This window comes from Helianthus annuus, chromosome 2 (genome assembly GCF_002127325.2).
Source record: "Helianthus annuus cultivar XRQ/B chromosome 2, HanXRQr2.0-SUNRISE, whole genome shotgun sequence".
Classification (NCBI taxonomy): domain Eukaryota; kingdom Viridiplantae; phylum Streptophyta; class Magnoliopsida; order Asterales; family Asteraceae; genus Helianthus; species Helianthus annuus.
Genome location: NC_035434.2, coordinates 28,215,687 through 28,359,865, shown reverse-complemented (window position 1 = coordinate 28,359,865; position 144,179 = coordinate 28,215,687). Strand labels below are relative to the sequence as shown.

Genomic DNA, 144,179 nt, shown 5'->3' with positions numbered 1-144,179 from the left:
CTAGAAGCCACGCACGTAGTTCAGGGTTGTAATCTTATCCTATCTGGCCAAGCCTTCTCTATTGACCTCATTCCCATAGTTTTGGGTAGTTTCGACGTTGTGATTGGGATGGATTGGTTATCCCAACACCAGGCAGAAATTTTATGCAGCGAGAAGATTATTCGCATTCCTCGTTCGGGTCAGGAACCTCTAGAAGTTCAAGGCGACAAGAGTGGTGCAGTGGTTGGCATCATCTCTTTCTTGAAGGCTCAGAAATGCTTACGAAAGGGGCACACTGCCATTCTGGCACTCGTTACAGACGTATCAGCAAAGGAAAAGAAATTGGAGGATATCCAATTGTACATGATTACCCTCAGGTGTTTCCTGAAGACTTACCTGGCTTACCGCCTCATCGTCAGGTCGAATTTCAAATCGAGCTTGCTCCAGGAGCAGCACCCATAGCTCGCGCACCATATCGTCTAGCTCCATCAGAATTGGAAGAACCGTCTAAGCAGCTACAAGAACTCTTGGAAAAGGGCTTTATTCGTCCAAGCTCTTCGCCTTGGGGAGCTCCAGTACTATTCGTGAAAAAGAAAGACGGTACGTTCAGGATGTGCATCGACTACCGTGAACTCAACAAGGTGACGGTGAAGAACCGTTATCCTCTTCCGCGCATTGACGACTTATTCGACCAGTTGCAAGGGTCGTGTTACTATTCGAAGATAGATTTGAGGTCGGGGTACCATCAGCTGAGAGTCCGGGATGAGGACATCTCCAAGACAGCCTTCAGAACTCGTTATGGTCACTACGAGTTTCTTGTCATGCCGTTTGGGTTAACGAACGCGCCTGCTGTATTTATGGACCTTATGAACAGGGTGTGCAAACCCTATCTCGACAAGTTCGTCATAGTATTCATCGACGACATTCTGATTTACTCCAAGAGTCAGGAGGAACACGAGCAGCATCTTCGCCTTATATTGGAACTCCTTCGGAAGGAACAGCTGTACGCCAAGTTTTCTAAATGCGACTTCTGGCTTCGTGAAGTCCACTTCTTAGGCCACGTGGTAAACAAGGATGGGATCCATGTCGATCCATCCAAGGTAGATTCGATCAGGAACTGGCCTGCACCGCGTACACCGACAGAAATACGCCAATTCTTGGGTTTGGCAGGCTACTACAGACGGTTTATCAAAGACTTTTCAAAGATCGCGCAACCACTTACACTACTGACACAGAAGGGTGTCACCTACCGTTGGGGCAAAACGCAGGAAACTGCTTTTCAGTATCTAAAGGATAGGCTTTGCAGCGCACCTATTCTCTCATTGCCAGAAGGCACAGAAGACTTCGTAGTATATTGTGATGCATCCATCCAGGGTCTTGGATGTGTGTTGATGCAACGTGATAAAGTGATAGCCTACGCTTCTCGGCAACTCAAGGTTCACGAACGAAACTACACGACGCACGATCTAGAACTGGGAGCTGTTGTTTTCGCGCTTAAGATATGGCGACACTACCTGTACGGTACCAGGTGCACGATTTACACCGATCACAGGAGTCTCGAGCATATTCTTAAGCAGAAGGATTTGAACATGCGTCAACGACGATGGGTCGAGTTACTTAATGACTATGAATGCGCTATCAAGTATCATCCAGGCAAGGCCAATGTTGTGGCTGACGCCCTTAGTCGAAAAGACACTTTACCACGGCGCGTGCGAGCGCTACAGCTTACGATTCAGTCTAGCCTTCCTGCACAGATACGAGATGCTCAGGTAGAAGCATTGAAGCCCGAAAACGTCAAGGCTGAAGCCTTACGCGGCTCACGACAACAAATGGAACAGAAGGCAGACGGCGCCTACTATGTAACGGGCCGGATTTGGGTCCCTCTCTATGGCGGTTTACGCGAACTTGTAATGGATGAAGCTCACAAGTCTCGCTATTCGGTACATCCAGGATCGGATAAAATGTACCACGACATCAGCACTACTTATTGGTGGCCTAGCATGAAGGCCCACATCGCTACGTACGTTGGAAAGTGTTTGACCTGCGCAAGAGTCAAGGTTGAATACCAGAAACCAGCTGGCCTACTACAGCAGCCTAAGATACCGCAATGGAAATGGGAAGAAATTTCCATGGATTTCGTTACGGGCTTACCTAGATCCCAGCGAGGGAATGATACGATCTGGGTGATCGTGGATCGACTCACCAAGTCTGCACACTTCCTACCTATAAAGGAAACGGATAAGTTCTCCACTCTCGCAGACGTCTATCTTAAGGAAGTTGTTTCGAGGCACGGGGTGCCCACATCTATCATATCGGATCGCGATGCACGATTCACGTCAGAGCTATGGCAAGCAATGCACAAATCTTTCGGCTCAAAGTTAGACATGAGCACGGCATATCACCCTCAGACGGATGGGCAGTCTGAGCGAACGATCCAAACTCTAGAAGACATGCTTCGGGCATGCGTCATCGATTTCGGCAACAGCTGGGAAAAGCATCTCCCTTTGGTGGAGTTCTCGTATAATAATAGCTATCACACCAGCATTCAAGCCGCTCCATTCGAGGCATTGTACGGACGTAAATGCCGGTCACCTCTCTGTTGGGCAGAGGTGGGGGATAGTCAGATCACGGGTCCAGAGATTGTAGTGGACGCCACAGAAAAGATAGCACAGATACGACAACGCATGGCGGCAGCACGCGACCGTCAGAAAGCCTACGCGGACAAGCGTAGAAAGCCATTGGAATTTCAGGTCGGGGACCGGGTTTTATTGAAAGTCTCACCCTGGAAGGGTGTGGTTCGTTTTGGCAAACGGGGCAAACTAAATCCGCGGTACGTCGGACCATTCGAAATCATAGAAAAGATTGGCAAAGTAGCATACAAGTTGAACCTACCAGCTGAACTCGGGGCAGTTCACAATGTCTTTCATGTATCGAACTTAAAGAAGTGCCTATCAGATGAAAATCTCATCATTCCTTTTAAGGAACTCACTATCGACGAGCGGTTGCAGTTCGTCGAGGAACCAGTTGAAATCACGGACCGGGATGTGAAGGTCCTCAAAAACAAGAGAATCCCTCTTGTCCGAGTTCGTTGGAACTCCAAACGTGGCCCAGAGTACACCTGGGAACGCGAAGACAGGATGACAGGAAAGTACCCCCAGTTATTCGAAACCAATGCTACCACTACTGAGGCTGAAGCTACTACTTCGGAATTTCGGGACGAAATTCCAGATCAACGGGGGGAGGATGTGACACCCCAGGAAAATCAGTGAACAATACAGTTTACCTAGCTTCCTCAGTGAGTGCATACCAAATTTCGGGACGAAATTTCCAATTAGTTGGGGATAATGTGATAACTCGGACTTTAGACTTGCTTTGATGTAACGTTACGTGCTTATGAGAACTGAATTATATGGTTTTAAATGAATGTTTGTTTATGTGCTTTATGTGTGTATGTATGTTATGTGTTGCACGAGCCCAAACTACACACTTAAACCCGATTGCATTGATTATAACCGGTCACACAAGCCCTTTGGGCCACACCTTGTTCACGGACCCTTAGAAGTAATCGGATGGGCTCGGCCCACTCCCCCACTCGCAACACAAAACCGGGACTAGGGGTTTGTTTTACTGCTTTTGCAAAACACAAACACACACACCCCAAACTCTCTCCTTCTCTCTCGGAATCGCCTCTCTCTCGGAACCGGAGACCACACCTTTGAAGTTCTCGGCTCCATCTTTTGTTTTACATCTCGGTTAGCATCAACCTCTTGATTACGTGTTTATATGTTTTGTTAGTAATCGGATTTACATAATTATTGTGATGATCGGATATATGAATGTATAATGCATCGGCTAGTATGTATTGTTTAATCGGTTATGTTGATATGATTCCTGAATGCGTGATCTAGCCTAGTCGGATGTGATAGTTGTAATCGGCCATGTGCTTACGTTAAATTGAAATTGCCTGTCTAAAAACCGAATGAACATATATGATCGGCTGTTTAGTATTGTTAAAAATCGGATTAATTGATTTACCCCGGCTATATGGTTGTATGAATGGTTATGATTCTGCTCATATGATAAGATGTGTGTTCTTGAATATTACATGAACAGTTTGAATGTGGTTGAATTAGGAATTGTAACTGATTTGATCTATTTCTGAAACTATTGATTATGTTTGCTGAAATCACGGATTAGTTGTTATGGTTATTTAAGGAATTCAGGAAATCAGTTACACGCGTGATTACGACTTGGATTTGCGAGTCGAAACCCACAGTCTCGACTCGAGACCACACAGCAACATCAGCCGAAACCATGGTTGCGAGTCTTGTTGCGACTCGTAACCAGTCCGTGACAAGCCGAGACCATGGTTGCGAGTCCCGTTGCGACTCGTAACCAGACCATGATGAGCTGAAATCACCCGTTGCGACTCGTAACCAGCTGTTGCGACTCGTAACTCTCTGTTGCGACTCGAGATCGCCGGTTGCGACTCGAGACCACCTTTGCACATACACTGTTTTGGGCCTTCGCTGTCACGGGCCCAATCATTTGGGCTAATTGATTGGATATTTGTTTACTGTCATGTTATTGGACTGCTTATCTGTTTGGGCTGATATATTATTTGGGCGGATTACCTTTCGGGCTTAGACTTTGGATCGCACATGAATGATAATGCTATGCTCTTACCTGTTCACGTGCATACGTGATTCTTGCCATGATTATATGTGTACATACGTGTAGCTTATACGTGCAATAGTTGAGTATGAACCTAACTTGCATAAGTAACCATGATAGGACGTGGTTGATCTCTTACTTGTATACTTGAGCATTTTATTGTCTGCCGAGCAAACCCAGGTGGGTTCACACCCCTACTAAGGCATGGGATTCCCGGGTCGTGGGAATGGGATAAAGGTTACAATTGACTAAGAACGTACATATGCTTTTCCTAGACTATCACCTACCATGATCCTCGGATGTCAGGACGGTTCCGTAGGTTAGAATAACACCTACGTGGTCATATGCCAATTACTGCCTCGGATGTCAGGCACGCACGTAAAACCTACGTGTACGCATTACTTACTTCTATCCTCGGTACAAAGGATACGTACGTGAAACCCATGTACACCCCCGCGTCTCCTATCCTCGGTTGTGAAGGATACGTGCGTAAAACCTACGTACACCCCATACGCGCTACTGTTCTCGGAAGAAGAACAGGGATGATACGAGTAGTTGATACGAATAGTCTAGTGGTCACATAACATGGGAAGCCCCCACCTGTATAACTTACTATCGGCCCAGTAGAGCCACCCGTACTTACTGTTACGCACTTACGTACTGTGAACTCACTCAACTAGTTTGTTGATCATTCTATTACATGCCTTGCAGATCGTTAGGTACATGGAGCTTGCACAAAGAGGAGCTGGTCGTTGTGGACAAGGATCGTATTACTTTGTTAGACACTTATGACATTTCAGTATTTTTTTTTAACTTGGGTTTATAACAATGCTTCCGCTACTTAAACAATGCTTGGTTTTGAAACATCGATCATGTCATGATGAACTACTTTAATGACTTTTATTATTATTAAATGCTATGTTTGATATGATTGATGGCTTGATCCTGGTCATGTCACGCTCCCAAGCGGTGGTACTCCGCGTGTGGATTTTGGGGGTGTGACACTGGATGGATGCGTCACAGTATACTACAAAATCGTCCGTGCCCTCTGGCAAAGAGAGGATAGGTGCACTGCAAAGTCTATCCTTTAAGTGCTGAAAAGCAGTTTCCTGATTGTTACCCCAACGGTAGGTGACGCCCTTCTGTGTCAGTAGTGTAAGCGGCTGTGCAATCTTTGAAAAGTCTTTGATGAATCGCCTGTAATACCCCGCCAAACCCAAGAATTGGCGTATTTCCGTTGGTGTACGCGGTGCAGGCCAGTTCCTGATCGAATCTACCTTGGATGGATCAACATGAATCCCATCCATGTTCACCACATGGCCTAAGAAGTGGACTTCACGAAGCCAGAAGTCGCATTTAGAAAACTTGGCGTACAATTGCTCCTTTCGAAGAAGTTCCAAAATCAATCGTAGGTGCTGCTCGTGCTCCTCTTGACTCTTGGAGTAAATCAGAATGTCGTCGATGAAGACAATCACAAACTTGTCTAAGTACGGCTTGCACACCCTGTTCATCAGATCCATAAATACGGCAGGCGCGTTCGTTAACCCGAATGGCATAACAAGAAACTCGTAGTGATCGTAGCGAGTTCTGAATGCGGTTTTGGAGACGTCCTCATCCCGGACTCTCATCTGATGATACCCTGACCTCAAGTCTATCTTGGAGTAGTAACTCGGCCCTTGCAACTGGTCGAATAAGTCATCTATGCGCGGAAGAGGATAACGGTTCTTTACCGTTACCTTGTTGAGTTCCCGGTAGTCTATGCACATCCTGAAGGTACCGTCCTTCTTTTTCACGAATAACACTGGAGCTCCCCATGGCGAAGAGCTTGGACGAATAAAGCCCTTTTCTAAGAGCTCCTGTAGCTGCTTTGACAGTTCTTCCAGTTCAGTTGGTGCTAAACGATACAGTGCTCGAGCTATGGGTGCTGCTCCCGGAGCGAGCTCGATCTGAAATTCGACTTGGCGATGAGGCGGTAGTCCAGGTAAATCTTTAGGAAACACCTGAGGAAAGTCACGAACAACTGGAATATCCTCCAACTTCTTTTCTTTCGCTGATGCATCAGTAACAAGTGCCAAGATGGCAGTGTGCCCCTTTCGTAAACATTTCTGAGCCTTTAAGAAAGAGATGATGCCAACCACAGCACCACTCTTGTCGCCTTGAACTTCGAGAGGTTCCTTGCCAGAACGAGGAATGCGAACTATCTTTTCCTTGCACAAGATCTCTGCGTGATGTTGAGATAGCCAGTCCATACCAATGACGATGTCGAAACTACCCAAAACTATGGGAATGAGATCGATGGAGAAAGTCTAACCCGCGAGGATAAGATTACAACCCTGAACTATGTGCGTGGCCTCTAGACTCTTACCATTTGCTAATTCTACGACATGATTGGTGGGTAAAAGTGTTGGTGTACGTTTTATCAGTTGACTCACTTTCACAGACATATAACTTGTATCCGCACCCGAATCAAACAAAACAGTAACATATATATTGTCGAGAAGAAACTTACCCATAACCACATTGGGATCATTCATTGCGTCACCTCGTCCCAGCACAAAAGCACGACCCCTAGCTTCATTGCCGTTGTTGTTTCCCCCGTTGTTGTTGTTCCCGTTGCCCTGGTTGCTGTTGTTGCGATTCTGGTTCTGGTTTAAGTGGGGGCAATCACGCTTGAAATGACCTTCAGCCCCACACTGAAAACATCCCCTGTTGCCCCGCTGTTGCTGCTGCTGCGGGTTTTGTGGAGCTGGTAATTGCAGTTGCTGGTTCTGATTTGCAGGCCGTGGACTCCTACAGTCTTTGGCCTCGTGACCCATCTTGAGGCACCTCTGACAGCGACCCTTGTTGCACTGGCCGCTGTGATGCCTGTTACAGTTGTGACACTTGGGGTGAAATCCTTGATACCTTCTCTGTCTATGACCACCAGAAGATTGCTGACTAGGACTCTGGTAGTGGTCAGTCTTTTGTTGCTGAGCTTGTGACTGAACTGTTGCTGAACCTTTGCTAGAATCCCCCTCCCACTTTCTTTTGTTGTCACTGGGGTAGCAGGAGTAGCGGCTGATGTGGTAGCAGTAGTAGCGCTGATACGTTTCGGTAGCTTGTCCTGATCCACTGCCTGATCAATGAGGCGATGAGCGAGTCGCTGAATATCCTGGATGTTGTCGAGATTAGCCGATGTCACGTGGCTCTGAATCTTTGGCGCTAGTCCCTTGAGATATAACTCAATGCGCTTGATCGGAGGCTCCACCATGGTTGGACACAAGATGGCCAGTTCGTTCGACCGTTTCGTGTAAGCTTCGATTTCCGACCCCGTCATTTTCAAATGATACAGTTCCACCTCCAACTTGTGGATGTCATCACGCGTGCAGTATTCCCTATTGATAAGTTCCTTGAAATCATTCCAAGGGGTGGCGTTAGCAGCTGCCAACCCTAGGATCTATACTTGCGCGTTCCACCAAGTTAGCGCAATCCCTTCAAGTGTGCCAGTGGCGTATTTCACCCTGCGAGCCTCAGGGCATTCACACATTTCAAACACAGACTCTAGCTTTTCGAACCAATGGAGGAGTCCAACTGCTCCCTCCGTGCCACTGAACGTGCTTGGACGACAGTCCATGAAGTTCTTGAACGTACAGACAGGTTGTGGGGCGTGTTGACCTATTGTGTACAAATAGGACAAAGTTAAACACAAGAGTTCATGTAGGATCTAAAGATCCTAGTGTGAGTCACATCCGCAGGGTATACTACCTGCTTGTGCAGCTGCAAGTGCCGCAGCTACTTGTTCATTGATAAGAGCCGTCAACTGGGCTTGAGTCATGTTCACACGTCCAGACATGATCTTCATAGTAAAAGTAGCATAAGTGAGAAGGGTGCGCGAGTAGTGCGATGACAGAAGAGTGTAAGCACATAGGTATTCTCAAGTAATAACGGATGGTAAGCAATGTAATCTAGCATACTACGAGCAAAGTTCTATGTAGTTCTAGCAAGCAGGTAATAAACATAAACCTTATTACCTAGGATGTCGAGTCTTGCACGTGGAGCGAAGCGTCGTTGTGGATCGTTGAGCACTGTACCGGTTATAGTCTGGTCTTAATAAAAACTTTTTCCCTTTATTAAAACCAAGTTCCTTATAACCAATGGCTCTGATACCAATCTATCACACCCCCAAAATCCACACGCGGAGTACCACCGCTTGGAGGCGTGACATGGCCAGGATCAAGCCATCAATCATATTGAACATAGTGTATAATAAATAAAGTAGTTCGTAAAACCCAATTCAATACAATTGATGTTCAAACCAAACAAAACATAAATTGAGTAGCGGAAGCATAAGTATGTAAACCTAATGTAAATCACAAGTTCAAGGTTTAAATGTTAACATGGCATCCACGATCCATGTCCCACAACGACCTGCTCCTCCCTGTGCAAGCTCCATATGTACCTAAGGTCCTGCAAGGCATGTAGCAACGAATCAACTACTAGTTGAGCGAGTTCACAGAAAGTAAGTACGTAATGGTAATTCGTAAGTTCATTTATGGGGGCTTCCCATGTATGTATGTACTAATGGTGGGGGTTTCCCATGGTTATAGTTATTACTAGTGGGGGATTCCCACGTTTATCCTTACTAATGGGGGCTTCCCATGATTGTACTTACTAGACTAATTGCAACCATGTGTTCTTCTTAATCCGAGAACAGGAATACGTACAAGGTCACGTAGGATTTACGTGAGTGCCCTTCCCCGAGGACAGTGGTACGTGTGGGGTTTACGTAGGATTTACGTAAGTGTCCTTCCGACCCGGAAGACAGTAGTAGGCATGAGTTTACGTAGGTTTTACGTAAGTGTCCTCCCGACCCGGGAGACAATGGTAAATACTAGTTTACGTAGGTTTTACGTAAGTGTCCTGACTAACCTGAGGACGATGGTCTATAGTCTAGCAATAGCGTAAGTACGAGTAATTATCCAATTCAAATCTTCCAACCCAATTCCCACCCAGGAATCCCATGCCTTGGCTGTGTGAACTCACCTTGGTTTGCTCGGTATGCTAAGTATGCGCTCAAGTAAATCAATCACGTCCTAGGGTATGCATGTATACGATAATCAGTGTACGTTCATGTTGTTCACGTATAGGTATAGTCACAGTGGATGATACATCAAAAGACACCAAGTAACATGTTGCACGTATTTGTAATCATACAAGTATTGTTTCTATATATAACAGCAGTTAACTAACCCAGTTAACTTCAACAGAATTAAATTAAGTTTACTGTGCAGATTATTCAAATTGGCGAATCACAGGTTGGCGAATCACACTTTGGCGAAACACATATTGACGAAACATATTCTGTTTCGTCAATCACCCTTTGGCGAAACGCATTCTCTGTCTCGTCGACCGCCCATGGCGAAACACTTATCTTGTTTCGTCAATTTCCCTTTGGCGAAACACCCCCTTTTGTTTCGCCGAAAATTCCATTTCATCAACTAATCAGTCACGTCGACCGGTTAATCATCGTTTAACAGTTACACCATCACAAAACCACAATACAGATTCTTTAATAAAACCATTTGGCCGATGCAACCAGCCAATGGTCATCATGTGACCGCCCATCCCCACCAATCATATAAGTTCATGAAATTTCTTATTCACACAACACATCTAGTAACCTGTGCATCTATCACTTCACCCACCCACATGATGTTTGACTTTAGATAAGTGGAAGTCGTGTGCCATTGGACCGATCACAAACATGGGTCGTTTCACAAACACCCCTATTACTACATAGCCATATCTTTATTAAATCATCTTGAATAAAATCAAAAGCTAAACCAATCATGTGATACGTTGAATGGTGAGGCCCAATCAGATGTATATGATTTGTGTTCTTTAGTCAAACATTGAGTACAACAATTTGGGTGGTGCCCATGTGATACTACATTGACGACAACAACCCCTGCACCAACATCATGTGATACATAAATCCTTAGTTCTAGCAAGACCCTAAGAGGTACTCATTACCCTACATACACACGAATCGATCAAACATAATCATTCCAACAGTCACATCAACTCGGTTTATAAACAAATTATCATAAGAGATTTCCTTCAGTTTATCATCCATGCATATAACTACCATTTATTACACTTACATTCACATATAGAAACATAACATCATGTATCAATCCAGTTACATGTATCAAAGGAACTCGAATCAAACAATGGTAATGGTATACTAACCGAGAGGAACAATCTGAAAAACACAAGGGTCTTCGAGAGAGAGAGAAGTCGTTATCGAGTTAGGGAAAAGAGATTTAGGGTTTGTTGATTTCTAAAGATTTCGTAGCCCTATAACCATCCCTACGTATAATACCCTTGTTCGGCTTCGGCCTGATCTAGTGTGCGGGCCGAGAGGCCGAGATGAGTGTGTGTGTGCATCAGTAAGTTTCCGGCCCCATAAAGCTAGTAACAGATTCCCACATTGACTAACCGACACGTAAAAACTCTTAACAGTTTCATGTACAATCAAATTAGTATCCACACGTAAACGTTTAGTGATGCACAAGTGTAAACAAGTAAGTCTTTACATGGTCGCAACTAAAGGCAATTAAACGTAAAAGCACACGTCAAAGGTTGCGGAATCAAAGTAGTGCTAACCTCAAATATTCGGGTTGTCACATCATCCCCAACGTGAAAGAAATTTCGTCCCGAAATTTGGTACGTACTCACTGAGGAAGCTAGATAAGTTGTATCGTTTACTGGTTTTCCTGGGGTGTCACAACTCTTTTCATGACCATAATCACATCATTATGAACCATGATCAAATCTGCGTTTTCATCCAAATTTTAACATTTAAATCCTCACTTAGGCATTTTAACAAACACCTAACGTGTCAGATTTTCCTACACTCATTACCAAGTTCATGACTTGCAATTTAACATCTAATTTCACTTTAATTAGTAAATTCTACATACATCTTGACATCAATATTTCTGAATTTACTTTACCAATTCAGATTTTGCTAGAACAAGAGTCATAATTCTAGTATTCACCAAGTTTCCTTCAAGTTCATTTGTTCCCCACATGTAAACCCCAAACCTTACAAACATGATGCAAAGTTTTGACAAGGAATCACCTAGGGTTTAACTCTAGACATCAAATTACTTCAAGATTCATTCATGCATTACATATCTAGGCTCAATTTCAGTTTTTCACAATTAACCTAGAATTCGTGATGGATCAAAATACCAAGATTTTACATACCTTTTGATCCTTACAACGAGGTGTTCGCTAATTTGTGTTTAGAACTTGATTTGGAACGGATTTGAGGCTTCAATTTGCATATTTTAGTGTGAAGCTAAGGTTTGGAGAATACCCTGGTCGCCCCCTTTCCTCTTGTTCGACCAGACACACCCACAAATGGTGTGTTTGGTGAGTTTTGTTACTAATCAGCTTTTAACTTTCATTCTTTGGCAAATTTAGTCCCTCACTTATCATTTAACTTTAAGTACTAGTGTTTTAACCAAGTGTAAGTTATTTCAAGACTTGTATTTTTAACTAGGTTAAAATTTCTAGTTGGTTAATTCTTGTTTATTAAATCTTTGAATTTCTAATATAAAGATTTATATTTTCGGGGTGTTACATTTGAATACTGGAGTGGTAGCTATTATTGTACGAGAATTCGATCAATGGTAAATACACATCCCAACTACCACCAAAGTCGATGACACAAGAACGGAGCATGTCCTCTAGGGTTTGGATAGTACGCTCAGTCTGTCCATCCGTTTGAGGATGAAAGGCCGTCCTTAGATTCAAATGAGAACCCGTAGCGGACTGGAAAGTTTGCCAAAGATGCGAAGTGAAGCGACCATCACGATCAGAAACGATATCGAGAGGAATACCGTGACGACATATAATCTCATCAGTATATGTAACAACTGCCACTAAAATCAATAGTTAGGACAATAATTAGTTAATAAGGAAACCCTAATTAAGACACCCAATTAATTCTGCACTAGCCCTAAAATTTTCAGAATGATCGGAATCAGGATCAGGGCCCCTAAAACTCGAGGGGGGTAAACCCTAGTTGATAATTATCTTAATTAAAACGTTGCTTTGTTCTAATTGGTTGAAAAGTTGAGTCACCCAAGCTACAACCGAGCCTAGGCAGCCTATATTTAGACTGCTTAGCTTACGGACCGTAAAGGGTCCGGCTTACGGTCCGTAAGGAGGTCCCAAAACTTGCTATAAATAGCCGACATTGGCACTTAACTGTTGAACTTGGAACGACGTGAATAGCTTCTGTAGACGTCGAATTATAGCTGTTATACCACAATTAAACACACACGATCACGAGGTGCTGCCGCAATCAGGGTAATAACTCGATCGCTATTACGATTCAACGTCCGATCGATTATAACTATCCAACAATTGTCCGAGTGCTGCTCAAATTGAGCTTGTACTTTATTATTCATTGTGATTTCGACTTGAATGTTTGAGTGCTGTTCGAATTCGGACTATGCTCTGTCATTCGTTGTGAATCCATTGAATTGTTAAGTATTGCACTTAATAATAGTTGTGAGGGTTTAATCTCGTGAATTGACGTAACTGCTGAATTAGTTACTAATCCCGTTTGTGTGTGCATTGTTATTTAAATTAGGTTAAAAGGCTAATCAGTAAAGCTTATACTCTGCTCGTAAATCTGCAATGTGAGTCATTCCTCTTTTATAAAACTCTTTTCTCACAGTTTGTGAGCCAATGGTTTTACAAAACTCCAAGTTATTTTTAAAGTTATAATTACAGGGATTAAGTCTATGTAATCACCAAATTACAGCCGGTATGTGGGGTTTTGTATACATTACTTATTTCCCGTCACACTTGGACAAACGGGTGGCCAAGGGGTGATCTGACCACAGTCATAGACACCATGGGACAAATGGGCTAGCCAATGGATGGTCGAGTGACAAATACTGTGGGTAGTTGGTTTGATATCAGAAACATTGTAATTCCCCTTAATACTGTAGATTATAACAAATGTGTCGTTTTAAGTAAACTGAATGATTCACTCAGTATTTCCCTGCTGACAAAACCTTTTTCAAACATGTTTCAGGTGATATGGTATGAGCAACGAAAAGTGCCGTGGAGCACTCCCAGCTTAGAAAAGTGGCTCAATGTAAATAAATAAATGAACATGTTTTGAAAATAAAGATTTCCCTGAGAAATCACAGTATTGTAAATTTCGGGAATTTATCCCTAAATTATAAAACGAGCAGTTTAAATTATTAAAGAGATCCTATTTTAAAAAGACTTCCGATGTCACCTAAATTAAATACCACGGGATTCCTGTCCCGCGACTCCTGAAACGGGTCAAACCGGGTCGGGGGCCGTGACAGGAAAAGGTGGTATCAGAGCCACTGTTTTAAGCTTACTGATTAAGCTCAAATTAAGTTTATTGAAAGTTTTATTTGTTATTCTGTGAATATATGCTTATTAACTGATTAATTGTTAAAATTACAGTATGGGTAAACAAAAGATTTCTGCTATCTATCGCAAATTAGATAGTACACCTACAGAACAGGGAACCTCTTCCTCCAAAACTCCCACCGATTTAGAAGAGGGAATCTTTGTCCGTAAGGCAAATTATGAAAACCCACTTACACCGGAGAAAAGAAATTCAATCCTTTGAAAAGGTCAAGAGAAAAAGAAACCCCGAACCAAGAGAGTGAGGTTTAACCCAGAAATTCAGGAAATTAATAATAATCCACCAGGGGAAAATAACTTAGATGAAAAATGGGCAAATCTGTATCTGCTCGCTACTGTAGCAGAAAATGCAAATTTTTAAGCTTTAAACCTAGAAATATTTACTTCCTAGTAAATAAATAAATAAGATCTGAGTGTGTTCTGTTTGCTGTATGTTGTACAAATTGGTATGCAATGAAAATGTTTATTTGTTAAGCTTTGTTCCAAAAGTTTTAACTTAGCATTTTGTGCATTTTGCATATATGCCGTACAGCATGAATGAGATGTCGGAAGCATTTCAGAATCTTAACCTCTATCCTGTGCCGATTGAAGTCTCCCACAACTTCACTGGTTACATTGCTGACATAGAGGAACCTCTGGAATTCCAAGCTCCACCGCTGGAAAAAGCCAAACCTAAAAAGAAGAGAAGATATGTAGGGTGGCGAAAAGTGCGTAGAAGGAAACCTAGGAGACTCCCTAAAATAGAAAATCCTGTGAGTGTGAGTAAGGGAAAAGAAATAGAAACCGGAGAAAGTTCCAAGCCAGCAGAAATAGGGATAGACCTAAAGCAAAAGGGAATAGAGATCGGAGAAAGCTCTAAACAATCTGAGCAAACCGCATTCCAGGACGAAATAGATCGCCTACTGGATAATTGTGATGTTCTAGAGCCTATCAACAATAATCTCTTCTCTTATCCTGCTACAGCCCAATTCCCAATAAACCTAGGACCAGCTATTCCAGACCCACTAGTTCACACCCGACCATTAGGCCAAATGGAGGAATGGTGGACCAATGACTGGCAATTCCAAAATATAATTAATAGTCCCTATAGTTTTCTCCCACAGTTTGATCCAGAACCTATCCCTAATCCGCCAATGAGCTATGAAAATTTAGCTGAGCTACGTCAGTTTGGTGAAGAACTGATAGGCACCGGGAATAGGATCCGAGAAATGGGGGAGCAGATTTCTTGGAAGTACGACGAGAGGGAACGTCGTTACTGAAACTGCTAGTGGACCAAAAGATAGGAAAGGATTGGAAAAGTTTGTTTGTATTATAACTAATATAGTAAAACTGATTCTGTAAAATGGGCAATAAAACACTGTAAGATAAAAAGTGTGTATTGAAGCAGGTATAATATATGAAACAAAACAGAAGTCGAGGCATCGAAAATTTTGACTATGTTTGCATGTTATGTTGATCTATGTGTTTTTTGTGTATATAGCTGTGATTTTAATATTAATAATTAGACACTAATAATTTCTAATTAGCAGATGGAAAACGCTAATAGTGAACCAGTTAATGAAGTAAATCAGTCTGAGCAAAATCAGGAAGATCAATATATAACTAGACAAGATATTGAACACTTGATTGCTCAAGGGATAGCCAATGCTATTCCAGAAATTGTGGCTGCTGCTCAGAAACCTGCCGAACCACAATTAATTCCTAGTAAACGTATTCTGGAAGATAACGGCAGTAACAGCATAAATAGAGGCGGCAATCATGACGATCATGATCCGCAACAGGCTCCACTCCCTAAGAGAATGAAAGCTGCAATGCCTGGTTGCACTTACAAAGAATTTCTTGCCTGTAAACCCACAGAATTTGCAGGTAATGATGGGGCAACTGCAACACTGCGTTGGTTAGAGAAAACCGAGGCAGTAATCGCAATAAGTAAATGTGCTGAAGAAGATCAAGTGATGTATGCATCAAACTTGTTCAAAGAAGGGGCGTTAGAATGGTGGAACACGGTGCTACAAGCAAAAGGAAGAAGGGTGGCTTATGCAATGAATTGGGAAGAATTTAAGAGTCTTGTCGAAAGAAAATTCTGTCCCGAATACGAGAAGGAACAAATGGCAAACAAGTTCCTGAGTCATCGTATGTTAGGTGTAGACTGTCGAGGATATACTTCGACATTCTTCGAATATGCGAGAGTGGTACCTTCTCTGGCTTCGCCAGAACCGGTACTTATTTCCCGTTATATTTGGGGATTAACCGGAGAAATCCGTAACATCGTTAAAGTTGCGAGACCACGCACAATTGACGATGCTGTGGAATTAGCTAATACCTTAACCGATGAACTAGTCCGCACCAGAGAAGAAGATCGCAAGAAAGAATTGGCTCAGAAGATTACCCAAGGATTTCGCATGGGTAATAATAGCAATAAATTCAAGAAAAAAGGAACCGGGCAATACTCGTCACCTCCTTTTTGTAGAAATTGCAAAAAGAAACACTATGGACAGTGCAATATATTTTGCAACTTCTGCAAAGCGAAAGGACATCGGGAGGAAGACTGCAGAAGGAAAACAAAAGTTTGTTATAACTGCAGAGAAACAGGGCATTTCCAGTCTGAATGTCCTAAGTTAGCTAAACCAGCAGACAGTAGAGCTAAAACGACTGAAGGAACTACTAAGAAAAATGCGTGAGCATTCCAGCTGACCACTCAAGAAGCCGAACTCATTCCAGACGTGATAGCGGTACGTTCTTAGTGCATAACGTCTATGCAAAAGTATTATTTGATTCTGGTGCAAACCAAAGTTTCATTAATATTGCATTCTGCCAAGCTCTTAACTTACCTTTAAATACCCTTAGGCAGATCTTTTCTGTTGAAACGGCAGATGGAAATTCTGTCAACATAGACAAGGTTTTGCAAGAAGTAAAAATAGAATTGTTAGGTCATAAGTTTTCTGCAAACCTGTTACCTATGAATTTAGCCGGATTCGATGTAGTGTTAGGAATGGAATGGTTAATAGCCAACCATGCCCGAATCCTGTGTGCTAAGAATTCCGTAGAAATCCGTACTCCCACAGGAGAAGTAATTCTAATTATAGGAGATAGACCTCGAAAGCCACTGAAATTCTTTTCAGTAATGAAATTGGCTAGTTATTCAAGGAAACAAGAAATGGTGTATATGATTTCTGTAATCATTAACACTAAAAGTAAGGAACCCCAGGACATCCCTATAGTTTCAGAATACCTAGATGTTTTTCCTGAAGAATTACCTGGTTTACCACCTGATAGGGAAGTAGAGTTTAGAATTCATTTAATTCCAGGTACTGCACCAATAGCTAAGACACCTTATCGATTAGCACCTACTGAAATGCTAGAATTGAAAAAGCAGTTAGATGAATTACTAAGCAAAAGATTCATACAACCTAGTTCATCCCCTTGGGGTGCACCAGTGTTGTTTGTAAAGAAGAAAGATGGATCAATGAGAATGTGTATCGATTATAGGGAATTGAATAAGGTTACAATTAAGAACCGATACCCATTACCTAGGATTGATGATCTTTTTGATCAATTGCAAGGAGCTAGGTATTTCTCTAAGATAGACTTATGATCTGGATATCACCAGTTGAAAGTGCAAGAGGAGGACATACCTAAAACTGCTTTCAGAACTAGGTATGGTCATTATGAGTTTACAGTCATGCCCTTTGGATTAACAAATGCTCCAGCTACATTTATGGACATGATGAATAGAATCTGTAAACCATACTTGGATAAATTTGTAATCGTATTCATTGACGATATACTTATTTATTCCAAAAGTCGAGAGGAACATTGTGAGCACTTGCATACTCTCTTAACTTTGTTAAGAAAGGAAAAGCTTTATGCCAAATTCTCGAAGTGTGAATTCTGGCTACAAGAAGTGCAATTTTTAGGTCATATGGTGAATCACGAAGGAATTCACGTAGATCCTGCTAAAATAGAAGCAATCACGAATTGGAAAGCTCCACGAACTGCTATGGAAGTTAGAAGTTTTCTAGGCTTAGCTGGATATTATAGACGATTTATTAAAGATTTCTCTAGGATAGCTGTACCTTTAACTAATCTAACCTGTAAAGCCGTTAAGTTTCAATGGGATCTAGACAAAAAGAAGCTTTTAGGATTCTAAAGCACAAATTGACAAATGCTCCAATTTTAGCTTTACCCGAAGGAACCGAGGATTTTGAAGTATACTGTGATGCTTCAAAATTAGGATATGGATGTGTGTTGATGCAACGCAAAAAGGTAATTGCGTATGCCTCTAGGCAATTGAAAAAGCACGAAGAAAATTATACAACTCATGATCTAGAGTTGGGAGCCATAATTTTTGCCCTTAAGATTTGGAGACATTATCTGTATGGAAGTAAGTTTACTATCTATACGGACCATAAGAGTTTAAGATATATATTTGGGCAAAAAGAGTTAAATATGAGGCAAAGAAGGTGGATGGAAATCCTAAGTGATTACGACTGTGATATTCAATATCACGAAGGGAAAGCGAACATAGTAGCAGATGCCTTAAGTCGTAAATATCATGAAAAGCAAAAGCGAGTCCGTGCTCTTAGGTTAAATCTACAATTAGATTTAATGGAACAAATAAAGGAAGTTCAAAGAACGGCAATCAAGGACGATGCCGAAGGAATGAAAGGTTATCTAAAGGAATTAGAACAAGGAAAAGATGGAATTTGGAGATTCCACAAGAAACGAGTTTGGGTACCTAAGCAAGGAGAATTAAGAAATAAGATTTTAGAAGAATCTCATAAATCTAGGTATACTGTACATCTAGGAAATAATAAGATGTACCAGGATTTAAGAAATAATTTTTGGTGGATAGGAATGAAAAAGGATATAGCCGAATACGTATCTAAGTGTTTAACCTGTTCACAAGTTAAAGCCGAACATCAGAAACCTTCCGGACTACTACAACAGTTAGAAATGCCTGTATGGAAATGGGAACTCATAACAATGGATTTTGTGACAACTCGGACTTTAGACCCACTTTGTGCAACGTATGTGAACGTGTTATGATTACGAGCTTTAATTTTAATGAATGTTATGTTACTATGTGCTACGTGTATTGCGTATTTAGTGTGTTTGTTTATTAATGAAATCGAATCGCACAACACACTCGGCCCAAGGGCAGCCCAAGCGGATGGGCCGGCCCACTCCCTCTATGCGCAAATAACCTTAGGGACTTGGTTAGTTTTCTCATTTGTTACCAAAACCCTAGCACACACAAGAAACCTAGCTCTCTTTTTCTCTCCCTCTCATTCGCGAAGCAAGGGCGGCCAAGAACCTTGGGACTATTATCGTTCGGATCAAATTATCTCGATCGGTTAGTGTTTAATCGTTTTGTTTAATTGAATGATTTCTGAATTGCATGTTTAATCGATTAGGGATATGTTTGATTTAAGCTTTGTTCGATCGGCCGGACTTGTTGGATCGGCCGGACGTGAATGTTGTTAGAACCGGATATTAATTGTATGATTGTAATAATATTCTTGTTAAATCGGACACGGCAATAGGTTAATCAATTCGTGAGATGACCGGCCGAACATGTTGGTGGATCGGCCGGATATGTTTGTTAATCGGTCATCATGTTATGTAATCGGATTTGTTATTGATAATGTTTAACGATAATGTCTTAGTTGATCGGCCACATGTTTATGAAATCGGAAATTGTGTATGATATTGGGGTTGGTTGTAGAAACCCTAGTTTGATCAGTGATATGCTTAGATGATAGGGTTGATTCGTATGAATGTTATAACGTTGTTCTTGTTGATTTCGATTCGGTTAGGGTCCATATGTGTACGTGATAAATTTGCTTGTTTGATCGATAATTATTGAAATAGGATCTGTTATGTGATTGTAACTGAATTCACAATACTCGGTCACACAAATCTCAATCCGGACGGACTGTAAACCGGACGAATTATCGACCGCACGGAACGAACTGTCTTGATAAACCGCACGGATTAACAACCGGACGAACAGTCCGCACGAATTGGCAGTCCGCACGAACTGTCAATCCGGATGGACTGACTACCCGCATGGATGGTCCAATCGCACGAACTACCCAAACGGTCCGCACGAACAAGGCTGTTCGCACGAACCGTCATCCGGATGAGTGTCACTCGTACGGATTTCCATCCGGATGGACCAGTGGCCATCCGCACGAAATGCCACACGCACGGAATGCCCATCCGGACGGATGGGTTACCACTCGCACGATTTGATTAGTTTTGTTTGGGCCATGATTTGTATGCTTACAACTTGTTTACTCTGTGTAACCCTATGTGCTATACGTGAATCGAACCTGACTTGAATAAATACATGATAGGACGTGATTGATCAATTACTTGCTACCTATTCTCTTGTGTATCTGCCGAGCAAACCAAGGTGAGTTCACACTCTTACCAAGGCATGGGATTCCCGGGGTGTTGGGAATGGGATTGAAAGGTTGATTAGATACTCTATTGACACTATGACTAGACTACCACTTTACTATCCTCGGTTGTGAAGGATACCTATAGTTTACGAGTAGTCTAGTGGTTATACAATGTGGAACACCACCACCAGTAACGTGGAACACCACCACCAGTAACGTGGAACACCACCACCAGTAACGTGGAACACCACCACCAGTAAAATATACAAACGGCCCAGTAGAGCCACCTGTTACGAACAAATTTACTATTACGCATTTACTTTCTGTGAGCTCGCTCAACTAGTTTGTTGATCATTCTGTTACATGCCTTGCAGATCGTTAGGTACTTGGAGCTTGCACTGGAGAAGCGGGTCGTTGTGGACAGGGATCGTGGTTTCTACGTTGAACTATTATGATATTTAAACTATTAACTATTGTTGGATCATTTACTATGCTTCCGCAACTTAAATTATGTTTTGTTGAAACATCAATCGTATTGAATGGTTGGTTTACATTTATTATACTTGACATTAATTACATGTTCAATATGATTGGTGGCTTGATCCTGGTCAGTCACGCTCCCAAGCGGTGATACTCCGCAGGTGGATTTTGGGGGTGTGACAGATTGGTATCAGAGCCATTGGTTATAGAGAACTTGGTTTTAATATGGGAAAATGTTTTTATTTAAAACCGGACTATAACCAGAACAGTGCTCTCAACGATCCACAACGACGCTTCGCTCCACGTGCAAGACTCGACATCCTAGGTAATAAGGTTTATGTATATTGCCTGTTTGCTAGAATTGCTTAGAACATTGCTCGCATTTTTGCTTAGATACACATGCCCTTGTTATATGAGAACGCCTATATGCCTATACTTTTCTGTCATCGTACTATTCGCGAACTTTTCTCACTTATATTGCCTTTGATATGAAGATCAATGGCCGCACGAATTAACATGACTCAAGCCCAGCTAGAGGCTCTCGTTGCTGCGGCAGTTGCAGCCGCCCAAGCAGGTCAACCCGCTCAGCAACAACCTGCGTGTACCTTCAAGACTTTCATGGACTGTCGTCCTAACTCGTTCAGTGGCACGGAGGGGGCAGTTGGACTCCTCCACTGGTTTGAAAAGCTCGAGTCGGTTTTCGAAATGTGTGAATGCCCTGAGGCTCGCAGGGTGAAGTTCGCCACTGGCACACTTGAAGGGATTGCGCTCACTTGGTGGAACGCACAAGTTCAAATCTTAGGGTTGGCAGCTGCTAACGCCACACCCTGGAATGAATTCAAGGAACTGATCAAGAGGGAATACTGCACTAGAGAAGACATTCACAAGTTGGAGGACGAGTTGTATAACTTGAAAATGGTTGGTTCGGAAATCGAAGCTTACACCAAGAGATCGAATGAGTTGGCTGTGTTATGTCCAACTATGGTGGACCCTCCATACAAGCGTATTGAGTTGTATCTCAAGGGGCTTGCGCCAGAGATCCAGAGCCACGTGACGTCGGCTAACCTCAACAACATCCAGGAAATCCAGCGTCTCGCTCATCGCATCACCGACCAGGCAGTGGATCAGAACAAACTGCCAAAGCGTGTCAGCGCTACCGCTACTGCTACCGCTACTGCTTCTACTACACTTGCTACTCCCAGTGAAAGTAAGAGGAAATGGGATGGGGATTCTAGCAAGGGATCAGCTTCAGTGCAGTCACAAGCTCAACAGCGAAAGACAGACAGTTACCAGAGTCCCAGTCAGCACTCCTCAGGCAGCCACAGACAGGGAGGGTATCGAGGAAACCTTCCAAAGTGTAACACCTGCAACAAACATCACAGTGGCCAGTGTAATAAGGTTCGTTGTCAAAGATGCCTCAAGATGGGTCACGAGGCTAAAGATTGTAGAAGCGCTCGTCCTGCAAATCAGAATCAGCAGCACCAGCAACCAGCTCCACAGAACCAGCAGCAGCAACAGCAGCCACAGCGTGGAAACCGGGGATGTTTCCAGTGTGGGGCTGAAGGTCACTTTAAACGCGATTGCCCTCAGTTGAACCAGAACCGCAACAACAATAACAACCAGGGCAATGGCAACAACAACGGCGGGAACAACAACAACAACGGCAATGAAGCTCGTGGTCGTGCTTTTGTGCTAGGTCGAGGCGACGCAGTGAACGATCCCAACGTTGTCATGGGTAAGTTTCTCCTCGACAATATTTACGTTACTGTTTTATTTGATTCGGGTGCGGATACAAGCTATATGTCTGTGAAAATGTGTCAACTGCTAAAACGTGCACCAACACTTTTACCCACCAAACATGTAGTCGAGTTAGCTAACGGTAAAAGTCTAGAAGCCACGCACGTAGTTCAGGGTTGTAATCTTATTTTAGCTGGTCAAGCTTTCTCTATCGACCTCATTCCCATAGTTTTGGGAAGTTTCGACGTCGTGATTGGGATGGATTGGTTATCCCAACACCAGGCAGAAATCTTATGCAGCGAAAAGGTTATTCGCATTCCTCGTTTGGGTCAGGAACCTCTAGAAGTTCAAGGCGACAAGAGTGGTGCTGTGGTTGGCATCATCTCTTTCTTGAAGGCTCAGAAGTGCTTACGGAAAGGTCACACAGCCATTCTGGCTCTTGTTACAGGCGCCTCATCAAAGGAAAAGAAATTGGAAGATATTCCAATTGTACGTGATTACCCTCAGGTGTTTCCTGAAGACTTACCTGGTTTACCGCCTCATCGTCAGGTCGAATTTCAGATCGAACTCGCTCCAGGAGCAGCACCCATAGCTCGCGCACCATATCGTCTAGCTCCATCGGAATTGGAGGAATTGTCAAAGCAACTGCAGGAACTCTTGGAAAAGGGTTTCATACGCCCAAGCTCTTCGCCTTGGGGAGCTCCAGTGCTTTTCGTGAAGAAGAAAGACGGTACGTTCAGGATGTGCATCGACTACCGTGAACTCAACAAGGTGACGGTGAAGAACCGTTATCCTCTTCCACGCATCGACGACTTATTCGACCAGTTGCAAGGGTCGTGCTACTATTCGAAGATAGACTTAAGGTCTGGGTACCATCAGTTGAGAGTCCGGGATGAGGACGTCTCCAAGACAGCCTTCAGAACTCGTTACGGTCACTACGAGTTTCTCGTCATGCCATTTGGGTTAACGAACGCGCCTGCAGTATTTATGGATCTGATGAACAGGGTGTGCAAACCCTATCTTGACAAGTTCGTCATAGTATTCATCGACGACATCCTGATTTACTCCAAGAGTCAGGAGGAACACGAGCAGCATCTTCGCCTTGTTTTGGAACTCCTTCGGAAGGAGCAGTTGTACGCCAAGCTTTCTAAATGCGACTTCTGGCTTCGTGAAGTCCACTTCTTGGGCCATGTAGTAAACACGGATGGGATTCATGTCGATCCATCCAAGGTAGACTCGATCAGAAACTGGCCTGCACCGCGTACACCGACAGAAATACGACAATTCTTGGGTCTGGCAGGTTACTACAGACGGTTTATTAGAGACTTTTCGAAGATTGCTCAGCCGCTTACGCTACTGACACAGAAGGGTGTTACCTATCGCTGGGGAGAGCCCCAGGAGACTGCTTTTCAGCACCTAAAGGATAGACTTTGCAGCGCACCTATCCTCTCATTGCCAGAGGGCACAGATGACTTCGTGGTTTATTGTGATGCATCCATTCGGGGACTTGGATGTGTGTTGATGCAGCGTGACAAGGTTATCGCTTACGCCTCTCGTCAACTCAAGGTTCATGAACGGAACTACACGACGCACGATTTAGAGCTGGGAGCTGTTGTTTTTGCGCTTAAGATATGGCGACACTACCTGTACGGTACCAGGTGCACGATTTACACCGATCACAGGAGTCTCGAGCATATCCTTAAGCAGAAGGATTTGAACATGCGTCAACGACGATGGGTCGAGTTACTTAATGACTACGAATGCGCTATCAAGTATCATCCAGGCAAAGCCAATGTTGTGGCTGATGCCCTTAGTCGGAAGGACACTTTACCACGGCGCGTGCGAGCGCTACAGCTTACGATTCAGTCTAGCCTTCCTGCTCAGATACGAGCTGCTCAGACAGAAGCACTGAAGCCCGAAAACGTCAAAGCTGAAGCCTTACGTGGCTCACGACAACAGATGGAACAGAAGGCGGACGGCGCCTACTATGTAACGGGCCGGATTTGGGTCCCTCTTTATGGCGGTCTACGCGAACTTGTGATGGATGAAGCTCACAAGTCACGCTATTCGGTACATCCAGGGTCGGATAAAATGTACCACGACATCAGCACTACCTATTGGTGGCCTAGTATGAAGGCCCACATTGCTACGTATGTTGGAAAATGCTTGACCTGTGCGAGAGTCAAGGTCGAATATCAGAAACCAGCTGGCCTACTTCAGCAGCCAAAGATACCTCAATGGAAATGGGAAGAAATTTCCATGGATTTCGTTACAGGCCTACCCAGATCCCAGCGTGGAAACGATACAATATGGGTCATAGTTGATCGACTCACCAAGTCTGCACACTTCCTGCCGATTAAGGAAACGGACAAGTTCTCCACTCTCGCAGACGTCTATCTTAAAGAAGTTGTCTCGAGGCACGGGGTGCCCACGTCTATCATTTCGGATCGCGACGCACGATTCACGTCAGAACTTTGGCAAGCGATGCATAAATCTTTTGGCTCACGACTGGACATGAGCACGGCTTATCACCCTCAGACGGATGGGCAGTCTGAGCGAACGATTCAAACGCTTGAAGACATGCTTAGGGCATGCGTCATCGATTTCGGCAATGGCTGGGAAAAGCATCTCCCTTTGGTGGAGTTTTCTTACAATAACAGTTATCACACCAGCATTCAAGCCGCTCCATTCGAGGCATTGTACGGGCGTAAATGCCGGTCGCCACTCTGCTGGGCAGAGGTGGGAGATAGTCAGATCACGGGTCCAGAGATTGTGGTGGACGCCACGGAGAAGATTGCACAGATACGACAACGCATGGCGGCAGCACGCGACCGTCAGAAAGCCTACGCGGACAAGCGTAGAAAGCCATTGGAATTTGAGGTCGGGGACCGGGTGCTATTGAAAGTCTCACCCTGGAAGGGTGTGGTACGTTTTGGCAAACGGGGCAAACTGAATCCGCGATACGTCGGACCATTCGAAATTATAGAAAAGATTGGCAAGGTAGCCTACAAGTTGAAATTACCAGCTGAACTCGGGGCAGTTCACAATGTCTTTCATGTATCGAACTTAAAGAAGTGCCTATCTGATGAAAACCTCATCATTCCTTTTAAGGAACTCACTATCGACGAGCGGTTGCAGTTCGTCGAGGAACCAGTTGAAATCACAGACCGGGATGTGAAGGTCCTCAAACACAAGAGAATCCCTCTTGTTCGAGTTCGTTGGAACTCTAAACGTGGCCCAGAGTACACCTGGGAACGCGAAGACAGGATGACAGAAAAGTACCCCCAGTTATTCGGGAACAAGGCAACCACTACTGAGGCTGAAGCTACTACTTCGGAATTTCGGGACGAAATTCCAGATCAACGGGGGGAGGATGTGACACCCCAGGAAAATCAGTGAACAGTACAGTTACTTAGCTTCCTCAGTGAGTGCATACCAAATTTCGGGACGAAATTTCCAATTAGTTGGGGATAATGTGACAACTCGGACTTTAGACCCACTTTGTGCAACGTATGTGAACGTGTTATGATTACGAGCTTTAATTTTAATGAATGTTATGTTACTATGTGCTACGTGTATTGCGTATTTAGTGTGTTTGTTTATTAATGAAATCGAATCGCACAACACACTCGGCCCAAGGGCAGCCCAAGCGGATGGGCCGGCCCACTCCCTCTATGCGCAAATAACCTTAGGGACTTGGTTAGTTTTCTCATTTGTTACCAAAACCCTAGCACACACAAGAAACCTAGCTCTCTTTTTCTCTCCCTCTCATTCGCGAAGCAAGGGCGGCCAAGAACCTTGGGACTATTATCGTTCGGATCAAATTATCTCGATCGGTTAGTGTTTAATCGTTTTGTTTAATTGAATGATTTCTGAATTGCATGTTTAATCGATTAGGGATATGTTTGATTTAAGCTTTGTTCGATCGGCCGGACTTGTTGGATCGGCCGGACGTGAATGTTGTTAGAACCGGATATTAATTGTATGATTGTAATAATATTCTTGTTAAATCGGACACGGCAATAGGTTAATCAATTCGTGAGATGACCGGCCGAACATGTTGGTGGATCGGCCGGATATGTTTGTTAATCGGTCATCATGTTATGTAATCGGATTTGTTATTGATAATGTTTAACGATAATGTCTTAGTTGATCGGCCACATGTTTATGAAATCGGAAATTGTGTATGATATTGGGGTTGGTTGTAGAAACCCTAGTTTGATCAGTGATATGCTTAGATGATAGGGTTGATTCGTATGAATGTTATAACGTTGTTCTTGTTGATTTCGATTCGGTTAGGGTCCATATGTGTACGTGATAAATTTGCTTGTTTGATCGATAATTCTTGAAATAGGATCTGTTATGTGATTGTAACTGAATTCACAATACTCGGTCACACAAATCTCAATCCGGACGGACTGTAAACCGGACGAATTATCGACCGCACGGAACGAACTGTCTTGATAAACCGCACGGATTAACAACCGGACGAACAGTCCGCACGAATTGGCAGTCCGCACGAACTGTCAATCCGGATGGACTGACTACCCGCATGGATGGTCCAATCGCACGAACTACCCAAACGGTCCGCACGAACAAGGCTGTTCGCACGAACCGTCATCCGGATGAGTGTCACTCGTACGGATTTCCATCCGGATGGACCAGTGGCCATCCGCACGAAATGCCACACGCACGGAATGCCCATCCGGACGGATGGGTTACCACTCGCACGATTTGATTAGTTTTGTTTGGGCCATGATTTGTATGCTTACAACTTGTTTACTCTGTGTAACCCTATGTGCTATACGTGAATCGAACCTGACTTGAATAAATACATGATAGGACGTGATTGATCAATTACTTGCTACCTATTCTCTTGTGTATCTGCCGAGCAAACCAAGGTGAGTTCACACTCTTACCAAGGCATGGGATTCCCGGGGTGTTGGGAATGGGATTGAAAGGTTGATTAGATACTCTATTCACACTATGACTAGACTACCACTTTACTATCCTCGGTTGTGAAGGATACCTATAGTTTACGAGTAGTCTAGTGGTTATACAATGTGGAACACCACCACCAGTAACGTGGAACACCACCACCAGTAACGTGGAACACCACCACCAGTAACGTGGAACACCACCACCAGTAAAATATACAAACGGCCCAGTAGAGCCACCTGTTACGAACAAATTTACTATTACGCATTTACTTTCTGTGAGCTCGCTCAACTAGTTTGTTGATCATTCTGTTACATGCCTTGCAGATCGTTAGGTACTTGGAGCTTGCACTGGAGAAGCGGGTCGTTGTGGACAGGGATCGTGGTTTCTACGTTGAACTATTATGATATTTAAACTATTAACTATTGTTGGATCATTTACTATGCTTCCGCAACTTAAATTATGTTTTGTTGAAACATCAATCGTATTGAATGGTTGGTTTACATTTATTATACTTGACATTAATTACATGTTCAATATGATTGGTGGCTTGATCCTGGTCAGTCACGCTCCCAAGCGGTGATACTCCGCAGGTGGATTTTGGGGGTGTGACAGATTTTGTTACTAAGTTACCCAGAACCAGAAAAGGTAATGATGCTATTTGGGTAATTGTGGATCGATTAACCAAATCAGCTCATTTTCTACCAATAAAGGAAACCTTTAGCATGGAAAGGTTAGCCAAGTTGTACGTAGATGAAGTAGTATCCTTACATGGAGTCCCACTCTCCATTGTATCGGATAGAGATAGTCGTTTTACTTCCCGTTTCTGGACAAGTTTCCAAGAAGCAATGGGAACTCGACTTAATTTAAGTACTACATATCATCCTCAAACAGACGGACAAAGTGAAAGGACGATACAAACCCTGGAAGACATGCTCCGAGCATGTGTAATTGACTTTGGTGGTAATTGGGATAGCCATTTACCATTAATTGAATTCTCCTATAACAATAGTTATCATTCGAGCATCGAAGCTGCTCCATTCGAAGCACTGTATGGATGCAAGTGCAGAACTCCCGTTTGTTGGGCAGAGATAGGAGAAAGTCAGTTATCAGGACCAGAGATTGTGCAAGAAACTACTGACAAGATATCGCAAATCAAGGAAAGACTGAAAACTGCTAGAGATCGTCAGAAGAGCTATGCAGACAATCGCCGTAAGCCATTAGAATTCCAAGTCGGAGACAAAGTACTTTTGAAAGTTTCTCCTTGGAAAGGAGTAGTACGATTTGGTAAGAAAGGAAAACTAAGTCCCAGATATGTTGGACCATTCCCAGTAATCCAACGAATAGGACCAGTAGCTTATCGTTTACAACTACCAGAAGAATTAGCTGGAGTACATGATGTGTTTCATGTATCCAATCTCAAGAAATGTCTATCAGACGAATCTCTGGTAGTACCTCTTCAAGATGTAGAGGTAAATGAAAACCTGAAATTCATAGAGAAACCACTACAAATAGAAGATCGGAAGATTAAGTTTCTCAAACATAAACGACTGGTGTTGGTCAAAATCAAATGGGAATCCAAGAGAGGACCAGAATATACTTGGGAACTGGAATCAGAGATGAAGCAAAAGTATCCTCATCTATTTCAGTAAATCTCGAGGACGAGATTTTTCTTAAGGTGGGGAGGATGTAACAACTGCCACTAAAATCAATAGTTAGGACAATAATTAGTTAATAAGGAAACCCTAATTAAGACACCCAACTAATTCTGCACTAGCCCTAAAATTTTCAGAATGATCGGAATCAGGATCAGGGCCCCTAAAACTCAAGGGGGGTAAACCCTAGTTGATAATTATCTTAATTAAAACGTTGCTTTGTTCTAATTGGTTGAAAAGTTGAGTCACCCAAGCTACAACCGAGCCTAGGCAGCCTATATTTAGGCTGCTTAGCTTACGGACCGTAAAGGGTCCGGCTTACGGTCCGTAAGGAGGTCCCAAAACTTGCTATAAATAGCCGACATTGGCACTTAACTGTTGAACTTGGAACGACGTGAATAGCTTCTGTAGACGTCGAATTATAGCTGTTATACCACAATTAAACACACACGATCACGAGGTGCTGCCGCAATCAGGGTAATAACTCGATCGCTATTACGATTCAACGTCCGATCGATTATAACTATCCAACAATTGTCCGAGTGCTGCTCAAATTGAGCTTGTACTTTATTATTCATTGTGATTTCGACTTGAATGTTTGAGTGCTGTTCGAATTCGGACTATGCTCTGTCATTCGTTGTGAATCCATTGAATTGTTAAGTATTGCACTTAATAATAGTTGTGAGGGTTTAATCTCGTGAATTGATGTAACTGCTGAATTAGTTACTAATCCCGTTTGTGTGTGCATTGTTATTTAAATTAGGTTAAAAGGTAATCAGTAAAGCTTATACTCTGCTCGTAAATCTGCAATGTGAATCATTCCTCTTTTATAAAACTCTTTTCTCACAGTTTGTGAGCCAATGGTTTTACAAAACTCCAAGTTATTTTTAAAGTTATAATTACAGGGATTAAGTCTATGTAATCACCGAATTACAGCCGGTATGTGGGGTTTTGTATACATTACTTATTTCCCGTCACACTTGGACAAACGGGTGGCCAAGGGGTGATCTGACCACAGTCACAGACACCATTGGACAAATGGGCTAGCCAATGGATGGTAGAGTGACAAATACTGTGGGTAGTTGGTTTGATATCAGAAACATTGTAATTCCCCTTAATACTGTAGATTATAACAAATGTGTCGTTTTAAGTAAACTGAATGATTCACTCAGTATTTCCCTGCTGACAAAACCTTTTTCAAACATGTTTCAGGTGATATAGTATGAGCAACGAAAAGTGCCGTGGAGCACTCCCAGCTTAGAAAAGTGGCTCAATGTAAATAAATAAATGAACATGTTTTGAAAATAAAGATTTCCCTGAGAAATCACAGTATTGTAAATTTCGGGAATTTATCCCTAAATTATAAAACGAGCAGTTTAAATTATTAAAGAGATCCTGTTTTAAAAAGACTTCCGATGTCGCCTAAATTAAATACCACGGGATTCCTGTCCCGCGGCTCCTGAAACGGGTCAAACCGGGTCGGGGGCCGTGACAGTATAGATTCGAGCGAGTTTCTCAACTTTGAAGTATTCGCGAATAGGAAGAAAGTGAGCTGATTTAGTCAAACGATCGATGATTACCCAAATGCTATCATGACCTGAAGGTGTGCGAGGGAGTTTGGTTATGAAGTCCTTAGCGATGTTATCCCACTTTCAAACAGGGATTTCAGGTTGCTCAAGCATTCCAGAAGGTCGTTGATGCTCAGCTTTGACCTTCGAGCAGGTGAGACACTTGGAGACGTACGTAGCAATATCTCTCTTCATACCAGGCCACCAATAGGAAGTACGTATATCGTGGTACATCTTGTCAACACCAGGATGAATCGAATACTTGGATTTGTGTGCTTCGTTCATGATGAGTTCACGAAGATTGTCGCGATCTGGAACCCAGATGCGATCACGACAGTATTGAAGACCATCGGATTTAGTCACAAGTTGATCTTCAGTAGCACCACGTATATCGATGAATATGGTTCCTTCATTGGTAGACAAGTATTGCGCTTCACGAATGCAAGTGTGAAGGTTGCTCGAGATATGAAAACAACGAGTACTATTAATATGAGTCTTACGACTAAGAGCGTCGGCCACGACATTCGCTTTTCCAGGATGATAACGAATCTAGCAGTCGTAGTCGTTAAGCAATTCTACCCATCGACGCTGTCGCATGTTAAGCTCTTTCTGGTTAAAGATGTGTTGTAGGCTCTTGTGGTCAGTGAAAACCACCCACTTCGTACCATATAGGTAGTGTCGCCAAATCTTTAACGCAAAAACAACTGCGACAAGCTCAAGATCGTGGGTAGTATAGTTTTTCTCATGTATTTTGAGTTGGCGAGAGGCATAAGCGATGACTTTGTCTCGTTTCATGAGAACGCAACCAAGACCACGATTTGAGGCATCACAATATACCACGAAGTCATCGTTCCCATCAGGGAGGGCAAGAATAGGAGCGTTACAAATCAAATCCTTGAGGGTTTGAAAAGTTTACTCTTGCTCAGGACCCCAAGCAAAAGGTTTCTCCTTTTGAGTCAACGAAGTGAGAGGAACGACGATTTTAGAAAAGTTCGAGATGAATCGGTGGTAATAACCCGCCAATCCTAAGAAGGAACGGATTTCAGAAGGGTTTCTAGGCGCGGTCCAATTCTTCACTGCTTCGATTTTGGAAGGATCAACATGGATTCCTTTTTCACTAACAACGTGCCCAAGGATTTGGACTTCTTTGATCCAGAACTCGCATTTAGAAAACTTCGCGTAAAGACGTTCGGTACGTAAAAGCTCAAGTATAAGACGTTGATGACGCTCGTGATCGGCTTGAGATTTAGAATAAAAAAGAATGTCATCAATGAAGATTATCACAAAACGATCCAAATAAGGTTTACAAACACGATTCATAAGATCCATGAACACAGCGAGCGCGTTAGTCAAGCCAAAAGGCATAACCACGAACTCGTAGTGTCCATAGTGAGTGCGAAATATGGGTTTGGGAATGTCCTCTTCGAGAACACGAAGCTGGTGATAACCAGATCGAAGATCGATCTTGGAGAAGCAAGTAGCGCCTTGAAGTTGATAAAAAAGATCATCGATACACGGAAGAGGATAACGATTCTTGATTGTGAGTTTATTAAGCTCACGATAGTCGATACACATGCGAAACGAGCCATCCTTCTTCTTGACAAAAAGCACAGGAGCACCCCAAGGTGAGGTACTTGGACGAATGAATCCCTTCTCAAGGAGTTCTTGGAGTTGATTAGATAATTCTTGCATTTCAGAAGGTGCAAGACGGTACGGAGCTTTCGCAACAGGAGTCGAACCAGGTACGAGGTCAATATGAAAATCGACAGATCGAGGTGGAGGAGGACCAGGCAGATCTTCAAGAAAGACGTCAAGGAAGTCGCGTACCACTGGAACATCATTTATACTCTTTCACTTGCCCTTTTCTTCCACAATGTGGGCTAAAAAGGCAAAGTACAGTTTACGTAAACACTTGTTCGCTTGTGTGCATGACATTAACCTTAGTCCTTTTGAAGGCCGGTCTCCATAGACGCGCAAAGTGTCGCCAGATGGAAGAGGTGGACGAACATACTTCTCGTAGCAAGCAATTTCAGCATGGTTTTCACGAAGCCAGTCCATGCCTACGATGATGTCGAAGTGAAGGTATGATCGTTAAGAGTGAGAAGACAATCACGAAGAACGAAATCGACTAAAATGGATTTGCCATTGGCAACTTCGACAGAGAACGACTTAGGCAGTTTAGAGCATGTAACATTTAACAAAGGTTCAAATTCAACGGACACAAAGCTTTTGTCCGCACCATTATCAAATAACAATGAAGCATAAAGGTTGTTAACAAGAAACATACCATTAACGACTTCATTGTCGTTGCGTGCTTGGTTCGCATTAATGTTGAAAGCTCGACCTCTAGCAGGTTGTTGTTGCTCTTGGTTCCATTGCGGGCATTGAGGACGAAGATGATTGGTGTCACCACATTTGAAACAGGCTCTGACTGGTTTGGCGTTTTGAGGAGCGGGTTGAGCTTGTTGGGCTTGCGGTTGTGGATTGTTATGATAGTGAGTGGTATTGTGTTCATAATGGTTACAAATGGTACAGTGGCGACAATTGACATTGGTCGGGTGATGATAGTTACAAGTGGTACACTTGGGATGAGGTCCGATGTACGACTTTTGAGTGTTAACGGGAACAACAGGCTTTGGGTTTGCAGTTGGTATAATCGCGTTGAAAGCAGGGTTCTGAGGCTTTCGCTTCTTTCCCCTATTGCCACTCGACTGTTGGGTAATTTGGTTGGCTGGCTTGGATGAAACAAGTTTTGCAGCTTGCTTATCGCGAACGCGATTGTTGTTCAGGGAAGCGGCCAAACGGTAAACGGCTTCGATATTGTCGAGTTTGGCTGCCTCGATCGAATCGCGCATGCCAGGAGGTAACCCACTGATGTATTTCCTTATCTTGCAGTCGGTGGTCAAGACAAGATGGCGAACAATGAAACTAAGCTGTTTGAAGCGAGTAGTATAGGCTTGGTTATCATCACCAACTTGCTTTAGAGCCCAGAATTCTTCTTCCAACTTTTGTTTCTCATGCGGCGGGCAAAATTCTTCCATCATCATTGTCTTAACTTCCTCCCAAGGCAGGGCATAAGCAACTTCGTTAGAACGAAGATTCCTTTCGTTTGTCCACCGTTCGAGAGCTCGGGCTTGGAATACCCCAGTTGCACTACGCATTTTGAGCTCTTCGGGGCATTCACTGTTGATGAACGTGACTTCTATGCTATCAAATCACTCAAGCATAACAGTCACCCCATCGTTTCCAGTGAATGGTTTGGGGTTGCAAGACGAAAAGTGCTTGTAGTTAAACGGCACAAGCTTGCGTGGTTCAACCTTTGAATCAACGGAGGAGTTTGGAGTATCAGAAGCTCGAATCTCAGTGACGATTTTAGGGACGATACGCGCAATTTGATTGGCCATGAATGCCATCATCTTCTTTTGAGAGCTAGTCTTTGACTTCTTAGTCGAGTTGGAGAGATGAGAAGACGACATCTAGAGAATTCAAAATAAAGAATAGGTGAGACTTGATCATAATGTTTGTTTAAGAAAATCATTTTCATGAAATGATTCATATAGCATAAAGCGTCACATAGTATAAAAAGGATTTCAATTGTTTCACATAACATAAAATGTTCAAGTTGTATCACATAGCATAATCATGGTTTTCACATAGCATGACATGAATTTCACATAGCATAATCATGAATAATGAAAGCATCGTAAATTTAGTTTGTTCACGAGGGATTATTATTGTTTTTTATTGCGATAAACGTGCGAATTGAGTAAAAAGTTTGAAACGAACGAACGTTTAAGTATAAAATCACATATAGATTGAGATATATAAAAGAGAGGCTCAATAAAACATTGGATTGTTTCGGGTAGAGAAACGTCGACTATTCCAAAGTGGGTCGAAAGTCCTTTCGAATTAGAGAAAACGTGCTTTGGCCTATAGGTAAGATACTCTCGTCGAGAAGCGATTAACGGTATCTTACCCTTCCAGTTACTACACGTCTCTAATCGATTGAAACAATCGGGACTTTGGCGAGATTGAAAATCGAGGAATGGGACTTAATCGACGAGGTGAGGGTTTCACCCCTAACTTGAAGATTTCGTACCCTAATGTGGTCAGTACTCGTCGGGTCAAATAAAATTTCGACACTTTGATGAGGGTCCACTAAAGTTGAAATGGAAATTACCATTAAGTTGTGGATTTCACTCCTAGCTTAATGGTGTAATTTCGTGCAAAAATAGTTTAAGGTAGAATGAGAGTCGTTTACCAAATTGTGGGTTTCACACTGACGTGATGTCGTGGGTCACGCAAATTTAATCCCTAAACAACTGTAGTTAGTGGTAGTAGGGTATCGAACTCAGGGAGTATGTGGAAGATGTGTCGATTATATAGCTTTGCACTTAAACTAATTATTAAACTAAATTGCAGAAAATTAAAATTCAAGATTGTGGATTGTTGTTTTAGAAAACTAAATTAAGAACTAATTCAAATCAAAGTTGGTTGTAAACAATTAGGAGAGAACAATGATCACCCTAGGTTTCAGTTTCTTTAAACAGTTGTGTGCAATTTCACTAGAAAGAGTTACATAGACATAACTTGTGTATATGTGATTGAAGTGATAAAAGGGAACAAAGTACTCGGATTAGATAACGCGAGGTTGTTTCCCGATGACCTATTAACCAATAACCAACCCTAACCCTTCCCGTGATATCTCGGTTGCCAACGGCACCAAGAACGTACGATTAAGACTAGGAATTGCAATATAGATTAACACACTACAAACAATCAAACATACACCATGACATTCAAGCAACGCAAGATATCATTCTAGAAATGCAGAAATTAAACACACAAAAGTTTCAGAAACATTCACCTAGGATGATCACCGAAGAGTCTAGCCGGACATGGCTCGGTAAATCATCATCAACATCAAACTAGTGTTCATACGAATCAAAATAACAAACCGAATGATTGAAAATGTTCACAAACCCAACAGGTTCTCCAAATTCGCCCCCAAAGTGTCCAAGAACCGTCCAATGATGAGATCCTCTCAAAAGACACCCAAAAACCGAATATAAGATGGCAGTTACGTTTTTGGGATTTCAGCTCCACCGTAAATTACGGCTCCACCGTAATTTACGGTGGTCAACATTCTGTTACGGTGGCAATTGTCTGTGTTACGGTGGAAACTAAAGTGAAAATTGGTCTACCGTAAATTACGGTAGAACCGTAATTTACGGTACTTGGCTGCCTTCACTCCTTTGTTATACTTTTGTTCTCCTCTTGACCCATTTTCCACCAAAGCCTCCAAAAGCTGCCTTTGATCCATCTTTTAGCTCCTAATTCGTACCTGAAACATAAGCATCGTAGTTATCTAATTCAAGATAATTACACGGCTAATTGGAGGATTATTTTATCTTTTAACATGCTTAAGGGTTGTCCAAAGGACCACCCGTCACATCCCCACACTTAACCGTTGCTTGTCCCAAGCAACTCATCAACATGGTTTCAAAACAAGCGATCAAATCAAACCAAGCAAAGCATGCAATTTCTTTACCAACCACTTTTTAACACCCAAACAATGCACCCCTCACAAATTCTCTCCTCTCGGCTACAAGTGACAACTAGCAAAGATAAGCTAGACACACACTAAGCAAATGGGTGGATGCACAATCATAAGCTTGTACCTGAATCGATCATTCTCCTAAAATGGGTCAAACATGAACGCAAATCAAAGGGACTTCAAGGTTGTAACGTGGCTAGGTGTATAGGATAGGAAATGGAATATATATGAGTAACGAAAATTCGACCCGATCTTTTTATTACAAACACAAAAACCAACTAACAAATATGCACTACTATATACAAGACCATGAAACTCTTTCTCTTTTTTTTTCATTGCTTTTCCTTTTTTTTTTTCTGCGATAACACATTAACCAAACTACTTCAAACTCATAAAACTACTAATTCTATCACTAATACTACAAGACCGGGTCAAATTTGGGTAAATTTTCAAGTAAGTAGCTAGGGGGAACAAACGATAAGCTTTAAAGGCACAAAATGGGCAACTAAATGACCAAACCCCCGCCCCTCTCACTACCATGCTCATATATATAACTTATGAGGTCCAACCCCCCAAATCCCACACTCGCTCACACCAACGACGAGGCTACCTAATGCCCTTATCCTTTCTACATTCATGTCTAACTAAAGATTCAAATCGCATTCAAGCACAAGTTCTAACGCACCCCCACCCATAGCCACTCTCATCAAAGATTATTTATGTACACGTGTGGCTACAACTCTCACCAAGAATGAAAAGGGTAATAAGGGTTGCCGGTGCATTAACTTGGGATAAATTAGGGCGTCAAGATTTCACATTGTTTTGCTCGGCTTAAAATTTTTCAAAAATCTTCAAAAAATTCCCCCCATCCCCACACTTGGGATACATTGACCCCAATGTATGGCTTTGGGAGGTTTTGATCACTAACCCACTCAACATCCACAAAAGCTTCTTTTCTCAAACCCCAAATTTCTTTTTGTATTTTTTTCATTTTATACTTTTTTTTCTTTTTTTTTAACACGACACCACCAACAATCGCCAACCCAATAATCAACCACATGATCAATCACCACCCATCCTCCCACCATAATCAACATAAACCAACAAATATATACAAACTATACAAAAGAGAGAATACCACCTGATCAATAGTAGCGCGGTCCTGGAGGCCCAAAGATGGATGACATCATATCATTCCACTCTCCAAACCCGAATGCGCCGCTACTGCTTCCCTCTTGTTGTTGTGGTCCCTCTTGCCGCCTTGGATCAAGCCACTGAGAATGGTGGAGTGGTGGAGTCGGATAAGAAATGCTACCATCATAAGGCGGCAATGAAGCATAGTCCACATGTTGTGGATCTTCAACCACCGGCCTTCCGGCATGCCAATCCGCATGCATCCGCCTCATTTGATCATCATGATATCTGTTATTAGCATCCACCTCTCGAGAATATGCGTGGGTACGGTTCCATGACTCATTGCGATCGAAGCTATGTTTTAACGACCGCTCTATGCTTGCACTATTTCTTGTGTTTTGGTCATACAACGTCCTCTCCGGCCCCGACCAAGTATCAAAAATGGACGCCGGAGGGCATTGGCTCTCGATCACCTCTTGCATTGAACCACTATAAGCCTACCCCGGCTCATACGGTTGCTGCGCGTAGTCGTAAAACGTACCACCATGACCACCACCAAAAACCCCAAAACCAACATTTGCACCCCCCTGCGGCTCGTCTGCATAGTCCTCGTCCCCACTAGGAACCAACTCTTCATCGCTTTCCGTTTCATCCGGCTCTCCCGGTAACAACTCCCTTGCACCCAATTTCAACGCCCTCCACCGTTGACCCTCCGATTTCAGCTTGTGATAACGTTCAGACTGAGTATACGTCCAAACGTTTCCCAACCTATCCAAAGTAAAAGGCTGGTGCCTTTTCGTTAAACCTCGGTCCTCAGATGTGAGTGCCTTCTGCTGTTTCATTAAACCCGTTATGATGCGACAGTAGGGAACAATGTCTCTCCCGTATTTGTTCCGGCATATCCACAAATGGTGCATAATCAGGTAACGTATTGGAAAACGTGGAGATCCATGCATCAATGAATACAGAACAGGTATCTCTGGAAACCTCACCTGTTCTTTATCGCCTCTTCTTGGAATAACATTAAGCAAGCAGATTGTATGCAACAGTTTTGCTTCTATTTTCAAATTCTTCCGGTATAACACACCACTGTACCTACCGGGCAAAAACAAATCCGCTAACATGTCATTCCATCTCACGTGCTTCTCTGGTTTGAGCAATAAATCATCAAGCGTGGGAATCATGTACTCCTTAGCCGGGAGACTGTCATACTTTCCCAACTTTTTCAACGTGTCGAATGACATCTCAACTGGCACCCCATGTACCATCCCGATCAACTTCATTTGTGATGGCTTGTGGAAGTTGTGACATTTAAGTGTTGCCATCCACTCCTGAATCTCAGTCATAAACAGATTGCTCTTATCTTTGTCAAAACACTTGAGCGCTCCTTCCCAACCCAAAGCACGGAACTTAGCAAACACCCCGAACTGGCCAAACTGGGGTTCATCAACCTCTTTTTCACAGATAAATGCGGCTGCCTTGTTTTTCAATTTGTTCATGCAGTCGTTATAAAGGGTTGGCTGCCAAATTTCAGTTTGATCATCCAACGACCCCGAATTCCACACCAGCTTATCACTTGGGTCTAACTCCATCTGTTCTTCTTCGCCTTCACTTTCGCTTTCACTAACCCTACCCATATATTGCCTCTTCTTTGATGGTTGCTCCTTTTGCTTGCCCTTGCCCTTTGATGAAGATGAGCTTGAACCCGCTTTTTCCTTTGTCTTTGCCATTTCCTACACACAAGAGGCAAGCAACAAAAACAAACACCAAATTAAACACTCTCTTCAAAATCCTCCCCACACTTGCTTGTTGTCATGGTTGTAGATGTTAGTGAACCTAAAGTGTTCAAGAATTTTCAAAAATTGGGCATGGTGTCTCTAGAATGTAGAGCATCCCAAAAGTTCACTACTTTAACAACAATTCCTACATCTACAACCATCAACCATGTTCAATAAACAATTCCATTATCATATCTTAACAACAAGCAAGTGGGCAAGAACACATAACCTAAATCACCTTGTTCTTCACAATGTATCACCACAATATAGCAAAGTAAGTGTTCATACCTTGTTTCAAGATGAAAGACTGCTTGTGAAACCAAAAATCCCAAAACCCCCAAATTATCTCAACCTAGGGTTTCAAACTTCGACCCCAAAATTGCGTTTTCTCTGAAATCTCTCCTCACAATCACAAAGCTTGTGAAAAATTAGTCAATTTAGACCAAGATTCCACTTGATTTGGACAGAAATTGAAGGTTTTATGAGAGATGGAAGGTGGAAGAACAATGGAGGTTGTGGATTCTTAGAGAAGAAGATGATGGTGGAAAAGTGAAAGGTGAATGGGTGGATAGGGTATAATTCACGTGACCAAGCTTGTTTTTATTCGATTTTATTATTAAATTTGTTTTTTTTTTATCTACATGCGGCATCCCTACCGACGGAGACTCCTTTTTCGCGTACCGTAATTTACGGTCTCACCGTAAATTACGGTGAGACCTGAATGTCAAAGTTGCACCGTAATACAGTAGAGAACTACCGTAAAGCCCCAAAAATTTTCAAGCATCACCGTAAATTACGGTAATACCGTAATTTACGGTAATCACTGAATCAAAATTCTTTCACCGTAACTCAGTAGAGTTACACCGTAAAATCCACACTTTTTGAACATCCACCGTAAATTACGGTAATACCGTAATTTACGGTGCTCGCTGGGCATCTCTACTTTGGCAAAAATTGAAATTTTATGTGACAAATTTTTTAGATTTTTAAGTTTTTCGATTTTTTTTTATGTTTTTTAATTTTAAATTTTTTTTTTTCAAAAACTTGTAAAAATTACCCTACCCCCTCAAAAATCCCGTGTTGTCCTCAACACAATGTAAGAGCAATTCGCAACCCGAATATCCCCACACTCACCAATACAATCACCACCCCGATAACCTACACCACCATAACAATCCTCACCACCAAAACAACCAACACCTTCAAGACAACCATCACCATTACATCATTCACCACCACCACAACAAACCCTTTTCACCTCACAAGAAATATTTCAAACACCTCCACTCACCCAAGGTCAAATTACACCGGGTTCTGCAGGATTCCGAAACTTTCCTAATGTTCCTTCAAATATAAATGTGAGCCTGGATGATGTTGGTGATTTTGATTTTGCAAACACTTCACAAGTAAGGAATGTTGAAAAGAAAGTTGATGAAGTTGTTGCTGAGAACAAGAAGCTAGCAGCTGAAAACAAGAAAGTTATGGATCGTGAAAGAATCCTAGAAATGCGTGTGAAGAGGTTGGAGAATGATAATAAAGAGTTGGTGAAAAAGATTGATTCTGATCAGTCAGAGATTGACATTTTGAAAGTAAGAATTGCTGAGCTGGAAGAAGAAAAGGCTAGACGTGATGAACAAAATGAATACTTCAAGTTGAAGAACAAAGAATTTGAAGCAGCTAAAGCGTTAAGAGATCATGAGTTCTATATGCTGAATAAAGTAGTGGAAAGCATGCTCGGAACATCAGTAGAGTAAAAGTTTAAAGAGATGCAAGTTGAAGAGCTCAGAGCTGAACGTTGCGCACTACTCCCCGGCAACGGCGCCAAAATTTGACGTGATGTCGTGGGTCACGCAAATTTAATCCCTAAACAACTGTAGTTAGTGGTAGTAGGGTATCGAACTCAGGGAGTATGTGGAAGATGTGTCGATTATATAGCTTTGCACTTAAACTAATTATTAAACTAAATTGCAGAAAATTAAAATTCAAGATTGTGGATTGTTGTTTTAGAAAACTAAATTAAGAACTAATTCAAATCAAAGTTGGTTGTAAACAATTAGGAGAGAACAATGATCACCCTAGGTTTCAGTTTCTTTAAACAGTTGTGTGCAATTTCACTAGAAAGAGTTACATAGACATAACTCATGTATATGTGATTGAAGTGATAAAAGGGAACAAAGTACTCGGATTAGATAACGCGAGGTTGTTTCCCGATGACCTATTAACCAATAACCAACCCTAACCCTTCCCGTGATATCTCGGTTGCCAACGGCACCAAGAACGTACGATTAAGACTAGGAATTGCAATATAGATTAACACACTACAAACAATCAAACATACACCATGACATTCAAGCAACGCAAGATATCATTCTAGAAATGCAGAAATTAAACACACAAAAGTTTCAGAAACATTCACCTAGGATGATCACCGAAGAGTTTAGCCGGACATGGCTCGGTAAATCATCATCAACATCAAACTAGTGTTCATACGAATCAAAATAACAAACCGAATGATTGAAAATGTTCACAAACCCAACAGGTTCTCCAAATTCGCCCCCAAAGTGTCCAAGAACCGTCCAATGATGAGATCCTCTCAAAAGACACCCAAAAACCGAATATAAGATGGCAGTTACGTTTTTGGGATTTCAGCTCCACCGTAAATTACGGCTCCACCGTAATTTACGGTGGTCAACATTCTGTTACGGTGGCAATTGTCTGTGTTACGGTGGAAACTAAAGTGAAAATTGGTCTACCGTAAATTACGGTAGAACCGTAATTTACGGTACTTGGCTGCCTTCACTCCTTTGTTATACTTTTGTTCTCCTCTTGACCCATTTTCCACCAAAGCCTCCAAAAGCTGCCTTTGATCCATCTTTTAGCTCCTAATTCGTACCTGAAACATAAGCATCGTAGTTATCTAATTCAAGATAATTACACGGCTAATTGGAGGATTATTTTATCTTTTAACATGCTTAAGGGTTGTCCAAAGAACCACCCGTCACACGCCTATTTTGGTAAAGTCGTCTCGTTTATGTTACAAGAGTCTTCAAATAAGCAAAAGTGTATTCATGTTGGCCTTAGGAAAGGCATGTAAATTTAACAAACAAGAAGTATGGCTAGGAAGCATGCAAGGTAGAATGCATAAGTTTTAAACAACAAATAAGAGACAAAGTTCCTAAAACTATAGACTAGGGCAAAACATTCCTACCTATTCCTAATTCCCTATAGTTATGGCTCTTATACCAATCTGTCACACCCCAACCGATGGCGGAAACATCGGGATGAGACGAAATAGATTGCAAGAGACATCATAACACTACGTGACAATATAATTAAAATTCGAATTTCATAAATGGACTAAATGTCATACAAGATTCCAAAGAAATACAACATTGTTCAACAAAACATAACATCAAAAGATAATTTAAATTTAGGTGTGTATCTAAGTCCACCTAATCTTTGTTCTTCATCGTATCATCATCAAACCATCAACTTGCAACATGTATTAAAATATAATAACAAAAAAAGTTGGCGAGCATACAAGTTTGTTTAGATAGCATAATATAGACAATAAAATTGCTCATATCCACATGAATCATAATATGCGAGTTACTAGTATGCCTAGATTGTGTGACAATATGTTCAATCCCAAGTTTCCAACGCGTTTAATTTTGCCTATCCCATAGTATCGCGGGAGGTTACATGTTTAACTTAACAATACCCCAAGTATCGTGAGCGGTGCGTAAATCCTATAGCGCTATAATTGTTAAAGTAGGCTAGCAAAGTTAATGAGCATATATCAACATAAATAGTATATATGGCATACGAGATTAACAAGCATCACACATAGTTTCATGTTTCAACAATGGATAGAGTTCGTTTAAAATAGTTTCAAAGTGAAGTGTAGTTTGTATAATATACATGATGCACCCAAAGTGATAGAAAGGTAAAAGGGATCGAGTATACTCACGGTTTTTGCAAGCTTTCCTACTTGAAGCCCGTGAGTGGTGTTGGTTGTTTAGTTTGGAGCACCTTGTCCTTCTACACAAAGGAACATAAATGTATGAGCTTGGGGAAAATAACGGAAGATTATAGATTTCGGAATTTAAGTAACATAAACATAGCAATATGAAAAATACTCATCCATCACATATGATGTTTAGATGATAACTTACTAATTTGACAATGTCCACTTGTTCATCATCAAAGGTTCGGTTTGTTCGAATATTACATAATTATTATATAGAGTTTAGTATATCATATAAGTCAAGCATGAGGTAGAAGATCGAAGTCTTCATTTAGGTACCTCTAAGTTTCATGGAAATCATGTAGGAGGTAGGAAGAGAAGTCTTCCATTTAGGCACCTCTAATTCTTCACCACTACACTTGATGTAAAAACATTCAAGGAGGGTCATGAACTTGCAAGTAATACAAGAATATAAACAACTAATTTATAATAAATCATCAAGCAATGTGTGGATTTTATGTAGGACAACCCAAGTTAATCCTCAATCACACATACATCAAGCTTTGAGCTTGAACATCACTTGTGGGTTGAAAAACCCTAAGCAAAACATAATGTATATGAGGTTGAACCTCTGATTTTGAATGTCTCAACCTTGTTTTTAAGCCTAACTAACCATAGAAGTGGTTATAAGCATAAGGACATAGGTTTGAGATGAGTTAGACTCAAGTTGAACAACTTTAGTAAAGATTAGATGAAATTAGAAATGACCAGTGAACTTTGGAGCCTTTTTGGCGACGTTCCAGGGACGTATTTACTGTGAAAAACCCATGCAATCGAAGCTAAGGTCAATCCAAGCACATAGGAAAAAGAATGAGGCAAAACGGATAAGAAATGAGTGAATTATGCTCACTTTTGTAAGAGAGGATGAATCTGCTCGAACTTGTGTTTTGCAGCTGATTTGGGAGAGTTTTTTGATGTTTAGAAAAGTGTAAAATGCTTGGAGGATGATGGGTTTTTATAAGAAGAGTTAGGGTTAGTTGGTGGTTGTGTATTTATTGTTAAAAGCAAGTTTAAAGCTCAAAACACTCAAAATCGCGCTCAAATTCGAGCTGTGAATGGGCTGGTCGCGCTGATCAGGCCTTTTAAGCTAATGTATAAAGGATTTAAGCGCTGAGTATATTTCGATGTGAAGGTTGTGGTGGAATGGTTGTGCGCATGTGTGTTGATGTGGGTGACTCGGGTTCGAGTCCTGTCATGCCCCTTTTTATTGATTTGATTTTTTTAATAGTTTCCATGTATGCACATTCAGTCCCTGAGGTTTAGTTTAGTGAATTTGCACAAACAACCCTTGACTTTAATTATCCAAGTTATATTATTTAAAAAAAAGAAAACTAACTCTATAGTTTAAACTAACAAATTTAGTTTACTAACTTTAATATCTATCGAGACTAGCTAGATATTATAAAAATAAAGAGTGAATTGCAAGTTTTGTCCTTTGTCTTTATACCTAATTGCAGGCGGTGTCCTTTAACTTTAAATTTGATGAGTTTTGTACTTATTTTTTCAAAATCATGCACGTTATGTCCTTTAGCCTTAACACAGTTAGATTTTTTTGTTAAATCATATTACACAAGGGTAATTTAGTCATTTTACTAATATATAAATATTTTAATTAACAATAAAACAAAAAGAAATTTAATATAATATATCATATACATAAATCATATATGTATATGTAATATAGAACCCTTATATCTCTTTTCTCTGTCCACCTCACCACCAACAACCACCACCTCACCTGCCACCACACCACTCCCAACCACCACCCACATGACACCGCTTCTCTCACATAAAAAATATGGTGAATATATGTTGTATTGGAGCTTGTTATGTTGGAGGCCCAACCATGGCTGTGATTGCATTCAAGTGCATCAGTTGAAGTGGCTATTGTTGAAATCTGGGTGCCTCGAATAACAAACCCCCATAACCATTTCTGCTAAAACCCAACAACACCCAACCACCCAAATCTAAAACCCACAACACCTAAACTCCGAAATTTAAAACCCACAATGAGTTTGAACAATTCTCAGCTAAATTAAGCAAATTTAAAGCAACAATTGACCTGCAAATCTTCAGAGCGTAATCATCGAAATTGTATAATAATAAAGCAAGAATTAACCCCCAAATCTGAACAAGAACGAAAGTTGCATTGGGGGTTGTGTGATGAAGTTGGACTAGGGTTTCAAGTGTAGTGGGGATTCAAGTTGCAGGTGGTGGTTGTAACCGGAAAGGTGGGAGGCTGTAATGGGGAGTAGTTTCTAGTGGGGGCTGTGGTGGGGGGCTGCGGTGGTTGTTGGTAATGGGTAGCAAGTTGGGGCGGTTAGGGTAGAGAGAGAGGTAAGGAGAGGAAGAGGTGGTGGTGGAGGAAGGCAAGTGGTGGTGGTGGTGGTGGTAGCGGTGGTATAGAGAGCTGTAGAGAAAGAAAAAGTGTTTGGTTGTTTAGAGAGAGAAAGAGATGAGTTGATTTATATTTTTTCTAAAAAATGTTTTTTAAACATTATCATAAAAAGACAATTTTACCCTCATGTGCTGTGCACATGATCTGGTATAACAAAAAAAATCTAACTAGGTTAAGGCTAAAGGACATAACTTGCATGATTTTGAAACAATAAGTACAAAACTTGTCAAATTTAAAGTTAAAGGACACCGCCTGCAATTAGGTATAAAGACAAAGGACAAAACTTGCAATTCACTCTAAAAATAAACTTTTTAAATAACAAAATTAATTAATATTATAAAAATAAACTTTTTAAATAACAAAATTAATTAATTTAATTATTTTAATTAATTTAAATAATTTGAATAATGACCATATTTATAATGAATAAAAAAAATCGTTAAACGTTTATTCCTTTCACGAAGCTTCCGAATCTCATTATTTTAGTTTAACGAGTATCAAGTGTCGATAAGTATCGAATCAAAAATTCTTGAATAATGTTTCGTTCAACGAGAAATTGATTAACAGTTGCACATAAGTCTAATATGAATACACAAAATAACTTCGTTTTCATTATGATCAAGAGTCTCGACTTACAATTGAAACGAAAGTAGATTACAAAGAGAGTATAAGTGCCTAAATATGGAAAGTACAACATGGCTTGCCAAAATAAGAAAGTGCAAAAATGCGGAGCGTTACACTTGTAATTGAAAGCACTTTTATTCTTATTTGCTGTGTGATATGGAAATTGAAAACAATATATTTTGTCTAATATATTGCTTTCTGATTTACACGTGTTTTATGGTTGTCAAGCGTACTAAATCTCAAACTCAACATGTTCATGAATAAAGTTTCTTTAATGACACATGTTTTATTAAATTATGGTGCTTCTAATGTAAATTAGTTAATAATGTGTTTTGCAGCTTTGGATTAAATATTGACTAAGTGTATGCCAAACCTGCCCATCTTCACTGATGTACACTTCTAGACTAGTTCTGGTTAATTTATTTTTTTCTGAATTATTTTGAAACCAGTGTGTTGATTTATTTCAATGAGTCATTTTACATATTGCTAAAAGATTGACACTCCCTAAATGCTTCTTCTTACAGGATTTATAGTAAGGTGCGGAGATAGAACCTATGTTTTTCCTACGGTTAGAATTACCGTAGCGAAATTCTTGGGTAAGCTTTTAAGCTAGGTTCTTCCTTTGGTCTTTCTTCTTGTGTACGTACCAGTTAATCAGTCAAGGTATTGGCTAGTTCTACAGCTTCTTCTATAGTTTGCGGTCTAGCTGCCTTGCCTACATGTCTAATCTTACTGATTAATCCCCAGATGTAACGGGATATTAATACTGGTTCTGGTGAGGCTAGGGTTGGCACAATTCTAGCATATTCGAAGAATACGATAGTGTAACCCTTACAGTCTACTCCAGTCATTCTAAGGTTTAAGAACTTATTAGCTATTTGTTCTTTTTCATTGGGAGGACAAAATTTCCTTTCAACCATGTTCTTAAACTCAGTCCATTCCGTATTATAGACTCTGTCACTTCGCCTAGACTGGAGAATAGTGTTCCACCATTCTAGAGCTGCATTCTTAAAAAGATTGGAAGCAAACATGATTTTATCTTCCTCTACACACTTGCTTATTTTTAAGACTGCTTCAGTCTTTTCTATCCAGCGTAGAGATGCAATGGTTCCTTCATTGCCAGAGAATTCCATTGGTTTACAAGACCAGAATTCTTTGTAAGAACAACCATAAGACATGGTTCTTCTTCTTTTTGGAATGGGCAATTGAAGTAATGGCCCATTGTTTACGCTGTGACTGGGTTCAGTGGGTGGTCGTTTACTGCCACTATTACTTTTATTAGTTTATGCTTCCTTAACCGTTTCGATAATATATGGCATAACGTCTATAATCCCTTGTGCCACTATGTGTTGGATGGTACTGTTATCTAATTGGTTCCCGTTATTATCGTTATTCGGATTTTCTTGATTCACTTCGTTGTCCATCTGGATTATAAACATTTACCAATTATTAATATCACAAAACAGTATTTAATGCGAACAATCACACAAACAAACACATTGATCAAAATCGTCGTGCATTGCGACATTTACTCTATTTCATATATATATATATATATATTACATGCTACAACTGGAATTTAAAATACAATACTAGTTATGCATCAGTAGGTATTTAGGTTATCTATTTTTTTTCAAACTACTCGCATATATATATATTTATATCTATATTATTATTATTAGTATTATCACTAGGGGTTCATCCAGTGTTGCATATTGTGCTCGTCGTACTTCCAAACGAGCCTCTCCCCTATTTGCCTTATTCTTTCACCTTCATCTAATAACTCCTCACCAAAGATACAGAGTTCCTGCACGTTTTCGGTACTCATGGGTGGTGGAGGTGCTGGTATCGGGTCAGGGTATGGTAGTACGGGTTCTCCATATGGGTATGGGTTCTCTACTATTTCCCGAACATACTGATCGGCATCCCAGTATGGATCTAGAGGGTCAAGGTTGAGGTATGGTGCTACAGGGTTGGGTATGAGTTCCTCCTGTGGGTAAAGTTCTCAATAATCCCTATGTTCATCGTTCCATGGGTCATAAGCTAGAGGGTTTGGTGCTGGGACTCTATGGATTTCGTTTGGGTCGAAGGCAGGTATTGGAATCTGGTCTACTGGGTTAGGTTCTATTTCCATGGGTTGAGTTGGAAACAGTGGTAGTGGCTGTGGTGCAATGATTTGTTCTAAGTTTGGGTCTGCGGCTGTGGTAGCTAATATGTGAAAATTGGCCAATCGCCTATTGAATATGTCTTGAGTCTGGGCATTCGTTTCCCTATTTACTGCTGCTAAGGCCCGTTGCTGTTGCAACTTCTGTAAGACCCTTGTCATTAAATAATGATTTCCTCACAATAATCAACGATTAAATATATATATTCATACTACACATTCATATAAAATGTAGGTTTATTAAAAATTTTACAAAGGATATTTGTAAAGTGTATTATAATTAAATTCGTCAATTAAAAACGACGATATAACAACGTGTGGAAGCTTGTGTATTGAAAGTTTTCGGTTCCTCTTCGAGCTTGATCTTCACCCGGGCACACTCGACAATCACCTATGGTCAAAACCACGTAAATAGTTAGTTTTGACACTTTAACATCAAGTATAAACAAGTCTCATGATTTAACAATGAAAAACAACAAGAATTCCATGCATATGGGGTGGTCGCGTCGCGCGACGGAGGCTGGCCAAGCCGTCGCGGCCCGCCACCGCCGTCGCGTCGCGCGACGGTTGTAGTGATTCGCCGTGGCGTAGCGCCACCGTGTATTTTTAACAGAATGTTTGTTGGCTGGTGCTGCAGATCAGCCCAGCACCATTTTTATCAAATCCAAACTTAAATCGACATAACTTTTGACTCGAGCGTCCGTTTTGCGTGATTCTTTTTCCCACGCGATTGAAATTTAATTCTCCATCCCATGGAGTTAAAATCCAACATCTGAATTCGCAATTTCTTAGATTTCAAGCTCTCGGCTTGAAATTCAAGTATAACTCCTTTTGACTCGTTAGGGGCATTTTAACACTTGTAAGGTTAAAACATGCTTTTCCTTGGCTTACATCCTATCCCCAATTTTTGAGTATCGACTCTTCATTTCCCTTTCGCATCTCGCGTTTCCCATACTAGTTAACTAATTATCTTCCACCACAACAATTTTTGTGGCGGATTTAACATAAGGAACCCCCAAAATCCAATTTTTACCCTTCGACTAGTCATTTTACGCAAATGACCCATTCTTTAGGCATTCGTCCAACGAATGTCTTTGCCTACACTTTTTATATGTATCTAAGGGTTTCATAATCCATAAAAAAGTTTCTAAACGATCTCTAATGGTCGTTTACTCGGTTCACCCGTTAAGGGCTTTTTGGTCAATTCTAGTCTCTTATTTTACAACAAAAGACTCTCACCAAATATTGACCAAAATAACACATTTAACTACAACATAATTTTGCGTACCTGGCCCGGGTCAACAAATAGACCCGATTTATACCTTGCTTTTATTATCACATGTTTTATGGAAACGAAATTATCCGAGTTGCTACTCGTTCCTGTTAACATAAGGCTCAACAACCATATTAGTCGATATTGTCAAATGGTGTTATCACCACCATTTGACCCGTTTGGACTATATGCCCAACTTATCTATTTAATGAAAAACATGGTTTTTGATTTCTAATTCCTACATTGAAGGGGTAAGGTCCCAAAAACCTCGTGATAAGTACTTGGGACCATACCATAACCTCGCCTTTTAACCCTCTTTAGATCTTGCGCGGACGCGCACTGGTCCTACAAAGAGAATTTAGAAGAAAAACAGCAGACAACAGTTGCATGCTAAAAGGAAAATTATAAGTCCTTGCGCCGATTCTCCATAACAAAGGGATAAAAATCCCAGCAAGCACTCCCGCTTAAGTAATACCCACACTTGGATATTATTTATAAAACTGATACCACACGATAAGGAGTCACACCAAATTATGGCAATAATCATCTATAAGACTCAATCGTGCATCACCAGACGGTTATAACCGTCTAGGACACGTGTCATCATCCCAGGCCACCCTGAAATCACGATGATGGCATGAAATTGGAGAGAAACCTCCACTTGCCCACTTTCCACGTGGCAACACCCTAACCGTTGATCTAAATAGCGATCCGTGTGCTTTCACGTCAGATCAAGAAGATTAACGGGGAAGGAAATAACCGCTTACGGAAGTTAGTATCTTCCGTTAACATTTCAATAACAGGTTTTCCCAGCCAAACTCTCGGCTATAAATATGAGAGTAATTCAGGTATGAACTTGAAGTTACATTCACTTCATTCTTACTTCTTCTTCATAAACACATACTTATTCTCACGTCGGAGTGTGGTCACGGAGAGAACCTCCCTTCTCCGCGTGGCGAGACTAACGGTGTTCTGTTTTGCAGTATTCATCGGAGAAGAAGATCCGTCCCTTTGAATCAAACGAAAGAGAACCACCCTTTTTATGCAAAACCTAACCCCCTGGATAATTTGATTCCGGTCATTTATCCAGTGTTTCTTCATTGGCGCCCACCGATTTCTCTGTTTCACCTGTTTTTTCTCGTTTCGATTCACATTTCTCCACTCTCTGTTTCATATGGCAGAGAATTCACCACTTCACCCATCAAGTCCTCGACCTGAATTCAAGGGTTTCGAAACCCGAGATGACTAGATTGACGGAACCATGGGAATTAAAGGAAGCAACGACAGTCGTTCAGAAGGAAATGTCTCCTCGGGGATCCATAATCGTTCAGATCCACTCCTGGAAAGAAGTCCGGAATAATGGTTCAACAGATTCCAGATCGCTATAAACCAAATTTTCACACAAAACATCAGATCTGAGTTATCGAATGTCAGATCTGATACTCTGAAAGAAAGTAAAAGAAATTTGACACTACAGTATTGGACCCACAAACACCTAGTCAGTGGTACATCCAATCTGGTAGGCATGTCAAGATAATTCAAAAATCAGAAGATACCGGTTGTCCGAAAGCCGAACCAAAGAAGATACACATGGTGCAAGGAGGCCCTTCACGAAGACAAAACAAACGAAACCATAATCAACATTGGAGGGAGCAGCAAGTTGTGTTTCCTGTCGTCCTCAGAGGTCCTCAGGAGGAACGACCAGTAATCATTACTGGCATCTTCAGCGAACGGATTATATGTTCATAGATCCAGGAAGCTCAACGGATATCATATATGAACAGTGTTTCAAACAACTTGATCCAGAGGATAAAGCACGTCTAGAGCCGGTCGATTTCCCTCTCACCGGTTTTTGCAACGAAGCTGTGTTTCCATTAGGACAAATTTCATTTCCTGTGACTTTATCAGATGGCGACCATTCGCACACAGTCATAGTAAATTTTATGGTCATGCCAGCAACATCGCGCCACGATGTCTTTCTAGGAAGAAGATCACAAAGAGAATTCAGCATGATCACTTCTATTCCACATGTTGCTTGCGGGTTTCCAACGGAAACCGGAGTAGCAATTCTGTACTCAAGTAAAGAAGTTATGTACGTGGACGATGAACCACCAGCAAAAATGGCCAAACCATCAGCACCAAATGAGCCGGAAAAATGGGTCCTCAACAAAGAGTATCCAGAGCAGACCATCTTACTAGGGCACGCCATTTCACCGGCAATACGAATACAATTAAAGAAATTACTTTCGAACAATAAGGACATATTCGCCTAGTGCCCAGCAGACATGACTGGGGTTCCGCGAGATATAGCGCAACACTGTTTGAACGTCCGGCCCTCAGCAGAACCTGTCGCGCAGGGAAGACGCAGTCTCAGTGCAGAAAAAGCAGAAGCCATGAACGAACAAGTAACAAAGTTACTCAACGCCGGAATCTTGCACGAAGTTCAGTACCATACCTGGGTCGCCAACCCAGTAATGGTTCAAAAACACAATGGCGGATGGCGAATGTGCGTCGACTTCAAAGACCTAAATAAAGCCTGCCCGAAAGATTGCTATGCGCTTCCTGAGATAGAAAAAAAAAAGTTGACCCTCTAGCATCTTTTTGCTGGAAGTGCTTTCTTAACTGTTATAAGGGATATCATCAGGTCCAAATGAAAGAGGAGGACGAGGACAAGACTGCCTTCCGCACAGACAAGGGCATCTTCTGCTACACAAAAATGCCCTTTGGTCTCCGTAACGCAGGAGCTACTTACCAGCGCTTAATGGATACAGTCTTCGGGGAAGACATTGGTAAAACAGTCGAGGTATATATGGATGACCTCGTCATCATGAGCCACGAAGAGGAAACAATGCTCGCAAATATTCAGCGTACGTTCGATTCTTTGCGCAGCGTGAACTTAAAACTTAACCCAATGAAGTGTTCCTTCGGAATGGAAGAAGGAAAATTTTTGGGTTTTATAGTAACAAGAGACGGTTTTAAAGTAAACCAGGAGAAAGTGCAAGCCATCCAGCTAATGTCGTCACCTGCAACAGTAAAAGAAATGCAAAGGCTCGCAGGATGATTAGCAGCCTTGAACAGATTCTTGGCAAATCATGCTGCAAAGTCTTATCCGTTCATTAGCACACTGCGCAATTGTGCCAAGAAAAGCCACTTCCAGTGGACACCAGAAGCGGAAGCAGCCTTCAAGCAAATAAAGGAATGTTTAATTCAGCTGCCAACGCTGACAACGCCACGAGAAAAAGAACTGCTGAAGAAGTAGCGGTTGGTGCAGTGTTAATGGTGGAACGAGAGAACATTTAGACTCCAATATATTATATCAGCAAGATGCTCACTGGCCCGGAGACGCGCTACTCGATGATAGAAAAACTGGTCCTTGCTCTAGTACATGCATCACGACGCCTACGCTGGTATTTCTCTGGTCATGTTATCACAGTTCTCACCAATTACCACTTAGGGCAAATTCTATCCAAACCCGATGTCGCGGGGAGATTAGCTAAGTGGGCTATTGAGCTGGGAGGATACAATATCCTATATAGACCGCGACCAGCAATCAAAGGGCAAGTTTTAGCAGACTTCGTGATGTGTGTAAAATGCAACATATAAATTATATCAAATGAGGCATAAAACTAACCCTTTTAAGTACTAATGTTGGAAAAAGAGTGTTTTTGTCTTCCTTTTGTATTTTCAGGATTAAATGAGCTAAAATTCACAAAAGAAGCAAAAAGACAGCTAAATCTAACATAAATACAAGAAAAGGAACAAAAGTGGATTGCCCGACCCCTGGACAGCATCCTCCCAAGCAAAATAGAGAAGGCAGAAGACTGAACACGCCCCGTACTCAGCCAGCACGGGGCCGTGCCCAAGAAGCAGCAGAAAAAACAAACCTATAGAAGCTTCTATTGCCCACCACGGGGCCGTGTCCAGTGAACACGGGGGCGTGGCGAAAGTACAGCAGGCGCATTAATTGTAATTGCGAATTACAATTAATGAAGAGAGAGAGTGTCAGACAGGCACGGGGGCGTGTCCAGCGGACACGGGGCCGTGCCCAGCCTTCTGTTCAGCCTATAAATAGGAGTGCTTGGTTTCATTGCAACTCATCCCTTGGCACACCACCTCTCTCACTCTTCATCCACCACCCACCACCACCATAACACCATCATCCACCACCATCATCCATTGTCCATCATAGAGTGTGTGAGTCGTCTCGAGATCCAAGATTGATCATAAGAGTTCTTGACAACCAAGGCCATGTTTGCCTAAGTCTCTTACATCATTTGGTGAAGACAAGTGTTTAGTATAATACTTTTTATTTTTAATCTTTTGCACTTTTTATTTGGTTTTGTATTAATGACTTTAATAACTAGTTGCTTATGTTGAAGGTGATCTTTCCTTATTGTTTGTCCGTGGTGTCTTGGCATTATTTTACTGTCTATATAAAATAAAAGATTTTCACCATTCATATCTCCACGGTCTATATGGAGGTATGCTAGCTACCTGGTCGGGGGTTAAGGGAACGGTTTGGTAAGGGTCTTGCCCTTGTTCAGCGTTTAGAGGTCCTGCAAGGGACCTGGGTCAAATTTAGTAGGATCTCCTTCAATGCCCATAGGTATTGGATGGCGGGGATCCAAACTCTTTGACCCCCTCATAAGTTAACTACTATTAATACTATAACCCGGCTATTTAGAACTGTATCCCTGCTGACTCAGACTACTTAGTCGAGGGTAACGTCACTGCCAAAAGCGGGGCCTACCATAATTTGCATTAATAACTTAATTCATTATCTTCCAATAATCCAACCCTTTAGGATTGTATCCTTGCTGACTCAAACTACTGGGTTGAGGGTAACGTCGCTTTCAAAAGAGGGGCCTACTACAATAACTAAGATAATCTCTTAAACAAGTGCAAAAGTGCGAAAATAATCAAAGGTTATACTAATACACGAGTCGGATCCAAGTGATTCATCTTGTCTATCTGTTTTTATTTTATTTTTATTTTTCAGCATTTAGTTAGTTTTTATTTTCTTAGTTTAAAAGTCTTTTCTAACATTTTGATTTGATTAGACGTTGAGGATAAACCGGTACTAAAAGCTCTTGTGTCCTTGGACGACCTCGGTATCTTACCAACACTATACTACGTCCACGATGGGTGCACTTGCCCATATGTGTGTTTAGTGTTAGTAAATATCGTGTTTTATAAATTTAAAACTTGACTAAAAGTGTAAAAAAGGCTTAAAATATACATCTAAATTATATACACGCTAACACGCATTAAGTTTTTGGCGCCGCTGCCGGGGACACAAGGATTTTAAGAAAGTTAGGAATCAACGGCCTAATCTTATTTTTATCTTTCTTTTTAATTTTTTAGGATTTTCTTAGTTTTTCAGCTTCTGCAGAGCTCAGCACGGGTCGTGCCTGGTCGGACACGGGCCGTGCCCAGCGTAGTTACTGGCAGTTTTTAGTTTTCCAAGTTACAGAAGGCTGACCACGGGGCCGTGTCGGTGCAACACGGGGCCGTGTCCAACTCTCCAGTAACTGGGATCTGGAAAACAATCACTGTAACTCCGACCACGGGCCGTGTTCACTGAGCACGGGGCCGTGGTGAACCTTCTGACCAGCATTCTTTTCTGTTTTTATTGCAGGACTTGGAACCAGACGCCATCCTACATAGTGTATGAGCTCCAGTTCTAATAAGGACATAAAAGAACCTCTAGAGGAACCCGAACGCTTTCTCAGAAAAAGACTAAAAGCCAAAAACCAAGAGAAAGTTTCGGGGAATCCACCTCCAATGGCGGATCAACGTACCCTCATGGATTATCTACGACCCACCGTAGGTAACCTAGGCGCCGCTATCAATGCACCGAATGTTGAAGCCAATAACTTCGAACTTCGGCCGCATTTGATACAAATGCTCCAAAACTCCGCAACCTTCCATGGGCTTGCGGACGAGGATCCCCATCTACATATTACTAATTTCTTAGAAATATGTGATACCTTTCGGATCAATGGAGCATCAAATGACGCCATCCGCCTTCGAATGTTTCCTTTCTCGCTAAAAGACCGAGCAAAAGCTTGGCTCAACGCCCTCCCAGCTGGATCGGTAAACACCTGGGATGAACTAGCCCAAAAATTTCTATATAAGTATTTCCCTCTCGCTAAAACGGCTAAATTAATGACTGAAATTAATACATATTCACAAGAGGACGGGGAATCCTTATATGAAACTTGGGAAAGGTTCAAGGAACTATTGCGAAAGTGTCCACATCATGGCCTTGCAATATGGCAACAAGTATCCACTTTCTATAATGGGTTGTTGCCACACACAAGGCAGACACTTGACTCTAGTTCCGGGGGACTTTTAGGTAATCGCCGCCCACATGAAATATATAACCAAATTGAGGAAATTGCTCAAACCAGTTTTCAGTGGCACACTCCCCGAGGCAATAAATCTATTGCCCCGGGCGCTCACAGAAAGCACTTCTTTACAAGCCCAAATCGAGGCTCTTTCTTCAAAGATAAAAAAAAATTGGAAATGACAAAAACAGTCTCTGTTATGGCTTGTGAAGGGTGTGGTGGGCCACATGAAAATTGGAGTTGTATGAAAGAAACAGACGATCAACAAGAGTCGGTAAGCTACATTGACAATAGACCTAGGCCGTCGGGTCCACCAACAGGCACTTACAACCAAGGATGGCGAAACCACCCTAACCTTGGTTGGAGAGAGCCCGGCAATAGTAGTAACCAACAAACCCAAGGAACAAACTTTCAACAACCAAGAAATGAGTCACAAAATTTCACTCAACAACAAGGTAGACGAGAAAGGCTTGAAGATACTATATCTCACCTCATCTCCGACACTGAAAAGAAAAACTCGGAAAGGTTTCTACAATTAGAATCAAATTTTAGAAATCAACAAGCTAGTATTCAAAACATAGAAAAACAATTAAATCAACTAGCTCAAAATTTTTCCGAGAGACCACAAGGTGCTTTACCAAGCAATACCGAAACAAACCCAAAAGCGCAAGTTCATCTCATCACGTTGCGAAACCGCACCGTGGGGCCTGCGGAAGCGCCACCGCCAATAGAAGAGACTATACCCCCACCTCTGCAGGAGAAGAACTCCCCTCCATCATCAGAGCCTACCAAGGCTCCTCGAGTTCCGTACCCCGGTAGGTTAATTCGTCAAAAGACCAATGAGCAATTCGCAAAATTCGAAAGTCTATTAAAACAATTGCATGTCAATATTCCTTTAATTGATGTCTTAACCCAAATGCCCAAATACTCTAAGTTCATGAGGGACTTCCTCACTCATAAAAAGAAAATTGAAACTTTGCAATTAGTTAACTTAGGCGAAGAATGCTCTACCCTCGTACTCAACAAACTTCCCCAAAAGAAAATCGACCCTGGAAGCTTCACGATTCCCTGCTCAATCGGGGACTCCCCCGTTCGTAATGCACTAGCCGACCTTGGGGCTAGCATTAACCTCATGCCCTCATCAATGTTTAAAAGACTCGGCCTAGGAACAACGAGTCCTACAAAAATGAGCATACAGCTTGCTGATCGATCCGTCAAATTCCCGCAAGGTGTCATCGAAAATGTCCTAGTAAAGGTAAACAAATTCGTCTATCCGGCTGATTTTGTCATACTCGATATGGAAGAAGACACCGAGGTCCCCCTCATACTAGGGAGACCATTTCTCGCCACCGCACAAGCAGTGGTAGATATGAATGACGGAACGCTCACCTTAAGGTACGGGGATGATGAAGTAAAATTCGGGGTTGGGAAGAGAATAGAGGATGACGACCCGGTCAACTACATGAAGGTTATTAATTCGAGTTTGAATGCTGTTCTCCGACGGTGCAACATGGGATGCCAAACATCCCACTCAGAAAATATATAACCTCACAATTGGGTCTAGCCAAGGACCCTTATAAACGTGGCGCACCACGGAGGCATTCCACGGAACTATCTTTAGTTTAGTTTAACCTTTTAGTTTTAATTTGCAGAAATAAAACACACTCATGGTGGTAAGGGATGAAAAGGGGAACGAGAAAAATGACCCCATGCACAAGAACAAGGCAACCCGACATCAATTTCTCCATTACAGAAGGTTCAACACGGGCCGTGTCCAACCAACACGGCCCCGTGCTGAACCACCTGCAGAAAAATGCCCAGTTCAGGTAACTGGACACGGGCCGTGTTCACCAAACACGCCCCCGTGCCCAGGCTTCCGTTTCTTTTCTTTAATTTTTGTTACTGGCACTTGAACACGGGGCCGTGTCCGGTCCCCACGGGGCCGTGTCCAGACTGCCAGTAACATAAATCTTTGCTTTTAACACCATATTACACATCTAATCAACCTAAAAATTTATTTTTGGGACACATTGAGGACAATGTGTAATTTAAGTGTGGGGGGGTGCTAAAACCTTGAAATTATGCAAGTTCTAATAACAAGCCTTACACAAAACTCTATTGGAACCGCTAAACACCCCAAATTTTTTCCAAAAAAAAAAATTATTTTTTTTTACTTGTCTAAAGTTTAAGTTAGGAATCCTAAGATTAATAAGGTTATATTTTTACAAATTTACAACCGAGAGCGTCGTGATAGAAAGAACCAACATAAGAAAATTATGAAACGGCATGACAAGCTTAGTTAAAATTTGATTATATATACTTGATCACATAGAAAAACCCATTCCCACAAAAAGTGAGTTTTGAGCCTTTATTGAGCATACAAATTTACATCTTTAAACTAAATGCTCATTTTTCGTTTCTTGTGTGAATAGCCGCTTGGTTCTTACGACTCTAGAACTTGCCACGACGATTCATTCCCGGTCCTTACCAACTTAGACCTAAGTAAGTAAATGATGGAGGCATTAGGACTAACCCTTTTTCTTTCTACACCATTATTTTTCATTTTTTTACCACCTACCCAAAATCCCCCTAGTTAACCCCTTTAAGCCTAAACCTTTCATTTCTTTATCCTAAAACCCTTTTACCCACCAAAAACCCTTTTTATTTCTACCCTTTATTTTAGTAACAAGCTTGGTTTTCGTGTGACTGAAAAAAAAATGATGAATGAAGTTAGAAATAAACAAACAAAGCTCTTAAAACAAAAGCTTGTTTGGAGAAATACTTCGAAATAAAAAGTCACTAAAACAAAGTATTTTACGAAAACCGACGCTTTTTACGCTTTTCGCCCTTTTCTACTAACCCATTCACCCACCTTTAGCCCAAGCCTTTACCCAAAAAGTCCTCTTGATATTTACAAAGGTAACAAGTTAAAAAGGAGGAGGATTGATTGCTTGGCAAGCCTATGGTAGAAATAAGTTCCATGCCGCTCTCGAGTGATTCACTAAAAAAATACACCTTCGGCCGAGTGTGAGTGATTTCTCCCGTGAGGTATGTGAACTTGTATATAAATGGAATTTTAAAAAGGCATGTTATGCCCAAATAAGTAATTTTTCCTATAAAACGTTCTAAACAAATCATAACGAATAGGATTGTAAATAAATAAAAATAAAACCCAAAAAGATCTTGGATTCCCAACACTCTATGACAAGCCAAAACCTTCTCTTCTACCCATTCCATTTGGGAGTGTAAGCCACATATTAAGGAGTTTTGCTTGAGGACAAGCAAAAGTTCAAGTGTGGGGGTATTTGATGTGTGTAAAATGCAACATATAAATTACATCAAATGAGGCATAAAACTAACCCTTTTTAAGTACTAATGTTGGAAAAAGAGTGTTTTTGTCTTCCTTTTGTATTTTCAGGATTAAATGAGCTCAAATTCACAAAAGAAGCAAAAAAGACAACTAAATCTAACATAAATACAAGAAAAGGAACAAAAATGGATTGCCTGACCCCTCGACAGCATCCTCCCAAGCAAAATAGAGAAGGCAGAAGACTGAACACGCCCCGTGCTCAGCCAGCACGGGGCCGTGCCCAAGAAGCAGCAGAAAAGACAAACCTATAGAAGCTTCTTTTGCCCACCACGGGGCCGTGTCCAGTGAACACGGGGGCGTGGCGAAAGTATAGCAGGCGCATTAATTGTAATTGCGAATTACAATTAATGAAGAGAGAGAGTGTCAGACAGGCACGGGGGCGTGTCCAGCGGACACGGGGCCGTGCCCAGCCTTCTGTTCAGCCTATAAATAGGAGTGCTTGGTTTCATTGCAACTCATCCCTTGGCACACCACCTCTCTCACACTTCATCCACCACCCACCACCACCATAACACCATCATCCACCACCATCATCCATTGTCCATCATAGAGTGTGTGAGTCGTCTCGGGATCCAAGATTGATCGTAAGAGTTCTTGACAATCAAGGCCATGTTTGCCTAAGTCTCTTACATCACTTGGTGAAGACAAGTGTTTAGTATAATACTTTTATTTTTAATCTTTTGCACTTTTTATTTGGTTTTGTATTAATGACTTTAATAACCAGTTGCTTATGTTGAAGGTGATCTTTCCTTATCGTTTGTCCGTGGTGTCTTGGCATTATTTTACTGTCTATATAAAATAAAAGATTTTCACCATTCATATCTCCACGGTCTATATGGAGGTATGCTGGCTACCTGGTCGGGGGTTAAGGGAACGGTTTGGTAAGGGTCTTGCCCTTGTTCAGCGTTTAGAGGTCCTGCAAGGGACCTGGGTCAAATTTAGTAGGATCTCCTTCAATGCCCATAGGTATTGGATGGCGGGGATCCAAACTCTTTGACCCCCTCATAAGTTAACTACTATTAATACTATAACCCGGCTATTTAGGACTGTATCCCTGCTGACTCAGACTACTTAGTCGAGGGTAACGTCACCGCCAAAAGCGGGGCCTACCATAATTTGCATTAATAACTTAATTCATTATCTTCCAATAATCCAACCCTTTAGGATTGTATCCTTGCTGACTCAAACTACTGGGTTGAGGGTAACGTCGCCTTCAAAAGAGGGGCCTACTACAATAACTAAGATAATCTCTTAAACAAGTGCAAAAGTGCGAAAATAATCAAAGGTTATACTAATACACGAGTCGGATCCAAGTGATTCATCTTGTCTATCTGTTTTTATTTTATTTTTATTTTTCAGCATTTAGTTAGTTTTTATTTTCTTAGTTTAAAAGTATTTTCTAACATATTGATTTGATTAGACGTTGAGGATAAACCGGTACTAAAAGCTCTTGTGTCCTTGGACGACCTCGGTATCTTACCAACACTATACTACGTCCACGATGGGTGCACTTGCCCATATGTGTGTTTAGTGTTAGTAAATATCGTGTTTTATAAATTTAAAACTTGACTAAAAGTGTAAAAAGGGCTTAAAATATACATCTAAATTATATACACGCTAACACGCATCACTTCGCCACAGAAGTTCCTATAGACATAGTACAAGAATGTGAAGCAATCCAAAACCCTGTTCCCGTTTTCGACGATAAGGTCTGGACTCTGCACACAGACGGAGTTTCTAATGATGATGGAGCAGGCGCGGGCCTCCGATTGGTCATCCCCGAGAATCACGAACTTACATATGCGATACGTTTGGATTTCCGAAGCACGAACAATGAGGCAGAATATGAAGCGTTTCTGGCAGGGCTCTGTTTAGCGCTTAAAATGGGAGCGAAAAATCTTGAAGCTAACATTGATTCAAAATTGGTGGCCGAGCAAGTTAATGGGCACTACGATGCAAAAGGCGAAGCTATGGCGTTATACCTGGAATAAGCGTGAATGCTAATCAGCCAATTCCAAACGTTCAAAATAAATCACATAAACACAAGCGAGAACAAGCATGCGGATGCACTGAGCAAATTGGCCGCCACAAGTTTCAGGCATCTAGCAAAAGAGGTGTGCATTGAGGTATTATCCAATCCTTCCGTCCCTCTTAGGCAAGTAAACATCGTAGAGATCGGCAACCCATCCTGGATGTCCCCGATCATCATGTACCTGCAACACGGAAAACTCCCAGAAGGTAAAGCGGAAGCTAGGAAGATCCAAAACAAGGCAATAAACTACGAAATGGCAGACGGAATTCTATACCGCAAATCATTTATGGGACCACTCCTACGCTGTGTAGACAAAACAGACGCGCAATACTTGGTCAGGGAAATCCATGAAGGCTTATGTGGGATACACGCCGGACCGCGCATGGTAGTGGCAAAGATAATGAGCGCAGGCTATTATTGGCCAGGGATGCATGTGGACGCGGTAGAATTATTACGAAAATGCGCAGCTTGTCAGCGTCACGCGCCAAAAACCCACCGTCCAAAAAATCCACTCGTACTGGTCACATCCGCCTGGCCCTTCCAGCAATGGGGCGTCGATCTTGTTGGTCCATTCCCCGACGCGCCTGGCGCGGTGAAGTTCATTATCGTAGCAGTAGACTATTTTACAAAGTGGGTTGAGGCCAAGGCGTTAGCTTCAACCACAGCAATGGTAATCCGCAAATTTATATGGGAACATATTATTTGCAGATTCAGATTACCATTGCGCATCATTTCCGACAACGGCACTAACTTCGCCTCAGAAGATCTTCAGAAGTGGTTCAAGGAAATGAAGATTGAACACAACTTTGCCTCTGTAGCGCATCCATAGGCAAATGGGCAGGCTGAAAGTGTCAACAAACAAATAGTTGACGGCATAAAGGCAAGACTCGGAACAGCGCGCAGAGGATGGGTCGATGAGCTCCCTAGCATATTATGGGCTCATCGTACCACGCCAAAAACCAGTACGGGAGAAACCCCATTCAACCTTGTATACGGATCAGAGGCGGTAATCCCATCCGAAATTGGCCTTCCATCGCCACGCATGCTTGCCATGGAAAAGCAAAACAATGAAAAGGAATGAAGAATGGATTTAGACCTTCTCGAAGAAAGGCGCGAGAATGCCGCCATCGCAGAAGCAAGATACAAATCCAAACTTGAAAAGTACTACAACGCGCGCGTACGCGTGTGCACTTTCATTCCAGGGGACTTCGTCTTGCGTGACAACGAAGCTTCTAATGCGGAAAAACCGGGCAAACTAACGCCAAAGTGGGAAGGGCCATACATTATCAAAGAGGTCCTAGGCAAAGGGGCATACACCCTAAAAAGAATCGACGGGACATCCGTTCCCCATACCTAGAACGCGCAGCAGTTGCGCAGGTGTTATATATAGCCGAGCTACTCAACAAGTCAGATTTACACATGCAATGTATTTTTCTATTTTACTTTGTATTATTGGCTCTGCGCCCTATTAATACAAGAATTATCCTTACACATATTATTGTTTGTTACAAATTGCATATAATTCTTTTGGTTTACGCGAAAACAATATGGTAAACATTGTACGCCTCATGAACAGTCTAAATAAGCACAACCTCGCGCGCATTCTAGACTTATGTTCACACATGAGCACAATACCATTCTCATTCGCTCTACCTAAACAAAGTAATTAAGCATATGCAACATATTGTAATCCAAACATGAACTTGTAAATTACCAAAGCAGATATGCACAGCAGTGCATCAAAAAATATCATTAGTGCAACAAAAGCACTTTAACAAGCCATTTACAAGAACACAGCAGTGTTTCTTCAAAAAAAAAAGTATTAGTTATAAGTCAAACTAAGAAAGCGTATCTAACACCCCATACGTAGTATGGAGGACCTCACCATACTCAGACAAGGGATGGGGATCAACAATCCAAGGGTTATTATCCTCCCTGTCATCTCCGGCAGCAACAGCCACATTTCCATCATTTGGAACTTCAGCCGGAATGACAGCACGGCGACGCCGTTGGTAGACGATTGAAGAGCTTCCCCTCCGATCAACCGGAAAAGAACGAGTTACAAGGTGTGCTGATAGCCTAGTGACTCCTCCATTGTTATCATCTAGATGATCGGAGAGGCGTCGGTCTCTCGAAGTCTCGGGGAGAGTAGCACTATGGGAACTCCCACCACTGGTAAAAGAGTCAACCGTTAAACCAGAAAGCAGAAGTAAAGCATCAGCAGCCTCAAGCATCTTCAAGACATTGGAAAATCTTTTCCATCGAATCTGCTGCTTTTTCTTCATTTTTTCCAAATTGGGTAAAGAATTTCACACCCAATACAAATATATAGACTAGAAAAATTAGGGTCAGCATCGAAAAAAGAACTGTGATGATTAAGTGTCAAATCAACTGACGTCAGAATGACGCTGTCACTGCAAACATCACTTCACATTTAAAACCCCCTGACAGAGTCCACACGCATTCCCAGATCTACAGTCAGATAGAAGACGAAGAGACAACACAAACTATATTTCTAAAAAATGACGTAAGCAACTCGTCAGCTCATAATTACAAAAGCTCTTCGCTCAAGATGACAACAGTTCAGAGTAAAGAAAGGTGCAAATATCTTCCCTCATAAGATTTCCATCTTTCTAAGAATTATGATTTTTTCAAAAAAGTTAAGATTTAATCAACATGATGAGCAAAGTGTATCTTCTCATAGAAGATTCTCCACTTTCGCGCCAAAAAACCCTATTGCAAAAACCATTTCTCTTATATAGTCCAGTGCTCCACTAATTTGCATAAGAGCAACACTGAACTGGGGGGACTTGAAGGGGTAAGGTCCCAAAAACCTCGTGATAAGTACTTGGGACCATACCACAACCTCGCCTTTTAACCCTCTTTAAAACTTGCGCGGACGCGCACTGGTCCTACAAAGAGAATTTAGAAGAAAAACAGCAGACAACAGTTGCGCGCTAAAAGGAAAATTGTAAGTCCTTGCGCCGATTCTCCATAACAAAGGGATAAAAATCCCAGCAAGCACTCCCGCTTAAGTAATACCCAGACTTGGATATTATTTACTAAACTGATACCATACGATAAGGAGTCATACCGGATTATTGCAATAATCTTCTAGAATACTCAATCGTGCACCACCAGATGGTTATAACCGTCTAGGACACGTGTCATCATCCCAGGCCACCCTGAAATCACGATGATGGCATGAAATTGGAGAGAAACCTCCACTTGCCCACTTTCCACGTGGCAACACCCTAACCGTTGATCTAAACAGCGATCCGTGTACTTTCACGTCAGATCAAGAAGATTAACGGTGAAGGAAATAACCGCTTATGGAAGTTAGTATCTTCCGTTAACATTTCAATAACAGGTTTTCCCGCCCAAACTCCTGGCTACAAATATGAGAGTAATTCAGGTATGAACTTCAAGTTACATTCACTTCACTCTTACTTCTTCTTCTTCATAAACACATACTTATTCTCACGCTGGAGTGTGGTCACGGAGAGAACCTCCCTTCTCCCCGTGGCAAGACTAACGGTGTTCTATTTTGCAGTATTCATCGGAAAAGAAGATCCGTCCCTTTGAATCAAATGAGAGAGAACCACCCTTTTTATGCAGAACCTAACCCCCTGGATAATTTGATTCCGGTCATTTATCCAGTGTTTCTTCATACATCCATCCTATCCCGGATTTTTCTACCAAATCTTTTTTCTCTTAAATTCCTTTCTTACAACTTCAACCCGTTTCAGCTTACGCCATGGGTATCATTTTCGCTTCGATTTACCTTAGTCGACATTTGACTAATTTCCAATTTTAGCTTCGATTTACCTTAGTCGACATTTGACTAATTTCCAATTTTTTTCTTCTTTACCCTTTTTCGTCATTATTAGATTACACTACAAGGTAATCTTAACGGAATTCATTTTTCAATATTATCGTTATCGTTATAACGTATAGAATAAACAAGTATTCTACATAAGTGTGTAAATTACACTTACCTCTCATCCGGCTTGCGCTTCTCTTCTCGTACTTGATTTATTTGACCGCTTCTTTCCCAAGCCTCCACCTAGCTCGTTTAAGTGTCAAACTATTGTCAATCATTTAAAAGGTGGTTAAATTAGTCATTAACAATCACGACTATTCCACCTCACTTATTTTATATGTCGAAACTACTATTCGACTTCATGATTAGTTAACTTAGTTGATCAAAGTTAACTACTTTCAACCACATGGTTTACAATATTAAGTCTAAATCAACATAATATTTAGAACCCTTATCACTTCATATTACGCGTTTTCACTCTAAATTTCAACACTTTAGTTCTCATTTAGGCATTTTAACAAACACCTAGTGTGCATAATTTTACATATTTTACTAACTAGTTCATAACTAGTTATTTTTACCAAGATTTACATCAAAATCAACCCTCTATGTCTATGTCTAGCGTTCATGAGCTACAACTAGAACTTATATCATAACATCAATATTCACCAATTTAACACTCTAATCCGAGTGTTCATCATATTATCATAAAACCCACCTAGCACATAATAGGGTAATTATCAAATCCCTAGTTTTGACACCAATTCATCAATTTTTCAACTAGGGTTTGTTTCTAAACATGAATTTCATCACAAGAACGCTCATAGATTCATAATTCATTCCAGAATTTCAAATATGATTTCTCATCATAGTTTCAAAGTATCACTAAATAGCAAAATTCAACATACCTTGTAATCCCCATGACTAGGTAATCACGAATTTGTGTTCATGCATCTGATTTGGGCTGGATTTGACCTTCAATTGGTTGATTTTGCTGAAGTTAGGGTTTGAGCCCTTTGTTCCTGCTTCTGGTCGATCGAACACACACACACACATGTGTGTCTTTTGATTTTTATTATTGTTTTTAATTAAAACATTTCTTAAGTTGCCCACTTTTAGTCCCTCATATTTAGAAGTTTTATAAAGAGGGTTAAAATCTTCATCTTTATTCATTACTTGATTACACATAAATAACTAGGTTAATTATTCCTAGTTAACTTAGTAGGTTTCGGGGTTATAATCTCGTTTCATTCTAAGTCCCGTTAACTCGGGCCTTTCATAACTTTATTTTCTCATAAACATTCCTTCACCCCTTTTTATTTAGCATTAGATCTATTTATTTAGAAACCTTAATACTCACCGGGTAAATCTTACCACTAACGGTACTTTACCCGTCTTTTAGTATTAACGTGGTTTGATTACCAAACCCGTTTTCGGGGTGTTACAAGTCTACCCCCCTTAAAGAGGTTTCGTCCCCGAAACCTTTCTCACGTTCTTTATTAGATTAGATCATCCGAACCATAGTTTCAGTGATCTCTTTGAGCATTGCTCGCACATAATACTCTTACCAAGGAAGTATGTTAATGTGTCTTGGTTTAAAAACGTATGATGTATATGCCTTCCTCGTGTAAGGCCTCGTAGGCCATTACCTTCAGCTTGTATTTCTTATTTTAGTCACTTATTTGACCGAGTTGTCATCTAATCACTCGGTTGTATTTATTTTCAACATGTTTACTTCAAGCAAATCTTATTTCAACAGGCGTTTTGTATAAGTCGCAACACTATTCCGACTTTGAAAGGTTTTGCCGGCTAGACTGATTAGTCGTCGTCACCTTATACCCTGTCATGCGGGTATATCTTATTGCCAACCCGGCCTTTTGCGTGTTTTTCTGATTTCATATCTCATAACTCACCTTATGACGTGAGTATATTCTATATCACTTTTATAACCGTGATCACATCACGTCATGTTTAAGTCTACTTCGACTTTTCATTATCGAAATCTTTCCTTCGAATGTATCGCCTTGCACCTATTGGTGTTAGGATCTATATTCCTTGATATTAATCATTTTCCGAATTTGTTTCATAATATTCACATTTGTTAAACCATTATTTCTCACTAAAACTATATTTTAGTTTCACGTTTCCTCTTTAAACTCATGTCTATTCCAAGGAGTTTACGTCCAGGGGTTTACCCCCTCCGTTGTCATTTCGATAATGACTTCACTCACTTGTGTGACATAGCACAATTTAAATAGTTGTGAACTCTTTTGTCACTTTTACCTGTTTAAATATTTTAGTGAAATTCTTCACTTTTGTCAATCAGACCTTATACAATCTCTTCGCTTTTAACCTATTTAATTAACTTAGCGAAACCTATCGCTTTTATACTAACTTTATCTCCCGTTATTATTTTACGCGGGGAGTTACAGCTAGTTTCCTTGTTTTATACTATTGACCCGTAGGTTCTTTCGCTTAGGCTAGAGGGTATGGTGACCATCCTCCCTTGGAGGATGATCCGCCACGTAGGCGCCACATCATAGTCCTCCCAAGGATGGTCCATCCCACAAAACTAGAGGGTATGGGAGGATGATCCTACCCCACTAATCATGGCAATTAAATTATTATTATTTTTTTTTAAATTTTTGCAAAGGAAACACTGGGAAATGGAAATGGTTTTGTCCTGTTCTGCTTCGTTCCCAACGTCTCCATCTAGACGATCACGACGCCGACGAAGGGGGACGGGATGGTGTGCGGACCGTCAACGGTCCTCGACGCATTGGGGACGGACCCCATACCCACCAGCCGATGTTACAGTCGCCACAATATCAATCTTTTATGAGAACTGTTAAGTGTAATACCCAAGTGCGACCTGATCCGACCTGATTTTGATCCTAGCCCCTTTGACTGAAAAATAATTTATCTTCCTGCTATTACTCCTATTTGTGGCAAGTCCAGGTTGATACTTGGACCCGCACTAAGGTTACCTGCTTGATCCCAACCCCTCTTAACAGCGACCCGACCTAATTTATCCACGTCTACACTGTACGCTCACATGACCCATGGATCAAAAGGTCAACCTCATTGCAACAGTTTGTGCAGGTCTACTATCTGTGCTATCAAGATACCAAAGAAAATGGAATCCAAAATGTAACCTTATCGTCATCCATGAAGTTCAGTATAAAATTTGCTCGTTTCTCAATTACAAATTTCAAACCCTAGTTTGTGTTACCGAACTGATATACAATCAATCATTTCAAGTCCAGTTGAACCAGAGTACTTTGATCAAAGATTCACATTTTTTATCTTCCAAAATCACTCTATTCTAAAACTCTTTATATATAGTAAACACAATTATTAATTCTTTCTACCCAAATTAAATAATATTCATCAAACTTGAAGGTAAAAGCAACTCATCTTACACTCAAAAGTCAACTGTTGACTATTGTGTGGGAGTATGCACCGCTGCTATTTGCAACACCTGCACGAACTCTCAACATTTCAGTCCGCTTGCTTCTCTCCATGACATCTACTAGCCAGTTGACAATTTCCTTTATTGCAGTCCTGCCATTAAAATCCAAAAAGAAAAACGATATATTATGCTAATTTACAAATTCCACATAAGTCAATGGTATAATATTTACTAGTTACATATCGTATCGGAAAGAAAAAACAACAAAAAAGAACAATAGCCAATTACCCATCGGATTCATGGGTATACCGGTTTATGATCTTATGTGGTTAAGAAATTACCCGTTGCGATGTCCATTACCCAAAACCTGATCTTAAACTCACCTCAAAAACTGATTTGAAATATAAAATACTCAACTAAACTTCTGTAACTTCATTCAGTGTAAGAAACCCTATCAATCTCAAATAAATCACTTCATGTATCAAACAAGCATATATCATGTATAACTCATCATATATAACTGTGTATCTGTCAAATCAACATAAACATAGATAACTACAATCCTGTTAACCGTTTTCTTCTCGTCGTCTATGCAAGAAACATATGACTTGATTATGTTCTCATGTTTAAGCGTCTTTAGCAAGTGAACCTCGGAATAAACTCGTCGTCTACCCAAGAAACATATGACTTGATTATATGATATTTTAATGAAATCTGCAAATATCCATATAGTAAAACTGTAGCAGTTCATAACATATAAAATCCTTGATCCATACAATTTTAAACCAACTTAACACTACTTCAACAATGCAGAATCATAATCATAATCATAACAACAATACAATTACAAACAGAACCCTAAACCAACAACATTGATGCTTTGTATTTGATCAACCATCACAAAAAACCCCAATTTTGGTTCTTAACACACTCACAAAGAGTTTATAACAACAATCGGCCAAAAGGAAGAACCATCAGCTTTCATTTAACAATTATCTATCTCTAGCCAAGAATCACAAAATATAAATTATCAAAGATAACATATGCTGACCGAGGGTTTCTGTTGAATGCTTGCCGCCGCTGCTACGGGTCATGAGCCGGAGCTCCGGCGGCCGCTGCTGCCGTCGGCTCCACCACCATCTTCTCAACCACTACCACCCTTCTCCATCACCATCATCAACTCAGTCAATCGGTGCCACCGAGACAACCATTTAAGCTGCAACCCCACTAGTTTGATGTTGGATTTGGGATAAGGGTTTGATGTTGGATTTGGGGGTTTAACGGTAACAATTGAAGGGGGCCCACCATTGGAGGATCGTCCTGAACGTCCTTTCCTCGACGTTGAAGACGGGGACGGAGCTCGACGGGAGGGGGCGGGATGGGCTGTAGCCGGCGCCGAACCAAGACAGGGATGGGGACGGTCCCCATACCCCATAGCTTTAGCCTCGTAGGCTATTTCTTTATATTTTCACCTTTTTACCTTATTAAGGTGAAACCCTAACAATTCGTTTCTTTCTATTTGGGACCCGAAGGTCTTTTTGGTCCCGTAGACCTTAGCCTTATTTATAATCTTGTAAGTTATGATAATCCCGTAGATCATCTTTTATTCAAGTCTTTGTTCAAAGGTATATATATGTATACATGTATATGGCATTAAGGCACCCTTTTTATGTTCAAAATCATTTATTTTCGTCTTGGTATTTCCTTTGACCTTGACCGTAGTCTAAGGCTAAATTTGTTTTCTTTCGGACAAATTTTCCGACTTTATGCATCGGTTCATCTTATGCTCACCATTATTCAGTTTACATATATTCATATTTGATTATGTCCCATTACCGGGCTCATTATTCTTTTGCTTTTAACGCTACCGTTATCCCGCTTGCGCTTACTCATGCCATCCGGCATTATATTATATTCAACCTGTTTGACTTATCCATGAAAATTTTTATTATTTATGGATGTCAACTTCATTATTTGTTCGACCCGTTTAACTTTAAAATAGTTGAACATAATTTTATCAAAATTACTATTTACATCATCTTGTCGTCTTTTAGTCATGACTCGAAACCCGAGTCTTTTAACTGTCCATCCGAGTTCCCGTTTCTCGGTCTACGCATGTGTTTACATCCTTACCCATCGACCGGGCGTTTTACCGAAGTCGTTATTATTGCAACCCTCCCGGTATGCATTAAGACTTTGCTTCACTTGTATATTCCGACTTTGTCCTCAAGTTTGACGTTTTACAAAAACGGCCCGTTAAGAGACATATTTGCATTCTCTGGGTTCGAGTGTAAATACACCTCCTCCCAATGCATATCTTAATCATTTTACATGTTTGTATTCTCCGGGTTCGAGTGTAAGTACACCCCCTCCCAATGCATATCTTAATCATTTTACATGTTTGTATTCTCCGGGTTCGAGTGTAAGTACACTCCTTCCCAATGCATATCTCAATCATTTTACATGTTTGTATTCTCCGGGTTCGAGTGTAAGTACACTCCTTCCCAATGCTATCTTAATCATTTTACATGTTTATATTCTCCGGGTTCGAGTGTAAGTACACTCCTTCCCAATGCATATCTTAATCATTTCACATGTTTGTATTCTCCGGGTTCGAGTGTAAGTACACCCCCTCCCAATGCATATCTTAGTCATTTTACATTAATCTTTGTCCCTTCACTCGGGCTCATTATCCTAATGTAATACGCTTCCGTCACCCGGCTGTGCGTTTACATTATTATCAAATATTTTGCTCATTTGATTCATTTGGGTACTTTTTAATTTGTCCCACTCACCCCATCCTTACTACATCGAATGTAAACATGTCCATCATAAAAAGTTCGTGGTACCACGTGCTCACCGCTTACTTGGCCAGAGTAAGCGATCAATACTTGGTATACATGACCTTTTTATAATTTTCACATTACACCTCATGTAAGTAATGCCTCTATTTGTTTCTCTTGGAACCAATATCCCTGATAGATTTTCTATTCGGGTTTTTCCAAGTTTTTTAATCTACATATGCAACTTTCAATCTCTACATATTTGTTGCATATTACTATTTGTGCAATTAAATTTAAAATGTGCACCTGGTAATGCTTGCCCTAACGGGCTTCTCTTGCCATTAGCCTTGTTTGCGATCGGTACGCGATTTAGGTCCTTGATGAGCATACTCTTTGGACTGATCCTCAATCAAATCCGCGATTTGTTAAACTCTCGCTATCTTCATATGAAAGTGTCCTTCAACTAAAACATTTACAACAATTAGTCATTTCGACATTAATGGATGCCCGTATCATAATACAAGGCCTTTCTACTATACGCATCAACACGTGTAATTTCGTTGACTATATCTACTCTATATCGTTTTTTTATTGGTATAATGTGTATTACACGATAACCATATGTGTTGTTGTCAACACTTTAATCATACTAAACCATTGAAATACATGTACTTACCGGATTTTCGATCAAGCCTCGAACTGAACACTTTATTCTTTTAAGCTTAAGCTCTGATACCAACTTGTAATACCCTTGTCATTAAATAATGATTTCCTCACAATAATCAACGATTAAATGTATATTCATACTACACATTCACATAAAATGTAGGTTTATTAAAAATTTTACAAAGGATATTTGTAAAGTGTATTATAATTAAATTCGTCAATTAAAAACGACGATATAACAATGTGCGGAAGCTTGTGTATTGAAAGTGTCCGGTTCCTCTTCGAGCTTGATCTTCATCCGGGCACACATGACAATCACCTATGGTCAAAACCACGTAAATAGTTAGTTTTGACACTTTAACATCAAGTATAAACAAGTCTCATGATTTAACAATGAAAAACAACAAGAATTCCACGCAGATGGGGTAGTCGCATCGCGCGACGGAGGCTGGCCAAGCCGTTGCGGCCCGCCACCGTCGTCGCGTCGCGCGACGGTGATAGTGATTCGACGTGGCGTAGCGCCACCGTGTATTTTTGACAGAATGTTTGTTGGCTGGTGCTGCAGATCAGCCCAGCACCATTTTTATCAAATCCAAACTTTAAATCAACATAACTTTTGACTCGAGCGTCCGTTTTGCGTGATTCTTTTTCCCACGCGATCGAAATTTAATTATCCATCCCATGGAGTTAAAATCCAACATCTAAATTCGTAATTTCTTAGATTTCAAGCTCTCGGCTTGAAATTCAAGTATAACTCCTTTTGACCCTTTAGGGGCATTTTAACACTTGTAAGGTTAAAACATGCTTTTCCTTGGCTTACATCATATCCCCAATTTTTGAGTATCGACTCGTCATTTCCCTTTCGCATCTCGCGTTTCCCATACTAGTTAACTAATTATCTTCCATCACAACTATTTTTGTGGTGGATTTAACATAAGGAACCCCCAAAATCCAATTTTTACCCTTCGACTAGTCATTTTACGCAGATGACCCATTCTTTAGGCATTCGTCCCACGAATGTCTTTGCCTACACTTTTTATATGTATCTAAGGGTTTCATAATCCATAAACAAGTTTCTAAACGATCTCTAACGGTCGTTTACCCAGTTCACCTGTTAAGGGCTTTATGGTCAATTCTCGTCTCTTATTTTACAACAAAAGACTCTCACCAAATATTGACCAAAATAACACTTTTAACTACAACATAATTTTGCGTAGCTGGCCCGGGTCAACAAATAGACCCGATTTATACCTAGCTTTTATTATCACATGTTTTATGGCAACGAAATAATCCGAGTTGCTACTCATTCCTGTTAACATAGGGCTCAACAACTATATTAGTCGATATTGTCAAATAGTGTTATCACCACCATTTGACCCGTTTGGAATATATGCCCAACTTATCTATTTAATCAAAAACATGGTTTTTGATTTCTAATTTCTACATCCATCCTATCCCGGATTTTTCTACCAAATCCTTTTTCTCTTAAATTCCTTTCTTACAACTTCAACGCGTTTCGGCTTACGCCATGGGTATTATTTTAGCTTCGATTTACCTTAGTCGACATTTGAGCAATTTCCATTTTTTTTCTTCTTTACCCTTTTTCCTCATTATTAGATTACACTACAAGGTAATCTTAACGAAATTCTATATTTTCAATATTATCGTTATCGTTATAACGTATAGAATATACAAGTATTCTACATAAGTGTGTAAATTACACTTACCTCTCATCCGGCTTGCGATTCTCTTCTCGTACTTGATTTATTTGACCGCTTCTTTCCCAAGCCTCCACCTAGCTTGTTTAAGCGTCAAACTATTGTCAATCATTTACAAGGCGGTTAAATTAGTCATTAACAATCACGACTATTCCACCTCACTTATTTTATATGTCGAAACTACTATTCGACTTCATGATTAGTTAACTTAGTTTATCAAAGTTAACTACTTTCAACCACATGGTTTACAATATTAAGTCTAAATCAACATAATATTTAGAACCCTTATCACTTCATATTACGCGTTTTCACTCTTAATTTCAACACTTTAGTTCTCATTTAGGTATTTTAACAAACACCTAATGTGCATAATTTTACATATTTACTAACTAGTTCATAACTAGTTATTTTACCAAGATTTACATCAAAATCAACCCTCTATGTCTAGCGTTCATGAGCTACAACTAGAACTTATATCATAACATCAATATTCACCAATTTAACACTCTAATCCGAGTGTTCGTCATATTATCATAAAACCCACCTAGCACATAATAGGGTAATTATCAAATCCCTAGTTTTGACACCAATTCATCAATTTTTCAACTAGGGTTTGTTTCTAAACATGAATTTCATCACAACAACGCTCATAGATTCATAATTCATTCCAGAATTTCAACTATGATTTCTCATCATAGTTTCAAAGTATCACTAAATAGCAAAATTCAACATACCTTGTAATCCCCATGACTAGGTAATCACGAATTTGTGTTCATGCATCTGATTTGGGCTGGATTTGACCTTCAATTTGTTGATTTTGCTGAAGTTAGGGTTTGAGCCCTTTGTTCCTGCTTTTGGTCGATCGAACACACACACACATGTGTGTGTTTTGATTTTTATTACTGTTTTTAATTAAAACATTTCTTAAGTTGCCCACTTTTAGTCCCTCATATTTAGAAGTTTTATAAAGAGGGTTAAAATCTTGATCTTTATTCATTACTTGATTACACATAAATAACTAGGTTAATTATTCCTAGTTAACTTAGTAGGTTCCGGGGTTATAATCCCGTTTCATTCTAAGTCGCGTTAACTCGGGCCATTCATAACTTGATTTTGTCATAAACATTCCTTCGCCCCTTTTTATTTAGCATTAGATCTACTTACTTAGAAACCTTATTACTCACCGGGTAAATTTTACCACTAACGGTACTTTACCCGTCTTTTAGTATTAACGTGGTTTGATTACCAAACCCGTTTTCGGGGTGTTACAACTTCCTCATTCTCTTCCTATGCTCGTGTGCTCCCCGACTGAACCATCCTCTATTTTTGGTAGGGATGGTTCTTCGGATTGCGCCTTAAATATGAAAATCCCCTCTTCTGTGTCAGCTGAATACCCCGAAGGAGTAAGCTGGGAAGAAGTTCCTTCATCTCTAGGAGAACTAGACAATTGACGATAGGCGTCCGATGGACCTTGATCACTCATACTGTAAACTAACAAATTGTCAAATAACACAAAACAATAATATACAGATATGCACGTAATTACGTAGATTATTTCCTAACATAATAGATAAATTTTTGGTATCAGCAGAACACTTCTGTTGCCGAAAACAGTGGCTGTAGCTTTGATACCACCTTCTGTCGCAACCCCCGGCCCCTGCCCCGGGAGGCGGGCGGCCGCGGCCTACTCAGAGATGGTGGTATCGGTGTTTATCATTAATTTGGCAGCGGAAATTTCATCAGGACCGTAGTTTGGAAATATTTTATCAAAGTAAAACACCACATTTTTATAATAATAAATATATTGGGATAAACCCAAGTTTCCATTACAAACATGTTTATTGGGATAAACCTAATTTATTGAAATAAAACTTCTTCTTTATTTAGGTAACTTTTATATCCACTTTTCCAAGCCTTCGGTGCTCTCCAGCTGGCTTCTAATTGACTTTCACATTTTGTTACCTGAAACACGTTTGAACACATTTTATCAGCAAGAAATACTTACGAGTAAATCCCAGTTTAATCAAAACTGGTTTTATCATTTTACAGCATTGAGGGCAATCCAACAATTACATTTGTTTATATCTACTTTAGTTACCACCCACGGTACTGTCAATCCTGACTGGTGGAAATGTTACTACTCACAGTGTAGTAACAAATTTTGTATACAAAACCCCAACATACCGACGATAATTGTAGAATACAAATACTCAATCACTGTTAAATATAAATTAAAACAATTGAGGTTTTGTAAAAACAACTTGTGAAAAGAGGAATCACTCACATTGCTATTTTAGGTATTTCCCTGTGACTTCCTGGTTATAATCTAATAACTTAAACAATGCACACGCGTTAGTATAATAACCCAAATTTACATTAGTTATACCCTCTCCAAGACAGAACTCCAACGACTGAGTCAGGCAGAGCCTCGATATGCGTTATGGAGCACTAGATCAATCGGGCAGTGTATCTAATACGTAACCAGGGGTTATAATACTTACATCGAGGCAGAGCTTCGCTATTTTAGTGGTATAATACCCGATATTACTTTAGCTATTCAGAAATTTAGAGAGAGAATCGAATTTTGAATGAATTGGACTGAATGCTCGATCGTCCAATTTATAGGGCCTTATAAGGGGTCTCTCGCGCCCCGCGACGGATGAAAAGAGGGCTTACGCGACCCACGAGAGACTACGTGTCTCGTATAGGGCTGCTGAGTTGACTTGCTAGCTTTGACACGATCCCGACACGTGGCAGCCTGGTGGCCAGGCTGTCGCGGCCCGCGACAGCCTATGCTGTCTATGTCGCGCCCCGCGAGGGCCTATTAAACTTGATTTTATTTGATTTTTTGTAAAATTAAAGGTATTTCGGGCGTATTTTTCGTATATGGGGTGTATTTTAGGACGTATAGGGATGTTATAAGTGTTTTAGGACGTATGGGACATGTTTAAGGGTTTCGGGAGAGTTGTTATAGAGAAACCCAAGGAGAGATGAACATGGTAACCTCCCCCCCCCCCCATTCAGCCGTTGGCTTCCCAACTAAAACAGGGGTGGCGATTTTTTATTCAAAAAGGAAGTGATGGCGACAGAAGATGCTCGCCCAGTGAAAGCCAGTAGGGTCTCACCAACTGAACCAGAGAAATGGGTCTTGAATCGCAAGTACCCAGATCAGACGGTGACGATCGGCCACACAATCTCCCCAAACATCAGGATGCACCTAAAATAATTGTTGTTCAAAAACATGGATATATTCGCCTGGACACCGTCTGACATAACGGGCGTCCCGCGCGACATCACTGAACATTGTTTGAACACTTATCCATGTGTTGAGCCTAAAGTCCAAAGGAAGCGCAGCCTAGGGACTGACAAGACGAAGGCTATGAATGAACAAGTTTGTGAGCTACCCAAGGCAGGAATATTGTGGGAGGTGCGCTAACAGAGTTGGGTCGTGAATCCTGTAACGGTCGAGAAGTCTACAGGTGGGTGGCGCATGTGCGTCGACTACACAGATCTCAATAAGGCATGTCCCAAATACTGTTACTCATTGCCTGAGATCGACATGAAAATAGACGCTCTCGCGCCATTCAGGTGGAAATGTTTTTTAGACTGCTACAAAGGTTATCATCAAGTCCATATGAAGCTTGAAGACGAAGACAAAACTACTTTCCGCACCGACATCCGTATTTTTTGCTATACCAAGATGCCCTTCGGGCTCAAGAATGCTGGCGCAACATACCAGCGGTTGATGGATAAGACTTTCGGGGATGACATTGGAAAACATATCGAGGTATACATCGATGATCTTGTGATCAAGAGTCCTGAAGAGGACCAAATGTTGAAAGACATCAAGAAGATGTTCAACTCCCTGCGAAGCGTGAACATGAAGCTCAAACCGAGCAAATGTTCTTTTGGAATGGAAGAAGGTAAATTTTTGGGGTTCATGGTTACCAATGGTGGTTTTAAAGTCAACCCAGAAAAAGTCCAAGCAATTGAAAGAATGCCATCACCGCGCACCATCAAAGAGATGCAAAGATTAGCTGGTCGTCTGGTCGCGCTCAATCGTTTCTTATCAAATCACGCGACAAAGTCTTACCCTTTCATCAGTACATTGCACAATTGTGTCAAGAAGCAAGAATTTAAATGGACAACGGAAGCAGACGCAGCCTTCCAGCAGATGAAGGAGTGCCTGATCAAACTCCCTACTCTAACAGCTCCATTCGAAAAAGAACCCCTCATATTGTACTTGTCTGCATCGGACAAGGCAATTGGGTCAGTATTGCTAGTTGAAAGGGTTGGAGTTCAAACTCCAATTTATTATGTCTGTAGGGTGCTCACTGACCCGGAAACGCGCTATTCGATCATGGAAAAGTTGGTTCTCGCGCTGCTACATGCTTCCAGAAGGCTGCGCATGTATTTCACCGATCATGTCATCACTGTACTCACCAATTTTCACATTGGCACTATCTTACAAAAGCCGGAAACCTCGGGTCATTTGGCAAAATGGGCAATTGAACTAGGGGGCCATAACATCTGGTATAGGCCGCGCCCAGCTATCAAAGGCCAAGTGTTAGAAGATTTCATTACCGAAGTTCTAGAAGATAAGATCAAAGAATGTGAAACAGTCGATACACCCGCCCAGAACACATCAGATGAACTGTGGTTGTTATTCACCGATGGGGCTTCAAATGAAGACAGCGCAGGAGCAGGTTTGCGCCTAGTCAGCCCAGAAAAGCATGAGTTTACCTATGCTATAAAGTTGGATTTCAAGAATACCAACATTGAAGCGGAGTACGAAGCGTTCTTGGTAGGCTTGCGCCTGGCCATCAAGATGGGGGCAAAAAACTTACAAGCGTATGTTGATTCTCTGCTAATCGCGAGCCAAATCAACGGGCTATATGACGCAAAAGGCGAGGTAATGGCTCTATATTTGGAACAGGCAAAAGAGTTGCTCCAAAGGTTCAAATCGTACAAGGTTGTTCACATCAACTGATCAGAAAACAATCGTACAAGGTTGTTCACAACATTTCAACACCTCGCGAAGGATGTCCGAATTGAAGTTTTGAAAAACCCATCGGTGCTGCTGCGCTAGGTCAATGTCATCGAGATAGGACCACCTTCGTGGATGACCCTTATCATTCAATATCTGCAAGAAGGGATTCTTACAGAAAACAAGGCGGAAGCTAGGAAGATCCAAAACAACGCGTTGTTCTATCAAATGGACAATGGCATTCTTTACAGGAGATCTTTTTTTGGGTCACTATTACACTGCGTGGACCCCCAAGATGTAAGCTACTTAATCAGGGAAATTCATGAAGGCATATGTGGAATACATGCGGGCCCTCGCATGGTTGTGGCAAAGATCATGAATGCAGGCTATTATTGGCCAGGGATGCACGTCGATGCTTTAAATGAACTGCGCAAATGTGATGCATGTCAAAGGCATGCGCCGAAGACCCTGCGCCCAAAAAATGATTTGATCCAGTTTCAACAGCCTGGCCTTTCCAGCAGTGGGAATCGATATGGTGGGACCCTTTCCTGAAGCCCCAGACGCAGTCAAGTTCATTATCGTTGCTGTCGATTACTTCACTAAGTGGGTGGAGGTAAAGGCCCTAGCATCAACTTCAGTAATGATAGTGCGGAAATTCATTTGGGAGCATATCATTTGCAGATTCGGCCTCCCACTCAAAAAAGTGACTCATAAGGGCATGAATTCCGCCTCCGAAGATCTTTAAAAATGGATGAAGGAATTGAACATTGAGCACACCTTCAGAAATGGATATTCCTTATTGTCGACACCGGGCCCAAGGCCCATTAGCCCATCTCCTTCTACACTACTCCGACTATAAATAGGGACCTTCATGTATAGGTTAATTCATTCTGTTCCCTGCTCCCTCACTCTTAAACACACACTTATTTCCTTAAAACAAGTACTTATTCTTATGCCGGAGAGTGGTTAAGAGGGAAACCCCCATACTCCCCTCTTAACGAGCTTAACGGGGTGTTGATTGTTTTGTAGGAAGGATCAAGGCTTTAGCTCAGGAAGGATTAAGAAGATTAATCTCTATGGTCGAAACATAAATCAAACTAATAAACCTAAAATAGTTCCGTGTTTCTTCAACTGGGTTAGGCTCAAAGGACATAACGTGCAAAATTTTGAAACATTAAGTATAAAACCCGTCAATTTTAAAGGTAAATGACACCACTTACAATTTGGTGTAAACATAACTAATTTAGTCTTTTTTTTTTCTGAACTTTAAGATTAGAACCCTCAGCCTATAGTGAAAAAACATATTTTCCACTAGTGTCTAGCCTAGAGTTTTTTTTGCTAGTGTCACGATGTCGTAGGAAAACTAATCAACTCAAATGCACATCAACACACTTATAAAAAAATATGAGCAATACTTTTTGTGGTTTACTTTCTGGCCGAGTTAAATTCATCGTTAACTAGCTAGAGATATACCTGGTTATTTCGACGTAGTTTTATGAATTTAATAAAGTTACGTTGGGTTAGGATATAATAGGAAGTTTATTTGGCTAAAAAAGTTAGAAAGTAATCTTGACCATCCATTTAGTTAATCAACGGCTAATATTAAATGAGGGAAATTGAAGGGAAGAAAAGAGGCGCGTGAGTTTGTTTAGAGGCATTCTAGTCAATCCAAGGCAACAGTTTCTCTCTCCGCCAATTCCTCCCCCATTTTTTAAATGTTAATAACTCTTTCATACGACATTATTTTTTTTATAAAAATTGGACCAAAAAAACGAGCGTTTTTTTATCTTTAAAACGAGTATACTATTGCTATATTTTCGAAAAAAAAAATTAAAACCCAGTTGCGTAAAACGCAATGGAAAAAATCCAGTTGCGTAAAACGCAATGAAAAAAAACCCTAAAAATGATATTTTTCTAAAACGCAATGCACCAAAAAGCACAAAGAAATATCTTATTTGTAAAACGCAATGGCCATAAAACACAAAAAAATGTTTTATTTCTAAAACGCAATAGCATAAAAACACAAAAGAAAATGTACTTTCTAAAACGCAGTGGACTGAAAACACAAAAAAAATGTGTTTTACCTAAGACGCAATACACCAAAAACACAAAGAAATGTCTTATTTCTAAAACGCAATGGCTAGAAAACACTTAAAATGTCTGTTTTTAAAACGCAATGGACTGAAAACACATAAAAATGTGTTTTACCTAAAACGCAATGCACCAAAAACACAAAGAAATGTCTTATTTATAAAACGCAATGGCCAGAAAACACTTAAAAATGTCTCCTTTCTAAAACGCAATGGCCTAAAAAAACAAAAGAAAGTGTTCTCTCTAAAACGCAATAGACTGAAAACACCTAAAAATGTGGTTTACCTAAAACGCAATGACTAAAAACACTTCAAAAATGTGTTTTTCTAAAACGCAATGACCAGAAAACACATAAAAATGTCTTAGTTCTAAAACGCAATGGCCTAAAAACACCAAAGAAAGTGTTTTCTCTCTAAAACGCATTGAACCAGGACAATAGTTTTGTCTGTGAATTGTCTGAACCAGGAAGTAGGAGATCAAAAGTCTGTCTACGAATGCAGTTTTCCGGAGACAATTTACAGAAAATTAAATTTTCTGATGCATTTTTATTAAAGCAATTTAATCGAAAAAAAAATTTCAGGGGCTCTGCCCCTTAGACCCCGCCAGGGGCTGCCGCCCCTGGGACCCTGCTACCAGGGGCGCTGCCCCCGGACCCCCGCCAAAATCGTAAAACGCAATGACTAAATCAAAAACCTAGATAATAAAAATGAAATTAAAGAATTTCTTACATGGATCGAAGTCGAGTTCTTCAACGATTGACAAATTTTGAATGATTGAAACACTTATCAGAGATCGAATTGAATGGATCGAGTGATTATCTTCAAAATCACCGGAAAAACGAGATTTTGTATGAAATTAAACTGAGTTTTCTTCAAAAAAGCTAAAGAACACGTTGATCGGGTGTTTGAATCATTGATTGGTGACGAAAATCGCACTATAACGTAGTGATTATTGAGATAGAAAGTGAAGAAATGGTTGAAGATGGTGGGTTTTGAAAATGGTGGTTTTTGATATTACTGGGAAGAAGAAGGAAGAACAAAAAGATAAGATTGACTAAAATACCCTTTCTCTTTATTTAAATTTTGTCACATGTCCTAATTCTATTGATTGTTATACTTTCTACCAAAATAAACTTATACTCACGCAAGGTATGTTTAATATTAATTGAAGTATTAAATTTTAACTCGTTAGAGATATACCTTGCCATAGATAATGTTTGGTGTATCTCCAATGCAACCTACGGAGTTGCTATCGGGGTCTTAACCCGGCCCTTATTTCACTACTGAATAGGTTACATAGCATATCATTTTACATGTTGTGAATACTAGAGTAGCTAGGTTACGTAGACAGAATCTTAAGTAGGTTATGTGTGGCATTTAATCTATTTAAATGCTATTTCTTTTAAATCACTCATCTGATTCTTTATTATTACAATATAATATTTTAAACAGTTTTCATAAAAGAAATTACCACGAATAAATTATGATCAAACCCCATCCGGTAAAATAGCTGTCACTTTATTCATCTCTACATTTCATCACTACTAATATCATTCAAAAATTGCTCTTTACAAGTTTATCATAATTACTCTACTAGTTCATTAAAATAACATAACGGATACAATTACTCTACAAGTTCATCAAACAACATAAAATTCAAAATTACGCTACACGTCGATCATAATTACTTTATAGTTCATCATTAATACACTACAAGATATCATTCAAAATTACTTTACTAGTGCATCAAAAAATATAGATTTTAAAATTACTTTACAAGTGTATGATAATTACTCTACTAGTTTATCAAAATAACATAACAGACACAATTACTTTACATGCTCATCAAAAAACATACAATTCAAAATTATTCTACAAGTGAATCATAATTACTCTATAGCTAACATAGTTGTAAAAGTCCCGCCTAGGCTCCGAGTATTCGCTACAAGGTAGGCTGCCGAGGCACGAGTACTGGTCTCCCAGGCCAATTACTCCCCGATTAATCTCCGCCTAAGCTGAGTACTTCCCGAGTACCCGAATCCGACTAGGGAACGCCTAGCGACTTTTGCAACCATGATAGCTAACCATTAATTACATTACTACAAAATATCATTCAAAATTACTTAACAAGTGTATTAAACACATAAATTTCAAAATTACTCTATAAGTGTATCATAATTACTCTACTAGTTTATGAAAATAACATAACGTACACAATTACTTTACAAGTTCATCAAAAAACATACAATTCAAAATTACTCTACTAGTTTATCAAAATAACATAACAGACATAATTACTCTACAAGTTTATCAAACAACATACAATTCAAAATTAATCTACAAGTGGATGATAATTACTCTACAGTTCATCATTCAAAATAACTCTATAAGTGTATCAAACAATATAAATTTCAAAATTACTGTATAAGGATTGAGGATCCTATACATTAATCCAGAAGTATGAGAAGTGTGAGAAGTGTATTATAACACTATATATAACACTATATAACACCATATAAACACTATGTAACACCATATAACACTATATAACAAATATAACACTATATTTTGTCTGATAGCATGTCTATGATAGATGTATAGTGTTATATGTTGTTATATAGTGTTATATGGTGTTATATGGTGTTACATAGTGTTATACAGTGTTTATATGGTGTTATATAGTGTTTATATGGTGTTATATAGTGTTATATATAGTGTTAAAATACACTTCTCACACTTCTAGATTTATGTACAGGATCCCTACCCACTGTACAAGTGTATCAAACAACTAATTATTCAAATTACTCTACAAATGTATTATAATTACTCTACTTTTGATAATTACTCTACTAATAGAATAATTATGAAAATGTCACCGTATTTTTTTTTTTTTTACTTTTCCATGCAATTCATACGTTTTATACGCTAAATGTATATGTATTTGATCTTTTGTCTCTATATCCAATGTTATTACGACTTGTTACCTATTGTTACCTGAGGTAATAATCCGGGTCTATAATTGCATGCGAATAAAGTAGTATTATTAAACTAGTTGTAATCGTCGGTCATCGGTATATTTCATTGAACATTCGACTGTAATATATTTCATATTAAAAATAAAAAATACAAATCTCGAGAGAAGGCTAAGGAAGTGTTTTATTTTTCTTCGTGAATTTTGCTTAGGAAACAATCAAACATTGCAATAATTATTTTGTTTATATTATTTGTTCCTCGGGATCGTTTGTTTCATTTAATAACACATCTATTTGATACCACAACGCGTTATACTCGCCAGTGTATTGCACCACTAGCAATTAACGAAGTTAAATAACTTAATTTACTATTTATGTAAGTTATGGAACATCTCACCAAATCTGTCGATTCAGATAGTACAAGGTCTAATAGCAGGGAGCATAAAATGTATATGTTATTATTTTAATTAATTAATTAATAACATTGAGAATCAAATATTTTCTTTCTCCTAAATAAAATTTTAAATTATATAAGTACTAATAAACTGTAATTTAAAATATAACCTTATTGGTCTTAAACTCTTAATTGAGTCAGAATTTTGAAAGTGAAGCATCTCAGAACTCAATCTCTCATATTGGGTGTATATGAGTTAACCCGGATTTGGTGGTTAGTAATTAATTGTTTAATTTATTTTAAATTAAAAAGATAGAAAGTATTATGATACTTGTGGCTAGGTGTTAATGGATTGTGAGTACTTGAGAGTAGATTTGAGATAGCATTGCATGATTGGATTGGGCATAGATAGTCCTTCCACACTTACAATTTACAACCCATTCATCCACATACAAACATTATTAAACTATCTAAACCAACTATTTTCAGAAGAAATTCATTTTTTCTTATACTTTAACCAGTAACAAGTTCTTTTAAATATATATATCTAATTAGTAACTGGTTGCATCACGTAATTAAAATCTTCATTTCTAAGTATTTAAAATTTCATTTATTTAACCCGTGTAAAGATGGATGAGGGCGGGAGCTAGATAGAGGGGCGGGTTCATGTGGGTTGAAGCGGGTTACACTGGAACACCGTTGCATCTAGTTATGGTTCGACGTGCGACTTCAAATCCGGGTTCACCAACCCGTGCTAGATGGATTTAATAAGGTGAGTTCAAACAAGGCATCATCTTCCTATAATTGTTAAAGTTATCATGTTCAAACAAGGAACCAGATACATGAATTTCTAACCTAGTTAGATAAGGTTATTTTTTATAACAATTATATAGCAACATTAAAAAATACACACACAACCCTAATCTTAAATCCATTAAACATATTTTTTTTCACCTATAGTAGGAAAGTGTACACACGCGCTATAACACATGCGCGTAGGTATATGAACGTAAATTGCATGGATCGTGTCTACGAGTCCAAATACGGTTGCTTGCGATCTACGTTAGCTTTAACCTACACCACCGGCGTCGTCACCGGCCGTCAACTTTCCTCTCATTACATCTTTTTCATTGACACCCACGCAATAGTAGATATATATAAAACCATTTTTCACATCAATTTTAGACTGATACATCATCTTATTTTCACATAACGTACTCTAGATTACTTAAAAAGAGAAAGGTTATATAGAGAGAGAGAGAGTGAATGATGGCGTCGTCGTCGAGCGGCGGCGTTCCTCCGGGCTTCCGGTTTCATCCCACCGATGAAGAGCTTTTGCATTACTACTTGAAGAAGAAGGTTTCGTTTCAGAAATTTGATATGGATGTTATTAGAGAAATTGACTTGAATAAGGTTGAGCCATGGGATCTTCAAGGTAATTTCATGTTTACATTATATACATTATTTATGCAGTGTTGAAGTAATCGCTAGTCGGGCGGTGGTGTGGGGACTAGTGATTAAACGAGATGAATCGGAATTAACTAGGATTAATTTTGATTAATCGGTGATTAATCAGCGCCTAATCGGGATTTTTACAATCATGTATATATGTGTAGGCAAAAGATCAAATACAAATAATCTTAACATACTAAACATACAAATTGAAGGAAAACTCAAAAAGACAAGGTGACATTTTTGTAATTACCACCAACTATCAAAGTTACAACCAAAAATACCTAAAAAAACACAAATTTTTTTTTTAACATTTTTTATTAAAAAATCGCTACATTTCGTTAGCAAAAAAAAAAAAAAAAAAAAAAAAAAATTTGGCTGCTACTAAAAGTAGCGATTTTTTAATAAAAAATGTTAAAAAAATAAAATAAAATAATATGTGTGTTTTTTTTTATTTTTTTAGATTTTTTTTAGGTTTTTTGGGGGGTTTAGTTTTTAGCATTTTAGCTTGGGTGGGAGGGGGGTAGGTTTTTTTTAGGTTTTTGGGGGTGGGGGGTGGGGGGGGGGTTAGGTTTTTTTTTAGGTTTTTGGGGGGTGGGGGGGTTAGGTTTTTTTAGGTTTTTGGGGGGTGGGGGGAGTGGTTAGGTTTTTTTAGGTATATTTGTAGAGTAACTTTGATAGTTATTGATAATTACAAAAATGCCACCTTGTATTTTTGAGTTTCCTTCAATTTGTATGTTTAGTATGTTAAGATTATTTGTACAAGAACTTTACCCTATATGTGTAAGAAGAATATTTTACATACTATCATATAAATTTTCATTTTTTTTTTTTTTGTTGTAATTGGAGATGATTGTTAGGTTAGTCTTTGTTTTTGTTTGATGTTTTTGTTTTTACAGAATTTTAGTATGAATAATTTGTTACTATAAATCAGCTCAATTTACAATTAAATAGAAGTATACTAAATAGATTTTCAATGATGAAAAAATTTGGTACTAAAAAACTTTTTATTATGAAAAATTCATTGGCGATTATTGACAGATGAATCAAAATTCAGAAAAAAAAAGAAAAGTAAACTTTAATGGTATATATGATGAAAAATTAGGTATAATAATAATAATAATAATAATAATAATAATAATAATAATTTAGTTTATAGGATGAAAAAGAATAATCAGGGAATAAATGTTGTTTAATGAGTTGATGAAATGATTTAACATTTTGACTTAATTAGTATATATCTTTATCATGATTGTTTCTATACTTTTTATCTTAATCTTGATAATACAAAGCGTATCTTATATCATATATCATGTTTAAATAAATTTACGAATTCTTGCCTCATGTTCAAAAGAAATAACAGGCAAAAGGCGAACAAAATGATATAAAGAATAAAAGCAACTTTTATTTACATAGAAAGAGATAGATAAGTCAATATTTTTATGATTTTTTTTTATCTGCTACGTGAAAAGGTGTACCCATTATATTTTTTAAAACCAAATTACAGCTTTGTTACAAAAGATGGTGTTATATAGCTAGTATCAAGTAAACAACTTGAAACCAAAAGTTATGGGAGATAATAACTTGTAGTAGGGCACTACAACTTAAGAACCAAAATATTCAAAGTTGACACTAATTTTAAGTTCCATTCAACCATAGGGAATAAGTGTGATTAATATTCTAAGTAAATATGCTCCATATATAAAATAGTTTTTATCCATCAAGATAAACAAATTTATAAATTTAGAGCTATCAATATTTATGTTCTATAGGTTCAAGTCTTTTTTACAAATGATTGTAAGTGTTTATGCTTAGACGGTACTAATTAAAATCAATTTACTATATATTCTATTTATAAGCCTTTGAAGGTTTAGGATGATGAAAATATATAATAAAGGTTTAGGAGTTAATGATGTGAAAATTTTTAACATATTTATAAGCCTTTAAATCATCATATCACCACTTTTCTGTTTGACTTTTAATTTCATTTCACCAAAATCTAATTATGCTAAAATTACACAACTTAAATTATCATATCAGCAACCAAACATATATAAGTTTTTAGGGTCAATTCCCATATTATTACCTAGAGATAAACTGCCTTATAATTGTAGCTCATAAATAACAACATATTGACATGAATTACTACAGAGAGATGTAACATTGGATCCACACCGCAAAATGAGTGGTACTTCTTTAGCCACAAAGACAGGAAGTACCCAACGGGTTCAAGGACGAACAGAGCGACAAACGCCGGTTTTTGGAAGGCAACTGGGAGAGACAAATGCATCCGTAACACTTTTGAGAAGATTGGTATGAGGAAAACCCTTGTGTTTTATCGTGGACGTGCTCCCCATGGTCAAAAGACTGATTGGATCATGCATGAATATCGACTAGAAGATAACGATGATCATCATGATCCCCTCAATCCCTCTCTCACATCTCCTGTAAGTTGCATTTCTTAATATCCCCTTACCATAATTCAATAAATCAAACAGTTTGAAACCATTTGATCTTACGTCTCTACTAGTAGGGTTTCATCCAATGTTTTTATAACCAGCCAGGTCGTTCAATAGACCGCCTTACCAATTCACTGGTTTAACCAGTTGGACCGGATTTAAAAGAAAGAAAACTAGTAAACTAAATTTAAAATGTAAACATATAGTAAATATAAAACGTATTTAAAATAAATATAATATATTTGTTGTGTTTCCTTACTATATTAATAGCGTTTGAAGGCTTAAATAAACAAACTATAGTGTTTAAAGTAGTAAACAAATCAGTAAATGATATTTTGGAAAGAAAATAACAAAAAATTTGAAATCTAGTCCGACCACTTCCTACAGTTCCAGATCCGATCAGTAGCCTGCTAGCTTAAATGAAAGCGGTTTAAATACACATAACCAGGCCGGCTATGTGTTGGAACCCTTATCCAACCGGTTGGAGTTGTGGTCTGGTTTTGAAAATACTAGGGTATTTTTTTTGAATGGCGAATTTCTTGTTCTTGTGGGACTTGAACTCAAAACGTCACACTTGGTGTTTTAAACTGTTTTACCTAGCCACTGAACCACCAATCCTAGTGGTTGAAAATACTAGTTTCACCATATATTTACATAACGTACATTATAAGTGTAGCTCATAAATAAGATAAAAGCATTACACAAAAGGGTGATTTGAAATTCTCTTTATTGAATCTTTACACACCAAAGATTGATCTTCAATGATTTATTTTTCTCTAGGAAGATGGATGGGTAATTTGCAGGGTGTTCAAGAAGAAGAATTTGTTCAAGGTTGGAGGAAGCGAAGGATCGAGAGGTAGCATTGGGTCCGATCAACTTAACCATGGTTCAAGCCAACCCGGTTCATTTTCACACGCCAACCATCACTACTTAACATACAATCAAGAACAACAACACCAACAACTACAAACTTTCGTCGATCTTGGGCTCAACCACGGTCACCTTCCTAGCCAATATCCCCATCTCCAAGCCCAAAACTTCATACCAACCCACAAGCCCTTGGGTTACGAGTTCTCAAATTTTCCATCTGAAGACTCACCCGCCATGGTTAAACAGCTAATGTCGAACCATGGCGAGTGTGACAGTGGAAGTTGTGAGAACCAACTTCAAGTTGGTTACCAAGCTTGTGAGCCGGGGTTGGAGGCTGGAACATGTGAACCCGCGACTCAAAGCATGGTTAATGCATCTGGAAACGAGTGGGGAATGATGGATAGGCTCGTGACACCGCATATTAGTGCGGCCAACGAAGATGGCGATTCCTCGAAAAGGATGGTAGGATATGAGAATAACACAAATGCATCTTCTTCATCAATGCAACAAATCAATCAACTCTCGTTGCATGGTGAGATGGACTTTTGGCGCTACGGAAAGTAGTGGAATATACATATTTGTATACTTAATTTTCTTTTAAAACATTTGAATACAAGGATTAGAGCTCTAAATGAAGACGTTTCTAGTCCTATAAGCTACCAATACTTTCATTGTTAAGATTAATTCTGTATTTTACTCTATATAATTAATTTGACTAAGAATTGAATATCGTATGATGTATTTATATTTGGGAAATTCATCGAAATTACCGGATGTCCAAGCAAATTGTAAAAAAGACCTTTCTTTAAGTTAAGCTATTATTTTAATACTTATTTTATTATTATTTTAATATTTTAATACTTATTTTATTATTATTATTTTAATATGTTTACTTCAAAATTTTAGAAAAAATAAATTCTACAAATTTTAGGTTTTATACGTTTTAAAATTTTATGTTCTTAAATACCTTAATTTTTTTTTCAGGATTATTGATAAAAACTAAAAAAGTTAATTACGTTTTTTGTCTCTGTTATTTGTTGAAAATAACCATTACAGTCATTTAGTTTAAAAATTGTTAAAACAATCTATGTACTTTCACCTTGTAACAATTATAGTCCCCCATCACTAACGTCATCCAGTTAAACTGTTAGTTTATTTGAAATGACCATAATACCCATGTTATTAAAATTAAAGTTAAAATAAATAAAGAGTTAGTTACGTTTTTCGGCCGTGTGCTTTGTTGAAAATAACCATAACAGTCTATTAGTTTAAAAATTGCCAAAACAGTACTAGTATCCTTCACGTTACTTTCACTCTTCCCGTTTCTTTGGATCCTACCAGAACATCACCTGTTTCGACTCACAACTCTGTTCCGATGACTCAGTTCACCACCGTTTTCCTCTACCGGATCTCTTCCGTCACCTCCACCAGCGTCAAATCTGTCTCCGTCAACCAGTTACACGAGAATCAGAATCGCTGATCTCATAACTTTCCCCCATCACAATCGAAATCGCCAACCACCTAATTTTCCCCATCCCAATCGACGCCAGTAGGAAAACTTGAGGCCTACCCAAAAAACTGAGAGGAGGAGATGAAGTATGGGCGGTACCCTGTGTAGTGGTAGGAATTGGTAGAATTCATCGGTAGAAAAGAAGTTAGCCGATGATTTGTTTGAAGAGAATGGCCATGAGGTGTGGGGGTAGTGGTTGGTGGTAGTTTGATGACGGTGGTGGGTAGATCGGGTGGTGGAGGTGGTCATCGTTCAAGTATGTATGTGGGGTGGTGTGAGATGTTGAAGATGGATGAAGTGGAGAAGGTGTGGAGTCGGAGTAGGTGATGTTCCGGCTGAATATGAAGAGACATCAGAGTTAAGAGTAGAGTGAAGAATAGTAGATAAATAAAGCTGTTAACCGCCATTGTTGGTGAGTTGAAGGTGGAAGTTGTGAATATACTGGTACCGTTTTGGCAATTTTTAAACTAATAGGTTGTGATAGTTATTTCCAACAAACCATAGGGACGAAAAACATAATTAACTCTTTATTTATTTATATTATAGTTTTAATAACATGGACACTATGATCATTTCAAATAAACTAACAGAATAACTGCATGACGTTAGTAAGGATAGACTGTAATAGTTATAAAAGTGAAAATACAGGGATTGTTTTAGCATTTTTTAAACTAATGAATTGTAATGCTTATTTTCAACAAATCACAAAAAAATAAAAAAAATAAAAAAAATAAAAAAAAAACCATAATTAACTCTGATTTGTAAGAAAAACATAATTAACTCAAACTAAAATTTAAATGTTTAAATATCATTTGTTTCTAATAATAATTTGCTATATTTATATTTATTTTATTTTTTCCCATGCAAGAGTTCACAATGTCCTGTTATGACGTGGCACAGATTCCCCTTTAATGCCCCGACGTAATGCAAGACGCAAATGGACGCCAATAATGATTAGTGGATTTTTTATGGTTGGTTAAATGATAATTTCATGGTTTTCCCTTTCATACTTAATTATACGCAACATCTAAAACGTTTTGTTAAATGTTTATTTGCACATGCAGGAAAAGATGAATAATCAACACAACTACGGAAATTAAGTTATCGATTAGTAACAATTATATATGTCACCAAACTTACAAGCATATTACAAACTTATTTGAGTGATATCTTTGCATAAATCCCGTATATAAACATGTTTAGAAAATGCCTAGCTAGCTAGTAATACAATAAAGAACAAGTCTAAAGATCTTTGAACGGATCAAAGTTCACCACAATCATAATCAATATGGCCATTTGGGTTGGGAAAGAGAACTTTCAATAACCAAATATATAAAATCTTCTTTGGGCCCAAAGAAGTACCTGACAGCATGCCGGTGAGGTATGTTTGTAACGACAACCATACTATCCTCATCCTTCTTTGTTTTACAAACTGATTAAACGCTTTCTCAACCCCATGGATTGTTACCTTACTCCCACTCCCAACATTGTTTAAACCCAACTGAGCCATTGTTCTAGCCAACACAACCGCATCTTCTAACGCTGCTGAACCACCTTGCCCCAAAAATGGGCCCATGACATGCATAGCGTCACCAGCAACTGTTACTGTTCCTTTACAAAATGTGCCCGTCAACAAGTCTCGTGGTGCACGATACCTCAAGTGTGTAAATGATAACGACTCCATGTCCGTGTTTTCTATCATTTCTTTAATTTCTTGGGGAAAATCGCTTAGCAACTCTAGGGTCGATTGTCGTATTACCTCAGGATCTTTCCAACCCTTTTCATCTGTCGCTCTTCATAGTTAAAAGAATGAAATAGACTATGTAACTATTAAAAAGAAATCTACACAAACATAATAAGTAACAACCTTTAGGATTGAAGGGTAGTGAACAAAACCAGTAAACCGAGTTATCATCAATAGCAATTCTTCCTATGATAACGTTGTCTTTCATGAAACGAGCAAACTCATAGTCATATGAATGACCATTTGGGTAGTTTGTTAAACCTCTAACCGCACATAAAGGAAACATCTTTGTAGGCTTGAGGTTAAGGAATTCGGAAACTATTGACTTGCCACCATCACAACCAATTACTACCTACAAGGACCAATAAGTATCATTATTCTAGTGAAATCAAGTCGAAAGTCTCAAAAAGACCAACTAAATTTGTATCGCGGACCTTAGCTATAACGGAGCTTCCATCAATGAACCGAAGAATTGGTTTGGTGGAATGCGGGCCAAGTTTTATGGATTCAAGTTGGCAGCCGAATTTTACAGTGTCTAGAGGAAGTGCAGCATAAAGAGTATCAATAAGGTCCTTTCTTCTCAAGCAACGTATTTCGTATTCCAAACGCACCCTCGATAAGAAACGTTAAATAATTAGTGCATAAGTTGTTTCCTCTTAACCAACTTTCTCTTAATCCTTTTAGCAGTCAACAGTCTAGTTCTTATACCTTTTTCTCTTGTGCAAAGTTATATAGAAGGACAAGAGTTTTGAATAAAAATTGATCGTTACACTGAATAAAAACAACATACCGGATTTATATACATGTAAATAAAAATCAGGGATTAAGTCGCTACAAATAAGATTATAAGACTCAATAGATATTTGATTAGGGATTATATGGAATTCTCTATATATAACCAATATATGTGAACTTACAATGAGATTTCTTTTTGTCTCCCACCATCAAGCGATATGACTCGTTGCCTATACATGACCAAGAAGTAACATGCCATTTTAATTAGTCTAGTTAACATATAATTTGAGGTCAAAGGTCAAGATTAAAAAAAAAAAAAAAAGCAAAGTCGTAAATCAAATAAAAGGTGGTAGCCTATGGATAATTACAGACATATTACATACGTAAACCATTTCCTGGGTCAAGCCAACATTTTTTACCGACAGATTGCCAACAACCATCAGACACATGGATTTCAAATTTGGTTTTTCTTTCCATGTAAATTGTTTGACAAACTATCGAGACAATTTATGTCGGTAAAATTGTAGGTAGCTCGTCACCAATGGATCCTGATCAATACATTATATATACACACACGTTTATCATATTATATTAAAACGCGTTACATTTTATATAAAATTGATACTTTAATTAATATACCATTGTGTGGTTGTGATAGGTTGGGTTTAAAAACATGTTAATATGATCATTTGTAGGCCATTGTAAGATTTGTGTGATGATGAGTTAGTTTATGCTCCAAGTGATATCATCACGTCTCTATTTGGATGAATTAAGCACAGATCTAAATTCAGTGACATCTCATGGGCTGTTTTTGGCCTTCTAGCCTGTTATCTTGTTTATCCGTTGTCTATTTTTTATGTTTTTTCCTCTAGTGGCTGCTGCTATATATGTTTCTAGGTTTCTTATTGCTGTTGTATTTTCTTTGGTTGCAAGGCTTTGTATATTCCATTTGCGCCATGCATGGTATCTTTCGTTCTAGCCTTAATCAAAAAAAAAAAAAAGAAGAAGAAAAGAAAAGAAAAACCAAGTGTTAAAGAGTTTAACATGGAAAGGCTGAATTAAAACAACTTGGGAGCTAAACTGTGTTTTGGACCCAACATTAAAAGAAGAAGAAGAAGATGGGCTAAAACTCACTAGATGAAGAAGCTCACGAGAAGTAATGAAATTGAGATTGGGCCTAGGACAACCACTAAGAAGATAAAATTTCTCAAGAGAACTATACTCATGCGATAGTTTTAGTTTTTATTTATTTATTGACAAAATTATGGTAGTGTTTTATGGTAGTGTTTTGTTTAAATTGTTGACTTGGTATAATTTTTATTTGTGTCAGGCGGCTGCTTGGCACACACTCATTTGTCGTAAAAGATTACAGTTTTTCTCCAGTTTAAAATTATAGTTTTTTCATCGTTATAGTCTTTTTAGCAAAAGTATGGTAGTGTTTTGTATTAATTGGTTAACTCGATGTATTTTTTTAGATCGTGTTATGAGTAGTATGTACAAGTAACCGAAACACAGACGTATATGAGAGAAATATTCAGCGTAGTGCCCCGCAACGCGAGCGAGGCAAAAACTAGTTACATTACACATGTCAATGGATAAATGACTTCTTGGACGTTGAGCCTTTTTTTAACGACAAACTATCATACTTTATACGTACGCCTAACGGATTTAAACTTTTCTTCCTTTATATAACAGGAAGATATAATACCATATATCGTACCATGTCCTTTAGAGACAAATGTTAAAGAGAGTTTTACCACTAAAATACCATCATACCATGTCCTTTAGAGACAAATGTTAAAGAAAGTTTTACCACTAAAATGAAAAGGTGCAATTTTGTACTATCCGACTAAAACCATGTGAGACCCCCTTTTACAAATATATATATACTAAATAAATAAATCTATTATTATATGGGTTTGGCTAAATGCATCCCTTTTTTTACTAGTCATACCCTTCTTTCTAAAATTATTATTTAAAAGTTGTTAAATTTCACCCCTTTAAACAATTCAAATATTGTTTTTGAAAACTATTGTGTTTCTAGAATTTGAAGACACTTTCTCTTACTAGTATTTTATTGTGTTTCTATAAAACGTCATTAAAATTAATAAAAAAAATATTTTTTATACAATAAAAAAGTTTCAGAACTTTTTTTTTTTTAAAAAACTTGCTTTTATATTTTTTATTTATTTCGTATTTTAGTTCTCTCATCTTTCTAATTCTATTTCTATTTTTATTAATATTATTATTATATTATTTTTTTAATATAATTAACAACTTTTATTTATTAAAAGTAATAAGACGTAAAAAGAAAATAAAACGTTATTTAAGTTGGCTGGCTTTAAAGCTTTATTTAAATTTTTGTGTATCATTGTTTATACAAACTGAATTCGAATACCCACTTCAGGCCGCTATGAACAAAAAAATTCATTTCAAAATTAAATGACTCGCTTTAGTTTAAAACGTAAGAAAACGATTATTTTTCAAATAATCAAAAAAAGTTTCTTTTTAAATAAAATAACGTTTTAAAAACAAATACTATTAATAATAATAATAATTAAAGATTAAAAAATGAAAGAAAAATAAAATTGTTTGAATTATATTAATGTGAAAGTTGAAGAAGGAGGTACGTATAATACAAAATAAGGTAGATTGGTAGATAAATTGTCTCTCACTTTGAAAGCTATTTGCAAGAATGTCATTTTTTTTTTTACTTACATGTATATCAAAGTGACAGATCAATGATTTTTGAACCCTATAGTTTTTTTTTTTCCATCAACGTGTCCATCCAATAATATAATAGATAATACAAATAATAAATAAGCAACAAGGATCAACTTGTATTCGAAATAATTATGTGAAGATTATATAATTTTTATTATAACATAAACTGATAAAACAAAATCATATGACAAATCATACATTGATTCTCTCTCCCAAAACCAATTGGACCACAGACATTGTTCACATTTGATTTTCATTTATGGATTTCGTTCAATGTAAAGCACGTGTCGATTGCTATATCGTGTGTTGCTATCATATCGGTATCGTAACGAATCAAACCGATGTCGACCAAAAGCCCGCTGCGAAGCGCGGGAGGATTCGACTAGTTAACTTTTTTTTTTTTGAACGGCAACAATGACATATTATATCAAAGAAGCTAGCGGGGAACTAGCAAAAAAACCACAAACAAAGCCAATGGCCACCCAAATCCAAACCAAATAAAGAAAATAAAACAAAAAGCCTCCATCCCACCAGTTAACCCACATTCATTGTATGCAGCCTAGGAAGGGATTAAAACACCATTTGCGCCAATCTGTGCATAGAGACTTTGCCCTATTTTTTAGCCATTCAAAAGCCATAACCTGGATATCTTCAAACAACCTTTCCACTCTGCACATCTTGGATTTGAATACCTGATCATTCCTGTTTCACCAAAGACACCACAGAGCTGCATACATTATAACTATTAGCACCTTTTTATCCTTCTTAGGCAAATTGCCATTTTCTGCATTTATTAGCATATCTTTAACCGAACCATCAGACCTCATGCTGAAACCTGACCAATTGCTAACCATCTGCCATATAGACTTTGCATACAGACACTCGATGAAAAGATGATCAATTCCTTCCAGGTCTACACCGCATATAGGACACAATAGTGATATCAGTTGAACTCCTCTTGTCGCCAACTTCATAGCTACCGGAATTCTATATTGGGAAAGCCTCCAAATGAAGCATCTCACTTTAAGAGGAGACCAAGGAAACCAGCTAACAATGACCTCCGGATCTCTAACCGTATGACCCTCAAGCCATTTTCTACATGAAGAAGTTGTGAATTCCCCGCTTGGATCTTTACTCCATAACCACTTATCAGAACCGTCACCAAAGGAGTATGTAACTAGCAGGTTTTCTATCTCAAACACCTCATGAGACAGAGCCGCCGCTTCACGAGCCGACTTCCAATTACAATGAAATCCTGTAATACACCCGCAAGAGATTGACAGACGCTGCCCGATGGAACATCGTTTAACGCTTTCAATTTCATATAGGTTCGGAAAAAGACGTTGGAGGGGAACTAGCCCGATCCATGGCTGCGACCAGAACCCAATGCTTGAGCCCACTCCCACCCGGACCCTGAATACCGAGTTTAAATTCAAATCCGTCGGCCTGGAGCTGGACACCGACGAGTTGATGTGGCTCCAATGATCCGAACGCAAGCTCTTAAACATGTCATCCAATGAAGAGAAGTTAACATTATGGACATGTTTGACCACCAGACTCCATTGATTGTTTGACTCATTTAAAGCTCTCCATTTCCACTTAGCTAGTAGAGCCATGTTAAGCGTTTTCAGGCAATTAACACCAAGACCTCCCTTGCTTTTTGGCTTGAGAACCTTATCCCACCGAACCCAACTAATCTTGTTGTTGGACAAGCTTCCACCCCAAAGGAATTTTCTCCTAATGCTATCCAAGGATTTTATCACCTTAGAAGGAGCCTTGAACATTGAAAGGAAGTATAGTGGGAGGCTAGTAAGCACCGATTTAACAAGTGTAAGATGACCGCCAAATGACAAAGATTTAGCTTTCCAGTTATTGAGTTTGTTTTTAAATTTTTGAAGCACTGGATCCCAATTTTTAACATACTTCATGTTTGCTCCCAGTGGTAGACCCAAGTGCATTATAGGCAAGAATTCTCTTTTACACCCAATGATGTTGGCAAAATGTAAGCTTTCCATTTCTGAAACTCCAACACCCACCAGTCGACTCTTGTGGAAGTTTATTTTAAGACCCGACATGAGATAGAAAATCCTAAGAATACGTTTGAGGTTCTTAAGATTATCCGGATCCCATTCACCAACGAACATCACATCATCCGCGTACATAGTATACGAAATAATTGGGCCGTTATTGGGAAGGGTGATGCCTCTAAAAACACCTCTTTCCACAGCTAAATTGACAAGGGCCGATAAACCTTCCATGGCGATAATAAAAAGGAAGGGAGATAAAGGGTCCCCTTGCCTGACCCCTCTCTCCATTGGGAATTCCTCCGTTGGCGACCCATTTACAAGTAAAGAAGTACGAGCTGAGGTAAAATAGCCTTTTATCCAGCCTCTCCACTGACCTGAAAAGCCCATTTTTGAGAGAATCGTGTCGATATAGTTCCAGTTAACCGAGTCAAAAGCTTTCGCGAAATCCACCTTGAACATAAGCATTTTCTTGGAAGACTTCTTAACCCAAGTATGTAACACATTGAGGAGAATGTGACCATCAAAAATATTTCTATCTTTGATATATGTCGTTTGTTCTACCCCAATAAGTTTCTGAATGACTTTTTGAGTTCTACATGCTAAAAGTTTCCCGATAATTTTAGGCATACACCCAATCAAACTTATTGGTCGATAGTCGTTTAGGGAAACCGGGTCAGACGATTTCGGAAGAAGAGCAAGAAATGCAGAATTGCACCCTTTAGCTATATTTTTCTTTTTCTCAAAGTTCTTCACAAAAGCCACAAAATCCGGCCCAATACAATCCCAAAATTTTTAAATAAAATTAAACGAGAGGCCGTCCGGGCCCGGTGCCTTATCCCTCGCACATCCCGAAACCGCATCTTTAACTTCTTCTGCTGTAAATGGTGCATCTAATAAGGAAGATTCAACAGAAGAAAGAGCGTACCTTAGGTTACAGGGGAACTCGGGCCTCGATCTCACTAACTCACGAAACTTGGCAGCAAGAATCAGACCATATACAAGTAATGTAACACCTCGAAAATTCCTGTCCTTTAAAATAAAGACATGTGCCATGAGAGACAGACGTGTTAGGAAAACCGGATCAAATAAAAAGATGTATGGTAGGATTTTTAACAAAGGGCGTCATGTTATTAAAATACCTCTGAACGACCCAAAGGGCGACATGTTATTAAAACACCTCTGAGCGACCCGAATTCATAAATCCCAAGACCCTTAAATCGTTTGATAAACATCTTATATGCTAACCGGTTGTTCCAAATAAATAAAGTTCCATCTTTATTATGGACTTCGGATTAGTAGGTTTGTTACTACTGAAAATGCTAAATAAAGTCCTTGTAAATAGGGAATCAAGAATAGTTATGTAGCTTATTAAACTATTATGAGAATCCAAGACATGTTCTTGGTATTTCCGTCATCTTGCAAGTCCCTTAAGAAGTCAATTAAAGGAGGGGACATGTAAGAACCATCCAAGCATGCAATGGCTGAGCAGATGGCCCCACAACTGAAAAAGATGGACTGAATTCGGAATTGTTTTGGTTGCATGGTCAAGACTTAAAAGTTTTAAAAATTTTGTCCTCTGACCATCGGTTACGGACCGCAAGGCCCTAGGCTTACGGTCCGTAAGGAGGGTACCTGGGCGTTTTCAGCAAAGGTCGGTTACGGACCGTAGCCATTTCAGCATACGGTCCGCAAGAGGTGCTTACGGACCGCAAGGCCTTACGCTTACGGTCCGTAAGGCTGTCGCTGGCAGCAAGTTTTGGACAGCTGCCTGTTCAGCCCGTTACACCGACTTAAAAGGATGGTTTTCGAAATCAGGGGCTTTCTAGGCAGTATTTAGCCTATTAGGGACACTTGGGTTGATCTTGTAACCATTCTAGGCTAGCTTGGCATGATCTTGGACCTTGTAGTTCACTATATAAGTGCATGAGGTTGTAACCATTTCCTCTTGCTCACTTGGGACTTTGGTTCAAGACTTATCTGGAGCTTTTCTGGACAATATCAAGTTCTCATTAAATCCCTAACCCTTCTTTGGACTCTTGTAAGTGTCCTTAACCTCTTTTAAGTTGTTTTAGCTTAGTTAATTAGCTAAAAGTCAAACCGTCGTAATTAAGGTTTGACTTCGTGATTAATTAAAATGTACTCAGTCAAATCACGAATTAAAAGTACCTTTCAGTAGGTAATTACGCGGGTAACAAACCCTTAAATGGGTATTTCCAGAATCCCACTCTAACTATGTTAATTGTCGAGTCAAAGCTTATTATAAAAAGTCAACAGAAAGGTTATTTGCGAATTAATACATAATTAGCAATGTAGGTTACATGCAACCTGTTTGATCATTAAAATAACTTGGTAATTAATGTAAGAACATGTTCCAACATGTTCAACTCGACAATTTTCAGTCTAGGCTCGGTTTGGAACCGAAAGTCGCAAAGTTTGACTTCTGCTTTGACTTTCAGTTCTGACCCGTTTAAGCCAAGATTAGAATTGCCTTAGAGCTTCTTTTGAACCTATTTACATGTTAGTATAATTCTCTGAGATTATACAACTTGGTTCATTAAATATCCTATTCACATGCATGTTTCCGTTAATCGCTTATATGTTGACCATTATGCCCATTTGACCTTAAAACGTGATTTTTTAAAATGTAAAAGGGTAGGCACCTTAACTACTGATTTATAAACTTGCACCTAAAATTTGAAGTCAGTTTGAGGTCTAGATTAAGAGTTATGCTCAATAGCGTAATTAAGAGCTTCTTTACTAATTAATTGGCGTAAATTACACATAGCCTATCAAAACCCAAATTTTTATACCAAACTTGTTACCTACTGTTATAAAATAATATTTTGGGAATTTTGAAGATTTTTATTTATTTTTAGGCTGAGCATAACTTAGTGTTCTAAGATTGATTCGGTTTATGCCGGTTTTGCCTTTTTAGCCATAAATTGAGTTTTACAAATCCTTTTGACCTCAAACCAATTTCTACTGATTTGTTATGATAAATAAATTATTTTGAGCCTTCTGGAATATTAAAAATATCAGCTTTTTACAGAAAACCCGGAAATGGCTCTAAATCGCCTTTTTAGGCATTTTTAACGCATAAGTGTGCACTAGAACCTTATTAAGCCTAAGGGATTAAAACTACTGATGTAATTAGTGAATTTTTATATTTTAAACAGTAGGCAAATGTTTTGAACTCAGAATTCCAGAATTGACCTTTTAGGCACATGTGAAATTACCAAAATGCCCCTACGGTGCATGGTAAGGTTAAAGATGATAAATTTCACATAAATTTGGTACCCTACTGTTATAACTTAGTAAATTAAATATATTTACTAATTTAATCAGACCTGTAACTCAGGTTATCATTTTAACCCTTTTATACCTTTTAAAATGACCAAAATGTCCTTATGAGGCATAGTTTTGGTTTAAAATCATGTGGGGCATAATGGAAGGTATCATTCTGATATCACAACATATTTTAAGCATATTGACTTCAGAAACTTGTATTTGACTCTTATGGTTACTCGTTACGCGCTATACGCGTTCGGATCGGCTTATGTGGCTAGTTTGGCCATTTTAGCCGAAACGGGTCAAACCATATCTTTTCGGTCTCAAAATTCAGAATGTGATTATATTACCCATATAAAACAAGTGTGCAAGCTTGTTGGGTCAAAACCATATTCTAAAACGGTCTTCGCCTTATTGTGCGTTTAAAACCGTAATCTTTATATAAAACTAACCGGTCTAAGCTTAAGACTCGTTAGGATTCTAATAGGTTATTAAAACCTTAATTTCCAGATCTAGGAGCCCAGTAAAAGCTACGTGCACTCGTTATATTTGGTTTATACTTTGCGCAGGTAAATACGTTTAACTTATTTTCCCTATACGAGCTTGGGGTACGGTATATAAAATACCGCTTGGTCGGGGAATTGACCTTAACCGGTCTTGGTTATGTGCAGTCAAATTAACCCGTTTGAAAATGCTGTTTTGTTTGTTTAACGCCTTTGGGGGCTTAATGAACATGTCCGGATATCCTTGGCATCATTCAAAGAATGGCCACGACCTTAGCACTCGGGTGTAGGCGTACACCCGTAGTGCTGTATAACATGTATAATCGTCGGTACGAGAGAAGTCTCGCGGCGGAATTATATTAAGTGGTGTGTCTATTAATCTTTAACCCGGCACGACCCGGGCTACCGAACGCAGAATAAACATGTAATTCTTTTACAAGATTATTAAGCAAATAATTATCCCAAGTTATAAAAAGTTTTATGCCACGTGCATTTAAATCAATTTTAAACATTTTCAAAATGAGTCAGTTGAATTGTATTTACCAGTGTAAACTGACGTATTTTCCAAAAAGACTAAGTGCAGGTACTACGCGTAATAGGCTGGTCACTCCTTAAGCATCCATAGAAGTCTCGCAAGCTTAGGATGCATGAAGTCTGTTGAAATGAAGTTTCCTTTTTGTTTGATTCTGCCTGTGGATTCTATTTCGACATTTTGTGATATTTGAATATTACAATAATTTAAGTTGAAATAAATCTATCTTTGCTTCCGCTGTGCATTATAATTTGTGTTGTTTGACTATGATGATATCAACTACGTCACGTCAATCCCCCACCGGGCCCACCGGTGACACGTGGAAATTAGGGGTGTGACAGGTTGGTATCAGAGCCAACACTGAGTGAATTAAACACTAGCCTTTTTGTGTTTAGTCTCAGTGCACGAATTGCACATTCTACGAGTTCCGAGTCTAGACAAAGAACATAGGACAAAACTCTGTTTTGTTTTATTTTGGGTCTTTATTTAATTATATATTGTTGTTATCTAAAACTTGTATGCAGGTCAAAATGCCACCAAGATTTCTTCGCGGACGAGGCAAGGGCCCAGTCACGGGTCACGACCACGAAGCCGGGCCTTCGCACCGGCGTACCCCATCCATTACCATGAGCACTAGTCCACAAGAGCCATGGAGGCTCTATGTCGAGCCCGGGAGACGGTCAGTTTCCCTCAGCTCTTCACCTTCTCACCAGCACTCCTTTGGGCCCCAGTCGGAAAATGAGCCCAACGAGCAACCACCCTCTTTCATACCTCTGCAGAGATCCAACTCTCACCACTCTTTTGGTGACCCAACCCCAGCCTTCCAAAGCCGGTTCAACCCGGCCAACATTTTTCCAGAACCCGGGGGTTTTAACCCACTCGGACCGGAAGACCACTTCTCTGAGGAAAATGACATGGACGAGGATACTGATCCCATGGAGCCTGCTACAGGAACGCCGAACCACCCTATCGAAATCTCGGATGGGTCATCTTTCCACGGATCACCGTACCGCGGTCCGGATAGTTACCAGGAGAGATTCAAGCAGTGAGACTGGTACTTCACGCCCTCTGAGCACTCGTCCCCATATCAGCAGCAGCAGCAACATCAGCAGCAGGATCCTTCCCAGGATTCTCCCTTCGTGGCAGTCACTCCGCCACCACCACCACCAGTGGAACAGCAGCTGCCTCCGGAGCCACCGAGGCGGAGGAGGTCAAACGCACGGATGTCCGTGCGAGGGGGTGTCCGTATCAGCACACCCCAACCATTAAGTGGCAGCCATTATCCGCCACTCCTGGAGGAAGAGGAAGAACCACAAATGGGGGGTCCATCAAGCCCCATTCCAGAAATCAACTCAGTGCCTATGGCACCTCCGTTGGGTTTTGACAACCCAATCCCTGCATACGCTGGTTCAGCAGCGTATAACCCCTTTGAGCAGCCAGCACATACTCATTACAACTTCGGCTATGCGGAGGTCAATCCATATCAAGTAGCTCGGGACTACAACGCTCTTCACCCTGAAGGACCATACGGAGGACCATAGACCACTGGTTACCCGACTTATGGGTACCAGCATCCACCACCTCCACCTATGTACCAGCCGCCGCAGACACAGCTGATTCCGCCAGAACGTCAGCAGGAGGTTCTTGATAGGTTGAACCAAGTCGAACAGGAAGTTCGAGAATACCGCAGGGAACGGCAAGGCTTCTTCAAGGGTCTGTCAGACTTGCTAAAGGGGAAGTCTAAAAGAAGGGGTCATTAAAGACCTTTGTTGGTTGTCTGCTTAGTTGTAATTAGTCCCTGCGTGGACTTTATGTTTCTGTATTCAGCTCCTGCGCGAGCTTGTCTTTTAGTATTCTGCCCCTGCGTGGGCGTGTCTTTCAGTTGACCCCTGCGTAGGTTTGTTTGTTGTTTTATTTGTTGTATTTCGCCCCTGTGTGGGTATGTTGTTTGTAGAAGTCCCGTTTAGGGCAAGTATTGTACTATTGAATCTTTATTAGTGAAATGTTGCCTTTAAATTTTCATGATTATTGTTATAAATAAGTAAATGAATAAACTTAAAATAAAATGAAAATAACATTTCCTAAATTAAAGAAGACCTACCATTAATATAAAATGGCAAAATCTAAAAAGGGACAAGACCTAGCTACATGTCATTTTAGACAAGGCCAAAATGGTATCTCCATAATTAGATTCAGGTCCATAATTAACGTCTCAACTTAGGATTGATTTGCGTTATAAAGAGGATCTAAGGGGTAAAAGCCTAGCCACGTGTCGTCGCAGACATGGCCAAGATGGCAGAACCTGTCTAAAAGATTCCAAATTCTGTTAACATCTGTAAGTATGTTAACATACTAGGCTAATTGTGACACAGTAAAAGTCACATAGGCCATCATTGAAAATTTGGGTTAATTCGAAATTCCCTGTAAGTAAATGTCCATTCCTTGGGAATGAAGTGCCTACGGGTAATAATTAATGTCCTAGGGACTAAGAGACAGTTAGAGTCTGCAACTCACTGTCTAGAATAGGGTAATGAACTGCGGTTCAAACCCTAATACCTTGATTCTGTAAGAATCCGGGTTATAAGCTAACACTGTCCTTGTGACTAAGTTATATGTTAATTCTTAACTATAATATAGGGTTATAATAGAGATCCTGAATTAATGTTTGATTAATAAATTAACCTGCAATGGCTATTTAAAACCATGGTTAATAAAATACATAAAATGCTGTATTAAATGTTAAATAAAACCTTGCCTATTATTGTCTATACGTAGCAATTGAAGCTACATGACGGGATCGGACGAAGTAAATAGCCGTCCGGTGGAAAACCACGATAACGCAAAGATACAGTTAACTGGCGCAGAGTTGAAAGCGCTTGTGGATGATGCGGTTACTAAAGCATTAGAAAGACAGTACAGTGAGTACAGTGGGACCCATAGTAGGACCTTGTCTACACCGCATATCAAATCCAAGACTCATTCGGAGTCTCACAGCAAGCCACCATCTGTCCAACCCAAGTCTAAAAAGGAAGAATCTAAGAAGGATGATGATAGGCATTCTTCGAATGAAAATGATAATCATTCCAAGAAAATCGTGCTTTATGATGCCCCACGTGCCAAGGGTTGCACGTATAAATACTTTGTGTCTTGTAAACCCCGGGATTTCACTGGGGAGAAGGGGGCAGTGGACTGTATGACTTGGCTTGATGAGATGGAGACAGTTGTGGATATAAGTGGCTGTGCTGAAAAAGATATTGTGAAGTTTGTGACACAATCTTTCAAAGGTGATGCACTGCAATGGTGGAAGTCGCTGATTCAAGCCACTGGAAAGATACCTCTATACAGCATGTCTTGGGAACAATTTGTTGCCCTAATCAAGGAGAACTACTGCCCTCAGCACGAGGTCGAAGGAATAGAGTCTGATTTCCTGTCTCTGGTGATGAAGAACCTGGACTGCCAGGCTTATCTCACAACCTTCAATACCTTGTCAAGGCTAGTTCCCTACCTTGTAACACCTGAACCGAAGAGAATAGCCCGTTTCATTAGGGTCTGGCCACAGAAATTAAAGCAAGCGTCAAGGCCTCTCGGCCCACTACTTTTCGATCAGTGGCTGACATATCTCTGTCCCTTACAAAAGACGCAGTTAGACAGAGATCACTGAGAGCCGCAGATACCGAGAAGCGAAAACGCGAAGATGATGGTTCGCGACGCTCAGATAAGAAGCGTAAGGGCAATGACGACCACAAGAAAGGGTCGGGATCCAAGAAGGAGATCAACAGTCGGGTGAAAAACCTAGGTGCAAAGTTTGTAAGAAGCACCATTTCGGGAAATGCAGGCAGGAGTCTAGGTCCCAATCTCAGCAGAAACTATGTGGGATTTGCAAATCCCCGGATCATAAGGCATTAGATTGTAAGAAACTTAAGGATGCCACCTGCTACAATTGTAATGAGAAGGGACATATTAAGCCCAACTGCCCGAAGCTTGCCAAGAAAGCAAAAGAGGGAAAGAAGACTAATGCAAGGGTCTTCCGCATGGATGCAAAGGAAGCTATTCAGGATGATAATGTCATAACAGGTACTTTTCTCGTTAATGATGTCTACGCAAGGGTATTGTTTGACTCTGGGGCGGATAGGTCCTTTGTAGATAATAAGTTCTGTGAACTGTTGAAATTACCTGTTAAAGTTCTAAGTATGAAATATGAAGTGGAATTAGCTGATGGAACAATAGAAACAGTTTCGACTGTATTAGATGGATGTGTCCTATCCATTAGGAAACACTCTTTTCCTTTGTCCTTGTTACCCTTTAAGCTAGCCGGCTTTGATGTAGTAATAGGAATGGATTGGTTATCGCATAACTAAGCCCAGATAATGTGCAACAAGAAGCAGGTAGTAATCAAGACCCCATCTGGTGAGCCACTCACTATTCAGGGAGATACTCAACACGGAATGCCAGAGCGTGTGGCCATGCTTAAGGCATCCGGATGCACGAGTAGGGGTTGTGTCATTTATATGGCACGAGTAACCATTGATGAGAAGAAGCCCAGGATCGAAGACATACTGGTCATTTCTGATTATCCCGAGGTTTTTCCGGAGGAACTACCTGGGTTGCCACCAGATAGGCAGGTGGAATTTAGGATTGACATCATCCCCGGAGCTGCACCAGTGGCCAGAGCACCATATAGATTAGCACCAACGGAGATGAAGGAATTAAGGACACAGCTAGATGATTTACTAGCTAAAAGTTTTATTAGACCTAGTTCGTCCCCATGGGGAGCACCAATTCTGTTCGTTAAAAAGAAGGATGGATCAATGCGTCTATGCATTGATTACCGTGAGCTAAACAAGGTTACTATCAAGAACAGATATCCTTTGCCTAGAATCGATGATCTATTCGACCAGCTACAGGGAGCGAGTTACTTTTCTAAGATAGATCTCAGGTCAGGCTATCATCAATTAAAGGTCAAAGAGGAGGATGTACATAAGACCGCGTTTAGGACTCGTTATGGTCATTACGAGTTCCTAGTGATGCCTTTTGGGCTCACCAACGCACCTGCCGCATTCATGGATCTCATGAATCGCGTATGCAAGCCTTATTTGGATAAATTTGTCATCGTCTTCATCGACGACATCCTCATCTACTCAAAGAACCAAGCTGACCATGAGAAGCATCTTCGGTGCATTCTTAAGCTACTCCATCAAGAGAAGCTCTATGCCAAGTTTTCAAAGTGTGAATTTTGGCTCCGCGAAGTCCAGTTCCTTGGTCATGTTGTGAGCGAACGTGGAATTCAAGTAGATCCCGCAAAGATAGAAGCTATTATGAACTGGCAAGAGCCAAAGACACCTTCAGAGATTCGTAGCTTCCTAGGTTTGGCTGGATACTATAGGCGTTTTATTGAAAACTTCTCAAGGATTGCTGCACCCTTAACGTCGTTAACACGTAAGAACATTAAGTTTAATTGGGGGCCTAAGCAGCAAGAATCCTTCGATATCTTGAAGCAGAAGTTGAGTAACGCTCCACTGCTGACTCTACCTGAAGGCATTGAAGAATTTGTGGTATATTGTGATGCATCACACACCGGAATGGGTTGTGTGTTAATGCAAAAGGGCAAGGTCATAGCCTACGCTTCACATCAATTAAAGGTGCATGAAAAGAATTACACCACCCATGACTTGGAGTTGGGTGCCGTTGTATTTGCACTAAAGCTTTGGAGGCATTATCTGTATGGGACAAAGTGTGTGATCTATTCCGACCACAAGAGCCTTCAACACTTGTTTAATCAGAAAGATTTGAACATGAGGCAGCGACGATGGATGGAAACCTTGAACGATTATGATTGTGAAATAAGATACCATCCAGGCAAGGCCAATGTAGTCGCAGATGCTTTGAGCAGGAAGGAAAGAGTGAAGCCGATAAGGATCAATGCCAAGAGCATTGAAATTAAGAGCAGTTTGAATGAAAGGTTGTTAGCTGCACAAAAGGAAGCTGTGTTGGAAGCTAACTATCCTGAAGAGAAATTAGGAGTAACTGAAGAACAGTTGTCCTAAGATAAAGACGGAATGTTGAGATTAAATGGACGAATATGGGTCCCTGTATATGGAGGACTTCGAGATGTTATCCTCAAGGAAGCCCACATTTCCAAGTATTCCGTCCATCCTGGAGCTGATAAGATGTACCAGGATTTAAAGGCAAATTATTGGTGGATAGGCTTGAAGAAGTCTATAGCTGCTTATGTAGCTAAATGCTTGACGTGTGCTAAAGTCAAAGCTGAACATCAGAAACCGTCAGGTCTGTTGCAACAGCCTGAGATTCCCACTTGGAAATGGGAAATGGTGACAATGGACTTCATCACCAAATTGCCTAAGACGCCGAAGGGAAATGATACTATATGGGTCATAGTTGATAGACTGACTAAGTCAGCACATTTCCTGCCCATTAGAGAAACCTTCAGCTCTGACATGTTAGCCCAACTGTACGTGGATAAGATTGTGTCCTTGCATGGCGTACCAGTATCTATTATCTCAGATCGAGATACTAGATACACATCTCACTTCTGGAAGAGTTTCCAACAGTCTCTGGGCACTCAATTGAATTTCAGTACGGCTTACCATCCTCATACGGATGGGCAGAGTGAGCGTACTATTCAGACGTTGGAAGACATGCTGCGTGCATGTGTAATTGATCTAGGAGGTAGTTGGGACAGGCATTTACCGTTGGTTGAGTTCTCCTACAATAATAGCTACCATACTAGCATTAAGGCTGCGCCTTTTGAGGCACTATATGGTAGAAAGTGCAGAACGCCCATTTGCTAGGCAGAAGTGGGAGATACGCAATTATCAGGTCCTGACTTAGTCTTCGAGACAACGGACAAGATTGTCCAAATTCGCGACCGCCTGAAAGCTGCTCGAGATAGGCAGAAGAGCTATGCAGATGAAAGGCGAAAGCCTCTCAAGTTTGAGGTTGGCGATAAAGTTTTGCTCAAAGTATCACCTTGGAAAGGGGTGATGCGATTTGGCAAGAAAGGTAAGTTAAGCCCAAGGTATATAGGACCATTCGAAATCATCGAATGTGTAGGATCAGTGGCTTATAAGTTAAACTTACCTGAGGAGCTCGATGGTATTCATAATGTATTCCACGTCTGCAATCTGAAGAAATGTCTAGCTGATGAGTCGCTAGTCATACCACACACGGATGTGCATATAGACGAGAGCTTAAAATTTGTGGAAAAACCTGTATCGATTGAAGATCGACAGGTGAAAAAGCTTCGAAGAAAGCTTGTACCTATTGTCAAGGTAAAGTGGGACGCCCGCAGAGGTCCTGAATACACGTGTGAGTTAGAGTCCACAATGAAAGAAAAATACCCTCAATTATTTCCATAAATCTCGAGGTCGAGATTTCTTTTAAGGGGGTGAGGATGTAACACCTCGAAAATTCCTGTCCTTTAAAATAAAGACATGTGCCATGAGAGACAGACGTGTTAGGAAAACCGGATCAAATAAAAAGATGTATGGTAGGATTTTTAACAAAGGGCGTCATGTTATTAAAATACCTCTGAACGACCCAAAGGGCGACATGTTATTAAAACACCTCTGAGCGACCCGAATTCATAAATCCCAAGACCCTTAAATCGTTTGATAAACATCTTATATGCTAACCGGTTGTTCCAAATAAATAAAGTTCCATCTTTATTATGGACTTCGGATTAGTAGGTTTGTTACTACTGAAAATGCTAAATAAAGTCCTTGTAAATAGGGAATCAAGAATAGTTATGTAGCTTATTAAACTATTATGAGAATCCAAGACATGTTCTTGGTATTTCCGTCATCTTGCAAGTCCCTTAAGAAGTCAATTAAAGGAGGGGACATGTAAGAACCATCCAAGCATGCAATGGCTGAGCAGATGGCCCCACAACTGAAAAAGATGGACTGAATTCGGAATTGTTTTGGTTGCATGGTCAAGACTTAAAAGTTTTAAAAATTTTGTCCTCTGACCATCGGTTACGGACCGCAAGGCCCTAGGCTTACGGTCCGTAAGGAGGGTACCTGGGCGTTTTCAGCAAAGGTCGGTTACGGACCGTAGCCATTTCAGCATACGGTCCGCAAGAGGTGCTTACGGACCGCAAGGCCTTACGCTTACGGTCCGTAAGGCTGTCGCTGGCAGCAAGTTTTGGACAGCTGCCTGTTCAGCCCGTTACACCGACTTAAAAGGATGGTTTTCGAAATCAAGGGCTTGCTAGGCAGTATTTAGCCTATTAGGGACACTTGGGTTGATCTTGTAACCATTCTAGGCTAGCTTGGCATGATCTTGGACCTTGTAGTTCACTATATAAGTGCATGAGGTTGTAACCATTTCCTCTTGCTCACTTGGGACTTTGGTTCAAGACTTCTCTGGAGCTTTTCTGGACAACATCAAGTTCTCATTAAATCCCTAACCCTTCTTAGGACTCTTGTAAGTGTCCTTAACCTCTTTTAAGTTGTTTTAGCTTAGTTAATTAGCTAAAAGTCAAACCGTCGTAATTAAGGTTTGACTTCGTGATTAATTAAAATGTACTCAGTCAAATCACGAATTAAAAGTACCTTTCAGTAGGTAATTACGCGGGTAACAAACCCTTAAATGGGTATTTCCAGAATCCCACTCTAACTATGTTAATTGTCGAGTCAAAGCTTATTATAAAAAGTCAACAGAAAGGTTATTTGCGAATTAATACATAATTAGCAATGTAGGTTACATGCAACCTGTTTGATCATTAAAATAACTTGGTAATTAATGTAAGAACATGTTCCAACATGTTCAACTCGACAATTTTCAGTCTAGGCTCGGTTTGGAACCGAAAGTCGCAAAGTTTGACTTCTGCTTTGACTTTCAGTTCTGACCCGTTTAAGCCAAGATTAGGATTGCCTTAGAGCTTCTTTTGAACCTATTTACATGTTAGTATAACTCTCTAAGATTATACAACTTGGTTCATTAAATATCCTATTCACATGCATGTTTCCGTTAATCGCTTATATGTTGACCATTATGCCCATTTGACCTTAAAATGTGATTTTTTATAATGTAAAAGGGTAGGCACCTTAACTACTGATTTATAAACTTGCACCTAAAATTTGAAGTCAGTTTGAGGTCTAGATTAAGAGTTATGCTCAATAGCGTAATTAAGAGCTTCTTTACTAATTAATTGGCGTAAATTACACATAGCCTATCAAAACCCAAATTTTTATACCAAACTTGTTACCTACTGTTATAAAATAATATTTTGGAAATTTTGAAGATTTTTATTTATTTTTAGGCTGAGCATAACTTAGTGTTCTAAGATTGATTCGGTTTATGCCGGTTTTGCCTTTTTAGCCATAAATTGAGTTTTACAAATCCTTTTGACCTCAAACTAATTTCTACTGATTTGTTATGATAAATAAATTATTTTGAGCCTTCTAGAATATTAAAAATATCAGCTTTTTACAGAAAACCCGGAAATGGCTCTAAATCGCCTTTTTAGGCATTTTTAACGCATAAGTGTGCACTAGAACCTTATTAAGCCTAAGGGATTAAAACTACTGATGTAATTAGTGAATTTTTATATTTTAAACAGTAGGCAAATGTTTTGAACTCAGAATTCCAGAATTGACCTTTTAGGCACATGTGAAATTACCAAAATGCCCCTACGGTGCATGGTAAGGTTAAAGATGATAAATTTCACATAAATTTGGTACCCTACTGTTATAACTTAGTAAATTAAATATATTTACTAATTTAATCAGACCTGTAACTCAGGTTATCATTTTAACCCTTTTATACCTTTTAAAATGACCAAAACGCCCTTATGAGGCATAGTTTTGGTTTAAAATCATGTGGGGCATAATGGAAGGTATCATTCTGATATCACAACATATTTTAAGCATATTGACTTCAGAAACTTGTATTTGACTCTTATGGTTACTCGTTACGCGCTATACGCGTTCGGATCGGCTTATGTGGCTAGTTTGGCTATTTTAGCCGAAACGGGTCAAACCATATCTTTTCGGTCTCAAAATTCAGAATGTGATTATATTACCCATATAAAACAAGTGTACAAGCTTGTTGGGTCAAAACCACATTCTAAAACGGTCTTCGCCTTATTGTGCGTTTAAAACCGTAATCTTTATATAAAACTAACCGGTCTAAGCTTAAGACCCGTTAGGATTCTAATAGGTTATTAAAACCTTAATTTCCAGATCTAGGAGCCCAGTAAAAGCTACGTGCACTCATTATATTTGGTTTATACTTTGCGCAGGTAAATACGTTTAACTTGTTTTCCCTATACGGGCTTGGGGTACGGTATATAAAATACCGCTTGGTCGGGTAATTGACCTTAACCGGTCTTGGTTATGTGCAGTCAAATTAACCCGTTTGAAAATGCTGTTTTGTTTGTTTAACGCCTTTGGGGGCTTAATGAACATGTCCCGGATATCCTTGGCATCATTCAAAGAATGGCCACGACCTTAGCACTCGGGTGTAGGCGTACACCCGTAGTGCTGTATAACATGTATAATCGTCGGTACGAGAGAAGTCTCGCGGCGGAATTATATTAAGTGGTGTGTCTATTAATCTTTAACCCGGCACGACCCGGGCTACCGAACGCAGAATAAACATGTAATTCTTTTACAAGATTATTAAGCAAATAATTATCCCAAGTTATAAAAAGTTTTATGCCACGTGCATTTAAATCAATTTTAAACATTTTCAAAATGAGTCAGTTGAATTGTATTTACCAGTGTAAACTGACGTATTTTCCAAAAAGACTAAGTGCAGGTACTACGCGTAATAGGCTGGTCACTCCTTAAGCATCCATAGAAGTCTCGCAAGCTTAGGATGCATGAAGTCTGTTGAAATGAAGTTTCCTTTTTGTTTGATTCTGCCTGTGGATTCTATTTCGACATTTTGTGATATTTGAATATTACAATAATTTAAGTTGAAATAAATCTATCTTTGCTTCCGCTGTGCATTATAATTTGTGTTGTTTGACTATGATGATATCAACTACGTCACGTCAATCCCCCACCGGGCCCACCGGTGACACGTGGAAATTAGGGGTGTGACAGGTTGGTATCAGAGCCAACACTGAGTGAATTAAACACTAGCCTTTTTGTGTTTAGTCTCAGTGCACGAATTGCACATTCTACGAGTTCCGAGTCTAGACAAAGAACATAGGACAAAACTCTGTTTTGTTTTATTTTGGGTCTTTATTTAATTATATATTGTTGTTATCTAAAACTTGTATGCAGGTCAAAATGCCACCAAGATTTCTTCGCGGACGAGGCAAGGGCCCAGTCACGGGTCACGACCACGAAGCCGGGCCTTCGCACCGGCGTACCCCATCCATTACCATGAGCACTAGTCCACAAGAGCCATGGAGGCTCTATGTCGAGCCCGGGAGACGGTCAGTTTCCCTCAGCTCTTCACCTTCTTACCAGCACTCCTTTGGGCCCCAGTCGGAAAATGAGCCCAACGAGCAACCACCCTCTTTCATACCTCTGCAGAGATCCAACTCTCACCACTCTTTTGGTGACCCAACCCCAGCCTTCCAAAGCCGGTTCAACCCGGCCAACATTTTTCCAGAACCCGGGGGTTTTAACCCACTCGGACCGGAAGACCACTTCTCTGAGGAAAATGACATGGACGAGGATACTGATCCCATGGAGCCTGCTACAGGAACGCCGGACCACCCTATCGAAATCTCGGATGGGTCATCTTTCCACGGATCACCGTACCGCGGTCCGGATAGTTACAAGGAGAGATTCAAGCAGTGGGACTGGTACTTCACGCCCTCTGAGCACTCGTCCCCATATCAGCAGCAGCAGCAACATCAGCAGCAGGATCCTTCCCAGGATTCTCCCTTCGTGGCAGTCACTCCGCCACCACCACCACCAGTGGAACAGCAGCCGCCTCCGGAGCCACCGAGGCGGAGGATGTCAAACGCACGGATGTCCGTGCGAGGGGGTGTCCGTATCAGCACACCCCAACCATCAAGTGGCAGCCATTATCCGCCACTCCTGGAGGAAGAGGAAGAACCACAAATGGGGGGTCCATCAAGCCCCATTCCAGAAATCAACTCAGTGCCTATGGCACCTCCGTTGGGTTTTGACAACCCAATCCCTGCATACGCTGGTTCAGCAGCGTATAACCCCTTTGAGCAGCCAGCACATACTCATTACAACTTCGGCTATGCGGAGGTCAATCCATATCAAGTAGCTCGGGACTACAACGCTCTTCACCCTGAAGGACCATACGGAGGACCATGGACCACTGGTTACCCGACTTATGGGTACCAGCATCCACCACCTCCACCTATGTACCAGCCGCCGCAGCCACAGCTGATTCCGCCAGAACGTCAGCAGGAGGTTCTTGATAGGTTGAACCAAGTCGAACAGGAAGTTCGAGAATACCGCAGGGAACGGCAAGGCTTCTTCAAGGGTCTGTCAGACTTGCTAAAGGGGAAGTCTAAAAGAAGGGGTCATTAAAGACCTTTGTTGGTTGTCTGCTTAGTTGTAATCAGTCCCTGCGTGGACTTTATGTTTTTGTATTCAGCTCCTGCGCGAGCTTGTCTTTTAGTATTCTGCCCCTGCGTGGGCGTGTCTTTCAGTTGACCCCTGCGTAGGTTTGTTTGTTGTTTTATTTGTTGTATTTCGCCCCTGTGTGGGTATGTTGTTTGTAGAAGTCCCGTTTAGGGCAAGTATTGTACTATTGAATCTTTATTAGTGAAATGTTGCCTTTAAATTTTCATGATTATTGTTATAAATAAGTAAATGAACAAACTTAAATTAAAATGAAAATAACATTTCCTAAATTAAAGAAGACCTACCATTAATATAAAATGGCAAAATCTAAAAAGGGACAAGACCTAGCTACATGTCATTTTAGACAAGGCCAAAATGGTATCTCCATAATTAGATTCAGGTCCATAATTAACGTCTCAACTTAGGATTGATTTGCGTTATAAAGAGGATCTAAGGGGTAAAAGCCTAGCCACGTGTCGTCGCAGACATGGCCAAGATGGCAGAACCTGTCTAAAAGATTCCAAATTCTGTTAACATCTGTAAGTATGTTGACATACTAGGCTAATTGTGACACAGTAAAAGTCACATAGGCCATCATTGAAAATTTGGGTTAATTCGAAATTCCCTGTAAGTAAATGTCCATTCCTTGGGAATGAAGTGCCTACGGGTAATAATTAATGTCCTAGGGACTAAGAGACAGTTAGAGTCTGCAACTCACTGTCTAGAATAGGGTAATGAACTGCGGTTCAAACCCTAATACCTTGATTCTGTAAGAATCCGGGTTATAAGCTAACACTGTCCTTGTGACTAAGTTATATGTTAATTCTTAACTATAATATAGGGTTATAATAGAGATCCTGAATTAATGTTTGATTAATAAATTAACCTGCAATGGCTATTTAAAACCATGGTTAATAAAATACATAAAATGCTGTATTAAATGTTAAATAAAACCTTGCCTATTATTGTCTATACGTAGCAATTGAAGCTACATGACGGGATCGGACGAAGTAAATAGCCGTCCGGTGGAAAACCACGATAACGCAAAGATACAGTTAACTGGCGCAGAGTTGAAAGCGCTTGTGGATGATGCGGTTACTAAAGCATTAGAAAGACAGTACAGTGAGTACAGTGGGACCCATAGTAGGACCTTGTCTACACCGCATATCAAATCCAAGACTCATTCGGAGTCTCACAGCAAGCCACCATCTGTCCAACCCAAGTCTAAAAAGGAAGAATCTAAGAAGGATGATGATAGGCATTCTTCGAATGAAAATGATAATCATTCCAAGAAAATCGTGCTTTATGATGCCCCACGTGCCAAGGGTTGCACGTATAAATACTTTGTGTCTTGTAAACCCCGGGATTTCACTGGGGAGAAGGGGGCAGTGGACTGTATGACTTGGCTTGATGAGATGGAGACAGTTGTGGATATAAGTGGCTGTGCTGAAAAAGATATTGTGAAGTTTGTGACACAATCTTTCAAAGGTGATGCACTGCAATGGTGGAAGTCGCTGATTCAAGCCACTGGAAAGATACCTCTATACAGCATGTCTTGGGAACAATTTGTTGCCCTAATCAAGGAGAACTACTGCCCTCAGTACGAGGTCGAAGGAATAGAGTCTGATTTCCTGTCTCTGGTGATGAAGAACCTGGACTGCCAGGCTTACCTCACAACCTTCAATACCTTGTCAAGGCTAGTTCCCTACCTTGTAACACCTGAACCGAAGAGAATAGCCCGTTTCATTAGGGTCTGGCCACAGAAATTAAAGCAAGCGTCAAGGCCTCTCGGCCCACTACTTTTCGATCAGTGGCTGACATATCTCTGTCCCTTACAAAAGACGCAGTTAGACAGAGATCACTGAGAGCCGCAGATACCGAGAAGCGAAAACGCGAAGATGATGGTTCGCGACGCTCAGATAAGAAGCGTAAGGGCAATGACGACCACAAGAAAGGGTCGGGATCCAAGAAGGAGATCAACAGTCGGGTGAAAAACCCAGGTGCAAAGTTTGTAAGAAGCACCATTTCGGGAAATGCAGGCAGGAGTCTAGGTCCCAATCTCAGCAGAAACTATGTGGGATTTGCAAATCCCCAGATCATAAGGCATTAGATTGTAAGAAACTTAAGGATGCCACCTGCTACAATTGTAATGAGAAGGGACATATTAAGCCCAACTGCCCGAAGCTTGCCAAGAAAGCAAAAGAGGGAAAGAAGACTAATGCAAGGGTCTTCCGCATGGATGCAAAGGAAGCTATTCAGGATGATAATGTCATAACAGGTACTTTTCTCGTTAATGATGTCTACGCAAGGGTATTGTTTGACTCTGGGGCGGATAGGTCCTTTGTAGATAATAAGTTCTGTGAACTGTTGAAATTACCTGTTAAAGTTCTAAGTATGAAATATGAAGTGGAATTAGCTGATGGAACAATAGAAACAGTTTCGACTGTATTAGATGGATGTGTCCTATCCATTAGGAAACACTCTTTTCCTTTGTCCTTGTTACCCTTTAAGCTAGCCGGCTTTGATGTAGTAATAGGAATGGATTGGTTATCGCATAACTAAGCCCAGATAATGTGCAACAAGAAGCAGGTAGTAATCAAGACCCCATCTGGTGAGCCACTCACTATTCAGGGAGATACTCAACACGGAATGCCAGAGCGTGTGGCCATGCTTAAGGCATCCGGATGCACGAGTAGGGGTTGTGTCATTTATATGGCACGAGTAACCATTGATGAGAAGAAGCCCAGGATCGAAGACATACTGGTCATTTCTGATTATCCCGAGGTTTTTCCGGAGGAACTACCTGGGTTGCCACCAGATAGGCAGGTGGAATTTAGGATTGACATCATCCCCGGAGCTGCACCAGTGGCCAGAGCACCATATAGATTAGCACCAACGGAGATGAAGGAATTAAGGACACAGCTAGATGATTTACTAGCTAAAAGTTTTATTAGACCTAGTTCGTCCCCATGGGGAGCACCAATTCTGTTCGTTAAAAAGAAGGATGGATCAATGCGTCTATGCATTGATTACCGTGAGCTAAACAAGGTTACTATCAAGAACAGATATCCTTTGCCTAGAATCGATGATCTATTCGACCAGCTACAGGGAGCGAGTTACTTTTCTAAGATAGATCTCAGGTCAGGCTATCATCAATTAAAGGTCAAAGAGGAGGATGTACATAAGACCGCGTTTAGGACTCGTTATGGTCATTACGAGTTCCTAGTGATGCCTTTTGGGCTCACCAACGCACCTGCCGCATTCATGGATCTCATGAATCGCGTATGCAAGCCTTATTTGGATAAATTTGTCATCGTCTTCATCGACGACATCCTCATCTACTCAAAGAACCAAGCTGACCATGAGAAGCATCTTCGGTGCATTCTTAAGCTACTCCATCAAGAGAAGCTCTATGCCAAGTTTTCAAAGTGTGAATTTTGGCTCCGCGAAGTCCAGTTCCTTGGTCATGTTGTGAGCGAACGTGGAATTCAAGTAGATCCCGCAAAGATAGAAGCTATTATGAACTGGCAAGAGCCAAAGACACCTTCAGAGATTCGTAGCTTCCTAGGTTTGGCTGGATACTATAGGCGTTTTATTGAAAACTTCTCAAGGATTGCTGCAACCTTAACGTCGTTAACACGTAAGAACATTAAGTTTAATTGGGGGCCTAAGCAGCAAGAATCCTTCGATATCTTGAAGCAGAAGTTGAGTAACGCTCCACTGCTGACTCTACCTGAAGGCATTGAAGAATTTGTGGTATATTATGATGCATCACACACCGGAATGGGTTGTGTGTTAATGCAAAAGGGCAAGGTCATAGCCTACGCTTCACATCAATTAAAGGTGCATGAAAAGAATTACACCACCCATGACTTGGAGTTGGGTGCCGTTGTATTTGCACTAAAGCTTTGGAGGCATTATCTGTATGGGACAAAGTGTGTGATCTATTCCGACCACAAGAGCCTTCAACACTTGTTTAATCAGAAAGATTTGAACATGAGGCAGCGACGATGGATGGAAACCTTGAACGATTATGATTGTGAAATAAGATACCATCCAGGCAAGGCCAATGTAGTCGCAGATGCTTTGAGCAGGAAGGAAAGAGTGAAGCCGATAAGGATCAATGCCAAGAGCATTGAAATTAAGAGCAGTTTGAATGAAAGGTTGTTAGCTGCACAAAAGGAAGCTGTGTTGGAAGCTAACTATCCTGAAGAGAAATTAGGAGTAACTGAAGAACAGTTGTCCTAAGATAAAGACGGAATGTTGAGATTAAATGGACGAATATGGGTCCCTGTATATGGAGGACTTCGAGATGTTATCCTCAAGGAAGCCCACATTTCCAAGTATTCCGTCCATCCTGGAGCTGATAAGATGTACCAGGATTTAAAGGCAAATTATTGGTGGATAGGCTTGAAGAAGTCTATAGCTGCTTATGTAGCTAAATGCTTGACGTGTGCTAAAGTCAAAGCTGAACATCAGAAACCGTCAGGTCTGTTGCAACAGCCTGAGATTCCCACTTGGAAATGGGAAATGGTGACAATGGACTTCATCACCAAATTGCCTAAGACGCCGAAGGGAAATGATACTATATGGGTCATAGTTGATAGACTGACTAAGTCAGCACATTTCCTGCCCATTAGAGAAACCTTCAGCTCTGACATGTTAGCCCAACTGTACGTGGATAAGATTGTGTCCTTGCATGGCGTACCAGTATCTATTATCTCAGATCGAGATACTAGATACACATCTCACTTCTGGAAGAGTTTCCAACAGTCTCTGGGCACTCAATTGAATTTCAGTATGGCTTACCATCCTCATACGGATGGGCAGAGTGAGCGTACTATTCAGACGTTGGAAGACATGCTGCGTGCATGTGTAATTGATCTAGGAGGTAGTTGGGACAGGCATTTACCGTTGGTTGAGTTCTCCTACAATAATAGCTACCATACTAGCATTAAGGCTGCGCCTTTTGAGGCACTATATGGTAGAAAGTGCAGAACGCCCATTTGCTAGGCAGAAGTGGGAGATACGCAATTATCAGGTCCTGACTTAGTCTTCGAGACAACGGACAAGATTGTCCAAATTCGCGACCGCCTGAAAGCTGCTCGAGATAGGCAGAAGAGCTATGCAGATGAAAGGCGAAAGCCTCTCAAGTTTGAGGTTGGCGATAAAGTTTTGCTCAAAGTATCACCTTGGAAAGGGGTGATGCGATTTGGCAAGAAAGGTAAGTTAAGCCCAAGGTATATAGGACCATTCGAAATCATCGAATGTGTAGGATCAGTGGCTTATAAGTTAAACTTACCTGAGGAGCTCGATGGTATTCATAATGTATTCCACGTCTGCAATCTGAAGAAATGTCTAGCTGATGAGTCGCTAGTCATACCACACACGGATGTGCATATAGACGAGAGCTTAAAATTTGTGGAAAAACCTGTATCGATTGAAGATCGACAGGTGAAAAAGCTTCGAAGAAAGCTTGTACCTATTGTCAAGGTAAAGTGGGACGCCCGCAGAGGTCCTGAATACACGTGTGAGTTAGAGTCCACAATGAAAGAAAAATACCCTCAATTATTTCCATAAATCTCGAGGTCGAGATTTCTTTTAAGGGGGTGAGGATGTAACACCTCGAAAATTCCTGTCCTTTAAAATAAAGACATGTGCCATGAGAGACAGACGTGTTAGGAAAACCGGATCAAATAAAAAGATGTATGGTAGGATTTTTAACAAAGGGCGTCATGTTATTAAAATACCTCTGAACGACCCAAAGGGCGACATGTTATTAAAACACCTCTGAGCGACCCGAATTCATAAATCCCAAGACCCTTAAATCGTTTGATAAACATCTTATATGCTAACCGGTTGTTCCAAATAAATAAAGTTCCATCTTTATTATGGACTTCGGATTAGTAGGTTTGTTACTACTGAAAATGCTAAATAAAGTCCTTGTAAATAGGGAATCAAGAATAGTTATGTAGCTTATTAAACTATTATGAGAATCCAAGACATGTTCTTGGTATTTCCGTCATCTTGCAAGTCCCTTAAGAAGTCAATTAAAGGAGGGGACATGTAAGAACCATCCAAGCATGCAATGGCTGAGCAGATGGCCCCACAACTGAAAAAGATGGACTGAATTCGGAATTGTTTTGGTTGCATGGTCAAGACTTAAAAGTTTTAAAAATTTTGTCCTCTGACCATCGGTTACGGACCGCAAGGCCCTAGGCTTACGGTCCGTAAGGAGGGTACCTGGGCGTTTTCAGCAAAGGTCGGTTACGGACCGTAGCCATTTCAGCATACGGTCCGCAAGAGGTGCTTACGGACCGCAAGGCCTTACGCTTACGGTCCGTAAGGCTGTCGCTGGCAGCAAGTTTTGGACAGCTGCCTGTTCAGCCCGTTACACCGACTTAAAAGGATGGTTTTCGAAATCAAGGGCTTGCTAGGCAGTATTTAGCCTATTAGGGACACTTGGGTTGATCTTGTAACCATTCTAGGCTAGCTTGGCATGATCTTGGACCTTGTAGTTCACTATATAAGTGCATGAGGTTGTAACCATTTCCTCTTGCTCACTTGGGACTTTGGTTCAAGACTTCTCTGGAGCTTTTCTGGACAACATCAAGTTCTCATTAAATCCCTAACCCTTCTTAGGACTCTTGTAAGTGTCCTTAACATCTTTTAAGTTGTTTTAGCTTAGTTAATTAGCTAAAAGTCAAACCGTCGTAATTAAGGTTTGACTTCGTGATTAATTAAAATGTACTCAGTCAAATCACGAATTAAAAGTACCTTTCAGTAGGTAATTACGCGGGTAACAAACCCTTAAAAGGGTATTTCCAGAATCCCACTCTAACTATGTTAATTGTCGAGTCAAAGCTTATTATAAAAAGTCAACAGAAAGGTTATTTGCGAATTAATACATAATTAGCAATGTAGGTTACATGCAACCTGTTTGATCATTAAAATAACTTGGTAACTAATGTAAGAACATGTTCCAACATGTTCAACTCGACAATTTTCAGTCTAGGCTCGGTTTGGAACCGAAAGTCGCAAAGTTTGACTTCTGCTTTGACTTTCAGTTCTGACCCGTTTAAGCCAAGATTAGGATTGCCTTAGAGCTTCTTTTGAACCTATTTACATGTTAGTATAACTCTCTGAGATTATACAACTTGGTTCATTAAATATCCTATTCACATGCATGTTTCCGTTAATCGCTTATATGTTGACCATTATGCCCATTTGACCTTAAAATGTGATTTTTTATAATGTAAAAGGGTAGGCACCTTAACTACTGATTTATAAACTTGCACCTAAAATTTGAAGTCAGTTTGAGGTCTAGATTAAGAGTTATGCTCAATAGCGTAATTAAGAGCTTCTTTACTAATTAATTGGCGTAAATTACACATAGCCTAACAAAACCCAAATTTTTATACCAAACTTGTTACCTACTGTTATAAAATAATATTTTGGGAACTTTGAAGATTTTTATTTATTTTTAGGCTGAGCATAACTTAGTGTTCTAAGATTGATTCGGTTTATGCCGGTTTTGCCTTTTTAGCCATAAATTGAGTTTTACAAATCCTTTTGACCTCAAACCAATTTCTACTGATTTGTTATGATAAATAAATTATTTTGAGCCTTCTAGAATATTAAAAATATCAGCTTTTTACAGAAAACCCGGAAATGGCTCTAAATCGCCTTTTTAGGCATTTTTAACGCATAAGTGTGCACTAGAACCTTATTAAGCCTAAGGGATTAAAACTACTGATGTAATTAGTGAATTTTTATATTTTAAACAGTAGGCAAATGTTTTGAACTCGGAATTCCAGAATTGACCTTTTAGGCACATGTGAAATTACCAAAATGCCCCTACGGTGCATGGTAAGGTTAAAGATGATAAATTTCACATAAATTTGGTACCCTACTGTTATAACTTAGTAAATTAAATATATTTACTAATTTAATCAGACCTGTAACTCAGGTTATCATTTTAACCCTGTTATACCTTTTAAAATGACCAAAACGCCCTTATGTGGCATAGTTTTGGTTTAAAATCATGTGGGGCATAATGGAAGGTATCATTCTGATATCACAACATATTTTAAGCATATTGACTTCAGAAACTTGTATTTGACTCTTATGGTTACTCGTTACGCGCTATACGCGTTCGGATCGGCTTATGTGGCTAGTTTGGCCATTTTAGCCGAAACGGGTCAAATCATATCTTTTCGGTCTCAAAATTCAGAATGTGATTATATTACCCATATAAAACAAGTGTGCAAGCTTGTTGGGTCAAAACCAAATTCTAAAACGGTCTTCGCCTTATTGTGCGTTTAAAACCGTAATCTTTATATAAAACTAACCGGTCTAAACTTAAGACCCGTTAGGATTCTAATAGGTTATTAAAACGTTAATTTCCAGATCTAGGAGCCCAGTAAAAGCTACGTGCACTCGTTATATTTGGTTTATACTTTGCGCAGGTAAATACGTTTAACTTATTTTCCCTATACGGGCTTGGGGTACGGTATATAAAATACCGCTTGGTCGGGGAATTGACCTTAACCGGTCTTGGTTATGTGCAGTCAAATTAACCCGTTTGAAAATGCTGTTTTGTTTGTTTAACGCCTTTGGGGGCTTAATGACCATGTCCCGGATATCCTTGGCATCATTCAAAGAATGGCCACGACCTTAGCACTCGGGTGTAGGCGTACACCCGTAGTGCTGTATAACATGTATAATCGTCGGTACGAGAGAAGTCTCGCGGCGGAATTATATTAAGTGGTGTGTCTATTAATCTTTAACCCGGCACGACCCGGGCTACCGAACGCAGAATAAACATGTAATTCTTTTACAAGATTATTAAGCAAATAATTATCCCAAGTTATAAAAAGTTTTATGCCACGTGCATTTAAATCAATTTTAAACATTTTCAAAATGAGTCAGTTGAATTGTATTTACCAGTGTAAACTGACGTATTTTCCAAAAAGACTAAGTGCAGGTACTACGCGTAATAGGCTGGTCACTCCTTAAGCATCCATAGAAGTCTCGCAAGCTTAGGATGCATGAAGTCTGTTGAAATGAAGTTTCCTTTTTGTTTGATTCTGCCTATGGATTCTATTTCGACATTTTGTGATATTTGAATATTACAATAATTTAAGTTGAAATAAATCTATCTTTGCTTCCGCTGTGCATTATAATTTGTGTTGTTTGACTATGATGATATCAACTACGTCACGTCAATCCCCCACCGGGCCCACCGGTGACACGTGGAAATTAGGGGTGTGACAGGTTGTCGGTGATACCCCTTTCTAAACGATATCTATTGTGAATTGGTATTGTCACAAAATAAGTTTGGTGTTCCAAGTTTAAATGATAATTAGCTAAATAAATTAAAAACACCATCTATATGTTTTTGTTAACAATCTTTTACACCTATATAGAATCTCATATTATACTTACAAGTTTGGTGTTCCAAGTATAAATGATTTAAACACACATCACTTTTAGGAGGACAAAAAACATCCACTATATATATCTTCTTATGTAAGGTCATATATACACAAAGCTAAGGACGTACCTCTGAAGAGGGATGGCAGTGCGCCGGAGGGTCTCAGCGACACCAAGCTGATCGAGAGCTCGCCACCCGTTGGGGCGGATGCCGATTGCTGCTCCAGTGACGTTCCTCAGGCTTTCAGCCCTCTCCATTACTACACTTTTTATCCCCTTCTTGTGAAGAGCAAGGGCCGTCGCTAACCCACAAATCCCGGCTCCAATTATCACTACTTCGTCATCATTCATTGCTACTAAATATTTTAGAGAGAGAGAACATGTAAGAAAGAAGAGAGTACAAGTGTGATGCTAGTAACTGGTTCGTAGTTGATCATATAAGGCGTTGAAAACAATGGGTACCCAATAAGGTACAATGGTCATAAAGATATTGTTGTTATAATGCTTAGAGTACAAGTATGATGCTAGTAACTGTTATTTTATAATTGAATTTGGGACAGGAATTTGTGCAATCACCACTTTTTAGTTTTCATAATTTTGATTTTTGGAAACAGTACATACTTTTCGGAATAAATCTCTAGATATTAAGTCATTTAAACCTAAATTCATATAAATTTTATGTGTTATTACTATTTTGTTTGGTATTATCATATTTTAAATTTTAAATAAAAATAGATGTGTACATAAAAATTCAAGTAAAAACTAAAAAGATTAGCAGTACTATTGACGCAGACTCTTGGTAATCATTGTGAACATGAAGCTCAAACAAACCACCAAACTAGGACGTCAACATCAATTGATGTCCAATTGACGAACACAAATGTGTGAAATGGGATTTGTTTCAAAGTAAAAAGAAAACTGAAACTCGTTTTCCTTAATAGCAAAAGCCGTTCAATTTGATGGCCCTGAACACTATATAGACTGCCACATCGAATGACAAATGTGTGAATATTAACCCATTAAAAAATTTCTATCTATACGGGTCGTATACCATTATACGGTCCGTATAAAGATATCGTATACGTTGTATACAACCAAAGTTTGTTTTAACATGGTGTAATAGAATAAATATAAACTGACAAAGTCTGTAGGCACAGACTTTGTGAGTCTATATTATATTCTATACGGGACGTATAACCTTATACATCCCGTATATACTATGTTAAAAAAGGATTTTACCATGTGTTAACATTAAGTGTCTCCATTAGTAAAACGTGCCGTTTCATCTCGAGTTCGATTCTCCCATCATATTTTTTTGTATTTAAAAAAAAAAAAAAAACACAAACCGCAAGACCCATATTTTAGGGTTAAACTAGAAAACAAAAGGCGTGAATGAACTCAACAGACCGCCCTCTTGAGACTCTGCCATCGGTTCCACCAATCCAAATCTCTCTCACTCTCTCAACGGTAAGTTGTTGATTTACGAACACAACAATTATATACATAAGCATCCATATCTTAAGTAACAGCTGATTTAAGTAGTAAGCCTTCATTTATCCTTTTCCTACTTTGTGATTTATTTCTTTTGAGTATTTGTTCAGTTTGATTTTTTTATCTTTCAACATATGTTATGTCTGATTTTTAAGTGCAATTGAATATGCATTGGACTTTGAATTGAATCAAGTTATTTATTTGTGGTTTCCGTAATTTAAAATTTGTGTTACAGGGGGTCGTGAAATTAGAATCTAGGAGTCACAAATTAGTTGCCAAATTTAAATGGATTGGTCGTTTGTTTATTTATTTATTTTATAATCATGTATTTGATCATCGTTGAAAATTTTAAACAATGGAGGGGTGAATCTATGTGTTTGTTTTGTTATAAAGTGTTGGTTGTTTTTTTTTTTTTTTTAATTGTGATTGGTTTGGTTTGCCTGCTGAAAAAAATGCACACCACTTTTCAGGCTATATGTTTTTACACATCTCTACTAATACTTGAGAATCTTAGATATCTATACTCACTTATAGTCGAATTTTATAACCAGTGCAGTACCGACTATTTTTGATGTATGAATTCGTATTTTTTATGTTACCTGACTTGAATCTTGGCCACAAGTTTGGTTTTTGTTTCACAATGCCTTATTCTGTTGATCACTGAATGGCTGAAATGTGCTCATGTAGCTTATTTTTAGTTGAGAGACCACCAAAACTTTCTCAAACTTCATACTCTTATTTTTATTTTGTTTGTTTGAAATTAAGTCAGAGTTTACCTTTATATATATTGCCGGACTGAAAATTCCAAACTAGGCTCTTAATATTACAGTAGACGGGCCTCATTCCTGATGCGCCCTTTTTAGCCATGCCTATCGTCTTGACATCCATTACATAACATTATATATATTGAGATTTTACAAACACATTGTCACAATTAGTCTATCTAAAAGCCTTCGCTTCTTGCACCTAGGTGCATTTTCTAGGCGAGGCCCAATAAATGCGCTTCTAGTTTCTAGGCGCTCACTTCTTGAGGTTGACAACACTTATGACGGTATTGATGATTTATGAAGAACAATGATCATTTGAACCTTTACTATTGTTGAACTTTTGGTTTTCGTGTTTGAACGTTTTGGTACTTTACTTTTAAGTTTGAACATTTTTTTATTCACGTTTTGGAATTACATTTGAATCTTGATTATTTTAAAACTTTTGTTACTAATTAGATGCTATTAAATGTTATATAATAGCTTTTGTTTATTTTATTTGAAGAATAGTCTTTTTTTCTAATACATAATATGTTTTTAATTTTTTCATTTAAGTGCGCTTTTTTTTTTCTCAGGCCCTCATTTTTTTTGAGCCTTGCGTCTAGGCCCCAGGCACGGCCTATGCGCCTAGCGCCGCTAGTGCTATTGATAACTACGAGTCTATCTAATGTCGACCATTCCTAGAATCAACAAAAGTGGACATAAGGATCTTAAACAAATTAAATACATAACAACAATTAGTCCATCTCATAATGATCATTCATTCTTAGTAGATTATAACAGCAAAAGGTACACCAACTTCACTATGGGAGGCATCCATTTGATTTTCTGTATTTTTTGTTTCACTTGGAGATCTATCGGAGAATAGAAAATTCAGAAAATCTAATGGATGTCTCCCATAGTGAAGTTGGTGTACCTTTTGCTGTTATGGTATACTAAGAATGATCATTATGAGATGGACTAATTGTTGTTATGTATTTAATTTGTTTAGGATTCTTATGTCCACTTTTGATAGCATAGTTATCAAAAGGCATCGCCTCTTACGCGAGGCGAGGCAATTGCGCCTTAAGTCAAGGCAGTTGCGCTTTGATTCTCCAGGTGATGGTCCATGCGCAGATTCCGGCGAGATTCTTGAGAGTTTTCGACCAAATTCTGCAAGATTCTAGCTAGATTTCTACTTTTATCAAACGAAACTACTTTTCTACACTAATAAACTAGCATTTTGTAACTTTTGGTACTATATACAGGATATTAACTGTTATATAATAGCTTTAGTTTATTTTAATTGAAGAATAGTATTAATTTTCTATTATATAAAAATATTTTTAGTTTTTTTTTTTTTTTTGTTGTTATACGCTTTTTTTTTCTGAGGCCCGCGCTTTTTTTGCGGCGCGCCTAGGCCCCAAGCGAGGCCTATGCGCCTTGAGTGCGCCTAACGCCTTTAATAACTATGTTAGATGGACTAATTGTGTTATGTACTTAGTCTGTTCAGGCTATCCTACTATCGTAAGATGAAGTAAAAGGAAATTAATTGCAAACCCAGATGTGTTTGGTGTAACTACGGTATTACAAAACTATATGTAATACTGACCTTGGGATAACAACAGGGCAATTTTCTACTTTGTATTTTGTGGTATTCAGATGTGGCTAGTGTTGGTTTGGTCTTTTTTGTGGTTTTTTTTGTCTCTTGTCTACTATTTTTATCTGCCAATCTTTACTTTCTTTTGGTTTACAACGGACCCGTATGTATTGTTAATTTGGAGTTAAATCTGATTCCACATCTCAAGGTTCATAAAGATTGTCAAGACTTGTTTTTAGTTGTCAAGACTTGGTGATTGATAATGATTTAGTTGTGGCATAAGATTATTTGCTATGGTCAAATGAGTTAAGTAACCATAGTAGGATATATAAGATAACTCTCTCAGTTTTTGTCATTCGGTCACTCTCTGTGCTATATATACGCTATGTAGTCAATATCCTGATATATCATCGATATATCAGTGATATATCGGTTATCAGTCCTTTGCCGAGATATTAGTGCAAAATATCGGTATCGATAATGTCGGCGATATTGACTAATATATCACCGATTATCCCGATATCAGTACCTTTCTTCTTGGTTCTACCATTCGTCTTGCTTGTTGTTGTTATTAGTGTTTTAAGTCTTAGGGGCTGTTTGGCAACCTCTGACTGGATAAGTGCTGAACCAATAAGAGGTCTGGATGAGTAGAGACTCTGAACCAGTAAGTGCTGAGCCAATAAGTGTTGTTTGGTTGGACCTCTGAATGACTGTGCAGAATGACTATTTTACCCCTCTGAAGTATTATGTGTTGAATGAAATGTATCTGTTTTGCCAGAGAGTTCTGAATAACTATACAAAATGATGAAAATACAAAACATCGTGTAAATTCCAAATTACACGTAAATCCTTCGCAATCCATGAAAAATACCAAAACCCAAATGAAAATTAATACTTTGCGTCCAATTTTTATCAAAATGTTTTTTTATAGATAATATCATATATGATAGAAGGATTAGGATCAAATACAAAGGATCCTAATTGTAAGAAGTGTAAGAAGGATTTATAGAGTGACAAGTGTCCAATAACCTAAAAAAACCCACTACACAAAAAAACCCCACTACAAAAAAAAATAAAAAAACCCTTAAACATCCACCACCACCAAAAACCTAACCCCCCCCCCCCCCTCCCCCCCCCCCCCACACACACACACACACATCACCCACCCAGAAAAAAAAATTTTTTTTTTTTCTTTTGTCGAGGGGGTGGGGGTTTAGGTTTTTGGGTGGTGGTGGGGGTGGGTGGGTGTTTAGGTTTTTTTTAGATTTTTTATAGGTTTTTTTTTTTTTTTTGGGGGGGGGGGGGGTGTTAGGGTTTTTTTTAGGTTTTTGGGGGGTGGGGGGGGGGTTAGGTTTTTTGGGGGTTTTTTTGGTGAGATATAGTTTTTTTTTTTTGCCGGGGGGGGGGGGGGGGGTTAGGTTTTTGGGTGGCTGTGGGTGTTTAGGTTTTTGGTGGTGATGTAATGGGTTTAGTTTTAGCTTATTGTACACTTGTCACTCTATAAATCCTTCTTACACTTCTTACAATTAAAAGCCTTTGTAGAATAACTTGACCCTATGATCGAAATGGTTTGTTATAGTTTTATTATAAATGATAAATATATTGCATGTTGTCATGTTATGGTCTATTAAAGTTGAAACACAATCTGTCCAAAGTAAGAACAGTTATCTTGAATGATATGCTGTAGGTTTGGAAGGACTCACCGATCTGTGAGGTTTACAAGAGGTTTGTTACTCTAAAGTTAATCACCTAACGAATGGCAAGTCAAGAGGATGTGAAGCATATCGAGGACTGCTCTGTTGCCAAGTAAGTTCTTTTAACTTTTACGTTTTGGTAAATGTAATAATCTAAAAAGAAAAGAATGAAACTTTTGGAATGTACTCATTTGCAGTGCGTTGGGCACATGGGTTTTCTCCGTAGCTGGTGCTTTGCTTGCTATACCGATAGGAATAAAGAGGAAATCACTTGCACCCCTCGTGTTTTTTGGGACTACAGGGACAATGGTCGATATAATTTTGGGAATTAGTGCCTGCGAGAGAGAACATGCTGAACGCCAAATGAAGATTCTTGAACAACAAACTTCTTCTTCTGATGATGATGATGCATTTTGAGCCTTGTTTTCACGGTTATCGATATTTTGTTCTAGAACTTTGTTTAGTCGATAAAGTTTGATCTGTGATGACATCAACTTTCGTTTGAACATTCCAAATCTTAGCGTAAAATAATTTGGAAGAATATGCGTTATAACTCACCTCTTGAGGTCAAATATAATTGTGTTTGATTTTGAGATTGACGCTTGTTTGTTAGGGCTGCCTTGGTCCGTTTGACTCTTCAAAGTCAATTGGTTCATTTGTCGGCCCCGGTAATCAAACTAGTTTTAGAAATTTGTGAAGCATGCTTAGATTATGTTTCATAATCTCTAGATCAAGTGGTGGAAGGCTTGCATTTCTTTTGAGAGATGCAAGTTCAACTCTCACTTGGTGCAGAGTGAGGCATTGGTGGGCAATGATAGGAGACCTAGGGAAACCTGGGTTCGATCCCTGAGCCAAACGGGTTTTACCGGTAATTTCACCGTCGTGCCTACGGGCGGGTGGGTTACCGGGTTTTCCCCGGCATTGGTGGTGGACTCGGGTTACTCTCGGAGTACTCCGTTTGGTCCAGTGGGTGCCCCGAGAGTGCTCGGGATTGATTCTGTTGACCGTTAAAAAAAAAAGATTATGTTTCATTATGTTTTTATTGAAGCTTCTCCATAATTGCTATCTAGGAATTATTTAAAGGCTAATCAGATCTGGGAAAGGATCATGGAGTCTGGTGTTGTTCTTCACAGGACGAGAAATCAGAGCGGGATTTGATTTCTTCTGCTCTTCATAATCGGTAATTACGCTTTTCAAACTTGATATTGAATTGTTTGTTACAACTATAACTGATTTCACCTCTTCTTTTGGAAGCTTTAATTCTCCACTAATTATGTCTTTGAGCTCTTGAATAACCTCTTCTGGAATTAGCGCCATTTTGGGGCATTCGGAGGTGTTACCGACCCCGATATCCCTGCAGAACTCGAAAAACATCGAGACTTCTTCGCCTTGAGCTTTTGCTTTCTGCACAATCGGTAAGGCAATTACAGCCTCGTTTTTTCCCACGGGGTAAATCTTCATGAGAAGGGTTCCAATCCCTATGCTAATTCGGCTATAGATATCGTAAATCTCAATCATGATGCAGTCCATGGCTTCAAGAACAAGAACATTGACCGTTTGACTCGATTTCGGTTGGATCCTGAGCAATGAATCAAGCAAGCCTTGGAGTCTTTGTAACCAAATCAAATCTTGTATCATCAACATTCGTTTTTGCTCTTCGTTTGTTTCGTCTCCCAATGTACGTTTAATCTGTTCTTGTGAATGGAGTGATATGAAGGCCGATTTCTGATCCAGAAAAGCATAATAACCATGGATAAACGCGTTTACATTTCCACGCTTTTCTTTAAGATTCTCCTTAAGATTCAACAGATCAGACGGTAATTGTCCGATCTGTTGAATCCCGGGAACCTTACAAGTAAAAACTCCATGCAAGAGCATGAGTCCCTTCAACACCACTGCCCAGTTGTGGGTCCTCTTCATCCTACGAAACAGGATCCACAACACACGATACAAACATTCGTCAGAAATCCTCACCCATGTGAAAACATGTTGAGTGGCGTGATAATCGACGATCGATTCATCATGGGAGGTAGCCTTGATGACTGCGGTTTCTATACTCGGGTTGCGAAGCATAGACCGAGAAGTCAAATTCGCTCTGAGAAGACTTGTTCGGTCTTTTCGGACGCCGGAAGCTCTCTTCCATAGTTTCATTTTGATGGTTTTGATTTGAATTCTTGTTGGAATGGAATTTATTTAGTTTGGTTGGTTGCAGTCAAAAGTTTGATCAGAAATGTGCGTGTTGTTTGGTCTAGAATGAAGTTGACTTTGACAACTGTTTCATTGGGTTTGAACGTTTCTTTCTTTTTTTTTTTTTTCTAAAATTAGAAACTCTTTTGCAATTATTTAATTCAGTTTTGTTCTACCAACTTTGGACTTGAGCTTAATTCAATACTAAAGAATTTCACATAACAAATGATCCGAAATACATCAAATATATAAAAGATATTGCTCACAACAAATAAACTTCTTTATTTCAAATTCTTGTTATTAAGGCCCAAATCCTATGTTGATCTCCTCTTAATTCTCATCACCTAAATCATGTATAGAAGTAGTTTTTGAGTCAACAAAGGTTGGTGAGTGAATCTTATAGTTTTTGTGAAAAGATAAGTTTATTAAGTATTATGAAAATGTGCATAACCAATGGTAATTTAATATATAAAATGTGAATGAATCAAACCTCATACAATCAGTCAACAAGTAATCTCATACAATCAGTCAACAAGTAATGTAATGACTCAAATGTATGTATGTGTGTTGCACGTGTTGTAATGAATGCAAGATTCGAGTTCAATCAAACGAAGGTGATCTCGTGTGTTGGCAACCAGTGGGGGAACAAGAATAAAAATTCAGGGGTATCCCAATTTTTTTTATCGTACATTTATACAATGATAACGAAAAAACACGATAATAAATAAAAATAAACAAACTTATTTATAAAAAGAAGCATAATAAGACAATTTTATGAGCCCTGAATATGAAAAACTAAATAATCTAGTTTTACTACTTTTTCTTAGGGGTGTAAACAAGTCTAGAGGCTCGAGAGCTACTAGAGCTCGTTTTGTTATCGAGCCCGAGCTCGAGCCTGAAATACAAAGCTTGTTTAGACTCGCGAGCCTAAACGAGCCCCTACAAAAGTTTTTGTTTAGTTTTAAATTTGACTAGTGGTATATTAGTATATTACTCGTGAGTTGCATCGAGGGTGTTAAATTTGTAACGATATTAGCTAATGTTATTCTAAAGAAGGCTAGATCAAACATATGTGATATCTAATCGTATACTTTAAATATTAATCTAATCATATAATCAATTTGAGAAATTTATTGATTTGACGAGGCTTTAATGATTATGATCGTTGTAAAACAGCTAATTTAAAAAAATTAGAGAAATTTAGCCATTTTAAATAACCAAATAAGTGGTCAAGCCAACTTAAAAAAATTACATTCTCTTGGATATAAACGTAATAATAACAATCAAAATTAACATTCTCTTGGATATAAACGTGAAAAGGAAATAAAATAAAAACAATTAAAATATTATATTATATATACAGTGGCAGAATTTAGGAAAAATGTCAAAAAATGTGAAAACTGTGAGAACCCCCCCCCCCCTCCCCCCCCCTCATCCGTTCCAACGTATCGAAGAATCGTTGTTCTGCTCTGATACCAACGTTCACAGGGTTATTTTTCGACCCCCTTGTGGCGTCCCCAAGTCTCTGGGGACAAGCCAATCCTTCATGCTTCTTTGTGTGGGTCACTGATTTCGTCCTGCCTTGGATTCATCAGAAGAGCGGCGTCAGCTCTCGACCAGTGATGCGTTCGTCGTTTGCACGACTAGACACGTACACCTCTTCATTGACACTGTATCCACCCCCGATAAAGTCCAGGACTAGCCAGTAACCCAAGCGTTCAAGCACAACCCACAACATTGCGATCTTCAAACATTTGGCCCGTGACACTTAGCTACCTTGAGGTATGTCCCGAGTACCCCAATCCCTGTAGGCAGTGTTGCAGAAGTCGGTCTAGGCGGCCGATTAATCGGCGCCTAGGCGCTAATCGGCTGTTCATGGCCTAAATTTGAGCAAATCGGCCAATAAATCAGTCCAGGTCAAAATCGATCCTAGTCGGTCAAAAGTCGGTCAAGTCGAACTAATCAGACCAGGGTTTTTTGCTCAAAATCGGTCCTAGTCGGACCAAGTCGGTCAAAATCGGTCCTAGTCGGTCAAAAGTCGGTTAATTTTTTAATTTCTAAGTACTTGATTTGTTATGTTTAAGTTTAATTGCTTATGTTTGAACCACACTATTTGAAACTTGAAGTATTTATGTGAATTTTGAAGTATTTTTTTTATATTATTGTGTGTGTGTGTGTGTGTGTAAATATATATATATAGGGAGGGGCTCATGCGAGAATCACCCTTATTGTGAGAACCGCGAGAACCAATGTGAACACAACCAAAAATAGCTAAAAAAACCTACCCCCACCCCCCCCCCAAAAAAAAAAAAAACCTAACCCCCTCCCCCCCCCAAGCTAAATGCTAAAAACTAAAACCCCCAAAAAACCTAAACCCCCCTCCTCCACCCCCCAAAAACCTAAAACCCCCCCAGCTAAAATTTTAAAAACTAAACCCCCAAAAAACCTAAAAAAATCTAAAAAAACAAAAAAAAAATCTAATTTTTTTTAATATTTTTTATGCTCAAATCGCTACTTTTAGTGGCCAAAAAAATTTTTTTTTATAATTTTTTTTGGCTTCGAAAAGTAGCGATTTTTATATAAAATATTAAAAAAAAATTTTGTGTGATTTTTAGTTATTTTTAGGCATTTTTTGTTGTGTTCACATTGGTTCTCGCGGTTCTCGCAATAAGAGGTGGTTCTCGCATGATCTTCTCCCTATATATATATATATATAGAGAGAAAGTATAATGTACTTTAGGGCTTAACCTACATTAACATACATGACAAAAAATATAACGTGCGTTATTATCATAGAACGTGCGTGATTATAGTCCCATGCGTGATTATGTGGTCCCATGCGTGATTATGTGGTCCCATGTGGTCCCATGCGTGATTATACCTCTGATCCAACGGTTACCATTGTCTCCTACGTGATGTATGATAAGGCTTTTTGTAACCTTACTCTATATATATATATATATATATATATAAATTTGAAAAATTACGTATAAAAATTCCCATTCCGATTAATCCCTGTTAATCCCGATTAATCTCTAGGCGGTACCTCATCGCCCGACTAGCGCATAGCGCCTTCTACAATACTGCCTGTAGGTGTGTATATATATTTTTTTGTTATTAATAAAAATTTACTAGGATATCATTCCCTTTAACCAATAAAAAAAGGGAAATTGGCCTGTAATAATCTCACCTAGACCTTATTGGCCATTAATAATCCCACCTCAGAATATTCCCCCCACCAGTCCCACCTTTCACCTATTTTTCCTACAATGGTCCCCCGTTAAAAAAACTTAACGGAGTTAAGCTTTTTTCCAAATTACAAACAATTTTTTTAGGGCTTTTGATTAAAACGACGATACGAGTCCATTGATGTAAAACTTACCTCGAAACGGTGCTCCAAACGATGAAAACGACGCTTCAATTCGGGTGTTTAAATTTCCAATTAACCAAAATCAAGTCACTTGGAGCACCATTTCGAAGTAAATTTTACATCAATGGAATCGTATCATCATTTTGATCAAAAGCCCTAAAAAATCTGTTTGTAATTTGGAAAAAAACTTAACTCCGTTAAGTTTTTTTAACGGGGGACCATTGTAGGAAAAATATGTGAAAGGTGGGACTGGTGGAGGGAATATTCTGAGGTGGGATTATTAATGGCCAATAAGGCCTAGATGGGATTATTACAGGCCAATTCCCCTAAAAAAAATCAATCATGATACGTATTATAATAATAAGTTTTTTCTTAATTTCATTATATTTTGGCGTTTTCTTTACTATTGCCGGTTTTTACCTTCATGTACCGATACCGAACAGGACCGTACCGGTATTTTCGATACCAGTAGTTGCTCGATACCGGTTGACACCAAACTTATCTCAACCCGTGATATTAAAAAATGATTAAAGTTAAAAAGTAAAGAAAATAACTATTAGCATAATATTAAAATAATAAAAGTATTAAAAAACTATATATTATTATAATATTAAAAATTATTATTCATTATCTTCTAATTTTAATATAAGTATATGTATAATATATGTATAATTTCAACCCAAATTATGTGTTACGATATTGCTAAATATAATATGTATTTATTTGTTACAAATATAACCATGAATGTTGTGTATAAATAAGTTTTTAGATATTTGTAATTTGTATCCGTAGATTTCTTAGTTGTAAATTTCAATTCGAAATGTAATTATTAAGAAACAAATGATAAATACGATATGTATTTATTTTTTATATATATTTTTTATTTTTTTAACCCAAATACGTGTAACACATAGTTTCTAACCTTTGTAACAAACTAGTTTTTGCCTCGTTCGCGTTGCGGGGCAATAGGCCGAATATTTCTTTCTCATGACATGTATGTCTGTACAGAGAGTAAAATCGTAATTATATTTTGAACTCAAGGTGAAATCATAAATTTAAACTGAGAGCAAAATCATAATTTTGAGCTATGGGGGAAAACATAATTTTATTTTGAACTGTGGGAAAAAACGTAATTTTGAGCTGAGGGCAGAATCGTAATTTTGAGCTAGAGAAGAAAACAACATTTTATTTTGAACTGGGGGCAAAAACGTAATTTTAAACGGAGGGCGAAACCGTAATTTTAAACTGGGAACAAAATTAAAAATGAGTTTTTGAACTGAGGGCAAAAGCGTAATTTTGAGCTATGGGCAAAATGATAATTTTATTTTGAGCTGGGGGCAAAAACGTAATTTTAAACGAAGGACGAAAGCGTAATTTTAAACTGGGAATAAAATTAAAATAAAAAATGGGTTGTTCTAATAGGGAAGTGTCAGGCAAACGTAATTTTGAGCTGAGGACAGAAGCGTAATTTTGAGCTAGAGGAAAAAAACAACATTTTATTTTGAACCGGGGCCGAAAACCTATTTTAAACGGAGGGTGAAACCGTAAATTTTAAATTGGGAACAAAATTAAAAATGAGTTTTTGAACCGGCGGGCAAAAGCGTAATTTTAAGCTAGGGGTAAAATTATAAATGAATTTTGAGCTGGGGGCAGAAACGTAATTTTAAACGAAGGACGAAAACGTAATTTTAAACTGGAAATAAAATTAAATAAAGAATAGGTTGGTCCAATAGGGGAGTGGCAGGCAGCTGCCTGGCACTATTCCCCCAACTTCCAAATGTGTATGTAGGATAATACAACACAACAACAATCTGCCGTCAACAAATGAACAAAAAGCAATTGTTTTGGTTTGTGAGATAACCACAGCAGAGATTTTGTGATATACATTATTATCACAACCAAATATATATTCGAGCCGCAAAACTAAAAGGGATGACCACTTTTCGTGATTTCGATACAGCCGCCATCTCAACAAGCTGAAAAGGCGCCATCTTATTTTTTATTCCCTTTTGCGAGCTCCGGCCGGCCAATTGTCCCGCTAGGTTCGTGTTCGTGTACTAACACTAATCCGTTATATGTTGGTGTCTCAAACGGTTAATTATTAACCACATGGAATATTTAATCTAATCAGTAGATTAAGAATAATATGTGTATCGTATGTGCATGTTTGTAATCATGATCCTGTTCGGGTTCGTTTTTTGCGTTATTTAAATATATTATTCCCATGCGTTTTATCAATTACCGATAGTCTGGTCTCTTTTGTGTCTCTTTCACTCTATGAGTCCGTTCTCAAAAATAGAAAAAAAGCTAAAAAAAGAATCCCTAATTTTAGTTTTAACTTACCCGGTACTTATACACACCTCACCAACTTAATTCATTTTCTAAACCAAATTAATTGATTTTGTAAACCAAAATCAATGTATAATAATATATGAATTTGGTCAAAGGGTGTTGCTTTTGTAAAGATTCATGTCATAGTGCTCGTGTTCAGGTTTTAACTTTTCATGAAAAATAAATAGTTGCCCCCGTTGTGTTTAAATGAGTAACACGTCGGGTTAAACGATTGATATTTCTAGTTTCAAGTTATTTGGATATATTTTGCTAGGGAGACACATTCTATGAATGTTTGAAAGCTTTATTTAATGCAATAGAAGTCATACATGTTATCAAAGTTAACTCACATTTAGTATTTTTAATATAAAATAACGGCATTTAATATTTCCGTTGTTCTAATTCCGCATATAACACTGCGACATGTTTGTTCTTATCTTCGTTCAATAAAATTGTTGTTCAAAATCAAGTTGCTGACCATATCCATAGGATAAGTTATCCCACTGCTACTATGCATCTTGGTGCGATTCAAGCATTAGCAATTTAGTAACACCCTCAATCATCATCACAAGTTTTATAACTAAATGATTCTATAGTATACATGTTTTTTCAATTACTATCAAATTTTACAATTTTTCTATAATTTTTATAACCAATTTATTTATTTTAATAACCTTTTTAGTTATAACACCATATAGAATAAGATATTACATACTTATGAATCGAAGAAATATAATGATATTATATAATATAATACAATACATCTACTTATTATATATAAATTAATAAAAAATTCTAAAATTCAACATTTTAAAAGCCAATAATTAGACAAACAATAACTAAACATTACATAAACTAAAGTATTGACAAATCAAATATTATTAACCTAGAATACAAAAATAATTTACAAAATATATACTGCATGAATCCCTAATATTTGTTAAAATACATTAAAAAGGTTTATAAGTTCACATATGAAAGTAATATAAACTCAGGTTTTATTAAAATTTAAAAGCGTGTGTGTATATATGTATTACAACTTATTGAATTTGTATCTTTGTATCAGCCCAAAAAAATCTTTAGAAACACCTAGTAATACATTAAACAGATCTTTGAACGTATCAAAGAAAACCACAATCATAATTAGTATGACTATTCTGGTTGTGAAACAGAAGACTCAATAACATATAATATAGAATCTTCTTTAAAAGTGAAGAAGTACCCCATAACATACCAATAAGGTAAGTTTGTAATGATAGTCGTAGCACCCTCATCCTTCGTTGTTTTACGAACTGATTAAACGCTTTCTCAACTCCTGGGGTTGTTACCTTACTACCACTTCCAACACTGGTCGACCCCAGTTGAGCCATTATTCTAGCCAACACAACCGCATCTTCTAACCCTGCTGAACCACCTTGCCCCAAAAATGGGCCCATGATATGCATAGCGTCACCAGCAACCGTCACTGTTCCTTTACTAAATGTTCCCGATAACAAGTCCCATGGTGCACGATATCTCAAGTGTGTAATAGATAACGACTTCATGTTTGTGTTTTCTATCATTTCGCGAATTTCATTTGGATGATCGCTTACCAACTCTAGGGTTGATTGTCGTATTGCCTCGGGATCTTCCCAATGCTTTTGATCTATTCATCATAGTTACAAAGAACATAAATAAATTGTGTAATACTAAAGGGTTATCTACACAACTATGATAATAAACAACCTTTACGAATGTTGGGTAGCACACAAAACCAAAAAACCAAGTTATCATGGATTGGAGTTCTTCCGACAAGAATGTTATCTTTCCTGAAACGAATTAACTGGTGGCCGAATGAATGACCAGTTGGGTAGCTTGTTAAACCTCTAACTGCACATAACGGAAACATCTTTGTAGGTTTGAGGTTAAGGAAATCGGCAACTACTGACTTGCCACCATCACAACCAATTACTACCTACAAGCACCGATAAGTATCAATCATAATGAAGCACAAAATGGAAGAATAATAACTTGTTGCACACTTCTTCACTAGATCAAGCTTATATACCTTAGCTACAAAGGAGCTTCCATCGATGAACCGAAGAACTGGTTTGTTAGAATGCGGGTCAAGTTTTATAGATTCAAGTTGGCAGCCGAACTTTACAGTGCCTGGAGGGAGTGCGGCATAAAGAGTGTCAATAAGATCTTTCCTTCTCAAGCAACGCGTTTCACCATCCCAATGGGTCCTCAATGAAGAAACAATTAAGAATTAGTCTAGATTTTCAGATGCTTCTTTCTTATAAATTAACTTCCATTATTCTTTCTTTTAGCATTTTAATTATTTAGGTTTAAAAAGTTTAGAGAAATTACAGAGAGTTTTTCCTATATTCCCACTAGCTACATCTTTTATGAAAAATAACAATTAATTACCTTTTTATAAAATATATTGGAATTCCATTGCTATTTTTAGAAAAAAAGAAGAAGTGAGATTCATCTATCTTTGGCCATGTATTAACTAAAATAGAAGAGATGAGAAGTTGGTGTCTTAAATAAATTCACTAAAGTGAGAATTATATGGAATCAAGGGTTGTTCTTTTTTTTTTTTTTAAAGATACGGAAACAAGTACTTCCTTACATTATGCGATTAACTACATAAACTTACAATGAAGTTTCTTTTTGTTTCCCTCCATCAAGAGATATGTCTCGTTCCCTATACATGGTCAGAAAGCATCATTTAGCATTGGCAACTTATTAGTTTAAAATACTTGTAAACTGCGAACATATATAATTATTTGAAATCAAAGGTACATATAATATGTAAATCCTCACAAATTTTGTAAACAGCAATTCCTTACTATAACCATCCTTGTCTTTTTCAAATTATATTATAAATAAGCTATTTATATTAATATTAATATTGTATATGATTAAAAATTATAGATTTTAAGATTTCAGTAGCCACAAATCACAATCACATAATTAGCTAAATAAGTACACAGCAATTTACACTATGCATGATTTAAATTCCTAATTTTTTTGGTTGTAGAGTACTACACCACTTAAATTAGAATGTCCCACATCATAAATTATATAATCTCTCAGGTTTTATTAAGATTTATAAGTGTGTGCATATATATATATATATAACATATATATATTACAAATTACTAAGAATATTAAAAGAGGAAATAAAAAAAACCTTACCCACTAGTTCATAGTCATCCATGGACGTCACCACAAACGCTATCCCTAAAACTGTCTCATGGACAAGACTGTAACATGATGTTCGTGAAAAATATATTCATCTCTTGGTGCGACGTTGTCACCCATCAAGTTCAAAAAACACCTGTTGGGACGGTTTTAGGTGTGTTCATATCTAGAACAAGAAGGTTTTGAGTTTGAAAAGAAATAGTACTTTTGTACACATATTGTATAAGCATTTTGATATGTGTATGTCTATGTGAATAACTAATACGCATATGATTTATATAGATGGATTAGTAAAATTACAATTTATATTTATTTATGTTAATTTTATCTCTCACAGTTATTATAATCCGTAGATGCTGACGTATATCATGCACTAGTATACCAAACCACATTAAGTAAATGAAAGTGCAACTTAACACGTAGTTTGGGTTCAAATCCTCTTAAGTGCAAATTAGTTAGGTTTGAGTTTTCGGGTGAAAAATTGTTTTTTAAAAAAGATCAACTAAAAACAAAATAACCCAAGAAAACAGTGTATGAGATACCAATTAAGAGGGACAGCAGTGTGGCGGAGGATCTCCGCCACACCAAGCTGATCCAGAGCTCGCCACCCGTTTGGACGCACTGCGATTCCTGCCCCCGTGACGTTTCGCAGGCTTTCAGATCTCTCCATTACTACGCCTTTTATCCCCTTCTTGTGAAGAGCAAGGGCTGTTGCTAGTCCACAAATCCCAGCTCCAATTATCACTACATCATCATTATCATCCATGCTACTAGCGAGGAGTGTGTGCGCGCGTGTGAGTGCGAGTGAGTAGGCTATATATGCATGTATTTAAGAGAGGAAAGTGATGTAAGAAATGATGTATTATAAACTATGGGTACAGTTCCAAGATGATAAGCACAAGGTAGATACTAGATATACATCAATTTTAGTTGTGCATAAATTATTTCATTATATGCTAAATTGTTAACAACATCATGCTCATGCATTTGAATTTGGACCGATGTGTGTGCATTTACTACTCCAACTATATGTGATAAGACATATCTTGTGTATTACAGGATAATGATACATGTATTGCGTAATTTATTAAGGGAGTTAATATTTACACATCCCTCCCTTCTATCTTTCTCTATACATACATAGATATATATAAAGAGAGAGATAGAGTGAAAAGGGATGTGAAAATAAGATTTAGGGGTGTGAGAATAGTGAACGCTTTTATTAAATTTAGAGTTAACTGCCATTTTCGTCCCTATGGTTTAGTCACTTTGGCCATTTCAGTCCATTTTTCAAAAATGCGCCATTTTCCTCCCCGACGTTCTGGAAATGTGCCATTTCAGTCCAAAAATCATAACCCAGTTAAGTCGGTTAGTAAATAAGGACTGATTATGTAAATTTGTAACACCACCACCACTAGCCCTGCCACCACCACCACCGCCACCACAGCCACTGCCACCACCACCACAGCCACCACAGACACTGCCACCACAGCCACCACAGCCGTTGCACCATCACCACTCCGCTGCCACCACCGCCACCACAGCCACCACAGCCACCACAGCCGCTGCACCACCACCACTCCTTCTCTCTCTCTCTCTCTCTCGTCGTTATCTCTCTCTCTCTCTCCGACTGTGATGATGATTGATGAAGATGAGTTGCAGGTTGTCGGTTTTACAGCGGTGAACGGAGGTGATGACAGAGGTGAACGGTGGTTTACGGTGAAGTGGTGGTGGGTTATGGTGATGGTGCAGCGGTGAGGAGACGATGGAACGTGGTGGTGGGTTATGGTGATGGTGCAGCGGTGAAGTGGTGGTGGGTTATGGTGATGGTGCAGCGGTGAAGTGGCAGTGGCTGTGGTGGCGGTGGTGGCTGTGGTGGCGGTGGTGGTGGTGGTGGCAGTGGCTGTGGTGGCGGTGGTGGCAGCGGAGTGGTGGCGGTGGCAGGGCTAGTGGTGGTGGTGTTACAAATTTACACAATCAGTCCTTTATGTTACAAATTTACACAATCAGTCCTTATTTACTAACCGACTTAACTGGGTTATGATTTTTGGACTGAAATGGCACCTTTCCAGAACGTCGGGGAGGAAAATGGCGCATTTTTGAAAAATGGACTGAAATGGCCAAAGTGACCAAACCACAGGGACGAAAATGGCAGTTAACTCTTAAATTTATGCAGCAAATTACTCGACAGCGATACAATTGAACTTCACAAAAGAGCCAAAAGAGCTTCGTTTGGTTGGCCTTTGTATGCTAACAAATGCCTCTTCTTTCTTTTACCTGTTGATAGAATAACTTTACACGTGTCGCGTAAATTTTACATGTTCGTATAATCATATGCTTTTTAGTTTTACATTACAAGTTATTTGGCTAATTATAGGTTATGACGGGCCAAACAAAATTTTAGCTATTTTTATAAAATACGCCATGTTTATTTTACACAGGTGTCGTTTTTTAATTTTATAAGGGCCGGTGTCATTTTTCAATTGGTTATTATTTTCTTGAAAACATGTAAACAATCAGATGATTAGAATATTTTTTTTTTTTCAAATTTATTAAAAGTTAATCAAGTGATTCAAGAATGAGTTCTCATAATGTACATTCTAATCTATAAGGGTGGACGGAGAGATTCTCATAGATAGCCGATTCAAGATGGCTAATCTTCCAAGAATAAAATGGAGAAGACAAGAACCAAGTAGAACAATTTCTGATATTTTTCGTTCATATCTCAAAACATTGCAATGCTAAATGCTTCACTTTGAATATGCAGAAGAAATTAAACACTACCTAGTAGGAATGGAGGTCATGCCTATATTAAACAAGGGAAACAATAACATGGAACTAAATAAGGAAAACATGCATGAACGTAGGTCAAGGGCGGATCTACCGATATCTCAGGGTTGCCCTGGATATCCCTCAACTAACTTTCTTGACGAAGTACAAAAAAATAAAATAAAATAAATCGTCATTTTAATGTATGGATATCCTTAAGCAAACATTAGGATACCCCTGACTACAAAGAGAGAAGAATATAACAAAAGTATATGAACATAATTTTCTTCTTTGATGGGTTGACACTATGAAGACAGCTTATGTGTGATATTATTAGGTTAGATGATGAAGATGAACAGATAAAAGAAAAGCGTCTGCCTTATGTTTGTTATTAGATGGGCTTTTTATTGAAAAGTTGTTTGGGACTTGAATACTTAACATCAGTGGCTTTATTTGAGATATTAAACTCTACTTTTGTTGGTGCAATTATCGATTTTGTATTGCATAAATTTTCACATCCATCTAATCTTCGTTG

General features: G+C 39.3%; 5 protein-coding genes and 1 non-coding gene across 6 annotated transcripts; 2 read left to right on the top strand and 4 right to left on the bottom strand.

The window, feature by feature from the left end:
- Positions 1-56,029: 56,029 nt before the first annotated feature.
- Positions 56,030-56,136, bottom strand: LOC118489853. The gene has a single exon (XR_004887866.1). It is a non-coding gene; the product is annotated as a small nucleolar RNA R71 (small nucleolar RNA).
- A 23,007-nt stretch (positions 56,137-79,143) lies between these two features.
- On the top strand, positions 79,144-79,560 carry LOC110892846. The gene has a single exon (XM_022139988.1). The coding sequence runs from the start codon at positions 79,144-79,146 to the stop codon at positions 79,558-79,560; it is 417 nt and encodes a 138-aa protein (XP_021995680.1).
- Positions 79,561-85,718: 6,158 nt separating this feature from the next.
- Positions 85,719-90,011, top strand: LOC110896683 (protein BEARSKIN2). Its single transcript, XM_022143880.2, has 3 exons — positions 85,719-85,899; positions 88,068-88,363; positions 89,156-90,011. Exons 1-3 carry the CDS (start codon positions 85,731-85,733, stop codon positions 89,807-89,809), a joined length of 1,119 nt encoding a protein of 372 aa, XP_021999572.1. The 5' UTR covers positions 85,719-85,730; the 3' UTR covers positions 89,810-90,011.
- A 1,819-nt stretch (positions 90,012-91,830) lies between these two features.
- LOC110894862 (monooxygenase 1) lies at positions 91,831-124,757 on the bottom strand. Its single transcript, XM_022142089.2, has 5 exons — positions 124,401-124,757; positions 93,417-93,464; positions 92,934-93,111; positions 92,623-92,851; positions 91,831-92,540 (listed from the first exon to the last, which is right to left on the bottom strand). Exons 1-5 carry the CDS (start codon positions 124,619-124,621, stop codon positions 92,017-92,019), a joined length of 1,200 nt encoding a protein of 399 aa, XP_021997781.1. The 5' UTR covers positions 124,622-124,757; the 3' UTR covers positions 91,831-92,016.
- Positions 124,758-130,875: 6,118 nt separating this feature from the next.
- Positions 130,876-131,949, bottom strand: LOC110892845 (putative clathrin assembly protein At1g25240). Its single transcript, XM_022139987.1, has one exon. It carries the CDS (start codon positions 131,947-131,949, stop codon positions 130,876-130,878), a length of 1,074 nt encoding a protein of 357 aa, XP_021995679.1.
- A 6,712-nt stretch (positions 131,950-138,661) lies between these two features.
- LOC110894861 (monooxygenase 1) lies at positions 138,662-141,697 on the bottom strand. Its single transcript, XM_022142088.2, has 5 exons — positions 141,418-141,697; positions 140,328-140,375; positions 139,734-139,911; positions 139,412-139,640; positions 138,662-139,331 (listed from the first exon to the last, which is right to left on the bottom strand). The coding sequence occupies exons 1-5, from the start codon at positions 141,639-141,641 to the stop codon at positions 138,808-138,810; spliced, it is 1,203 nt and encodes a 400-aa protein (XP_021997780.1). The 5' UTR covers positions 141,642-141,697; the 3' UTR covers positions 138,662-138,807.
- Positions 141,698-144,179: the final 2,482 nt, after the last annotated feature.

Bases quoted from the DNA above. Each gene is read 5' to 3' on its own strand.
- LOC110896683 (XM_022143880.2), top strand. From the start codon at position 85,731: ATGATGGCGTCGTCGTCGAGCGGCGGCGTTCCTCCGGGCTTCCGGTTT. The intron at 85,900-88,067 runs GTAATTTCATGT...GAATTACTACAG, and splicing joins TGAGCCATGGGATCTTCAAG to AGAGATGTAACATTGGATCC. The intron at 88,364-89,155 runs GTAAGTTGCATT...ATTTTTCTCTAG, and splicing joins ATCCCTCTCTCACATCTCCT to GAAGATGGATGGGTAATTTG.
- LOC110892846 (XM_022139988.1), top strand. From the start codon at position 79,144: ATGACCCTTATCATTCAATATCTGCAAGAAGGGATTCTTACAGAAAAC.
- LOC110894862 (XM_022142089.2), bottom strand. From the start codon at position 124,621: ATGAATGATGACGAAGTAGTGATAATTGGAGCCGGGATTTGTGGGTTA. The intron at 92,852-92,933 runs GTCCGCGATACA...TGGTCCTTGTAG, and splicing joins GAAGCTCCGTTATAGCTAAG to GTAGTAATTGGTTGTGATGG. The intron at 92,541-92,622 runs GTTGTTACTTAT...GAAGAGCGACAG, and splicing joins ACTACCCTTCAATCCTAAAG to ATGAAAAGGGTTGGAAAGAT.
- LOC110892845 (XM_022139987.1), bottom strand. From the start codon at position 131,949: ATGAAACTATGGAAGAGAGCTTCCGGCGTCCGAAAAGACCGAACAAGT.
- LOC110894861 (XM_022142088.2), bottom strand. From the start codon at position 141,641: ATGGATGATAATGATGATGTAGTGATAATTGGAGCTGGGATTTGTGGA. The intron at 139,912-140,327 runs GTAAGTTTATGT...TTCTTCATTGAG, and splicing joins AAACAAAAAGAAACTTCATT to GACCCATTGGGATGGTGAAA. The intron at 139,641-139,733 runs GTATATAAGCTT...CGGTGCTTGTAG, and splicing joins GAAGCTCCTTTGTAGCTAAG to GTAGTAATTGGTTGTGATGG.